This window comes from Bos javanicus, chromosome X (assembly GCF_032452875.1).
Source record: "Bos javanicus breed banteng chromosome X, ARS-OSU_banteng_1.0, whole genome shotgun sequence".
Classification (NCBI taxonomy): domain Eukaryota; kingdom Metazoa; phylum Chordata; class Mammalia; order Artiodactyla; family Bovidae; genus Bos; species Bos javanicus.
The window spans coordinates 38,548,223-38,683,785 of record NC_083897.1 but is presented as its reverse complement, the minus strand read 5'-3'; the positions used below and the strand labels follow the sequence as shown (position 1 = coordinate 38,683,785).

Genomic DNA, 135,563 nt, shown 5'->3' with positions numbered 1-135,563 from the left:
TGTTCTCACCTCACATCCCAGACTATTGACATGGGGAAGTAGCCACCCCCTCATCCTTCCGGTTCGTGGCTGCGTAGTGATGCTTGGACTCCTGACCGGACTCCACGGGGTGGCTGACTGGAAATGAAAGGTGCTGAGACACGCATCTCCAACATGGGCCTGATGCAAGCATGACTGAAATTAGGAAACGTCAGGATGTCACTGGGGCTCTGGAAGTGTCCTAGAGCTCACTCTGGGGGAGCCTGATTCCACTTCAAGGGAAGAATACCTTTTCAGCTGCAGCCTTCACCTGGTTTTGTGGTCTGTCTGTCTTTAATCTGAAATCCTTGGGGGTTGAGTAGTCCCACCTGAGTGTCCATAGTCTGATTAGTGCAAGTGCCAGATGTCAGCGATCACACCCCTGAAATTCACAGGAGCCTTGGATCCAAAGAGTGCCTGGTACTGCATCCCAAGGCTGCCTCCCGCATGATTACTGGAGGTTCCTTTCATTAGGAAAATACAGTCAGTTCTCGCCATCAGACCCCTTGGGATACAGTGATTTGGACTGAAGTCAAGATTCCTGCAACTCTTTTTCCTTTGCTAGATCAAAGCAAGGATTTGATGTAATGTTTTTTGTTTCATGAGCGTAATTAGCAAATGATTTTATTTACACAAGAGTCTTCTCTCAGTCTTTGTAGACGTTTAAGATTTGTGTAGTCTTTCTGCTTCAATGTGATATGTCATTTCCTCCCCAAATCATGTGTTTTGCTAATCACACATTGAAAAACAGAAGTTGTTATGGGAAAAACTGGATCGGGGTAGACCATGAGAGACCTGTGTGATTTGGTAATCAGAGCTCACAAAACCAGTAACCATTGTGGTTAAAGAAGCACCAGGGCTCAGTGAAGGCTCTGTTGGCATTTGCAAGTGGCATCAACATCAGCTGACTGGTTTTTGCCATGACCCCCAGATTGGTGCCTCCTTCCCTGCATTGCACAGGTTAGTTTGTCTGTTGATATTAAAAGCTGGGTCCTGGGCAAGGCTGCCTTTGGCAGTGATTTTTTTTTTTTTTAAACACAGGGAAACATGTCAACACTTTCTTTCACACTTGTAGCTGTACCATCTAGAGCATAATGCTATTGAAAACGTTGCAGTGCTTTGAGCCACTAAAACAAGGCACTTCTGCAAGGTTTCTAGCCTTTTTTCTTAATATATTCACGTGAAGTAAAGGCATTCTCTTTAATTGTGAGACAGCTTGGGTGAAACAGCTTTGAAATCTTGGTGTCGGGCAGCACAGTTTCCGGTCATGTTGCCATCACCTCTGCCTCTGCAGACATGCTGCCCCTGCGCCCCAAGCAGGCATGCCATCACCCTCCTGAGGCCTGAAGGCTGACTCTGCTCCGAGCATCCATTTGGGGCAGTTGGAGCCCTCAAGGACTTCAGCATCACCTCCCCGGCTGCCTTCAGATGAGTGAGCCAGTCCAGGCTGGCGTGGCACTCCTGGGTGGCCCATGTCTTCAGTCACTGGCCCTTTTTCTGCCCAAGCTGCAGCCCATTATGAAGAGTCCACGCCTGCCGCTACGTGGAATGCCCCTCTGTTTCCAGGCCTTTCCTCAGGCCTCAGGAGACGCTGCTGTCACCGCTTTTCCCTGTCTCTGGCTCCTCTGCTGGTCGGCCGTAGGGTGCCTGCTGGAGTCCTCGCCAAACAGGACTCCCTCCCTCCCTTCCTGGTCTCTTTAGCTTGCGTATTCCTTAGTCTCTGGCCAGTTTGTGAGTATCGGTCAACCTTTGTAAGCACTGTCTTCTATAGCATCTTCTGGAAGTTGTTCAGTCCGGCAATTTTGGTAGTTTCAGCCAGAGGAGTCTCTGCAGGTTTCTCTGCCTCACTGCAGGGAGCCGATCCATGGAACTGCACCCCCAGCATGACCATCCTCTGTGGCCACACACTCTCCGTCGCTGTAGGCATCATTCTTGGCTTTCCTGGGCCCTCAGTGGCCGCTCCGGCACCCTCTTCTGCCAACCCCAGGGCCCAGGCACCCATAGTCGGCATGTCCTGGCTGCCTCCTTGAAGCTGATGGGCAGAGGGTGTCATCGTCCCTTGGACACGGTTCCTGAGGGAGGGGATGACAGGAAAGAGGACATGTGTGCTCTCTGGGGCAGTGCGGGGATCAGGAAAGGCCTCTCAGAAGTCGAGAGCCAGGGTGACACACGAGGCTTACCCCAACTCATTCATTCCTCCAGGGAGGGGCGTTAGAGCTGTTGCTGGGGTCAACCAGGCCCACCTGGTCTGCCCTGCCCAGAGCACTCGTCGTCAGCCCTGAAGACCTGCTGTGTCTGGCCTTCCTCTGTGCCTGGGACAGAGGACAGGGTCACCCTTGGCTGCCTCCCCTCATCCACTTCCCCAAACGGGGAGCGCTTGAAGCCTAGAGAGTGAGTCTGGTTCTACCCTGGTGTCCCCACCCAGAACTGAGGCTGGCTTCAGGCAAGGGCCATCGACGAGCACATGTCATCTCAGATGTGACCTCAGACAGGTGACCTTGTCTGGTTATCTCTGCTTTTCTTTTGACCTGTAACACTGAAGAGTTGATCAGGTGGATACCCGCAAGTCTCAAATGGATTAACTTAAGAACTAGGTACTCAGTTCTCATGGTCCTCTCCGGGGCAGTGTGTGTGTGCGCGCGCATGCACACAGAGATACACAGTCTGACAAAAGGGGGGATGAAGAGAGGGCTGTTTGGTTTCTTTGAAACTGTGTTTTAACAAACCCCGTAACCCTCCTGCTGGGGAGCCTCGAGTATTTGCCTGGCCTTCCTCCTTGAGGTTACCCTGCCACCGAGCAGGCAACTGAGCCAGGGGTAACTCACTTGGATTACCTGTTTGGCACCCTTTTTGCCTCCACTTCACACCCAGCAGAATGACTTCCGGGCTTCTTTGTGGGCTTTTATTTGATTTCAGTAGCAGTCAGAAAATCAAAGTACCAAACCACCTCTGTGCCCATCAGTCCACAGAATTGAAAATCACCATATTTTCATAGCGGCTTCAAGTAATTTCAATTTGAAAGAGCCAGGACGTCATAGATAGTTAAAGGCTGTCTTATTCCCATCTTTGGTGCTATTAAAAACTCATTTATCGATCACTTAGGTGAAAGGGCAGGTTTTATGTTATGTCTATGTGATTGTAATAAAAATCTTTCAAAGCCCACACAATTCGTGTAGGCCAAGTTGCAGTCTGGGCACAGGGGTCTCCCCACTTGGTAGCCAAAGAATTCTCTTCTCCCCTCCTTGAGCTTCTTTTTAGTTGTTCCTTTGTGTTGAGGTGGAGACTGCTTATAATGCGGTGTTAGCTGCTCTTGCAGTTCCTCCTCACAGGGCTGGCTGTCGCTCCACCCTGCTGCTGGCCCAGGTTTCCCTGTCCTCAGTTGGTGGCACTTGTCCCCACACTGGCCAGCTGTGTTGCTCCACCTCCTGGTCACGTCCCGAGTCCCCACTACCCTCACCTGGGACTGTGCCTCAAGAGCCCCTGGAGCAGTCTGCCCTGCCCTGGGCATTGCTCCCTGAGGAATTGCCATTCCCTGCCCCAGATCATCAAGGTGATGCTTCTGCAAGGCTGCTGTGGTGTGGAGTCCAGCAGGCCTCAGAGTCCCCCAGGCCACCTGCTGCCCTCTGGGGTCTCCCGCAGGTCACTCTCCACATTGCAGCTGAAGGAATCCCATCACACCCAGAATCAAACCCAACACAGCTCCATGACCCACCCCCGCTTGAGGCCTCCCTGCTGCCCAGAACCTTCGTCCCCATAAGATCCTTGAGACCCTCCCTCACTTTCTGTCTTTCCCTCCTTTTCCCCCGACATCGCCAAGCGGGTTCTTTTCTTCTCTGAAATCTAAGCAGTTCATGCTTTTGGACCTTCACTTTCCCCAGCACAGGCTGCCCTAGGACCTGAGCCAGCCTCCTTCCCCTCCATGGATGCTAGGTGTGTTCTAGTCTCTTCCCGTCTGTCTTGATTTTCTTTTTGGTTATGTCAACTTTTACGTGATTCAGAAAATGAAATTCTGGTCCACACACCTGGCGAGTTCTGGCTCTGTGCCATTACTCACCTCAGTCCCACCTACCCCGTGCTGGACTAGTTCTGTGCATTTCTGCCCTCTGCTTCCTGAAGTGTCCTCCGTTTCTCCCCTGGAGGGTGGCCTACCATGGACCCCTTCCTGGGGGTCCCACCCTGGGGTTCAGGCTACCTGGCTCTCCATGGTGCGCACGTGTCAGTGTTGGCCCAGTAGGTCTCAGGTGGTGGCTGTCTGGCTTGGCCGCAGTCTTGGGCCACTAAAAAGAATGCTATCGCCAATAGCATCATGCTCAAATGCACAATGTTGTTTTGTGTTTCTGTGGGTATGTCTTCTTCATAGATTTCTAGAAGGGCTGGCCCTAGACGGCATTGACACCCTTGCTGGTACCTAAGGAGCATTCCTGGGGTGCGTAGTTCATGCCGAAGCTCACCGTAGTTACAGTATCCACAAACGCACATGAGGGCTCTGAAGAAGCCAGACTTGGCCATCAGGGCCGCGTTTTGCTGTGGCCCGGGACTGTCTGGGTTTCCGACACAGAGCTAAGCCTGGGCTTACCCTCGAACTCTGCTGGAGATAGCCAGGATAGGTAGGAGGGTGGGATGTGCCCTTTCCACGCCCCATCTCCCCAGGCCCAACCTGTGAGTTCCTGATGCAAACTCACCTTTGGGGACTGAGCCGTGTCATTCGAGTCTTGTGGCCAGGGCAGGCCATGGTGCCTTGGTGGTGGTCTCCAGGGCGTGGCCAGCAAGGGAAGTCACTTGGGGTGGGCTGTTGTGAGCGTCACGGGCCCTGGGGGCTCTGGGGCTCAGATCTGGAATACAGATCAGTCTGGCTCTTTTCCTGGGTGAGCTTCTAAGAGAGGGCTTTGCAGGTGACCTGCTCTGAGCCCACAGTTCTGGTTTCTGGGCCTCCCTGGCCCAGGTGATGCTCTCACCCTGTTGGCCCAGCCACGAGAGCAGCATGGCCAGACTCTAATCCCAGAGTCTGGAGCCTCACAGTAACCATTGTCCAAGGAGATAAGGAGGGGGCCCTACCTGGTGGGACCCACACATAGGGGAGGAGCTGGTCTGTCAGCATGGAGGAATGGGGAGGCGCCCGCCCTGGAATTGGGCACGTCCCAGTGCCAAAGCCCCGCGTTGTCAGGAGAGTCTGGTGAGAAAGACTCCCCCAGCAGGGAACTCCTCCTCTTCTCACATGAGAACCCTGGGCAGTAGTGTCTGGCTGCCCCATCCCACTGTTTAGACAGTGCCTTTGTGACTCTTCTCTGTCTAGGGTGTTGGTACCCATTGTCAAGATGAGGAGACTGAGGCACAGGATGTTGAAGTCACTTGTGCAGATCCATGTTTGGAAATGGCAAAAAAAAATCATGATTTGGGCTTGGGGTGGCTTACTCCAAATCTGCAGGTTTTTCCTCAGCACTGCACTCGGCACCACGTCCCCAGTGGCAGTGTTAGGCTCTTCCCATCACCAAGGTGTACTGTGCGGTTTTCATTGAACACCCGTTTGAGAAAACCCCAAACACAAAAGCTTAGAGTAACACTCATGCTAGGCCCTGGGGAAGAGGAGCCCCTTCCATTTTGGTGAGTAGGTCCCTCTCCAGAAGATGAGAGAGCCTCTAATCATCCGTCCAACCCAGAGGCCCTAGCTCGTAACACCGAGAAGCCATCTGGGCAAGCCTGCTAGGGATGGGCTTCAGGGTGACCACAGTGTCGATAGGGTGCTGCGGGCCATCACTGTCAGCAGCCCTGGGCTCTCAAGTCATCTGTGAAGGGGAAGGGCATTTCAATCTGGGGGATGCTGGCAGGACAGCCCCTCTCCTGGGGCCCTGCCTGTGTTGGGGCACCCCAGACCTGCCAGCGCCCACTTTTTTCTTCACAAAGTTTGTTCCCTGTGATACTGACATCCTTGTTTAACACTCAGGGAAGAAAAGTCCGAAGAGCAGGATCTCCAGGGCCTGAAGGACAAACCTTTGAAGTTCAAAAAGGTGAAGAAGGATAAGAAAGAAGACAAAGAGGGCAAGCATGAGCCCCTGCAGCCAGCAGCCCACCACTCTGCCGAGCCAGCAGAGGCCGGCAAAGCAGAGACCTCAGAAGGGTCAGGCTCGGCCCCAGCCGTGCCAGAAGCTTCTGCATCCCCCAAGCAGCGGCGCTCCATCATTCGTGATCGGGGCCCCATGTACGATGACCCCACTCTGCCGGAAGGTTGGACCCGAAAGCTTAAGCAAAGGAAATCTGGCCGCTCCGCTGGGAAGTATGATGTGTACTTGATCAAGTAAGTAAGGGTGATTCCTGTCTCTCCAGAGCAGGGAAGGCTAGTGGTGGCAGGGGGTGGGGGAGTCAGGGACCATCGCTAAGAAACTGATGGGGACCCCTTGGAGCGTTAGCTCCTTGCGGCTCATGGATCAAGAAAGTGTGTGTGCATAACCCCTCTTCCGGTCGGGTCTTCAGTAGTGACCACTGCTGGTGGGTGAGATCAGGTATGCTTGGAATGGCCACCTGGGGAGGTCACTGCCCTGAGGGAGATGTCCATCAGGGCCTTGTCTGGAGGAGGAATAGCACTGGGGACGCAGAGTTGCCAGCAGAGGGGCTGTCCTCAGAGCCTGGGAACCTCTTTGTGGGAGAGTCCTTCTGTGCCAATACTTCATGAGCCCTGAGAAATACGAATTCATAGGGTTCAGTCTGTTGTGTGAGACGTGCTGGGAAAGGGCGGCTGTCCGATACAGCCTAGAGAGAGCCCCAGATGGGCTCAGAGTGACTTTCCCACTGTCCCTCTGGCCTTTGTCCAGCTGTGGGCTGGTGGTCAGGTGTTACCTGTTAAAACAGAGTCACTTCCTAGCCAGATCTTTAGAGGATGAGTGTGACTACGTTTATTTCACTTGTTCCCCTTAGATGATTCCAGACAGGTTAGCCGTTTTGAAAAGTCACTCGTAGACAGTCTCATTTAATTCCAGTAACTCACATAAAGGTGAGCAAAGCATCATCCTGCTGGCAAATGAGGAAACTGATTCCTGGAGAGTTCAGTCTGGCAGGTAGACAGGGTCCCTGGGCCAGACCCCTTTAGGGGGCTGAGGAGTGCAACTCTCGGGGGCATCCAGGTAACAGCAGGCCACATGGGCATCTATGGCTGTTGGGCGACCTGATTGCTTCCTGTATAAGTGGGACCACAGCTCCCTAGTTTTAGCTCATCTCAGCTTCTCTTAAATGTCCCTCTTGGTGAGCTGTATCATCGGGCATGTCAGTTGCAGAACACCTCCTGTCAGAGGGTTCACCACCCACCTTCTCCTGTGCCTCACCTCCAGCATTGCTCTGGAAGCTTCTAACCATTCTTTGTGTGTCTCCGCTTGTTCCCACAGTCCCCAGGGAAAAGCCTTTCGCTCTAAAGTGGAGTTGATTGCGTACTTCGAAAAGGTAGGCGACACCTCCCTGGACCCTAATGATTTTGACTTCACGGTAACCGGGAGAGGGAGCCCCTCCCGGCGAGAACAGAAACCACCTAAGAAGCCCAAATCTCCCAAAGCTCCAGGAACTGGCAGAGGTCGGGGACGCCCCAAAGGGAGTGGCACCACGAGACCCAAGGCAGCTGCGTCAGAGGGTGTGCAAGTGAAAAGGGTTCTGGAGAAAAGTCCTGGAAAGCTACTCGTCAAGATGCCTTTCCAAGCTGCGCCGGGCAGCAAGGCAGAAGGGGGTGGGGCCACCACCTCAGCCCAGGTCATGGTCATCAAGCGCCCCGGCCGGAAGCGAAAAGCGGAGGCCGACCCCCAGGCCATTCCCAAGAAACGAGGCCGAAAGCCGGGCAGTGTGGTTGCTGCCGCCACTGCCGAGGCCAAAAAGAAAGCCGTGAAGGAGTCATCTATCCGGTCCGTTCAGGAGACCGTGCTCCCCATCAAGAAGCGCAAGACCCGGGAGACGGTGAGCATTGAGGTGAAGGAGGTAGTGAAGCCCCTGCTGGTGTCCACACTCGGCGAGAAGAGCGGGAAGGGACTGAAGACCTGCAAGAGCCCAGGGCGGAAAAGCAAGGAGAGCAGTCCCAAGGGGCGCAGCGGCAGCGCCTCCTCGCCCCCCAAGAAGGAGCACCACCACCACCACCACCACGTGGAGCCCCCGAAGGCCCCCGCGCCGCTGCTCCTGCCCCCGCCCCCACCCCCGCCCGAGCCCCAGAGCTCCGAGGACCCTGCCAGCCCCCCTGAGCCCCAGGACTTGAGCAGCAGCGTCTGCAAAGAGGAGAAGATGCCGAGAGCAGGCTCGCTGGAGAGCGATGGCTGCCCCAAGGAGCCTGCTAAGACTCAGCCCGCGCTCGCCACCGCGGCCCCGGCCACAGAAAAGTACAAACACCGAGGGGAGGGAGAGCGCAAAGACATTGTCTCATCCTCCATGCCAAGGCCAAACAGAGAGGAGCCTGTGGACAGCCGGACGCCCGTGACCGAGAGAGTTAGCTGACTTTACGCAGAGCGGATTGCAAAGCAAACCAACAAGAATAAAGGCAGCTGTTGTCTCTTCTCCTTATGGGTAGGGCTCTGACAAAGCTTCCCGATTAACTGAAATAAAAAATATTTTTTTTTCTTTCAGTAAACTTAGAGTTTCGTGGCTTCAGGGTGGGAGTAGTTGGAGCATTGGGGATGTTTTTTTCTTATCGACAAGCACAGTCAGGTTGAAGACCTAACCAGGGCCAGAAGTAGCTTTGCACTTTTCTAAACTAGGCTCCTTCAACAAGGCTTGCTGCAGATACTACTGACCAGACAAGCTGTTGCCCAGGCTTCTTAGGGTGTGCCTGCACCTCCCTCCCACCCAGTCCCCCCCACGTGGTCACTAGGGACAGAGAGCACTTGAGAAGACACTCCTGGTTTGGGGGCCATCGGTACCCCAGTCTCAGCTCTCCTCTCCCCCCACACCCCGCCCAGCCTCGAGCTCCACCACCCCACCCTCCAGTCCCCCTTATGCCCACCCACGTCGGGACCAGGAGGTCCGAGGCAAGAGAGACAGTTGGATCCTTTAGAGATGGTGGAGACGGCCAGTGGCTCCAGCCCGTGTGATCCCACACATGGGGGCACACAGACGGCTTCCCACCACCCCCAACCCCAGATCGACCAGGACATTTCACAGGATGGGGACATAGCACCTGTCGGCCCCGGTTCTGGCCCAGCTAGGAGGGAGGCATCCTTTGAGCCCCACTGGGTGTCGACTGGCCTGCGCCAGAGGCGACATTGGCCCAGGGCCGGCCTCCAGCGGGTAGCACTAGACAGAGGCCACCAAGGCCATGGGGCCGAGGCCCCAGCAGGCTGGCCCAGGCTGCAGCCAGCGGAGTGCCGCAGGCCAGGCGGAAGGCATCCCTAGCTGCTCAGAGCAGTTGTGGCCACTAGTTCGAGCCTTAGTAGATGGGGCCAGGGGCCAGGGGGAAGGCAGAGGAAATGTTCTTCCAAAACTTTTCCAATTCTCAACTCCTTTAGGGACAGCTTAGAACTATTTGCACTATTGAGTCTTCATGTTCCCACTTCAAAACAAACCTGCTCTGCGAGCAACCTAGCGGGCTTGACTTGGCGACCCTTTGTCCCTCAGGCCACTAGACGTGACGGTGTTGACAACTACCTGGATCTGTATATACCTGCGCTTGTTTTCAAGTGGGCTCAGCACATAGGGTTCCCACGAAGCTCCGAAACTCTAAGTGTTTGCTGCAATTTATAAGGACTTCCTGATTGATTTCTCTCCTCTCCTTTGGTTTCTGTCTCCTTTCATTTCAGCCTTTTCATTTCTCCCCTTCCTCCCTCGTCCTCACTGCTCCCTTCTGTTCCAGGCAGCCGCAGTGCCCGACCGTACTTCGAGCCGACACTGGTCAGCTCAGGCCCCCAGAACTCCCCCACCCTTGGCCTTCCCGCCGTCCAGCCCCGCTCCCCCTGCCACCCATTTCTGAGCCCTGAGGAAGCCCCAGACTCCGCTGAATCCACCCAGCTCTAGTACCCCAGCCTCTCTGAGGGGCATGGGAGAGGCAAGATCTTGCTCTCCCAGGAGTCTCCTCCTTCGGTCAGACCCTGGATCCCAGGTCTCCTCAGCCTTCCCACTCAACGGCAGTGGGTAGGAGAAGTGGACCAAGATTGGGATTGCAGAGCCAAGGGCAGCACAGAGACCCGCTATGGCCTGCCAGTGTCACGGAGTGGCCAAGCCCTGACCTTGGCCTGTGCAGGACCCGGCTAGGGCGGGTTAGTTGGGCCGGGCAGCAGGCAAAATGAGTGCAGATATCCCCTGCCACTCCTCTGAGCAGTAGTTCTCCTCTGCTGGGCCCTGTGCGGCCTTTGCTTGCTGGAGGCTGGTGGAAGGGGTTGGTACTTCACGCTTTTCCCCATCAGCACCAGGGGCTGTGGTGTTGGGGCATCGAGGCTTGGGCTTGTTGCGGGGTGTTCATTTGTCAGTTTCAATTCGAGACCCCGTGCTTTTACCCTCTGTTCAGGAAGTCCTTATCTAGCTGCATATCTTCATCATATTGGTATATCCTTTTCTGTGTTTACAGAGATGTCTCTTATATCTAAATCTGTCCAACTGAGAAGTACCTTATCAAAGTAGCAAACGAGACAGCAGTCTTATGCTTCCAGAAACACCCACAAGCACGTCCCATGTGAGCTGCTGCCATGAACTGTCAAGTGCGTGTTGTCTCGTGTATTTCAGTTACTATCCCCCAGCTTTCCTCACTGCAGTGTAACCATGAAGGAGTGAAACATCTTAGAAACCATCTAGCACTTCCTTGCCAGTCCTTTAGTGATCAGGACCCCTAGTTGACAGTTCCAATCAGTAGCTTCAGAAAAAAAAATGAAACTGTGTCTCTCTCTCCCAGAACGGTTAAAAGCAAGGGAGTTTGCCCTGTTCTGTTTGTGGAGTTGTAGCTGCCCTTTCTAGCATTTTTGTATCCATTTCTTGATGCTGCAAAAGCAAGTCCCCCAACCAAACCCACTCTGCTGTCCACCTGCTGGGCTTCACTTCTGAGTCCTCCCCCAGGAAGGGATGGGAGTTGGAAGAGGGGGCATGTTCGTTGGGGTCCCTCTTCCTCCAAGGACAAAAGGCTCCTGGCACTCTCAGAGGACCCCTGTCCACATGAGCCCGCTCTCCAGCCCATTTGTCATGGAGGTGCCATCTGGTTTCCTGGGTCAGGTTTTGAGGCATTAATTAAACCAAATCCATAAAACGTGGCTCCTGGAACCAGTCTCCAAAGCTGACCTCTCCAGCAGCTTGGCACCATCTGGTCCTGGGCCAAGGAGAGCTGGGCCTGCCATGCCCCCCTTTGACCTGTAACAGTTGATTTTGGGGCTGACCGATGTGGTGGTCGAGAACACCGAATCTCAAGTGGCGTTTCCTTTCTGCCCAGCCTGACCTGCAGGCCCCTTGCTCCGCAGCTCCCGCCCCTAGAGTTTCAAGGCTATAGGTGGCACCTTAGGGTTTTCTCCCCCTTTGATCCACATTCCCTCTCCCCCAGATACAGGCATTATGAGCGAGTCACCTTTGGGCAGGGGCGCTGATGGTCCTGTACCACTTTGTCCTGGAGACAGGTGGACAGAAGGTTGGAGGGCAGGCCTAGCCTTGGAATTCTCACCAGCTATGTCCGGCCTAGTTGGGGAGTGTGATGTTGATTCTGTGTGTACTTGAAGACCGCGAAGATTCGGGGGGCATCCCTTATAGACTGTGTCCAGAAGGCAGGAATTGATAAGACAGCTTTCAGATACCCAAGGGACTAGGTCTGTCACATTGGGTCTCCTTGCCCTGTGCCTGTCACTTGGCTGTCCTAACCCGTGTCGTTGCTGGCGTTGACACCACAGTGAGGCGTGGCCCCTGGGCCACAGCAAGGTCCAGTACATGTCCCTTCTGCACCGTAGTCCCTATCGAAAGGCACAGGAGACCCCCAGAAATGCCCTGCTCCCCCCCACCACTCCCCTCAGCTCCCTGGACAGTGGAAGCCACAGTGGTGGCCTGGGCATGCCGGCCACAGCCAGCACCTGACTTCTCTCCTGAGCCCCCATGCCATTGCTAGCAGCAGTCTGCTCAGTGGTGGTATGCCAGCCTAGAGGTCACGAGCAGTGGCGGTGGGACATGAAACAGCACCAGGTTGTCACCTGCCTCCCTGCCTGTCATTGCCGTGACGGCCATCATGAAGGAGGGTACTTAATAGCCACAAGCACGCTGCTATCTTTGGTGGAAGAGCAGTTTCCTTAGCTGACAGGACCTCTGGATTTGAAGTAACTTCTAACAAGCGGCGTGAGCCCAGGAGGGAACAGAGGGTGTAAAGGGAAGCCACCAGGTATGGCAGCCTGGATCTCGTGGAGCCTGGCAGTTGAGCTCTGTGCCTCCTCTCCAGAGTGTTCCTACCAGGCCCAACAAGGCCAGGGGAGGTCACAGGCATCAGCCCTAGCTCAGCGCAGCCATTTCTAGCGGGTTCATGGCCCCAAATTGTTTTTCTGATGTGAGTTGCCTATGTGGGTGGCCCAGACCATCCAGACCTCGGGGAAGTGAGTTCTCTCTAGAGCCCTGTGGGCATCAGCCTACTGACCCCCTGAGTACTGGCCAGTGCCTGGGGAGGGCTAGGGGCACAGGCATGTTGCCAGGCTCGTAGTGGAATCCCCGCTCTCGAGCCCGACAGCCCCGCCACGTGTTCCGGCTCTCAGTTGCTCTCTGCAAGGGCCCTATCTCAGCGCTCTGCTCTACTGGAGGAGTTTGTTGAGTGTTTTTGCTTCTTTCTCTTTTTGAATCTGTATCAATCTTTAGAAAACATAGCGGAATTATCAGAGCTTGCTAGGATACTGCCTCACCCAGGGTCTAAAAGTTCCATGTTCAAGGGGAAAAAAAGGGAACACTGAAGCCCCTTGTCAACATTGCAGAAGGAAGACCTAGGAAACCTTGAGCAAGAAACTACATCCTGATTTTCTGAGTGAATAAGAGCAAGCTTTTGCCCAAAAAAGGCTGATCTAAGAGGACTTGGAGCCTGGCCTGCTGTGTGGCCAGTGCTGCAGGTGAAGGGGAATCCAGCCTGAAACTGCTGGGTCTGCGCCTTGGAGCCCTTGGGTCACTGGAGAGTCTATCTCTCTGTCTCTTTCTCTGGCTCTCGGGTAGCGGTCCCTGCAGGGAGACCTGCCTGTCTCGAAGCTACAGGAGCCCAGCTCCGGGTGGGAAAGGGGGGCGCTCAGCAGAGAATTGTGAAGGCACGCAACCTCCTCACTACCTGACTTCACCTGTTCTTCCTCCTCTGTCATCTCCAGCGAGCCTACCCCAAATGCCGAGGTGTCAGGAAGAATTGGTTCGAATTAGGGCCCAGGCCACTAAGCAGGAGAAAGTGATGTCTCCTCCACAGCGTCTACCTGTGGTGTGGCGTGCCCCTGAGGACAGTCCCTGGCTCTGCGCTCATTTGGGGCCTGGGGCCAAGGGAGGGCAGGGGAGAGAACCCTCATGGAAGGGGCTTCAGCTGGGGGTTTCCAAACATTGGGGAAACTTGCCTTGGTTCTACCGGCCACCCCCTCGGTCACCTATCTCCTTGAGTCCTGCTCAGCGGTGAGGGGAAAAGGCCACGAGGTTTGGCTCCTGCCCACTGATAGTCCCTCTCCCCACAGTGTCTGTGTGTCAAGTGACAAAGCTGTTCTTCCTGGTGACCCGGATTATATCCAGTATCTTCTAGACTATACGCATAGACCTGCTTGGTCTTTTCTCTCCTGGGCTTTTGTTTTGCTCTTTAGTTTTGCTTTTCCCTCTCCTGTCCCTTTTATTTAAATACACTGACTAGACACACAAAGCAGTTGAATTTTTATATATATATATATGTATATTGCACAGTTATAAACTCATTTTGCTTGTGGCTCCACACACACACACACACACACACAAAAACCTGTTAAAATTATACCTGTTGCTTAATTACAATATTTCTGATAACCATAGCATAGGACAAGGGGAAATTTTAAAAAACCAAAAAAAAAGAAAAAAAAAACACAAACGAAGAAAACAAACAACAAAAAAAAAACCTGACAAATCCGTCTGCTGGTCACTCGTGTCCAAGCAGAACCGTGGTCTTTCCTCGCTTCTTTCAAGGGCTTCCCAGTGCCGAGCGAAGGAGGCAGCTCCTGGGTTTCGCACTGTTTCTCCCAAGCTTGTGAGTGGGGCCCCAGGGCGCTGGTGTAGGCAGGACAGTTCGTTTCAGTGGGTGGATGCAAGCATGCTCCCTGGCTCTGGTGAAGCCCAGAATGTAGTTGGCACTGCCTGGGCCCCTTTGATCTCTGGGTGGGGCAGCTGGTGTTCATGGGGGTGACCTGCCCCCCCGACACCCTCCAGTGACCCAGAGTGATAGTGTGCAGACAGGCAGCAAGCCTCCCCACTGGTAGGGCCTGTCTCTGCCAAGTCTGGGGGCCGCAGGGGAGACGAAAGGCTGTGTCTCAATTCAGGAAGTGTGAACCGTACCAGGTAGAACATCAGGGACCCCAGAACCACACATGCGGTCCAGCGGGTCCCCTCCAGGAGGTAGCGAAGACTCCAGAAACGTTCCTTCCTCTTCCCCCACTGCCCCAATCCTACGAGTAATTGCATTTGCTTTTGTAATTCTTACTGAGCAATATCTGCTAGAGAGTTTAGCCGTAAGTTCTTTTTGATCATTTTTTAAGTAAGTAAAAACACCAAAAAAAATAAGAATAATATCCAGAAACTTGTTCTTCCAAAGCAGAGAGCATTATAATCACCAGGGCCAAAAGCTTCCCTCCCCGCGTTATTACTTCTGAGGCCTACGTCCAAAAGAAACCCTTAGAGGCCCTTCAGGTGGCCAGGCACCACTCAGGCCCCTGGGAGGACCTGGGCCTGGGGGCTGGGCCCCACCCTCAGTTCAGTATTAGTGGTGGGTCCCTGCCTCTTCTCCTACCCAGCCTGGGCCAGGGCGGGCAGAGGAAGCCGCTGCGACCACTGCTGTCCAGCCTCTTGCAGATGGGTGTTGGCGCGTGTCCAGTTCTGCCCGAGATCTGAAGGCGGCACCGAATTAGCCTCAGCCGGTGACCTCTCACCCAGCCTGCCCCAGGCAGCAGGGCCCACCCAGTGCACTGTTCCTGGGTTGCTGGACGGTGGCATGGCAAAGGCTTGCAGAACTCAAAACCTGCTCCTTCCCTTGCTCCCAAGGCCTCCTTTTCCGTTTAAATTGTCACTGCTTCAATAACAGCCACTCCAGAGTCAGTAGTTGATGAATATATGACCAAATATCATCAGGACTGTTACTCGGTGTGCCGAGCCCTCTCCTCGCACGGGGCTCCTGTACCCGGACACTGTACCGTGTGCTGTGTTTGCGCTCCTCCCTTCCTCCACCCTCCCCTCGTCTCTCTGGGGTTGTTTCTGTTTGGGTTTGGTTTGGTTTTGAGTTCTCCTTTTGTGTTCCAAACATGAGCTTCTCTCTACTGGTCCTCTTAACTGTGGTGTTGAGGCTTCTATTTGTGTAATTTTCGGTGGGTGAAGGGAATTTTGCGAAGTAAATCTCTTCTGTGTTTGAACTGAAGTCTGTATTGTAACCATGTTTAAAGTAATTGTTCCAGAGACAAATGCTTCTAGACACCTTTTCTTTACCAACAAAAGAATTTGGAGGGAGGGGATGGTAACCAGGAGAGGGGCTGTCCTCTTGCCCCAGGAGGGGGAGAGCCAAAGACAGGACCCCCTGCCCAGATCAGCCAGAAGCCACCCAAAGAAGTGACACCTAGAGCTGACAAAGTAAATAGCTGACATGCTGCCATTTGTGAAGTCAGAGCAAAACCAGGTTTTGGTCCACTCCCAGATTAGTAGCATCAGGATTATTTTTTTAAGGACAGACAAGGTTGACGTTCCTGCAAGGGGAGCCAGCCACATCTCGGCGGGAGAAGGTCGGGGTGGGCCTGCGGGGCAAGGCTCGGCCAGAGGGTGGGCATCTCCTTGGAGACCTCCACTGTGGCCACAGGTCAGGCTTGTGTGGACAGGGCATTATGATTCGGGGGGGGGGGGCATTACCGTTCGGGATACCATCATCAAATCCACCCCGCCCCACAGTGCACGACACTAACATAACCTCTGGATTCCCCACTTTCCTGGATGAGGAGATGATGATGGGGTCGGGGGGTGGTGCATGCCCTTGGCTGTCATCTGATCCCCAGTAAAATTTGGATGTGAGAAACCACCCCCCTTCTCGTTTCATGGCAAAACCCTATCCTCTTGAGTAGCCGTTACCTCCCAGACACTATTGAGGACTGACAAAACAGGGGTGGCCATGTGCTCCCTTAGCACCCGGGGTCGCCCCCTCTTCGAGGACAGTGCTGACCATTTGGGAATGGGGCTTAGGAGCGAGAAGAACCAAGCAGGGTCACCGCCCCCTCCTGAGTCGCAGGGACCCTGGTCACCCTGTGCAGAGGGAGCTGGCTCCAGCCCAGGAGGAAAAGGGCTGGAAAAGTGTGTGTGGGGTGCGGGGAGTCACCCAGGACAGACTTGGCTGGAGATGATCTCCAAAAGCCCTCTATCGCATTCACCTTCAGTTTTTGTGTTTTGGGACAATTACTTTAGAAAACTTAAGTAGGTCGTTTTAAAAACAAAAAATATTGATTGCTTTTTTGTAGTGTTCAAAAAAAGGTTCTTTGTGTATAGCCAAATGACTGAAAGCACTGATATATTTAAAAACAAAAGGCAATTTATTAAGGAAATTTGTACCATTTCAGTAAACCTGTCTGAATGTACCTGTATACGTTTCAAAAACACCCCCCACTGAATCCCTGTAACCTATTTATTATATAAAGAGTTTGCCTTATAAATTTACATAAAAATGTCCGTTTGTGTCTTTTGTTGTAAAACCAAGTGATTTTTTCATAAGGTTCTTTTACTATTTGAAAAGATGGGCAGCACGCAGTTTTATTTTATTTTTGTAAGTTTTTTAATACGTGTGAAAGCCAAGAATACTCAGCATGCCTTTCTAAGTGACGCGTTCGCACCTTTTGTTGGGAAGTACTGTATCCTGTGCTGTTAGCATTCTCGATAAATCTCTCTGTGAAAGTGACTCCAGGTCTGGGCTTTCATTATCAAGACAGCTCCCAGGACAGCAAGGTGGGGCACTTCCTGGGAACACACAGAAGCCAGCCGCTTTCTGGGCGCCCTGGGGAGGACAGAGCCCTGGCCGGCACCCTGCACCGGCCTGCCTTGGGGTCCGCCTGCCCAGAGGGGAGCTCTGAGCCGGCAGGTGGGAAGGGCCTTCTGCAGGGCAGCATCCTGGCTGTCCCTGATGGGCTGAGGGGCTTTTGGAAACCCCCTAGCTCTGACTCCTCCGGTGCCTCCCGCCTGAGACCCTTCCAAGGTCTCTGCTGACCTGCTCCCAGCTCAGAGGACACGCTGCCCCCGTCCCACCGGCTTCCGATGAGGTGGAGTGCTCTCGGGAGCTCATGGTTCCCCTACAGCTGTCTTTCATCAGGCTGCCGATGGCTTGGAGGTGAAAAGAACTGCTCAGAGTTCAGCATCACAGGTACATGTATGTGAACACAGCTACTTGGAGGTGCACTCGAACATCCTGGCCTTAAATGATAAAACAGAGGGTTGACATTCATGGCGTGTGTGTATCCTGAGCATCCCTGAGGTGCCAGGGCTGTCCCGGGAGCTGCAGTCCAGCAGAATTGGAAGTGGGACCAAGTCCCAGTTCACTTAGTATGTGTGTGCCCACTAGTTCCCTCCTCAGCTTGGGAGTCTCGGTAAGAGCTGTCCCTATGGAAGCCACTGGGGCTCAGGGTGTGGCCGGCCTCCTCTTGTGGAGTGGCTGCAGCTTCTGGGAAGAGGCCGCCACAGAGGTGTGTCTTGGGCCAACCTGGTTTCTGCAAACCACTCTTGAAGTCTCTGGATGGACAGCCTGCAGGTGAGGAGGGTGGCAGCCCTCAGGGGTCAGGATCAAGTGGACAAGGGGCTAGCGAAGACCTGCCTTTCAAGCTGGCATCTAGCTGGAAAAAAACAGAAGAGGAAGGCGCCCTGGCTGCTTGGCGGGGGGCGGGGAGGGGTGTGGGGTAAACAGATGAGTGCTGAAGCTAAAGAAGGATGCACCAGGGGACTCCAGGCCAGCTTCCAGCTACCAGGGTATCTGCTGGACGGAGTTGCAGGTGCAAACCCGTGGGGGTGGGAGCCCTGGCACGTTCTTGGACCCCCAAGGAGTTGTGGCTGGGTTAAGGCCGCTGCCAAGTGCCAAGAGCGAGACAGGTGGGCAGGAAAGGGCCACATGGTGACAACGTCAGAAGCCATGCTGAAAAGCTGCAATCCTTCTGAGGGCTTCGGGAACCCCGGGAAGGTCTTAAGCAGGAAAACTGGTGTGGAGTGCTTTGTGCCTAAGGAAGACCCCTGAGCCAGAGGAGGCAGGGAAGCACGTTCGTTTAGGTTCATCTAGGTCAGAGCCCCGTGGGGAAGAGAGGAACTCCAGAGACGTTCAGAGAGGTAACAGTTTCCTGGTGGCTGCTACTGTGGCTGCTACTGCGAATGATGGAGGCATGCTGGAGGCCTGTGGGGAGACGCCAGACAGGCCAAGTACGGTGCTCTGTGAGCTGCAGAGAAAGGGGTGGGAGCCGCCAGAGCCTGCCATCCTCAAGCGTGACAAGAGGGAGGAGGGCAGCCGGAGCGAAGGTCTGTCTCTAAGAGACGTAATAAACACATTTTCTGTGCTAGCGGAAGGAGCCAGCGAAGAAGAGGGCAGATGCTGCAAAGACCTAACCACCGCTGGAGCAGGTTCCCGGAGGGCCAAGAAAAGATGGGATCCAGGCCCAGGAGGTGGGTGGAGATGCTGCGAGCTTCCAGATCATTCTTCCTGCCCCCAGCCTCAAGCCAGCTGCAGAGAGTCAGCCGGGAGCCCTGGTGTGACCCACATCTGACCTTGTCCCGCCTGGATGTCTTGACCGCTCTCCACCGCTTTCCCCACGAAACGGAAACCTAAAGAGGACCAGCCAGCGGCTCTCCGAAGCCCCGCTTCTAACCCTTTCTGGAAGGCCTTCGCTGTGCCCATCGTCCCTGGAGCCGAGAAGCGCTCTCCTGCAGCCCTTGGAGCCCTCCTCCTCCTCCTGGAAGCTCACCAGTCCGCCTCGCCGGGCCCGGGGAGCTGCCTCCGGGAGGCGTGACCGCGCGCGGCGCCCCCGTGTGGCCGGGGCTGGCGGCGGCGGCGGCGGCGGCGGCGGCGGCGGCGGCGGCGGCGGGCGAGGTGGTGAAGGCCCCGGGTGCCGCCCCTTCCGGCCCGCCGGGCGTCGCACGAGGCCGCCTTAAAGGGGAAGTGAGTCAGTGTTCGCGGACCCGGCCGGCCGAGGCCCGCGCCCGCCGCGGCCCGGAGAGGCCCCGGCCCGGCGACGGCGGCGGTGGCCATGGCCGGGGGGCCGGGCCCGGGAGACCCCGCCGTCCCCGGCGCCCAGCACTTCTTGTACGAGGTGCCTCCCTGGGTCATGTGCCGCTTCTACAAAGTGATGGACGCCCTGGAGCCCGCCGACTGGTGCCAGTTCGGTGGGTGGCCGCAGGCCGACAGGGGCGGGGCGGGACGGGCCGGGGAGCCGCGCGGGGCCTGGACACCGCGGCCTGACGCCCCCTGATCCGCAGCCGCCCTGATCGTCCGCGACCAGACCGAGCTGCGGCTGTGCGAGCGCTCCGGGCAGCGCACAGCCAGCGTCCTGTGGCCGTGGATCAACCGCAACGCCCGCGTGGCCGATCTCGTGCGCATCCTCACGCACCTGCAGCTGCTGCGGGCGCGGGATATCATCACTGCTTGTGAGCGCGGCCCTGGAGACCCCCGGAACCCCCCGGACCCTGGGACAGGGGCCGCCCAGGGCTTACCTCGGAGCTCCTCCCTCCAGCCTGGGCCTAACGTCCTTTCTTTCTCCGGCCTCCCAGGGCACCCTCCCGCCCCGCTTCTGCCCCCAAGCACCACCTCCCTGACACCCAGCAGCATCTCCGCACCCTCCGAGGCTGCGGTTCCTGGCCACCGGAAGTTGCCGTCTCTGGCCTCCACCTTCCTCTCCCCAGGTAAGACAACCCGGTCTGGGAGGGTTCGTGGGGGTTGGCCTGATGAACGTCAGGAAAGGACCCCCTTGCTCCTGGCCACCCCGATAGATCCTGCCACTGGCCTCTGGCTGCCTTTCACTGGTGTCTTTACGAAGCTTTTCCAGGCTCTCAGACTCACTCTGACCCCGAGCTCTGCCCTGGACCAAGCCCAGCTGCCCACCAGCCACCATTGCCATCTCCAGCCCCCTCATCTACCAAGGTAGGTGGGTCCTGCCCCCCACCCAGAGGTTTGACGCCAGCAAGCAGTGACAGCTGCCTTTGGTCCCCTGGGCCACCCTAGGCAGCCCAGCAAGGGTGAGCTGAGGCAGAGGGGAGGACATGGGACCTCACCTGACACAGGGTCTCTTCCCACAGCCCAGCCTGGAGAGCCCCATGTCCCTCCTGCCAGGGGCCCCCTCTTCTTCATTCTGCTGGCCCCTCCATGAGATTTGCCAGGGTACCCACGACTTCTCAGAGGAGCTCAAGATCGGGGAGGGCGGCTTTGGCTGTGTGTACCGGGCGGTGATGAGGAACACCGTCTATGCTGTGAAGAGGCTCAAGGAGGTCTGTGCAGCATCCTCGCCAGGGCCCTCAAGGGCTGATCCCAGACTTGGGCTTTTGTGGTCCTCCCCCACCCCCTTCACGACCCCACAGGGTTCTTTCAGCCCTCCGATTTCACAGTCCAGGGCCCCCAGGCCCATGCTCCTTCTGGGCCCAGAACAGGTGGCGGGGCAGGGAGGGACATGAAGTCTGGGCCACAGGAGTCTCACACTGCCAGTCCCCCCTGCCTCATTCTCCCCGAGGGCTGCAGGAGGCCGACCTGGAGTGGACCACAGTGAAGCAGAGCTTCCAGACTGAAGTGCAGCAGCTGTCGCGGTGAGCCTGCAGGCAGGGGCAGGGCCCCGCCAGGACCACATGTCCGGGGACCTGGCTCCCCCTTGGTCTGCAGCCTGCCAGGCCCAGGCGAGCCAGGGAACCTGGTTAGGGACCGTCCACACCCCACACCACCCCCCCGCAATGGCCAGATGGAAGGCATGCTGGATGCTGGGAGCAGAGCGCTGAGACTCCACTGTTTCAAGTAGGTTTCGTCACCCCAACATCGTGGACTTTGCCGGCTACTGTGCTCAGAGTGGCTTCTACTGCCTTGTCTATGGCTTCCTGCCCAATGGCTCCCTGGAAGACCGCCTCCATGTCCAGGTAAGCCTTGCCTGGCCTGGCCTGGCACACTGTATCACGCTTGGCACCTGGTCCGAATGGGACACGGGGCCTTAGCCTCAGTGATCGGGGACTCTCCATGCTCGGAAGCCAAGCTCGTGGGGCCTCTGAAAGGGGCCCCATCTGCTCCCCTGGGCAAACAGAGTAGTGGAAGGATCTTGGCAGCATTGTCCAGAGGGCAGGAGGCAACGGACAGCCCCTAAGCCCCGTCTAGAGAGGCGCCCGCAGGACGCAAGGGCTGACCAAGCCCAGGACAGGAGCATCTCTGACCTGGCACTTCAGCGCTCAGGGGAAGCATGGATGGGCATCAAAGATGGTGGCTCTGTGGTCTCCCCTTTCTTCCTTGTGCCCCTCCAGACACAGGCCTGGCCCCCTCTCTCCTGGCCTCAGCGACTGGACATCCTTCTGGGCACGGCCCGGGCAATTCAGTTCTTACATCAAGATAGCCCCAGCCTCATCCATGGAGATGTCAAGAGGTGAGGCGGGGACACGGCCAGCCCCTGGGGGCCTTTGAGGGTGGCAGGAGCCCTATGGCAAGGGGTGATGCTCCCACACCTCCCGCCAGCAGGGACCGGGGGTGCCTGCTGCCTAGTCCCCAGGAGCCTGGCCCTGAGCGATCCTCCTGAGAACAGGGGGCGTCAGGGCTGGGGTCTAAGAGTCACTGAGCACCCAGTGTGGGCCAGGGGTGGACATGGAGGCCAAGGATGGGTCCCACTGGTGAACAGGGACTCAACTGTAGGACGGGGCTCTGGGGGCCACTTGCTCGGAGCCCCAAGTGGCCAGAACACCATGAGCACGGGCCACGATCCGCCACTGAGGTGCACGTCAGTGGCTCCGGTCTGATTGTCTCAGAACCAGGCAGGGGGCAGTAGGTGCCGGAGTGATGAGTCGCAGAGAGGGCTAGGGCCAGGCTGACACCACCGCCTTCCATCCCCAAGTTCCAACGTCCTTCTGGATGAGAGACTGATGCCCAAACTGGGGGACTTCGGCCTGGCCCGTCTCAGCCGGTTTACAGGGGCCAACCCCGGCCAGAGCAGTAGTGTGGCCCGGACTCGGACAGTGCGCGGCACCCTGGCCTACCTGCCCGAGGAGTACGTGAAGACTGGGAGGCTGGCCGTAGACACCGACACCTTCAGCTTTGGCGTGGTGAGCTGCGGGGCCCTTGACTGGCCTGGGGGTGGGGGGCCGCAGCCCCTGAGAATCTCCCAGCAGGCCTGACCATCTTCAGATCCCGGGACCTGTCCTCCCCAGCTCAGGTGCCCTGCACGGCTCCGCACCTACATGTCTGTCATTTTCCATTCCTCTGCTCCACGTGGGCCCTCCAGACCCCCCGAGTCTGAGTCCCACGAGCAGGTTCTCAGCGGCCCCAGTCTGCAGCCTGCTCTCTCTGCAGGTGCTGCTGGAGACCCTGGCCGGCCAGAGGGCCGTGAGGATGCATGGCGCCCAGCCCAAGTATCTGGTGAGCCTCCTCCTGAGGCAGGTGGGGAGAGAGGGAGGGAGGAACAATCCGGAACGCGGGGCCCCACAGGAGCCAGCCCGGCCTCTGCTGACTCATCGTTGAGAGTAGGCAGGGCCCCAGACAGCTGCATCTGCCTGGCCGGGGACAAACCTCTCTGTCCCTGGCAAGTGCCATGGGCCCTTCCAGACCCCACCTGGGTTTGGCGGTGCAGGGGGCGGTCAGGGAGAGGGGGTGCAGCCCAATCACAGTGGAAAACAGAATCAGGGGACCTGGGAGAGGCAATGGTTTGAAATCGAACCACGTCCCCCCTCACCCCAGACGCCTTCCCTGGGTTTTGCAGGGCAGGTCTGCTCCTCCGTGGACTGACCCAGAGCCCAAAATCCAGCTCCTCTTTGCTTAGTCTGCAGGATCCTTCACACTGTATAAGCTGGTGTGTTGCTTGGGCTCAGGGCTGTTTCCATCCATTCCCGGGTCTCCAGGGGTCTCTGCCAGAACCAGGCACCAAATAGATCTGCACTTGGGCCCATCATCAGCACCGCTGTGGGGCAGCATGCCAGACCCCACAGGGTCCCTGCCATGACTTCTCTCGGCAACCACCAAAAAGCTCTTTTAGAACTGTGAGGAGGCAGTGGAACCCCTTTACCCCCACCGTGCTTGGGATGAAGGCCCAGACCCTTGACATGGTTGCCAGCTTGCTGTCTGTCCTCCAGACCTGGCAGTTCCCTGTTCCTCTGCCTGAAAGGCCACGCCCCCCGACCCCAGGGTCTGCTCCTGGTCCTTCCTGTCTGGTCCTGTCCCCCCCATCTCCATGGGGCTCTCCCTTCTGAGCCCCGCCCTCTCTGGCTAGTTGCTGTCTTTCTATCAGAGCCCAAGTGTCACTTGCTTGGGCCCCCTCATCGAAACCCCTGGGGGGGCCTCCCTGCCGTGGTTTCCCCTGGTTTTCGAAGCATGTCGACGTCTCTCCTCTCTCAGGAAGTCAGCTCTGTGAAAGCCAGCCCAGGCGCTGGGCGCATGGCTGGATCCTGGGGACCCAAGTCAGCGCTGAGCATACACAGATGAGGGCCAGGGGATGGCAGCACAAGGCACAGCCCATGGGGGCCAGACTCATGTTGCATATCCCACAGAAAGACTTGGTTGAAGAGGAGGCGGAAGAGGCCGGGGTGACCCTGAAGGGCACTCAGACCGCAGTCCAAGGCGGGCCGGCCGCAGACACGTGGGCCGCCCTAGTCGCCGCCCAGATCTACAAGAAGCACCTGGACCCCAGGCCAGGGCCGTGCCCACCACAACTGGGCCTGGCCCTGGGCCAGCTGGCTTGCTGCTGCCTGCACCGCCGAGCCAAGAGGAGACCCCCAATGACCCAGGTAGTCCTGTGAGCTGGGGGTATGGGAAGTGCTTGAGATGCCAGTCTCCACATGTTGCTCACCTGCCCTTTGGTTCGGCTTGAGCGCCCACTGAACCCAGCCGGGTACAGAGAGGGAGGCGATCGGCTTTTTACTGCGCCCCCTTCTGGGTGCCTGGCGCCACTGCATCTGCCTTTTTTGTGTCCCACCTCTTTGTCTCTCTTTTTTTTTAATTTATTTATTTATTTTAATTGGAGGCTAATTACTTTATAATATTGTGGTGGTTTTTGCCATACATTCACATGAATCAGCCGTGGGTGTACATGTGTTCCCCATCCTGAACCCCCCTCCCATGTCCCTCCCCATCCCATCCCTCATTTCTCTCTCTTGAGAAAAGAAAGGAGCATCATTGAGGGCATCAAGGCAACAAGGTTTGCTTTCTCGAAGACAAAGAGAAGCCGCTCTTGGTCCTTAGCTTTAGTGGCAACGATTCTCTTCTCTGGCCCTGACCCGGAGCTGCCCTGCGGTTCCCTACCCTCTGCGAGGACCTGGATGGGGCCACTCACCCTGAGAGCCCCGGTCCCTCCCTGCAGGTGTACCAGACACTGGAGGAGCTGCAGGTGGTGGTGGCAGGGCCATGCCTGGAGCTGGAGGCTGCCAGCCGCAGCCCCCCTTCCCCGCAAGAGAACTCCTACGTGTCCACCAGCGGGAGCGCCCTGAGCCGTGCCAGCCCCTGGCAGCCCCTGGCAGCGCCCTTGGGGGCCCAGGCCCAGGCTACAGACTGGCCACAAAAAGGTGCCAACCAGCCCGTGGAGAGTGACGAGAGCGTGTCTGACCTCTCTGCTGCCCTGCACTCCTGGCATCTGAGCCCCAGCTGCCCTGCGGGCCCAGGGGCCCCCAGCTGGGTGCCAGCACCCTTCGGGCAGGCTGCCTGCACCCAAGGGGGTGCCGCCCGAGAGTCGAGCTGTGGGAGCGGCCCGGGTCTCCAGCCCACAGCTGTGGAAGGTACCAGCAAGGGGACCAAAGGCCTCCTTTCCGGGCAAACCCCATCCTCCCCACCCCAGCCTTCTGGGAGGAGAGATCCAGGACCCGCCATGAAGCTCCATCTGTCCTTAGCAAGTTGCGGGCTGCTGTCTTGGGTTGGGCTGCTCGCCTGACCCCAGGAAGGTCCAAAGAAGGACTGTCCCAGGCCATCTCGTCTCGCCGGGCCATGCCCCCAGCTGGCTGAGGACAGGCCAGGAGTGAAGCAGGCCCAGTCCATGATTGGGCTCCAGGCCTTGCCCACAGACAAAGCACTCAGGACCTCTGTCCTTTGGGAGGGCAGGGAGGGAGCTAGGCTGGGGATGGGGAAGGCTCGCGAGGCCAGCAGTGTCAGCAGGGAGTTCTCAGAGGCTCAGGGGGTCCTCTCTCCACCCCAGGACCCCTCCTGGGCAGCTCCATGTCCTCGCGACCCCCGCAGATCGTGATCAATCCGGCGCGACGGAAGATGCTTCAGAAGCTGGCATTGTACGAGGACGGGGTCCTAGACAGCCTGCAGCTGCTCTCGTCCAGCTCTCTCCCAGGTACCCCCCGAGAACAGTGGCCTTTGAGAAATCATGTGCTCTGGGCACAGCCCAGTCCTGTCCTGTCCTACTTCCCTGTCCTGCCAACACTCCCCCTCCCCATAGTCTGGGATTGCCCGTGCCCATGCTTCCAAAACATATGAAGCCCCTGCTGGGCAGGTTCCATTCAAAGAAGTGCTGCTGAGGAATGGAAACCACTAAGTCCAGAGAGCGCCCTGGGAGCGAGGGGGTAGGGCAGCCCCACTGTCGGCTAACTGACTGGCATTTCCTACCCACTGTGCAGACTCGGGCCAGGACCTTCAGGACAGGCAGGGGCCCGAAGAGAGAGACGAGTTTCGGAGCTGAACCGCCCGCCTGGGCCGATCCCCAAACCTGGAAGTCCAAGTTCTCATGGTCGGAAGTTCTCATGGCCCTCAACCCCTTGGCAGCCCATGGGCATTGGGGGTGGGGGGACTCCATCTGCCTGGAGGAGGGTGTGTGGTGGCCCTGGCACTTGTGGGGTGTGGGCATGGGCCGGGCTTGGAGCCCCCCGCCCTGAGTAGGGCAGGGACATCTCCATGACCTGCCCTCGCTCCAGCATCTGTGGAAGCAGAAGGCCGCCGGCCCTGGAGGGGCCAAGGAGGAGCCAGGAGTGGGCACTGCCAGTTGGGCAGGGCATCTGTAGCTAAGGGCTACAGGGCACAGAGCCATCAAGGCGGGGCCCCTCCCAGCCTTGTAACTGGGAAAAGACACAGGTGTGGCTGGCCCGTGGTTTAATCCACAAGCTGGAAGTGGGGGTTCCAAGAGGCCCTGGGGAGTCCCACAGCTCTTCCCGCCAGGCCAGTGTCTGCAGGCTGCCCCGGGGGACCAGGAGCTGGTCCGCTACCCAGGCCACCTCTCAGTGCTGCGGACAGTCACTGAGCCAGGCTAGGCTCTCCAGGCCACAGGCTTCACCCCCGGGCACAGCTTGTGGCAGAGGGGTCATGCCCCCCCACTCCAGGTTTGGCTTGGCACACACCTTTGTGTTACCCAGACAGTGAGAAGCCCCAAGAAGGCAGGAAGTTGGGAGCCAGGCAGAGAGGAAGAAAAAAGACAAGGGGACTCCGAGTTTTCGGAGCAAGCCAGGGTTCGTGTCACTGAGTGTCTCTGAGAGCAGCCCAGGGCTGTAGCAGAGGCTCCAGATGCTTCTGTGTCTGCAGTCATGAGTCACACTACAGGCCCCACATAAGCGAGGCATTGGTGGAATCCAAGTTCTCCTGGAGTAATAAAAGCTTACCCTTCCATCTCTGGCTGTACTCGTAGACTTTGTGACAAAGCCCTGAGCTTGTCCAGGGCCTTTCTTCTCAGGGTTCTTGACTGTCCAAACCCATACACCAGTCTCCCACCACACCCCCAAATCCTCTGCAGGTACTTGCTTCCTCTCCCAGTAAGCCACCACGCTGGTGACAGGTCACACAACACTACTACCCAGCAGTACTTTCATAGGTTGTTACATTTTCCCCTATGTTACACATTTTTATTGTAAATGGCATCTATATTTCCTTTTCTAACTGCTTGTTACTTGTGTATGGAAACACAATTGAGTTCTGTCCTATTGGCTTTGCCTTCTGTGACCTAGCTTCAATTTACACATTAGCTCTAATAGTTTGGTAAATACCGTGGGATGGTTTATGCACACAACCATCTCATGTGCAAATAAAGACTGTTTCACCTCTTCCTTTCCATTCTGTATGCTGTTGTTCTTTTTTTCATTTATTTCTTTTTGTTTGGCTATACCTTGCAGCTTGTGGGATCTTAGTTCCCTGACCAGGGATTAAACCCAGACCCATGGCAGTGAAAGCACAGAATCCTAAACACTGACCCACCAGGGAATTCCCTTTGTTCTTTTTCTTAACCTTGTTACACTAGCTAAGGCTTCTGGTCCGGTATTGAATAGAAGTGGTGAAAGGGGACATCCTTGCCCTGTTCTTAGTATTGGGTGCAGAGTGTTATATTTCACCTTGAAGTATGATGCTACCAATAAAATTGTCATAGGTGTATTTTGTCAATGTGGTAAACCCCATAAGTTGATTTTCTAATATTAAACCAATTTTATATTCCTTAGATAAAAACAGCACTTGGTCATGATGTTACCCTTTTATATATTGCTAAATTCCATTTGCTATTATCGTTTTGAGAATTTTTGCATCTGTTCATGAGGGATACTGATCTGTAGTTGTCTTGTAGTATCTTTACCTGGTTTTGCTGTCAGATAGGCTTTCATACGGAGAAAGCAATGGCACCCCACTCCAGTACTCTTGCCTGGAAAATCCCATGGATGGAGGAGCCTGGTAGGCTGCAGTCCATGGTGTTGAGAAGACTTGGACACAACTGAGCGACTTCACTTTCACTTTTCACTTTCATGCATTGGAGAAGGAAATGGCAACCCACTCCAGTGTTCTTGCCTGGAGAATCCCAGGGACAGGGGAGTCTGGTGGGCTTCTGTCTATGGGGTCGCACAGAGTCAGACACGACTGAAGCGACTTAGCAGCAGCAGCAGCAGCAGCAAGCTTTCATAAAGTTGGAAAGTGTTTCCTTCTCCTCTTAGGTTGTTAAAGGGCTTGTATATGCTTAGGTGTTACTCCTGTAAATGTTTGATGGAATCACCAGTGAAGTCCTCTGCATCTGGAGTTTTCATTTTTTCTTTTCTTTTTTTTTTTTTTTTGAGTTTTCTTTGAGGGAAGGTGTTTCATTATAAATCCAATTTCTTTAATTAGATATCAGGCCCTTCAGATTTTGTTCATGTGTCAGTTTTAGCAATTGGTGTCTTTCAAGGAATTTGCCTGTTTCATCTAAGTTGACATAAACTTAATAATGCCCCCTTACCCTTTGATCTGTAGGATATATAGCAATAGCCTCTCTTTCATCCCCAATACTGGTAATTTGTTTGTTTCCTTTTTCTGAATTTATTTCATTTTTGGCTGTGCTGGGTCTTCACTGCTGCACACAGGCTTTCTCTAGTTGTGGTGAGTGGAAGCTACTATTTGTTGGGGTGCACAGGCTTCAGTAGTTACAGCTCATGAGCTTAGTTGCTCTGCAGCATGAGGGATCTTTCTGGACTGGGGATTGAAGTCATGTCTCCTGCTTTGGCAGATGGACTCCCAACCACTGGGCCACCAGGGAAGTCCCACGTCTTTCCTTTTTTTTTGATCAGCCTAAATAGAGGCTTATCAATTTTATTGATAATTTCAAAGAAGCAAGTTTGGTTTCACTGATTTTTTCTCTATTGTCCATTTTCTCTCTTTTATTAAGTTCCACTATCATGTCCTTTCTTATTTGGGGTTTAATTTGCTCATCTTTTTTCCAGATTCTTAAAGTATAATCCTAAATCAGTGATTTTAAAAGTTTCTTTTTCTAATATAAGCATTTAAAGCTATAAATTCCCTTTGAGAATACTGTTAGCTGCATCCTACTGATTTAGATACGTTATTTTCATTGTCATTCAATTTATAATGTTTTCTGCTTTTCCTTGTGATTATTTTCTTTAACTAATGTCTTACTTAGAGGTGTATTTAGTTTCCAAATATTTGAGGATTTTACAGATACCTGTATGTTATGTGTTTTTTAATTCTGTGGTGGTCAGAGAATTTACTCTGTATAGTTGCATTCCTTTGAAAATAATTGAGACTTGCTTCATGACTTAACATATGGTTTAGCTTGGTGAATGTTCCATGTGTATTTGGAAAGAGTGTATATTCGGCAGTTGGGTGGAGTATTCTATAAGTGTCAGGTCAAGATGGTTGATAGTGTTCGAGTCTCTGGATTGCAGTCTCCAGCTGTAACTCTATCTTTCACCTTTCAATTCTTTTAGATTTTGCTTCATGTATTTTGACATTCTCATTGGGTACATACACGTTTAGGATTGTGTTCTTTATAAATTGGCTCTTTCAATATCATGAAATGCCCCTCTTTATCTCTGGTAATGTTCTTTCTTTTGATGTCTGCTTTGTCTGGTGTGGATATAAGTGGCTACTCCCAACTTCCTTGTGCTTAATTTGTTCGCTGGTATAGCCTTTTTTTCAGTTCTGTGTCTTTGAATTTAAAGTGCACTTATAGATGCATATGGTTCAGTGTTACTTTTTGTTTTGGTTTATCTTCTTTAACCAGTTTCATAATCTCTATCTTTTTAAATTGATCTGTTTAGTCCATTTACATGTGATGGTGAGGTTTCCGTCTATCAACTGCTTTTTATTTTCTATTTGTCACATCTGTCCTTTGTTCCTCTTTTCCTCTGTCCCTAATATCTTTTGATTAATCACATGTTTCTTGTATTCTATTATTTCTCTCCTGTTGGCTTGTTAGCTCTAATAACTGAGACCACTGGTTCTACTCGGGAGCTGCATCATATCCTGGAAGGTACCTCTAGGCAGAAATGCCAGGCTGCTCGTAGTGGTCACGACATTTGTTTTCCTTCTGATCACAATCTGATACTGCCAGTTGTCCAATATCTAAAAATAGTTGTTTCAGATATTTTGTCTAGTTTTCTAGTCACAACATTCCCCTTTCTGAGGAATTCTTCAGTCTTAAGATGACCCCATCTTTCTCCTGTGGGATCCATTTGTTCCTCACTCCTGGATCTACTTTCATCAAATATGTTCTAGTAGCTTCCATTCTTTCTTTTTTTTCCAGTCTCATGTGATTTGATTTTAATTTTTCTTGAGATGCAGTAGGTTAACAATGTTGTTTCAGGTGTACAACAGTGTTTCACTTATACACTATAAATATATCTATCCTTTTCACTTATACACTATAGATGTATCTGTTCTTTTTTAGATTCTTTTCCGTTATAGGTCAGTCACCACAAGGTATCGAGTAGAATTCCCCATGCTTTACAGTAGGTTGGTTAGTAGCTTGAACCATTCCTTTGACCCAGCACCTTTCTCCAAATCATAACCCCAATTTTCTATTCCTCTTTATGTACAAAGGTCTCAAAATAATTGTCTCTTTTCTTACTTTTTTCCCATTTCCTTTTCAAACCTTTCTAATCTGGCTTCAACCTGACCATTCCACCAAAGTGATGTCCAAGACACCACTGACCATGTTACTGAATCTCGTGACCCTCTTCTGACTTCATCCTCCGGGCCCCTGGGTGCTACTTCTGCTATGTTGCCTGCTGTATCCTCTACGCCACCCCTTCACTACCTCCACTCACTCCTTTTCACCCAGATGCCTACCAGACATGTCCTCTTTGATGTCTTGCAGGTGCCATAAACCTAAATGACAAAATAGAACATTGGATTCCCAGCTCACTGATGTTGTTTGGCTATAGACAGCCAGGTGACAGCCACCACTGAGATCTAAGTCAGCACCAGTTATCTATTGTCCCAAATAACCACCTCAAAACGGGCTGAAACGATGACATTTATTTTGCGAACCCGCAACGTGGGCAGGCCTCTGATGGGTACAGCTCAGTGTCAGCTGGAGTAGCCAGAAGGCTGGTTGCTGGGACCACTCAGGCTCCTGCACGTGTCTGGTGGTTGACACTGGGGATTTGCCGAGTACCCTGCCAGGGCCGGGACACCTACCTGCGCATACTGCTGCTTCGTGGCCACATGGTTTCTTCCCAGCATGGGGGCTTGCTTCTAAGAGTGAGCCCCTTGAGATGGCCTGCTGGAGGCCATATCACTAGTTTCAGTCTGCTTTCCACTGTATCCTCAAGAGGGAAGTGATTACAGTCCAGCTTTTGGTGCGAGGAGTGTCAGAGGATTCATGGACGTGTTGAAAACCAGCACAAGGGCATTTCCTTACACAAAGAGGACCACTTTGCTGGCTTCAAACACAGAAGGGTCTGCTCTGTTCCTGAACTTCCCAGAAATGGAACCGCGTAGACGGGCCCTGTTGTGGCTAGCTTCTTTCACTCAGCACGTTGTTCAGAGATGCAGCCGAGCGGTAGCAGCAGACAGGCCTTCGTGCCTGCGTGCTCTTCCATTGCACACGCAGACCACATTTCACCCCTTCTCCCCTTCACGGATGTCTGGGTTGTTTTCAGTCAGGGGCTGGTATAAATAAAGGTGCCGTGAACATTTCTGTGCGCGTCTTGGTGATGGATGCCTGCATTTCTCTTGGATGTTCTATGCACTAGGGTTTCGCCTAGAGGCAGAACCACTATTGGTTACAGATAAGGTTCGGCCTGCCGGGGTGTGTGAGGCTGTAGCCTCTGCCTCTCTTGGACCTCAGCTCAGCAGTCCTGGCTTCTGAAAAGAAGAGACAGCCATTCATGGGAAAGCAAACCCCAGTGAAGCCTGTGTTGGTCTCACCGTATCCCCATGGTGCAAGTGGCCCACAGACAAGCCAGTACACAAGGTCACATGTGCAGCAACCTGCAGCCACGCTTCCCACAGTTCTCAACTCCAAACCACAAAGGCACTCCACCCTCCACCAGCCTTTCTACCCCCTCCTCATCTGCCAGATTGCACCCAAATTTCTCGTGAGGCCAACCTTGACCTGGGATCACATGTGGAGGGGAGTTCTGGGAAATTCAGAAATTTCAGTTCAGCTTGGGTGACACAGTACCAGAGCAACCCAGGCACATATACACATGGGATGCATGTGGTCAGCTGTAGCGGGTCCTGCCAGATGTCTTCCAGTGTGGCTGCACCAGTTTACCCCCTCTCCCCAAGCAGTTCATGACCATTCCAGTTGCTCCACATCCTCACGGATACTTGGTGTTCTCTGCGTGTTTTCACTGTAGTCATTCCAAAAGGGCTATGAAGGGCTATCTCATTGTGGTTTTGGTTTGCATTTCCCTGATGACTCATGGTCAGTGTCCATCTGCTTGTTGGCCATCTGCAGGTCCGCTCCTGGGAAAGGTACACTGCCTGATGAGGCCCTTGTTGATATGCAGGGCTTCTGTGTCCATTCAGAGGATTTGTCTTGGATGACAAGTGTCCCATAGCATCTTCTGCCACTCTAGGCTTTATCTTTTCACGCTCTGAATGACATTTTTTGATGAACAGTTCTTAATTTTAATGAAGCCCAACATAGTGATCGTTTCTGTTTGGGTTAAGAGATCTTTTCTGTTAAGATCTTTTCTGTTGGTCTGTGCTCTGCTTAAGAGATTTTGGCTTCCTCCAGGGTCATAAAGATATTCTCCTTTGACTTCTAGACACTTCATTATTTTACATTTCATATTTAGGTCCATGCGATACCTCAAGTTGATTTTTGTTTCTGGTGACAGGTTGACATCAAGCTGTCCTTTTTGCCCCACGTGGATATCCTGTCTCTCCCACGTATGTTCAGTCGCTCAGTCGCGTCTGACTCTTTGTTACCCCATGGACTGTCACCTACCAGGCTCCTGTGTCCATGGTATTTCCTTCTCCAGGGGATCTTCCTGACCCAGGAATCAGACCTATGTCTCCTGTATTGCCTACTTGGCAGGCAGATTCTTTACCCTGAGCTACTGGGGAAGCCTCCACCAGTAAGTAAAAAGACCATCCTTCCCCAGTGGGTCACAGTGGGGACTTTGTCATCAACCTTCTGGCCAGCTCTGTTCTCTGTTCCATTACACCAGGCTTTCTGCCTTCTCTCTACCAGCACCGTATCAGCTTCATTACTGCTGCCTTAGAGCAAGTCTCTATTTCTGTGAGCGTTGAGCCTTCAGGTTTGTTGTTCTAGATCATCTTGTTTTTCTTCCAGATCGATCTTCCAGTTTTTCTAGGCTCTTTGCATTTCCACATAAATCATAGAACAATTGGAGCTCTCCTCCACTGCTGCTGGGAATGTCAAATGGGTCAGCCACTTTGGAAAATGGTTTGACAGTGTCTTAAAATGGCATCATCCACTTATATGATGATACACTTTTCCCCAGCTAGCATCTGAGAGGAGCAAATGCATCCATCCACACCAAGACTTGTACGTGAGTGTTCACAGCTGCTCTAATCACAACAACCAGACAGTGGAAACAATCCAAACAGCCATCAGGTGACTGCGTGAACTGTGTGTTCATACAACAGAGGAAAACTTAGCAATAAAAAGGAATGAACTATTGGACTCAGAGTAACTACACTGAGTGAAAGGAGCCAGACCAAAAAAAGCACACAATTCTAGGAAATGCAAACTTATCTCTCCTGACCAAAAGCTGGTGGGTGGCTGGTCTAGGAATGGGTGGGGATGGAGGTGCGAGAGACGGGAGTCACCAAGAGGGAGGAGAAACTTTTGGAGGTAACAGTTTCATAGATAGAACTTTCAGAGGTCTAGGCTTCCAATTACGTGCAGTTGAATTTATGTCAATTCTATCTTAAGATAGCTGTGTGTTTTGTTTTGTTTTGTTTTTTTTCAAAATACAATGTGACTCTTGTAAGCAACATACTGTTGGTTTTTTTTTCCATTTAATCCAGCCTGGCAATCATTGTTTATCCACTGACATTTTAATGTAATTGCCCATATGGTTGTGTGTGTGTTTATTGTGGTTAATATATATGACATAATATTTATCATGTGAACCATTTGTATCCGGTTCAGTGGCCCTGGATACATTCACAGTGTTGTGTAACCATCACCACCATTGAAACCCCCCAATTTTCTCATCATTACCAATATAAACCCTGTGCCCACTAACCAGTGACACCCCATTCTCCCTCCTGAGATGCCCATATTGTCCCATCTGCTCTGTGTTCCTTCCTTTTTCCTTTCTCACATTCTTTCAATGTCACTAGTGTCATCCCTCTTGGGTTACCCTGCGGATCAGGTCTGCAGCCTGCACATACCCCTCCCCCAGCACTCCTGGCTTCATAGTGTCTGCATGGTTTCACTTATGCTGCATCAACCGCATAGATTCCCTTGCTAATGCTCTGTATGCCTTCCTGCTGCTCTGGTCTTCCACCCTGGATCCCTCCATCCCTCCCTTGCTTTATTTCTCAAATGACTTCATCTCTTGGCTGAAAATAGGGTCAAGAAAATAATGAGAGGATAACATCACCACCAGAGCCATTAATGAGTATGAACCATCCTCCGCTGTTTTCTGCTCTTGACTCCTGCAAACATCACCAAATCCCCTCTATGGGGCCCATGACCTAGACGTCAATGTTTTTTGAATAACACTTTAAATAGCAAATATTCTTTGGATGGACCTCTGTACACAGAGGAAATGTGGGGCTCCTTGACGTGTTTATCAAGAGGGCTGGGGTGACTATGCTGGGGTCTGTGACACCCTTTCTTGGCTATAACTCACATACCATAGCGTTCACTTGTTCCAAGCTGCAAAAGGAAATGGCATGCCCATCAGCAGTCACTGCCTGTGTTTCCCTGTCCCCCTTCCAGCCCAAGGCTATGCTTAGTCACTCGGTCATGTCCGACTGCGGTCCCGTGGACTGTAGCCCGCCAGGTTCCTCTGTCCATGGGAGTTTCCCAGCAAGAACACTGGAGTGGGTTGCCATGTCCTCCTCCAGGGAATCTTCCCAACCCAGGGATCAAACCAGAGTCTCCTGCATTGCCAGGCAGATTCTTTACCACTAGCGCCACCTGGGAAGCCCCAACCCAAGGCAATTATTAACTTATTTGCTCTCTCTATGATTTTAGCTATTCTGGACATTGCACATAAATGTGATCTGTTGTGTCTGACTTCTTTCCCTGAGTAGCATGACTTTCAGGTTCAGCCACATTGCAGCCTGTGTCAGACCTCCATTCCTGTTGATGGCTGGATAATATGCCATCATACGGAGAGAACACACTTTGTTAATCCATTCTTCCATAGATGGAAATGTGGGTTGTTTCCACTTTGAGGTGCCTATGAATAGTGCCACTATGAACATTTGTGTATGTTTTCCTGTGGTTGTGTTTCATTTCTCTGGGAGTGGAATTGCTAGGTGGTATGATAACTTACATAGAACATTTTGAAGTTCTGTCTATTTCCACAAGGGCTGCACCATTTTACAGCCCCGCCAGCAACGTGTGAGGGTCCCAAGTTACTGTCTGTCCTTTTGACGAGCACCATTCTAGTAGGTGTGAAGGGCCAACTTATTGTAGTTTGCAGGTTTCTACTTCCTTAATGGTTAATGGTGTCGAACACCTTTTCATGTGCAGGGGCATTTCCCTTCAGCCTGAAGAACTACCTGCAGTATTTCTTACAGGATAGGTAGGCTGGCATTGAGTTTCCCCAACCTTTGCCTGAAATGTATTTATTTCACTTTCATCTTTAAAGGTTATTTTTCTGGGTATAAAACTCCAGGTTGGCAACTTTTCCCTTTTGGCACTGTTTCAGGTATCATCCTATCACCTTTCATTATTTCTATTGAAGAGCCCACTGCTGCTGCTGCTGCTGCTGTTAAGTCACTTCAGTCGTGTCCAACTCTGTGCAACCCTATAGATGGCAGCCCACCAGGCTCCCCTGTCCCTGGGATTCTCCAGGCAAGAACACTGGAGTGGGTTGCCATTTCCTTCTCCAGAAAAGCCCACTACCAGTCTTATTATAATGCTTCTGCAAGCAATGTTTCATTTCATTCTAGCTGCTTCGAATAGTTTTCTCTGTCTTGCATTTTCAACAGTTTGACTGTGTGAGGCGCCTGGTGCCTAGCTGTGATTTTCTTTGTATCTATGTTGCTCAATGTTTGTAACCTCCTTGAACCTAGGATCTGATGTCTTTTTGTCACTTCTGAAAAGTTCCTGGCGACTATCTCTTCAAATATTGCTTTTGTCCTCTTTCCTCTGTAGCCACTTGAGTAGGCCTTGTTCTCCAGTGACTACAAATTGTTCTTGAAAAATGTGCATTTTGACCAACTTCTCAAGGTGTTTCCAGGGAGAGTTAGTTCTGATATACTCTTATCAATTGTGACCAGAATGAAAAGTCACCACAAGTTATTCTTGACACCTCCCATTCCCTCACTCATACTCCCAACACAGCTAGCCAACACATCTTATCTTCTTCCACACTGTATATCTCTCCCCTCTGCCTCCTTTCCTGCCACTTGGGTCTCTTCATAAAACTCAGAAATTAAACTATAACATTGGTCAAGACAGATCTGTGCCCCAGCAAGCCAGAACCAAATCCAAGCAAAGCTATGTCCCTTTGCTTTTCTCTCTGTTGAACGGATGAACCACACTAAGCTCTCCAGCTAATGCTGGGTGGTGTTTTCGGCTTGCTTGTGCTCTAGGAGCCACTAGTTGCAAAAGGAAGCTTGCTTTACGCCATCAGCAGGAGGCTCTGGGATGCCGGGCCACAAGTAGAAGCTGCAGATTCAGTAGAGCCAAAGGAATGGCTGGCAGAGGGCAGGGGCCCCGTGGTCTCCTAGGGACAGAAGAGACATCACTCTGCTAGGGACAATTTAGAAGAGAGGGTCGACGCATCCTAAAACCTTCATTTTTTTTATCCTCTTGCCAGATTGCAGATGTGACATCAGAAATCCTCCCTCACTGTTATTTTTCTAAAAGAGAATGAAAGTCAGCAGGCACAAACAGTGAATGGAGACCTCCCTCTTGGGCTAGGTTTTCTGCTGAGTCACTGCCTTAATGGCTCCCCAAGATAACTGGCTCCCCCTCTCTTAGCCTGTTACTAAGGCAACCAGTGAGCAGGCTGGGAGCAAAGCCAACCTGGGATCAGTAGTCCCATTCCTGGCCACCATGTGGTCAGTTTTTTTCCTAGCCAGAACATTTTTAGAGTCTTTTTTTTTAAACAAACCTTGCCTTTTAAAAATACCTGCTTCCCATGGAGAACCCCAAACAGCCTAGGAGTATAGTATATGAAGGAAGACAAAGCCCTTCTGAATTTCCCTTCCTGCATCATCTCCTCCCCAAGAGCAGAGAGCAACCATGCCAGCCTCCACGGTCCACCAGCTACTGCTCAAAACGGTGCTCCCCCAGCCCACCCCATGTCCAGCTGGATGCCCAAAGGCTGCTCACAGGTGGACCCCCCCTTTTGCTCCTCTGTGGAACTGCGAAGCAGACACTGTCTGGATACGCTGTCAAGTGATGTACGTGGTCCTCTGTTGGGGAGTCACTTAGGTTGTTTCCAGTTCTTCTCTTTGTGCTTTTGCCACTACAAACAATCCTGCTTCCTTGCACGTGTATTTTTACACACTGAGGCAATGGTAGTTTTTAGGCGAGACCCTCAGGAGCTGGATCACTAGCTCATTTTCGTAGACATAGCCCATGTGGCCTCCAAGACACCAGGTATTGGCCAAAGTTTCACCTTTGCCAATTCACTGGCGAAAAAGCATAGCTTGCTTTTTATGTGCATTTCTTTCGGTTTGAGTGGTGTTGGATGTTCTTCATGGGCCCTTTTGAGTTTCTTTCCATGTGAGTGACCTAGTTACATCTTTTTCTTATCGGGAACAGAGAGTTTTTTCCATATCCAGGATGATCTGTGTTCCAAGTAGTCTATCCTTATTTGGGACATTTTAAAAACAAAGTTTTTAACTTTGTTCCTGGTACTTGCCATGCAAAACTGTACAAATCTTCACCTGTCAGAATGGCTAGCATCAAAAAGACTACAAATAAATAACAAATGTTGGCAAAGACATGGAGAAAAGGGAACCGTCATACGCCGTTGGTGAAATGGATAAGTTGGTGCAGCCACTATGGAGAACAGTATGGAGATTCCTTTAAAAAATAAAAATAGAACTACCACAGGACCCAGCAATTCCATTCTTGGGTATATGTCAAAATAGTCTCAAAAAGTAGAAAAACCGAATCCAATAAGAACCACACATGATATGGAATGATATGCAAAGTTTGTATTCACCAAACTGTTCTTACCTTTCACGGAGGCATTCTCACAGTGGGGTGAGCCCAGGGAGTGTAAGAAGGAATGAGACTTGGGGGACCCTGCCTGGCTGAGGCCTGCTGGGGGCTGGGGCCACATCTCCCCCAACCTGGTGCCACCATCTGGCTTTGAACACAATTCTTCCTCTTTGCCTAATTAACTTGGGAACCTAACACAACCTAAGTTGGGGATACATATGTGTGTGTGTGTGTGGTCCCTTGCTACCTGTGTGCAGCCACTCGGGGTGACCATGGGGGCCCCCTCCCACCTTTTCCCAATTGCAGCTGTTGGCAGCAGACACCTCAAAGACCACAGGCAAAACCTTTTGATCTGGCAAAGCTGAGTTTACTGGACTCAGTGCAAAGGCGATGAGGAAGGACACCACCTCGACCGAGGAACCTAGAAAAAAGACTCGGAGCCAGGAAAGTGCGCAGTGATATCCAGGTGGGAATCTGGGGGCAAGCCAAGGGTATGACATGGTCACTGTGGATTGATTGGTGGACACAGCCTAGGGTTGGGTCTTCACCTAGGGTTGGGTTACAGTCTTACCTTCCTGGACCAAGTTTGTCCTGGAGCCAGAAGCTCGTGTACTCTGCTCTGTTCCCAGTTTGACAACGCAGTGGGAAAGGATGCCCAGTCCCAGAATTGTTTGTCTTGGGGACAGGATGGTCTGTTTGTTCCCAGTGTGATGTAACAAGGGACTAGGAAAGGATGTTGGTGTCAGATTTCACAAGTTAAGACCCCTAGGCCCCTGTTGGCGCCCACTCACTCCCCTGTGAAGTCACCAAGATGATTCTTGGTCAGGCCAGGCCAAAATCACTTCAGCCTGCACTGAGAGAGACCATGACCTTGTCAGAGCCTTAGAGACTTCTTGGAAGGGCCAGGTCAGGGGTGAGATGTTTTTAATTAGATTTTTTGAGTCTGCTGTAAGGCTGGACTTTTAATGATGGGATCTGATGGGGATGGAGCCAACCTGACTCAGGACTCGTGGACCCTGCTGAGCCAGGGCTTTGAAGGTAACTACAAGAACAAGGGCCCTCTGCAAAGCCGGGGCTGTGATGCTCGGTTGGAGGCCATCACCCTGATGAGGGCTGGTTAAAGAAGGCCATGTTTGGATAAATGGATTTTGAGGAAGCTCCTGAAATCAGCAATAAAGTTATTTACAACTTTTACGTCCTAGACAAGAATTTCCTGCCATAGCAGAAGCACCGGGAGCTAAGAGGCTGGGTGACTGTAGTTGTGGTTCACGCCTGAGCAGGTCAAAAGCTGCTGCAGTGTGGGGGAAGCCGCCTCCCCCTGGGACTTAAAGTGATGAGATGGTGGGTGTCAGGTGGGCTTTCTCACTGACTTCTACCCAGAAGTATGTCTTACTGAGGGACCCCCAGCAGCAAGAGCTGTGGGGTCAGCAGGGCTGAGAGGTGAGAAAGAAGGCAAACGCAGGGTGGATGGATTCCTGGATGGAGGTGGAGGACAGAGGAGCCTGGCATGCTGCAGTCCATGGGGTCGCAAAGAGCCAGACACGACTTGAACAACAAAACAACCCAGATTAATCCTCAAAATTATTCCCCAGAGTGAAGGATCCAGACAGTAACTCATCTAGCCTTTTGGCTTGAGATATATATATATCATGAGGAGGGCATGGCAACCCACTCCAGTGTTCTTGCCTGGAGGATCCCATGGACTGAGGAGCCTGGCTGGCTATACAGTCCATAGAGTCGCATGGAGTCAGACATGATGAAAGTGACTTGGCACGCATGCATATGTATCATATATCAGCTTTTGAAGCTAGCCTCTATCACAGATTTAACTTTCCAACAATGGCTGGAGTGATACTCCCCACACCATTTGCTCTTCCAGAACATTTCCACTCCCTCATCAGAAGGTAGAGTCCCCTTGGCCCTTGGCGGGCCTTTATGACTGCCTTGACTAGATGGGGTCTGGCAGAAGAAATTAGTAACATCCAAAGCGAAGTCCATCTCTTGCGAGGATCACCCTCACAGGTCCCACACTGTGAGGGGGGTGACCCAGAGGGGCACGTGTGCAGAGGGACCATCCAGCACCCACTTGCCCACGCGGCATCTTGGCAAAGATGCCCAGCCCTCAGTGGGCTGGCCCCAGCTGACACCACATAGAACAAAGATGAGCCCTGCCTGTGATCTGGACCCACCAGCCAAATGGACCTTTGGTGTTGCTTTAAGCCACCGTTCTGGGGTGGATAGCGAACTGGAACGCCATCTATTTCAATTCCTGTGTTATTAAGTGAACTGATTTTTTTTTAACAATTACCATTTTGACCACTTTGAACTGTCCAGGTCAGTGGTATTGAAGTTCAGATCATTCACACTCGTGTGCAGCCATCACCACCATCCATCCCCAGAGCTCTCTCCATCTCCCCAACTGAAGCTCTGTCCCCTCCCAGTGCCCAGGCCCTGGCACCCAGTATCCTGCCTTCTGCCTCTGTGAGCTGGGCTGCACTAGGGACCCCATACCATAGATCATACACTCTTTGTCCAGTTGTGTCTTGGGTTATTTCACTCAGCATAATGTTTTCAAGGTTTGTCCGTGTTGAAATATGTATCAGAATTTCTTTCCTTTTTAAGGCTGAAGGACACTCCACTGTGTGTCTCTACCACACTTTGTCCACTCATCTGTGAACACTGATGTATAAGTACCTGTCCCAATCCCCACTTTCCATTCTTTTGGGTGGAATTGTTTCAAATACGCTTTTGAGATCTACTGATGTCATGTTTTCCTCCTTGGATGTATTAATATTGCTAATTATAGTAACATCATTTGTAGTTGAATCACCTCTTCACTCTTGGAATGAACTCCACTTGGTTATGGCATTGTGTAGTCACATAGTCGCTGAGTCGTGTCCAGCTCTTTGCGACCCCGTGGACCATATCCCGCCAGGCTCCTCTGTCTATGGGATTCTCCAGGCAAGAATACTGGAGTGGGTTGCCATTTCCTTCTCCAGGGGATGTTCCCGACCCAGGGATCGAACCCACATGTCCTGCATTGGCAGGCAGATTCCTTACTGCTGAGCCACCAGGGAAGCCCCAGGTTATGGTATATTCATTTCTGAATCTGCTTTTGGATTGTCTTAGCTAATTTTTAATTTTTGAACTGTGCACCAATATTTCGGTGCAAAGAATCTGAGGTTTTCTTTGTGGTGTGTTTGTTTTTGGTGGGGTGGGTAGGGATTCTTTGTCAAGTCTGGAAACCAGGTCAGACCGTCAGTCAGGCCAGAAGTATCCATGGAGCACCCCGCCCGGCCTGGACTCTTGGAACTGAGCCCGGGAGGGAGAACCACGGGGAGTCGGCCTATGTGCCACTCTCAGGAAGGTTCTTTCAGTTTCATTAGATGCACTTGGAAGCTTGTCTTTACTTTCTGGAATACAGTGGCACGACCCGTTTCTGAAAAGCCAGAAAGGATGCATTTGACAACTCTCCCCTTTTGCTGTCTTTCTTCTGGGGTCAGTGTCGGAGGTGTCCGTAGCCAAGCTGGCAGAGAGGTTGGGCGAGGCCACCGCTCAGAAGCGGAAGACACCCCGCGCCGGCCGGCGGGTCCGGCGGTTGGGGCCAGCGGGCCGGCGCTCCTCCCTGCGGGCCTCTCCCCGCCTCCTCCCGCCTCCTCCCGCCTCCTCCCGCCTCCTCCCGCCTCCTCCCGCCTCCTCCCGCCTCCTCCCGCCTCCTCCCGCCTCCTCCCGCCTCCTCCCTCCTCCTCCCTCCTCCTCCCTCTTCCTTGCACAGTCCCGCCCCCGCCTCCTGCTGAGCCTCGTCGGTCGCCGGGGAAACGCCTGAGAAGACTGCAAGGACATGGCTGTGCACACACACACCAAAATGACTAACACTAAAAAGACTGGTCATACCAAGTGTCGGCAAGGGAGTGGAGCCAACCGCGGAGCAACCCTGGCTAGCCACTTTTCTTACGAACTTGAACTTCACCTACCCAGCCCCCCTCAGCCAGCCATTCCCCCTCTAAGTGCAGTGCAGGTCGCTCAGTCGTCTTTGCGACCCCATGGACTATACAGTCCATGGAATTCTCCAGGCCAGAATACTGGAGTGGGTAGCCATTCCCTTCTCCAGGGAGTCTTCCCAGCCCAGGGATCAAACCCAGGTTTCCCACATTGCAGGCGGATTCTTTACCAGCTGAGCCACAGGGGAAGCCCACGAATACTGGAGTGGGTAGCCTATCCCCTCTCCAGTTGATCTTCCTGACCCAGGAATTAAACCGGAGTCTCCTGCATTGCAGGATGATTCTTTACAAACTGAGCTACCAGGGAAGCCCATTCCCCTTTTAGGTGTGTAGCAAAAAGCAAGGAATGCACAAGTCCATACAAAGACTTGTACCTGCATGTCCACGGCAGCTATTCTCCTATGATCCCCCATCTTGAAACAAACTAAATAAATGCCCATTGATGGAGCTGCGGGACCTCCATATCACAGACTGCTGCTCAGTGATAAAAAGGAATGAACATGCCAATACGGGTATGGATGTCACTGTGACCTTCCTTTCATACCAATGTCTAGAACTGCAAAAGGAATCTGGAGAGTTTGCTTTGGGGTTGAGTTTGATGGCGCCTCCACTGTGTGTATGGAAAGTTCCGGTGGTTACACTTAGTATGTTTTGGCTCAGTAAAAATAATGCAGATACGTAAGCACATAAAGTTGTAAATTTTACTTTAAATACCACTTTCACTGTCAGCCACCAGTTTTATTATTTCCTTCTTTCTATTACTGTAGTTCTAAGTCTTTTTCTTTTTGGCTGCACCAGGCATCTTGGGAGATCTTAGTTCCTGGACCAGGCAGCCTCCAGACAGAGTCCTGGTTCCTACTCAAAGAAATATGCATAACAATGTCTTTGAGCCCTCACCCAGGTGGAGGATGGTAACTTCAGACTGAACACAAGATTCCTGGGGCACAGTTCTATTGCCTCACCACCAACCAATCAAAAAGGGTCACAAACCCTGCAACCCTCACCCCAAATGTTGCCTTCTGTTTCCGGGGACCAGAGATGACCATCCTGTTAGGTCTCCTGTTTGGCCCCTGTCTATTTCATCTCTGAGAGGGGCCATCAGTTTCAAACTAAATTGCTGTTATTATAAGGGTGAATGCTGGTTTCAGGCCAAAAATACCTTGAGTTAGATCTGGTAGAGAGAGACTTCTGCTCTGCTAGGCAAGCCTATGCCCATGCACAGCAGGAAGAAGTTACAGAAGAAAGAGACCTCCGCCCCAATTCCCAAGAAGTATCTTGAGTATGAAGTCTCTCAGGGGGGAGTTGTTAGGGGAAGCACACTGATTGAAACCGCCCACCCTGTCCAGGAACCATAGTATCCATTTGCATGAGTTGTTTTATAACAAGAGATCCTGATAAGGAATACGGAACTAATAAGCCACCACCAACCGGAAGAGTTCGGGAAAGGTTGAAAGGAGACACCTGCGTGTCCATCCACTTCCCAGAATCCGTCTCGCTAGCATCCATCTTGGCTGAGTGATGCGTGCACCACCAGGAAAGACTCTGAATTAGAATGATTGGCCAAAGACCACCCAGAAACTAATCCCATCACCATAAAACCTGAGCCATGCGGCGGAGCAGTTCTCCTGTATTCCCTTACCCTACTGCTCTCCACCTGGGTGTCCTTTCCCAATAAAATCTCTTGCTTTGTCAGCACATGTGTCTCCTCGGACAATTCATTTCCGAGTGTTAGACAAGAGCCTAGTTTTGGGCCCTGGAAGGGGTCCCCCTTCCTGCAACACCTTCAAGGAAAGCCCATGGAAACCTCCCTCTAAGGTGCTAGATGTGTCTATTTCTCCATGGAGTTCTGTCCATTTGTGCTTTATATATTTTGAAACTATTTTAACATATTCCTAAAATGTTGTAGGTTTGTCTGATATTAATATAACTACACCAGCTCCCTCTTGGTTCTTAGGTGCCAAGTAGATCTTGTTTTTCTCCTTCCCTCACATGTGATCTTTCCACAGACATATGTTTTAGGTGAGTGTCTAGTAAACAGCATATGCCTGGAAGTTGTGGTTTGGATGCAGTGTGACAATGTCTATAATCTCTGACAGTCCACTATCTGAAGTGTTCTCAGAGTTGACATCTGTTGTTTGTTGTGTCGGCCACCACAGAAGCACCGCCCCCCCCCGCCCCCCGCGCACCCTGTGGGGCTGGCTCAGCTCATTGTGGATGTCACACTCTCAGCTCCCCCACCTGTTTGGGTTGTACACTATGAAGAACAATCTGGAAAGAAAGCCCATCTGAATGGCAAGAACAAAGAGTTGCAAATGATAAACATTTCAGATGGCTGCCTGGCAAGGTCAGGGTGTTCTCCGGAAAAGCTGAGGTGCCCCATGACACAGTAGAGCGCTGATTAGAGGGTTCTGAAATTAAGCATGTATGTTCAAACCACAATGAGACCCTGTATCACGCCCACTAGGAGGCTTACAGTCAAAAATTATTAAAAAAAAAAAAAAAAGAATCAGTAACAAGTGGTGGTGAGGATGTTGAGAAATCAAAAACCTTGTGCATTGTGGTAGGAATGGTGTGTCCAGTCCTCCAACAATTCAACAGAAAATCAGCCCCTGTCCCAGCACAGCCCTGTGAATGAACTAAACACACTGAAACATACACATTAACAGTGTGAATTGGGGCATTCTCTAGTGGTCCAGGGGTTAAGACTCCACACTTCCAGTGCAGTGGGGGGGGGTCTCAGGTTCGATCCCTGGTCACAGAACTAGGATCCCACAAGCCACATGGCCAAAAAAAAAGTTATCAAAAGTAACACGAAAGAACATGAATTACATGGTATGTCATTCAGATCTGAATTTTTCAATGTATTTTCCAAACGAAATTTGGCTCCCAAGCCATGGTAGCAAGGGCTCCAGTTACAAAGACCAACGTAGCAGCCGAGAGCAGGGCAAGTCTTACCTTGGGCACTTCCTACCTCCTCGGACCTGAAGGTCATTTACCTCCTCTCAACTTACTGTCCTTGACAGTAAGGCCTCCATCCTCCCTGGAATGATATGTGTTTCCTCATCTACAATGCTGCTGAGAGACGCAGCCCCGGGGGGGAAGGGTGGCCAGGACACCACCCAGTTCTGTGCAGACACTTTTCTGATCTGCTGGGTTTGTTGTTCTTTTTTTAAAGATTTATTTATTATTTTTGGCTGCACTGGGTCTTTGTTGCTGCATGGGCTTTCTCTGATTGTGGTGCAGTGGCTTCTCTTGTTGTGGGGCATAAGCTCTAGAGTGTGTGGGCTCCAGAATTTCGGCTCACAGGCTTAGTTGCTCCGTGGCATGTGGGATCTTCCCTGACCAGGGATGAAACCCGTGTTCCCTGCATTGCCAGGCAGATTCTGACAATTGGACTTGCTGGGAAGCCTGTGACCTACTTTTATGTGACCTTGTCCAGTGCTCATATGAGAGGTGAAACTGAGGCACAGAAGGCTGACAAAATGTATGCAAGGTGTCCCAGCTCCTGAACTGCAGACAGCAATGTGGATTTTGAAACTGTAATCAAGTACTGATAACATCAAATTTGGGCTTCCCTGGTGGCTCAGCGCTAAGGAATCCACCTGCCAGTACAGGAGAGCCAGGTTTGATCCCTGGGTTTGGAAGGTCCCCTGGAGAAAGGCAATGGCAACCCACTCCAGTATTCTGGCCTGGGAAATCCTATGGACAGAGGAGTCTGGTGAGCTACAGTCCATGGGGTCGCAAAGACTTGGACACGACCTAGCAACTAAACAACAAACATCAAATGTAGCATCTTGACCATTTTTAAGTGTCCAGGTTGGCGGCACTAAGTATGTTCATGTGGGTGTGTGTCCATCCCCAGAACTGCCCATCTTCCCCAATGGAAACTCCTATTAGACTCTAACTCCCCCTCCCCAGCCTCTGCCCCCTCCCCATCCTCCTCTCTCTGTCTAGGGTCTGAAGACTCTAGGCACCTCATACAAGTGGAGTCATACTGTGTCTGTCTTTGTGTCTGGCTTCTCTCACTGACCATCACACCTTGGTCCAGTGGTGGTGTAGCGGCTGTCTTTTGAAGGCTGAATCACACTCCGTTATGGGGCTGGACCACATTCTGTTCATCCAGGTATGCATCGGAGGACACTTGGGTTGTTTTAAATGTTTTAGTTATTGCGAATAAGGCTGCTGTGAACACAGGGAGACAAGTATCGCTTCAAGGCCCCACTTTCCCTTCTGGTGGGGAGATCCCCTTCAAGTAGGATTCCGGGATCCTACGGTAATTGTATGTTTGATTTTTCTGGGCAACTTCAATTTTAAGCCAGGAAAAGCAAGCAAGAAAGCAGTGCAGTTCTAGTTGGCTGCCATCCGTGTAGCAGACAGCAATCCTTCTCCCAGCACCACGTGCTGGTGATGCTTGGCGCACAGAGACTCTGGCAGGCAGTCATTTCAGCAACCACTGTGGCTGGAGCGCAGGCGTGCTGCATGCGGGCAGATCCTCTAGCGACGTGCTCACACGTAGGCAGGGAGTCCCAGAGAGCAGCACCAAAGGAGGAACTCCCCGGCTGGGTACCCAGGAGCCCTGGGGGCAAACGTCCACAGATCGGGTCCTGCAGCCGGTAGGAGATGGCTCTGGACCACGTGGTGCATCTAGAGAAATTTAGAGCATGTGACAGTGGGCAGTGGGCACGGCTGCTCGTCTCCCTCCACCTCCAGGAAAGGTCTCAGAATGTGCCAGGGAGTGGGTTACACCGAACTCCCGAGGGTGGCTGCCTCTGGGGTAGGAGAGTAGGGTCAGGACCCCGATGTGATCTGTGAGGCTGCACGGGATGGCCGAGATAGTGGCAGCGCAAACCCCATGGAAGATGCCCCAAGTGGAAGACGGGCAGGGCCAAGAAAGAAGAGGCACAAGGAAAACCAGAAGTCAGTGGTTCTGAAGTGCAATGGAGGGCAAGGATCCAAGTGAAAAGCAGGAAATGGAAGAAAATACTAGAAATGCATGAAAATGGTTAGAAGGACCCAGGGCCCCATCGTTCAGCCCAGGCGGCAGCGGGCAGCCTCCAGGTCACTTAGAAGAGAGGCTCGAGGGGCACGTGGACCTGCAAACACCAGGAACCTAAGCCCTGCTGATAAGGGGCTAGTTACATGGCTGTCTGGGGGCTCACTTGGGAACTGGAATTGCCTCATTTCTATTTACCCAAAGATTTCCCCTCATGGAGGCCTTCACAGGCGAGAGGGAAATGCTTACCTGTGGGATGCGGCCAATTTTAAGTGCCAAGAGACAAAACCTCCTTTGTCCTCCAGCCTTTGATGAAACGCATTTCATGAGGTTTGGGCATTTCCTCTCGGCCATGTATTGTGACTGTGAACGGCTCTGGTCAAGTTCAGTTCGGTGAACTTCCTGTGAACAGTGATGACAGCTGCACTGTTGGTTTCTGAATGTACATTTCAACTATTTTAATTTTTATTCTGAATACTTTGAGAATACATGTTTATAAGGCAAAATATCTGAAGTAGCTATCGGAGATGTTAAGATTTGACAAAGGTATCTGATATGTGCACAAGAACCCCAAAAGCTACAAGGAAAAAGACAGACATATAGAAATCCATGACTAGGGAAAACCTGCAACCACCTTCCTTTAAGATGCCCACAAAAGCAAAAGACAAATGAGAATAAGAAAACATGTATTATCCATATGACAGGTGAATGACTAATGTAATATAAAACAAGCTTCTGCAAACTTTTGGAAGAAAAAGTCCAAACTGAGGAAAGGATATAAACAACTTATGCAAGAACAAATCCTAACTTTCAATAGAAAGCACAAGCACGAGTTGTGCACAAGTGTGCGTGTGTGTGCGTAGAAGGGCACGAGTTAAAGTCACAGCAAGATCTTGCCTTGCCACCATCAGATTGGCACAAAATGAAAAAGCCTGTGACACCTTGCCTGTGGCTGGGGACCCTGGGAGGCCTCTCTGACCGCCGTCAAAAACAGTGTTTTTGTGGGAAATACAAGTGTCAGTGGGAAAGGCAACCCGGGTGTCCTCTGAGTCGCCCCCTGAGGCTGATTCAGAGGAAGGTAAGCTCCAGGGCACAAATGCAGGAGGTCAGGTGAGGGCAGCCCCTGTAGATGTGGCTGCAGCCATGCCCAGCACCGACTGGGAAAGACAGGTGCGGGGGTGGGGGGGTGAGTCCGATGTCAGGGCCACTACAACCCTGACTGAGCTCTCGGGTGGCTCGTCTTCCCTGCTGTGAGCTTGGATACCGGCGTGATCAGAGTGAAACTGTTACCACTATTTTTGGTGGGGGCAGGAAGGGGCCAGGTGGCCACGCCATAGTCACTACCTCCTGGGAGAGGTGGGACCGCCCCGTGGATGAGGCTTTGGGCCCGGAAGCTGGCCACCTGCCTTTCTGATGCTCAGTGATGAAATCTGCAGCCCAGTCGAACATCTAAGAGTTTCAGTTTCTGTGAAACGAGGGGGTTGGCACAGATGCTTTCTGAGATCCCACCCAGCTAGGGAACCTCTAAATCGTTAGGCCAAATGCAGGGAGCGGGCCCATCAGCCAACCACTGGCTTCTCTGTTGTCCTCCGGCATCTCAGACAGGGCTGGGGCTGGGCTGGGACCAGCCCCAAAAGGCAGGACTCACCAGGGCTGGAGGGGATACAGGAAGCTGCGTGGCTGACGCTGGCCACCCTTTGAGAAACGCTGATCAAATACACGGGCCAGAGAAGGAAGGTTCCAGGCCTCTGGCTTTGGTTGGATTGGTTCAATGCGGGGTCATCTGATTTGGCAAATGAAGTCAGGACACCCTGTTAAACCTGAATCTGAGATAAGCAATGAACATTTTCATTGCTTATAAGCACGTGTTGTGCGGCACTGGAGACACAGTGGCCCTAAAATACCATTTGTCATCCTGTATTTCACTGGACCATGTTAGGTAGGAGGCCTGCCAGGAGGCAGTGGCTTTGGGCTTCTGGGGGTTTCGGCCCCCCTGAAGTGTCCCTTCCACGTGGGTCTCTCCTTTGGGTGGAGTCCACCCTGCCTAGGGTCTCCCTATGGTTCCCCACCCATTCCCCGCCCCTGCACACAGTGGTGTGTGTAGTTCTCCTGCTCTCACTGTGCCACCTGTTTCCTGTGGGGACCCAGCTTGACACGGGAGTGGAACAACACCCAGAAGGTTCTCAGGGTTATTTATTAAATGGGAATTGGTTAAAAAAAAAAAAAAGAATAAAAATAAAAAACAACTAAATACGTTATGTGTACTTGTGGCTCAAAGGTATGGAATGAATGAGGCTATGCAAAGTCCCGTTCTCAGGGGACTCACACTGTCAAGGAAGGAAACAGCAACTCTGAGAGAGATAGCAGAGCAGAGGGGAGTCAGAGCGCCCTCCCCCGCCCCAATCAGACCCTGGTCCTCCCCCGGCCCTCCACCCTCCCACCTCCATCTCTAACCAAGCCATTGGAGAAATCACACGTCCCCCTCTGGCCTCTTCAAGATGTCCTGGCCATTGTGCTCTTGTAGGACATACAGAGCCTTTGAGATAATCGTTGTGGAACAAGGTTGCTTCCTGAGGCAAATGCTGCCCAGCAGGCCCCGCCTCGGGCCCCATTCCTGGGGAGAGGGGCAGAGGTGACAGTTCTCGCTGGATCCTTCAGGTAATGACTTGGTTGAGACCCACCACCCACTGGGGATGTGCCAGCTGGGACAGAACATCCAGCACCAGGTATCTGGTTTCAAAAGCACCTCGGTAGTCATGGCAATGGTCCACTGGCCAACCCTTGAGGCTCTAGGGACACTCAGGGGACACTGAACAGATGCACGTGGGCTGCCCATCCCAAGGAGCCATTTGGCAGGGACAGGACATCCTCTCCTCTCCACCCTCACTGGTGTCTTTAAAGACCAGATGCCTTTCAGGTGACAGGGGAATGAAACTGGTGCCTAAGGAACATGTTAACAAGCAGGAGAGACTACAGAGAGAGTTGGTCTCCACAGGGCAAGCCCAAAGCAGAGTCCTCAGCATCTGTCAGGGTCGCCCACCCCTGGATGGGCCCGCTGGTTCAGACATCATCTGCACGAAAAGCGTGCTTCAGGGTTAAAAGAGGCCAACTCTAGGGCCCGTGAACCTGAGATGCCATCAGGGGAATCATGGTTCCTAAAGGCCCCAGGTTTATCCATGGGTGACAGACACTTGACACTTCAGTAACCCTAGCTACTAAGGACATCTAAGTCATCCCCTGGCTCTGAGGGAAGAGCCACCAAACAACACTCTGTTGAGAACTCAACTTTTGTGTTTCTTGTGGGTGTTCCTTCATCTAGACGCACCCTGCCTTGTTCCACAGAGGATCTGAAGGGGTGTGGCTTCCATGTGACCTGATGTCAGCCTGGTAGTCTCAGATGTCACGGTGAACTAGTGCTCTGGCCTTTGGATTTCCCCATCTGTCTGCTAGGTGTGTGTTTAATATGACTCCGTCTCCCTGAAGCCAGCTACCTCTGGGGACACTCACTGGTAACCCCAGTGCCTTGCCCGGCACACTGGTCAGAAGCTTGCCCTTCTCCCCAGTCGCCCGCCCATGCTTGGAGCCAACATCCCAAAGCAGACAACCATTCTCCGGCCAACTGTGAGTGTGATAGATTTCTTGGGGGTCACTTCCCCCAACATTTTATTTTGAAAAGTTTCAAACCACAGAAAAATTACAAGACTAGTACAATGACCCCCACATCCCCGGCCCCTAGATATTTGCTCTAAGCCTTTGAAAGTAAGTTGCAGAAAGTATAACATTTCACAAAATTGAATGCTCATATTCATAATACTGAAGCCTATAACTTCAAAGGCAGGGACAGTCTTCCGTGTCATCACACCAAGGACACTGAGCACTGATGACGCTGGGGAGAAGCTTGGTGGTCATAAGCCCCTTCTTCTCACACTTGAATGCATCTTCTCTGCAGGCGGGCACCTTCAGCAGGTGTGTAAGCTGGTCAGGAACAGGAAGGCAAAGTGGAACTGAAGCACGTCACAGACTTTGGACCAGAAGTGGCCCGTGAGCTGCTGGAAGAGATGCCACTGCGCAAGCTCATGGTCACATAGCTTGAGGACCACAAAGCCCAGGCAGGAGAGCACGCCCAGAGCCAAGTATGTTCCAGAGGAAATGTTGCCGTGGCGCCCCTGGATGCGTAGGGCCTGGCCCACGGCAGCTGCAATGTGCAGGCCCAGTGCCAACTCAAACCCATGGGGGTGCAGCAGAGCCAGGCTGTAACTGCACAGGGAGAGGCCCTCGACAGCCAGGAAGAGCCAGGGCTTCCAGCCCCTGTCCAGGAAGAGGCACCAGGCCACTGGCCACGCGAAGATGGGTAAGGTGAGCCACTGGTCCAGCACGGCGGTGGGCTGTGTCTGCATCCCGATGCGCAGCCACTGAACCGGGCCATAGACCAGGGCCATGCCTGCAAAGACGTCTTTCAGGTAGCGAGCCCTCTGCCTCTCTGCAGGGCCTCCTGGGGCACGTGCCTGGCTCCGCAGCCAGTACACCCCCAGGAACACGTAGGCCATGTTAACGAGAGAGTTGAAGGGCATGGCCAGGAAGGCAGGGAGGCTGGTGACCGGGGCTTCCGCATAGTACTCATAGCCCACTTGGACAGAGACATGTTCGAAAATACCAGTGTGGACAGTGGCCACGCAGAGGCAGCTGGCCAGGGCCACGTGGAAGAGGGCCTGCCCCGACTCCGGCTTCATCTGGAACCTTAGGTGTGGCCCCAGGATGGGGAGCTTCACAGAGCAGCCGCCTCAGTTATTATTTCAGAATTCGGATAAACGTTTTTTTTTTCTTTTTTGCAAAACACTCCTCAGCCTCCCAGCTGAGCCAGCAGGAAGAAGTCCCCGTGATTTCCGACGCAGATGCTGCGACCTTGCCCTAGTGGAGGTAGCGGCTCCGAGGAAGGCAGCGGTTCTGCTGATTGGTTGGCACCAGTGGAGGCCCGTTCTGCCTTCTTCCTTTGTGGTTACAAAAAGAGTGTGGGTAGAAAGAAAACCATCCAAAAAAGCGCCTCCATCTTCCTGATTCTCAGCCTCAGGCTCTACCAAAGTTTTTATCATGACCCTTTCTCCTGACACCTATGCTGTTCTTCTTTCATCTGCGTATTATAAAAAATCCTGCTCCTCGTCTCCGTTCCCTTAGAGCCACTGCATTTAGAGACTAAATCTTTCCTAGGTCTGTTGTTAAAACTCAGGATATGCTTTCTCACCTCCGTGGTACTACAAATGTGGAGTTTTCCAAGCCAGTCCCAAAGCCCTTTGAACTAAATTCCCAGTTAAATTCGAGACATTAGCTGTGGTCCAGATTCTGGAATCTAAGGCAAGGGAATGGTGGGGCAGGTTGGGTGGGGGGCAGAGAGGAAGGAAGGGCTCGGCTGCTTTGTGGGTATGAGGCCAGGTGGCAGAGGGAGCCGTCCCCCCAGGCCTGCCAACCTGGGTCACCCCCTCCTCCGCCCTCCCCTGAAGTGCCACACCTTCCAAAATCACCTTCTGTCCTCGGCTCCCAGGAAAACCTTCCATTTCCTGAAGTCACGGAAGCAGACAGATAATTAAAAACAATGTGGACTTTTCATGGATTGTCAACTGTTCCGGGGCCAGCTGTGGTGTGAGTGGGCCTCGTTGCCAAGAAATGTATTAATATTAACAAGAGAAGAGGTTCGGTGCCCTGAAGATGACTCAAAGCCAAGCTGGCAGGCAAGCACACGGGCGTGGGGATAAGAACTGTCTGTGGTCAAACCCCAGCTCCCCCACCTACTAACCGTGTGATCTTGGGCCTTAACCGTTCTGGGCCTCAGTTTGCATACCTGTAGAATGGGGATGTACATCCTAGCAGAGTTGTTGTGTGACCTACACGAGTTCTTAGGTATGCAGACCACTGTTTATTTTTGAGGCCCCTTGTCCCCTCCTGCAGTTTAGGCCCTGAAAGGGCAGGGCCGGGTCTGATCCTGGCCCCTCCCTCCCATGCTTAGCAAAGACCTGCTAATTTTGGTTCAAGCACAAAGTTAGCACCTCTCCTCTGTCATCATCCTGTTTGCCATTTCATTGCTCTGACTGGATCCAGGAAGTGGCTAGCTGGGCCTCATGGTGACCCTCTCACTCCCCTCCCTCCTCCGGGGAGCCTGTTGTTAAGGGGAGCAGCATTTCCACGAAGGAACTGAAGCCCTTGTCCTGACCCTCATCTCAGCCCATGCCAGTGTCGTGCACCTCCCCATTGCAGCCTCTGGTGAAGGAAGAGTCTTTAAGGTGGGGGGCTGTCCCTCCCCCAGGGTTTCCACTTCCAGTCTCGCCACCACTCACGTGGTCTGCACACAGCAGCCCCCAGCAGCCCCCTCGAGGACTGCCCCTGTTTAACACCCTTCAGTGGCTGGTTCTCTGCTCACACGTGATCACGCCCCAGCCTTTTGGCCAGACACCAAAGTGCCATGCTCATGCAGTCCTGTGAATTCCCAGGCATAGTCTGTCTTCCTGCCCTCCTCTGCCTGGCCTGCTGAAGCCCTCAACTCAGCTATCACTTCCTCTCCAGCACCAGCACTTCCCCACTCAGCTCCCGAGTCTGGCGGGGACACCAGCTGAGGCCTCACCTGGTGTCTCCAGGTCCTTCTCTGACCCCACCCAGGGTCTGGCTCCCTGGTGTGAAGAGCCAGGCTTCTGGGGCCCCAGGCTGCCAGTGCTAGCCTGACCCTCCTGTCTACCAGCCAAGCATGGAGAAGAGCTGCGGACAGGCAGTCAGATACTGTCCGCTTGCTAGAGGAGGAGGTCAGGAAGGGCGTAGAAAGGGACTCCTCTCCGGCCGCTGGGCAGAGGTTGCCCGAGCCCTTGCGCAAGCTGAAAGCAACATGTTAGCAAACTAACTTCCCAAGTCCACTAGAAAGGCCAGGGCAGGTCTCTTATGGCCTAAGTCCTAAGCTGCTGTGACCCTTGTGATGTGACTCTCAAAGTTCTTCCCAGTTTCCCCTGCTTGGCACATGAAGGTCTGAGGGCTTACCAGCATCACCCTTTCCCCTGCTCTGGTTCTGGGCTCACTGTGGGGGGAAGTCCTGCAAAACCGGACAATCCCGGGCTAAGGGGTTAAAATGTGTTCCTTAAACTCTTCTGCTTTCTCAGTCTGTATGCATTTAAGCAAGAGCCACTGTCGCCTATCACAGTGGTGGCTCCTTTAACCTGTATCCCTTATAACAATTGCTTGTTGTGCCCGTGACTACCCTGACCACCACTGTTCCCTTTCTGCAGGTAAGGGGATGCCAGTCTGAAGACTGTACCATGGGACACCAGCAGGAGAGCTCAATCTGAGCTACCTGGATGCCCAAGGAGCTACCATAGCAATTCTTGAACTCTGAGAACAGAATCCCTGCATGTGGACAAGGCTGCTGGGAACCCGCAGCTCAGCTTCCTTATTTGAGACGCGAAGGACTTGGCCAGAGAGGTGACGTGAATGGCCAAGGTCACTTAGGGCAGCTGGTGGCACAGAAACACAGGTGAGGGTTCTTGTCCCTTGACTGTGTCACAGGACTCTTTGGCCTCTCCTCAAACAAATGCTTCCAAATCCATAAACTAAAAAAGAGAATTAAAACACAAACTTAATATGTTTAAAGATAGTTATTATAATATTTTTGATAATGTATGATATAGTAATAAATGTGCTTCTTTACTAACATGTTAAATTACAGGATCTATGGGCAGGTTGAATAACTACAGTAATTTCAAATGAGTTATTCTGTAGTAACTTGCAGTTTAGCTAACTTTCAGGATATCTAAAAGAAAAGCTATATAATCTCAAATGATGTCATTTCCCTTGGTGACACAATCACCAGGTTAACGCTCCGTGCTTTGTTACCTACACTTTAGCTGCAGGAAAGGCCAAATTTTGGCTAGAGGCTGATGAATGTAAAGATCAAATAAAAATGAGAGAAACTGGAAAAACCATCTGTTGTCATTCCAAGATCCCGGACAGCAGCGCATTGCAGCCTGCACCGTCTGGGAGTGAACTTGGAGCAGCGACCAGACGGGCTCCTGCAAGATTTGGAACATCAGAATGATGTACCCACCTCTCAAGATTGTGGTGAGAACTTACAGTATTGGCGCGAAAAGGCCAGCGATCACCATCCGGGTATTTTGCCTGTCTTGCTTTGCTGGGGGAAATTCAAATCTTGAAAAAGGGCGGACCCTAAAGGCGGTTGTGCGCCTGCGCGAGGGGCGGGGCCCAGGCCTCTGGGAAGCAGGCGGGGCGGGGTGACGCGAGGTGACGCGGGGCGACACGGACCTCTCCCGCGCCCGCCCGCTCGCCTCAAACACCGCCTGCCTGGTCGCCCGCCCGGCGGGCAAAGGGGCAGGGGCCGGCCCGGCCCGCGGCAGCCCGGCTAGTTTCCTTGGGGGTGCCGACGGGGTCTCGGCGGCGCCCTCACCTGGGGGCGGGGCGTTAGGCCTGGGAGCCTGGGAGGGCTCCACCCCCGGCGTCGCGCGCCAGGCCGCGTTATCGCTCACGCTCGCCCCGCCCCCGGCTCCCCCGTGGCGGGCTTCGGGCTGCTTCCCCGGAGCCAGCTACGTGTGCGGAGGGGGAAAATGTCCGCTCCCCGATCCGAAGCCTGATTTTAGTGTCTCCCGTCAGCCACTCTCTGCAACCTGTGCCCTGTCCCCACTGCTAGTTAAAACGATTCCTCTGGCGAGTGTCCCTTCAGCGACCCGGGGGGCAGTTCCAAAGGGGGCGGGGCCAACCGCGTCTGAGGCATCCTCATCCGGGCATTCCCCAGATGCCGCAGCCGCCATCTTTGTTTTGTGCTGAAAGTCGCTATTGACGCCCGCGGACGGCCGGGCGAGGGGAAGTGGCAAGATGGCGGCTCCCAGGACGGAGGCGTGGAGGCGCGCTTCGGCAGCAACAGAGCTGGGCACGCCTGTGCCTGACGCGAGCGCAGCCTGACCTCAGGCCGAGCGTGCAGCGGCCCCGGTCCCTTGCCGCGAAGCAGCGCGGAGTTCCTTTAACGGGCCTCGGCCGAGAGGAGAGGCCTGCGAGGGCGGGGTGGGGGGGGGTGAGAAACAGTGACGTCGCCCGACTCCGCCCCCTCGCCCGACCACCGCTGCCGCCATGTTTAGTTGTTACTTCTTCACACAAGATGGCGGCTCCCAGGGAGGAGGCATGAGCGCCCTGCCGTTACCGCTCCTCCTGCCGTACAGTTGCCACTTCGGGGCCTAACTCTGCCTTTTTGAAGCGGCTCCTGTGGAAAGGAGTCATAAAGAGGAAAGCGAGGATCGGACGCTGCCTTGCGTTTGGTTTGCAGTGGAAGAACTGACCCGGGAGGAAGAGAATAGGGGGGAAGGGGGAGCTAGTCTCAAGATGGCGGCTCCCAGGGCGGCAGGCGCAGCCTGAGCAGTAGAGGCGGACTAAGGGTAGACGCTCGAGACCTCACGAGCCATACGGGCAAGTCTCTGAGCAGCCCTCAAGAACTCAAGCTCGTTTCACTGGCCTCTGGCGCGCCTCTATTCCTTACGAGTGTCGAGGCTGTTAAGGGAGCGGCCTCTACACTAAGCGCTGGGCGGGGAAGCGGGACGGTCTCAAGATGGCGGCTCCCACAATTGTGGTCTGAGCGCCGGCGGGGCTGAGACAACCGCTGCGCTTGTGGCTTCTTTCCACCCGCCCCGGAAGCCGGCCAGTGCAGGGGACTCAGGGGGTGTGGGAACCGGGCCGGGGCTCCGCCATTTCCGGCAGGGGAGGGCTACGACTGAGGAAGGGAGGAGAGAGAGGCGGCTCAAGATGGCGGCTCCCAGGGCCTCCCGCTCGAGCTTGTAAGTGGGAGCTCCCAGGCAAGTAGTCAGGGCGGCGGGACTCGACGGCCTCCAGCTTCTCGGGTCCAGGCGCTTGACAGTTTCAAGAGGCTCTTGACAAGACGCGGTAAGCGAGAAGAAGGGGAAGAGGAGAAGGGAAGGAGAAAATAGTTAAGATGGCGGCCTCCATGGAGCCGTCCACCGCTGTGTGAGGAACAGTTTCTCAGTGAGAGCCACCTTGGACGAAAAGGGGTGTGTGTGAGTGGAATTGGGGGGCTCCCTTCCCACTTGGCGACTCTTCTCCACCGCGCCCTTTCCCGGAACTATGGCTTCGGCCGTGTCACCCGCCAACTCGCCAGCGGTGCTCTTGCAGCCCCGCTGGAAGCGAGTGGTGGGCTGGTCGGGTCCAGTGCCCCGGCCCCGCCACGGCCACCGCGCCGTGGCCATCAAGGAGCTCATCGTGGTGTTTGGCGGCGGCAACGAGGGGATAGTGGACGAGCTGCACGTGTACAACACGGGTGAGTGCAAAGCCCGCTGGGTCCTCGGATCTTTCCCTCCCTTCATCTCCTCCTTTCTCCTTTCCTCCTCCCGTTCTCTCCCTCCTTCCTCTCCTCCCTTCCCCGGCTGCCCTCTTCCCCCCTCCTCCCATTCCCTCCTCCAGCCGCACGGGACTCCCCTCCGAGACCCTTTGGTCTGCATGGCTTGTCTGTTCTGCCCTGCTCTTGTCCCCATCCTGACACCCCTGCTTCTCCTGCCTTCGAAGGGGGTGCCTTTCAGTATTGGAGAGGAACCCTCTAGGCCGGCTGGTGAGGGAGCGGGGGCGGCGCCCGCGGTGGTGACTTCAGATAAGACACCGTTACCCCCGCCAACTAGGCGGGCAGATGCGTCCCTTTGGCGCAGAGTCCCACCCCACCCCACCCCCATGCCTGCTAGGCTCTTCCTCATCTCTGGTGCGCTTTGGGGAGCAGTGACAACTTTTAGATGACAGACGAGGTGGCCGTCTCGAGAAAAGGGGCAGAGTTGACCGGCGTCAATCCTGACCCAGGGACGGGGTGGGCAGGCGGGCGGTGTGCCACGCTGGGGAACTGTCGTCCTGGGGCCCCACAAATCCGACGACGCTGCCGTTCCCCACTTGCAGTGTCGACTCCTGCAGTGTTTCCCTTTCCGTGGCCCGTGGTCTGGATCTGGGGCCTTTGGCTGGAAGAGAGGGATTAGTTGCGGTCATCCCACAGTGGACCGAGGAGGTTACCCTGCCCATTCCCAGGCTGCCCCTAAACCCGAGGCTGGGTTCATTGGGAGGAGTGAGGTGCAGTCGCCTTGGGCCTGTTGTCTGGTACCCCTGTTCAGTCTCTAGAGCTTCGCGGCATCCTCCTGCGGCTCCCTCCCCCATGGTGGCCAGTTGATACACCTGGTGCCTTCGTGGGCCCCAGCTGCCTGTTGAATGGAGGCTGGCCTGGGGAGAGGGACTGAGCGTTCTCACTGGGGGCAATGGGCCTGGGCACGTTCTGTTCCGGAGCCTGAGAGGCGGAGGTGGGGCTGCTGCAAACCCCCTCCCGGCTCATAGTGTGCTTTTAGGAAGCTCTCCTCCGCAGTTCCAGGTCGCTTTGGGATCAGCCACGGCCAGGGGCTGGCTTCTAACCCTTTCCCCCCACGCCAGCTCATCTGCCAAATGCCTTTGGCTCCCGAGCTGTCCTGTCCCAGGGTTCTGGCGGGCCGGGGTCCTCGGGTCTGGGCACCCCGTGTTCCCCACCCCACCCCACCCCCGCTGCTGCCGCCCCCAGCTCCAAGGTTGCTCTGAGCTAGGCTGTTGGTCCGTGCGCTGAGGATTGGAGCCGAGCTTTCTCTCAGTTCAGTGCTCCTGGCCCGCGCCTCCCCTGAGGCACAGAGTTCAACATGCTCGCGTCTTAAAAGTGGTTGACCCTACGAAGTTGACTTTCCGAGGCTGGTGGGTTGCCGGTGACCCTTCACATTCTGGGTCGGAGCACCTGTTGCCTCTGGGGAGGCTGGGCTGGCTGCTGGAGCTCGGTGCCAGATTGGACAGCTGCGGCAGCAGCGATTAGCCCAGTAAGGGAAGGCTGAGGGGCAGGGCTGTTTTTACAGAAGCCAGGGCGCTCAGCAGAACCTCCTCAACCCCTCGGACCACCTTCCTTCTTGTAAGGCCTGGAGCAGGTTTCTTGGCAGGGAATGCCAATTTTAGAAAGTAGGCCAGGGGCCTAATTACCATCAGCTCCAAAGGCCACTTCTTCCTGGGGCCTCTGTGTCGACATGCGTGTATTAAACTGAGTTGACCATTTCGGCATTCACTTGTTCCCCTTCTGGAAGGGTACATTGTGTAGTAGTGGGAGCCAGCCTTCCAAAGGGCCTCAGCCCTGGATTCCTCCAGGGTACCAGTTTGGAAAGTGTCCCAAGAACTCCCTCGGTGACTTCTCGCCGCTAGTGGACGCGGGTCCCCGGTCCTCACCGCGTGTTAGTGTTTCCTGTTTGACGGAGCCTCGAGCTTCTGCTGTTCTCAGAGAGCTGGGCTTGGTGTGGCCTCTCTCCCACCAGCCGGGGCACAGATGCCCAGCATCCTTCTTAGGGCATCTTTAGTGCCGCCTTGACAGCTGGCCGCCTGCTTACCTTGTGTCTTAAATGAGGTCAGAGCATATTCTCTAGTTTTTTCTTCTGTAAGAGGAATGCTCAGAAACTCATTGTTCAGAGAGAGTTCCCCGTTGCTAAGACAAAAGACCCTAGGGGGCACGTGCCTGCTTTGCCATCTCAGGCAGCTCAGAGTTCGGGGGTGACGGGGCTGGGAGTGGCAGGTGTGCACTGAACTGGAAGGGGGTGCATGAGGAAGTGTGTGTCCTTCCTCCCCAGTGGCCGTGGAACACTTCCCTAGCTTTTGAGAGACCCATCCTCGACCTCAGGGAAGTTTCTGGCAACACCAAAGTGGATCACCCAGGGGCCCTGGCCCTGACACGGTGGGGTGCGCCCTGGTGTGCGGAGGCTGTGGCTGCTGGGCGAAGCAGCGGTTGAGGCAGGTCTGCCTCAGTGGTTCTCCAGCGTCCCCAGCTGATGACGCTGGAAGGAGCCTTGGAAAACAGCTAGTGAAACTTCCTTGTTTTCACACACGCGGACCCTGGGGTCTCAGGCGGGACGTGCTGGGTCCAGGATCACCCTGTTGGCTCTCTCGGCCTTCGGTTTGGTTATCAGGTGCAGGCCCCCGCTTTGGGGACACCTCCCGGGCATGCTCTCCCTGGAGCTAATTGGTTACTAAGTTGAGCTTATCTCCAACCTGTTCACCCTCTGTTCCGGGCCTTTCGCGTTCTCACAGGCACTTCCTGCCCGGCCCCGCCGGTTTCACTTGTTGGGAAGTCCTGTTCAGCCTTCAAGGCCCTGGGTCCCGCGTCACCTCTTCTGAGAATCATCTCCCCCACTCCGTGCCTCCTAGCACCTGCCACCGCCTCCACCATGCAGGAAGCGGGGCGGTAGGGTGGGGGGCGCTGAGCCACCTCTTCCGGGGTACAGACATCTCTTCCTAGCCCCCCTCCCAGCCGAGAGTGGCAACAAGCCAGAACTGAGCGGGGAGGAGGGACCCGCAGGGGTCGTGCACCACCCACCCCCCTAGATAAGTGAATGAGGGGTGATAGGATTAGGGGACAGCTGCCATCTCAGGGCAGAACCAGGCTTTGGCCTGGAACCTGTGCTGCCTGACAGCATTCTCCTGCCTGGAGTGTTCTAGATCGAGGTCAGCCCCTCCTGGGTGCTGCACAATGAGCTCTTGGGATGTCACCAGTCCCTCTCGCCCAGTCCCTAAATCAGGTGGCAGGTGACCCAACACCTGTGGGCCCGTCCCTTTCCCATGTAGCATCCCCCCCGGCCCTCAGGGAGGCACCTGGCGGTCCCTTTCACTCAGGGACAGGGTTCTCGTCTCCTGTGTCTGTCTGACCCTGTGACCTCTGGTCAGTTACTTCCCCTTTCGGCCTCTGTTCCTGTGTCCAGTTTTTTAAAGTTTGGTGGTTCAGATGGTCAAGCATCCGCCTGCTATGCGGGAGACCCGGGTTCGATCCCTGGGTTGGAAAGATTCCCCCGGAGAAGGAAATGGCAACCTGCTCCAGTACCCTTGCCTGGAAAATCCCATGGACAGAGGAGCCTGGTAGGCTACAGTCCATGGGGTCACAAAGAGTCAGATGCCACAGAGCGACTTCACTTTCTTTTCTTTCCCATGGAAGGAGGTTCAGAGGTCTGTGTCAGCATTTATCCTGGGAACTTGGATGTAGCTCCTTCGGGCACTGCGTGAGCCATCTCCCTCCAGTTTGTGTAGGGCTGAGGGCTCAAGCCTGGAAAGCTGCTGCTCTTCTCGGTTTGTTTTTGCGCCTTGAGAAATGATAAGGCAGACCTCCGGACTCTGGGGCCAGGGTGCATGCTGCAGGCAGGGGAGACGGAGGGGAGTGCTGGGCGTCCCCGAGGCCCAGTGACTCCCCTGAACTGAGGGTGGGACCCACAGCCCATTCCAAGGATGTGTCCACCTGGGAAGTGGCCAGCCAGGGTACCTTTGTGCCAGGAGGTGGAATGTGCTTTGGGGTGCGGGGGAAGGCCTCTCCCCCCCTTGAGGGTGGCCCTTGAGGGTGACGCCATGGGAGTCCGGTTACCCAGCATGGAGAGGGTGGTAGGGACCGGCCCCTGTCACGCCCTGGGAGGGGCTCCATTGGCGCTCAGGTCCCTGCCCTGTCCACCGTCTCCTTAGTCCCGATTTGCTCGCCCGTGTTTGACCAAAACTGATGGAGGGGCGTGGAGTCAGGTTTGCAGCTGGCTGCTGGTTTGAAGTGTCTTGTGAGAGAGTGCAATGTGTGTTTCAGAGGATAGCCCTTCAAATAACACAGGACAGGAGGAGTCCCTCCAAAGAGGGCAGTGTTTTCCCTGTGACTTTGCCAGGAAGCCCCAGCAAGGCAGGCAAGGGACTGGTTGCCTGGGAGGAGCAGGGATGCCAGGTGGAGCAGGGGCAGTTGGGGAGCTCCACCCTGGCTTGAGGCGGCAGACTTGAGGCAGCTTCCAGGGCTGGGAGGCTGCCCACCACCGCCTCTGTCTGTGTTCTGGAGGAGGGAGCTGTGGACCGTCGCCGGGGAAACCACAGCAGAGCTCGAGCGTGCCCCCACGGCTTTCCTCGGCCTGTACTCGGATTGCTGCCCCTGGGCTGCAGCATTTGCTCTTTCAGCCATTGAGATGTGCAGCCAGCTGTGGGCCTCCAGGAGGGTAGCTTGGGTATTAGATGTTTCTTTCCAAGTCCCCATAGAGTGGCGGGAGGTGGCCCCATCCCCAGAAGCTGACGGATTCTCTTGTCAGTGACTTCCTGCTTATTAAGATGACCGTGATGAGAAGCAGGGTGACTTTGGGGTGGTCTCTGAGGCCAAAGGGTTTGGAAGATGGCTTAGAGGGTCGGCAGTTGGATGCTCAAAGGAAGAAGTCCCACATCCTTGGGTAAAGAGGTGCTGTCTTAGCCTGTCCTTTCTTGGACTGTATTTTGAAGGCTGGTGGGTTTAGGGAGGCAGAGGGGTAGTGGTTTTGGTTCTGGTGGCTCCCAGGATGTTCTGACTTCTGCTAACTTTTGTCCTCCAGCGACCAACCAGTGGTTCATCCCAGCTGTGAGAGGGGACATTCCTCCTGGGTGTGCAGCCTATGGCTTCGTGTGCGATGGGACACGCCTGCTCGTGTTTGGAGGGATGGTGGAATACGGGAAGTACAGCAACGACCTCTACGAGCTCCAGGTAGTGTCCTGCTTGTCAGAGCCGGGGCAAGCCCTGCGCCACCCAGACCTTCTTACTCCAGTCAGGTGCCCCTTCCCACCCCCAGCAGCCCCTCCGTATGTGGCAAACAACCCAGCTCACCCTTGAGTTAATCACTAAGCCTTGATTTTGCAGGCAAGCCGGTGGGAATGGAAGAGACTGAAAGCAAAGACGCCCAAAAATGGGCCACCTCCGTGTCCTCGGCTTGGGCACAGCTTCTCCCTTGTGGGCAACAAGTGTTACCTGTTTGGGGGTCTGGCCAATGATAGCGAGGACCCCAAGAATAACATTCCGAGGTGAGGCTTTGTCCTGTTCGTGTGGAATCCCATGAAGGCCGGGGTGCTCGCCCACACAGCAGTCAATTTTGCCGTACCAGGTCCCTTTCGTTTGTGAAACAGGAGGGTGGCCCTAGACGCCCTCTAAAGAGCTTTCCAGTGCTGAGGTGTCTTAACTCCCAGGAGGCCTCGTGGGAGGAGGGTTGGTTCTTCCAACCTTGCCTTGTGCTGGTTCCTGCTCCTCAGACCCAGTTTTGAGCTGGTCCTTCTCGGTGCCTGCAGGCTTCATGATGGGTATCTTCCAAGGGCCTTTCTAGAATCTGCAGGTAGTCCTGAGCTGGTGCTCCCTTTTCACCTCGGAGGTCCTCATGTCATGTCCAGCTTCGTGCAGGGCAGCTGAGCACACCCCATCCTGCTGTTCCCCTTCCATTCGCACCCCTCCTTAGGGGTGAGGACAGAGGTAGAAGGATTTGGAGTTCGTGTAGCCTTAGCCCCGATTTGTCTCCCCAGGAGTCTGCCATTCCCCTGTCAAAGCGGGTGGCCTGCCCTAACCTGACCTTTTTTTCCCCAGGTACCTGAATGACTTATACATCCTGGAACTGCGGCCGGGCTCTGGAGTGGTAGCCTGGGACATTCCCATCACTTACGGTGTCCTGCCCCCACCCCGAGAGTCTCACACTGCAGTGGTCTACACTGAGAAAGACAACAAGAAGTCCAAACTGGTGATCTATGGAGGGATGAGTGGCTGCAGGCTGGGGGACCTCTGGACCTTGGATATCGGTACGACGTGGGTGTGGCTGCTCCTGTGGTCTAGGAGTGCAGCTGGTCTGCTGGGCAGCAGGCATGGGGTGTTGTGGTGGGGCTCTTGCAGAGGGGGCATATCCCGCCTAGCACCCTACTTGTGACTGGGTCAGGATAGGACCTATCTGGGGCTGTCCTCTTTGCCCTGAGCTTGCAGTGTTTAAGAAAGAGCAAGGCTCTGTTGGCCGAGTCTATCTGTTAGCTTGCAGTAGAGTGAGGGAAGAAGGAATGGCCTTTCTAGAATGACGTTGTGTGGGTAAGGTAGCACAAGTCCCTGTCAACTCATCAGTAGTCATGGTGTGCCAGGAGCAGGGCCCCCTGGTCTATCCCAGTCAAGAGGGGTTGCCCAGACGCGGTGAGAACCCTGGGGGCTATTTGGGAAGGTCGACAGGCAAGGAATCAGGAGTTTAGGCTGAAAGGAGTTCAGGCTTTTCACCTGGAGAAGGTGGCCGACTGTATAACTACAGAGGGTTAGGGGTCCTGTAGCGTTGCATCAACGTTCCAGAGAGCGGATTGGGCATAGAATTCCTAGTAGCCCTGGGTCTGTAGATGACGGAGCTGACCGTGGGTGAGTGCCTCTTGAGGAGTGGGAGGTGCTATGGCGCGTCTGGAGGGTATGGCGATGGCTCCTACCCCCACCCCCAGCCCCAGCCCCGGTTCATAGCAGGTGCTCGGGAAAGACCGCTTGGGAAGTGCCAGAGCCTGGTGATCAGGGGGGCTCTCAAGGCCTGTTGGGAGGCCAGGTGTGCAGTTCTTGTGCTGTGTTGATACCTGCTTTCCAGAGCCTTCCCCACATCTGGGACACAGCCTCTGGGTCAGAGGGCACGTGTCCCACCTGGTGTGAATAACCTTCTCTTCCCACTGCTCCACACAGAGACTTTGACATGGAATAAGCCCAGCCTCAGCGGGGTGGCACCTCTTCCTCGAAGTCTCCACTCGGCCACGACCATAGGAAACAAGTGAGTAGCCAGCCGTGGCTTTTTTCTCTTTGTAGCCCCCATCTCCGACCCCCATGGGCTCACAGTTTCGTTCCAGCAATCCCTGAGGCCTGAGGAGACCTCTCTTTGGCTGGGCTGGCGTTCAGCAAGCAGCCTTGTCTTCCCCTTATGACCCTGGGGGACCAAAAAAAAAAGAGGGTAGAGGGACACAGATTGTTCTAGATCCTCTGCAGCCGCAGCTGAGTGTCTTTGTCAATGCCAAGGTCCCAAAGTGAATGTAAGGCTGATGGGGACAGAGTGGAGCTTTGGGTGAGCTACACCGAAGCTACATGCGCTGGAGGTGACACAGTTCTTGTGAGGGCTGAGCCACCAAGGCAGAGAGGGCCACATTCAGAGCTTTGTGCGTCCCGGGGAGAACTAGAGGACCCAGTGTGTTCAGGACGTTCTGGATGGAAGAGGTGACCTCAAGCTTGGCACCTCGTCCACAATCGTCTCCTACTCTTCCCTCCCTCGTCCCAGAATGTACGTGTTTGGTGGCTGGGTGCCTCTCGTCATGGATGACGTCAAAGTGGCCACACACGAGAAGGAGTGGAAGTGTACCAACACTCTGGCTTGTCTCAACCTGGGTATGGCCTCCTCGGGCTCAGCGCGGCCTGCAGAGGGCTGCGGGAGGCCGGCCCACCTTGGCCTGCGGGCTGTGTTGGGGGCGCAGGGGGCCGAGCTGCTTCTAGGCCGTGCCTCTAGAACTCCGCGAGGCGTAGCCAGTGGTCCAAGCGCCCTGAGGGACGCTCCTTGACGTGTTTTGAATAGGCTCTTCCTCACCGGTGTAACCACGCAGTGCCTCCCTCTGGTCTCCTGTTGGTGGTTTCTCACCCACCCTGCAGGGACCGTGCTATAGATGCGAGCGTTGCCTATAGGTTCCTTAAAAACGGAGCACACAGGATGGCGGCCTGCTCTACGCAGCGCAGTGCCTGGCCCTTGTGTTTTCTCTGTCCCGGAGACCATCCCATCCCCGCAGGGCGAGTGGCTCATTCTTTTGAATTGCGCTCGTGGTGTCAAAACTTGCACCGACGCTGCTCCGTGAGTATCCTTGCACCATTCTCGCCACGTGCAGGTGTATCCGAAGGGGGACAACCTAGAGGTAGCCTTGCCGGCAGGGGGATGTTACCAGACATGCAGATGTCCCTAGCAGTGCTCACCGGGCCGGCAAAGCATACACTCTTCACCAAGCCCAGTAGGTGCTTGACTTCCCACAGGCCAGCCCCAGGTCCCCTCCCCTGCCTCACCCTCAACCCTGGCTGCAGCAAAAGGAACATCAAGCTGCCAGGCACCTTCTGGGTTAAGTTTGCCTTTCTCTTATCTTGAGTGAGGGTACGTATTTTTCTTTTCTGAGATCTTCTGTCACGTTTTCCATAACTTGCGTTCCTCTTTGCCCATCTCTTTCTAGAGGCTTTTGTGTTGCTCCATGTGCAAGAAGGGGAACCTTTGACTGTGTTTTTCATGTAGTTTTCCCAGTTTATAGTTCGTGGTTTCTAATTTTGTACAGTCTTTTTGCCATACAGAATTGTATTTTTTTTGTTTTTGTCTTCATCTTACTTTAGTAATCTTGGATGACTTCCTGGTTTTAATTCCCCATCCCTGACAGCAAAAGGCCAAAGAGCCCCTGAGGGTTGTCGGTTCCTCTGTCCCCTGCTGACCTTCACATCCTGTCCTCCCCAGATACCATGGCTTGGGAGACCATCCTGATGGATACGCTGGAAGACAATATTCCCCGGGCCCGTGCTGGCCACTGTGCGGTAGCCATCAATACCCGCCTTTACATTTGGAGTGGGCGTGACGGCTACCGAAAGGCCTGGAATAACCAGGTCTGCTGCAAGGACCTCTGGTACCTGGAAACGGGTAAGGCTAACTGGAGGAGAGCTGCCACACCCACCCCCTAAGTGTCTGCCTTTCCCTCCTCACCAGTGATGCTCTCTTACAGAGAAGCCGCCACCTCCAGCCCGGGTACAGCTGGTGCGAGCCAACACTAACTCCCTGGAGGTGAGCTGGGGGGCCGTGGCAACAGCCGACAGTTACCTTCTGCAGCTCCAGAAATATGACATTCCTGCCACGGCTGCCACTGCCACCTCCCCCACACCCAATCCAGTCCCGTCTGTGCCTGCCAATCCTCCCAAGAGCCCTGCCCCAGCAGCAGCCGCACCTGCCGTGCAGCCGCTGACCCAAGTAGGCATCACGCTCCTGCCCCAGGCTGCTGCCGCGCCCCCGACCACCACCACCATCCAGGTCTTGCCGACGGTGCCTGGCAGCTCAATCTCCGTGCCCGCCGCAGCCAGGACTCAAGGTGAGCCGGGCGCTCGAGGGCAGGAACTGGCTCACCCGGAGGTGGCATGCCTGAGCGGGGGCTGCTAGACCGCACGCCTGGAGGCCGTTAGTGCAGACCGGAGGTTGAGTGCTGCTGTGGGGGCCTGGTCCTGACCCGCGGAGACTGTCCCCAAGCAGTGCTGGAAGGGTGGGAGCTGAAGCCCAAGCAGGTCCCGGAAGTCGCTCACTTCAGCCCCTTCTCTGAGCAGGTGTCCCGGCTGTGCTGAAAGTGACTGGTCCTCAGGCTACCACGGGAACCCCGTTGGTCACCATGCGACCTGCCAGCCAGGCTGGGAAAGCCCCCGTGACTGTGACCTCCCTTCCCGCAGGCGTGCGGATGGTTGTGCCTACACAGAGCGCCCAGGGGACAGTAAGGAGCCAGGGCAGGGCGCGGTGGGATGTTCCTGGTAGTGGCGCATTGGCGGGGTTTGACTCCCACCCTGTGCTACCACCTTTCATCCAAGGCCTGGAAAGTGCTGATGAGGCAATCTCTCATCACTAACTTCAGGATTAGTAAGCTGACACCTCAGAATGGTCTCGCCATCTGATCTCAAGGGCATTTTAAATATGTATTTTCTGAGGGGAGAAGCTAGCCAGCTGGGGTTTGATGTGGGCCTGGTTGATGGTGGGAGTCCAGGTCTGGGGTCAGTAGAGCAGCGCCTGGCTTTCCTCAAAGCCAAGAGGTGCTGCTCCAGGAAGCAGGGATTGGGGCTGCCTCGGGTCTGGTGCTCCCTGTGGGCTCAAGCTCCTTGTGTCCCTTGCAGGTCATTGGCAGCAGCCCGCAGATGAGTGGCATGGCTGCATTGGCAGCCGCGGCTGCTGCCACCCAGAAGATCCCTCCTTCCTCGGCACCCACGGTCCTGAGTGTCCCGGCTGGCACCACTATCGTCAAAACCGTGGCCGTGACGCCGGGCACCACCACGCTCCCAGCCACTGTGAAGGTGGCCTCCTCACCAGTCATGGTGAGCGTCCCTCGGGGCTGGTTCAGAGCCCACAGCCTTGGGGCCGGGGGCTTCTGGGCACCGTCATTAGACAGTGGTCACTGCTTCTGGCCTTTGGACCAACCATAGAGGATGGAGGTCCATGGTTGGTGCTTGGTGGGGGTTGGGGAATAAGCTGGCAGCCATGGGGGTGTGGCAGTCTTAGACCTGTGGCCCAGTGACCTCCCTTGTTTCGCTAAAGGAGAGGTGAACAAAACTGAGCTTGGTAGACATACACAAATGCACAGGGGCCAGCTCTTCCCCCCACCCACCCACCCACCAGTCTTTTTTGCGGTCTTCAGGTGAGCAACCCAGCCACTCGCATGCTGAAGACTGCAGCTGCCCAGGTGGGGACTTCCGTCTCTTCTGCCGCCAACACATCTACCCGTCCCATCATCACCGTACACAAGTCCGGAACCGTGACAGTGGCCCAGCAAGCCCAGGTGGTGACCACAGTGGTGGGTGGGGTTACCAAGACCATCACCCTGGTGAAGAGCCCCATCTCGGTCCCAGGAGGCAGTGCTCTGGTGAGTGACCAGCACCAGGAACGCCCAGCCCAGGCCATGCCCTCGACCGGTCTCTGGATCACTTATTTTGGTGCGCTGTCGTTTCGTTTTTAGATTTCCAATCTGGGCAAAGTAATGTCAGTGGTCCAGACCAAACCGGTTCAGACTTCGGCAGTCACAGGCCAGGCATCTACAGGCCCGGTGACTCAGATCATCCAGGTGAGCTCGTGGACCCTAGACTAGGACCCTGCCTAGACGAGATTCCATGAGCTTGAGTGGCTCAGAAGGTCCTGTTGCTTGGTTCTGTTACTTGCAGTCTTCAGAATAGTTCAAGCTGTTTGGGCTGGCAATAAATCCTGGCCAGACCAGACTCACCATTAAACTTGCAGTTCTTCTAAAAAATGACAGATACATATGTGTATCACTGACTGACTCTGTTAGACACCTGAAGCTAACACAGTATCGTAGAGCAACCAGACTTCATTTAAAATTCGATGATGACAACAAAGCCACACTTTGTATCCTGGCAGTGACGCCCATTCATCTCAGCCTTCCCCCATTCATTTTCCCCTTACAGACCAAAGGACCCTTGCCAGCCGGGACCATCCTGAAGCTGGTGACGTCTGCAGATGGCAAGCCCACTACCATCATCACAACCACACAGGCCAGCGGGGCAGGGACTAAGCCTACCATCCTGGGCATCAGCAGTGTGTCCCCCAGCACCACCAAGCCCGGCACCACCACTATCATTAAGACCATCCCCATGTCGGCCATCATCACACAGGCGGGCGCCACGGGTAGGGGCCTTCCCCGGTGTGCTGGGGAGAAAGCAGGTGAGGGGGTAGCCAGTGTGCAACATCTTTCCGTTGAGGTTTTTCACTCTGCACTACCCTCTCTTTGCCTCTTGTTTAAGATTTTCCTCTCTGCTGCTCTACCCTCTCTTTGCTTCTTATGTAAGATTTTCCCGTCTGCTCTGCCCTTGGCTTCTTGTTTACGATTTGTCAGGAGGTAGCAAGGATACGGCTGCAGTTCGTACTTCTTTGTTTTAATTGAGGGGCAACAGGCGTAACTATTTGAAAAGAGGGCCCAAGAGAAGCGGGCCCGGGTGGGAGGCCAGCACTGTGGCCTGGCCCTTCCTGAAGCCAGGATGCCCCCCTCTCCTCTAGGCGTGACTAGCAGTGCCGGCATCAAGTCACCCATCACCATTATCACCACCAAGGTGATGACTTCTGGAACTGGAGCCCCCGCCAAAATCATCACGGCTGTTCCCAAAATCGCTACGGGTCACGGGCAGCAAGGAGTGACCCAGGTGAGGTGTGCCTGGCCCTGTCTTCCCTGAGGGTCCAGCCTGGGGCCGCAGCAGGCCACCTGGAGCCTGGGAGGGGCAGCACAGGGTCTGTTCTGGCCAGCCCCCAAGTGACAGGGGTCCTTTTCTCCGGTTTTCCAGGTGGTGCTGAAGGGCGCACCTGGCCAGCCAGGCACCATCCTCCGCACCGTGCCTATGGGGGGCGTCCGCCTGGTCACCCCTGTTACCGTCTCTGCTGTCAAGCCTGCTGTCACCACACTGGTTGTCAAGGGCACCACAGGTATGGAGGCCTCGGGGTGCGGGGCCGCAAGGGCAGTGTCGGGGTGTACCCTGGCCCCACTCACCTGGGGAGAACAGCCGCACCAGCTGCTGACCGCCTGCCCCTGCCCTTCCCCGCCTCAGGCGTCACGACCCTGGGCACGGTGACAGGCACCGTCTCCACCAGCCTGGCCGGAGCCGGGGGCCATAGCACCAGCGCCTCACTGGCCACACCCATCACCACGTTGGGCACCATCGCCACCCTCTCAAGCCAGGTGATCAACCCCACTGCCATCACTGTGTCTGCGGCGCAGACGACGCTGACAGCGGCCGCTGGGCTTACCACACCCACCATAACCATGCAGGTAGGGCAGTCGGAGCTGCAGTGTGCCGCCGGGCCCTTGGTTTCCCTCCCACATGTGGAACCCGTAGGATGGTTATCCTGGAGGTGCATAATCGCGATTTTTAGTCACTGCCTGCTAGTCTGTCGGGTTGAGATGATGTATCTCAGCCGTGTTTAGCATTTGAGCACTAGGTTTTTGCATCTTGAGCTGAATTCCTGGTGAAGTGGTGAAGCTGGCCTTAGCACAGCACGGGGTCAGCCAGGTTTCCCCCCACCCCCGCCCGACCGAAGGCTTGCCCCAGCCTAGGCCCTGCTCTTCCACCTCTTCCTGGTTCCTTTTTTCTGGTCCCTGAGCCAGTCAGTGTCTTGGAGTGAGGGTGAGCAGGTCCTAGACTTGCCAGGGTTTTTGCTTTAGCTGCCAAGTCACTGATCCCAGGGGGAACTGCAGGTAGGTGGCAGGGGGCAGACACGGGAGGATGGGCAGCAGCACTAACTCCCTGTGTGCCCTCTCCCCAGCCTGTCTCCCAGCCTACCCAGGTGACTCTGATAACGGCCCCCAGCGGGGTGGAGGCCCAGCCTGTGCACGACCTCCCAGTGTCCATTCTGGCCTCCCCTACTACAGAACAGCCCACGGCCACGGTCACCATCGCTGATTCGGGCCAGGGTGATGTGCAGCCCGGCACCGTGACCCTGGTGTGCTCCAACCCGCCGTGCGAAACCCACGAGACGGGCACCACCAATACAGCCACCACCACCGTCGTCGCTAATCTGGGGGGGCACCCCCAGCCCACCCAAGTGCAGTTTGTCTGCGACAGACAGGAGGCCACTGCTGCTCTCGTGACCTCCACGGTGGGCCAGCCGAATGGCAGTGTAGTTCGTGTCTGCTCCAACCCGCCGTGTGAAACCCACGAGACCGGCACCACCAGTACAGCTACCACCGCCATGTCTGGCATCGGAGGCGGGCCGCGGCGAGACATCCGGCTCGCCTGCGCGGCCACCACCATTCCCACCGTGGTCCGGGTCAGCGTGACTGCCGGGGCGTCAGAGGGAGCTCAGGTTTCCATCAAGCCCGCATGCCAAACCCGTCAGACCAGTGCAACCAGCACCACCATGACTGTGATGGCCACCGGGGCCCCGTGCTCGGCTGGCCCACTCCTCAGACCAAGCGTGGCCCTCGAGGCCGCTGGCCGCGGTGCCACTCTCTTGCAGCTGGGGCCACTGAGTGCCCAAGTCAGGCCCGGTGGCGAGGAAAGGTCCCTTGCCGGCCTGGGCCCGCTGGTGTCTGTGGGGCGCCAGCTGGAAGTGCATCACACGCACACGACCAACACGCCCACTGTGGCCCGCTCCGCCATGGGTGCCGGGGAGCCCCACGAGCTGCTGGGGGCCCCCACACTTGTGTACGAGAGCTCAGCCAGCGCCTCTGTGACTGCCGCGGCCCTGGAGGCACTGCTGTGCCCCTCGGCCGCCGTGACCCAGGTCTGCTCCAACCCCCCGTGTGAGACCCACGAGACGGGCACCACCCACACACCCACCACGGCCACATCCGGAGGGGCTGCAGGCCAGCCAGAGGGCGGGCAGCAGCCTCCTGCCAGCCGGCCCTGTGAGACGCACCAGACCGCTTCCACTGGCACGACCATGTCCGTCAGCTTGGGCGCCCTGCTCCCGGATGCCGCCCCCTCCCACAGGACCCTGGAGTCCAGCCTGGAGGTGGCAGTGCCACCCGCAGTCGCCCCTCAGGCCGGTGCTTCGTTGCTCACTCCTTTCCCGACGCAAAGGGTATGCTCCAACCCGCCCTGTGAGACGCATGAGACAGGCACTACGCACACGGCCACCACTGTCACCTCCAACATGAGTTCCAACCAAGGTAGGTGGACGCAACCAGCTGGGTCCCCATGGGCTCCCAGGCCCAGGGCTCACCGAGAGGCCCACACTTCAGTTCTGTGGAACCCAGTTGCTCGTTACAGGCAGGTCTTCCAGGCAACCGTGTTTCCTGGTGGCAGAGCTGGGTGGTAGCCCTGCTAGAGGAGGGCCTGTCACCCCACTCTCTGCTTGTCCCACCAGACCCCCCACCGCCTGCCGGCGACCAGGGAGAGGTGGAGAGCACCCAGGGCGACAGTGTGAATATCGCCAGTTCCAGTCCCATCACGACAACAGTGTCCTCCACGCTGACGCGGGCCGTGACCACCGTGACACAGTCCACGCCAGTCCCAGGCCCTTCGGTGCCGGTAAGAGCCCAGGAGGGTCCCTGTGACCTGGTGTGCCTGGGCCCATGTTGTTCCTGAACTGGACAACAGGTGGTGCTGTTGCTCCAGGCACGTGCCGCTCCTGGCTCCTTTTCCAGACCATAAAAGGGCAGTTTATCGCCTGACAGGGCAGGGCACAGGAGGCCCCAGTCCTTGGTGGGTGTCCTATAGGTGATTTTATTGTTGTAGCTGGTTCTTGTGGCTCATCACTTGGCTATGGCGTGGCACAGCAGGAGTTGGGCCCCTTTTGTGAGACCAAGGGGTCTCTCTGGGGATGGGTTAAAATGGGCCGGCAGGTCAGGGGTCTCACTTTCTTTTGCCATGCGCCCTGCTGCTCAGTGACCTACTGTTCCTGTCTGTCAAGCAGGGTTGTGGCAACCCATTGAGAATGCAGATCCCGGCCCACAGGGAGAGATGAAGGCCTGCCTGGTTTCGGTCTTCCTCTCCTCCCCTCTGACAGGGGCTTCTCTCCCTTTCTAGAAGATCTCATCTGTGACTGAGACTGCCCCAGGGGCTCTGACCACCGAAGTCCCCATCCCGGCCACGATTACAGTGACCATAGCCAACACAGAAACTTCTGACATGCCCTTCTCTGCTGTTGACATCCTGCAGCCCCCAGAGGAGCTCCAGGCCTCTCCAGGGCCACGCCAGCAGCTTCCACCACGGCAGCTCCTGCAGCCTGCCTCCGCGCCCTTGGTGGGGGACTCCGCCGAGGTCCTGTCAGCCTCCCAGAGCCCTGAGCTCCAGGCCGCCGTGGATCTGAGCAGTACAGGGGACCCGTCTTCAGGCCAGGAGCCTGCCAGCTCGGCTGTGGTGGCCACCGTGGTGGTCCAGCCACCGCCGCCCACCCAGTCCGAAGTAGACCAGTTGTCCCTCCCCCAAGAGCTGATGGCCGAAGCCCAGGCGGGCACCACCACCCTCATGGTGACAGGGCTCACCCCAGAGGAGCTGGCAGTGACTGCTGCTGCTGAAGCGGCCGCGCAGGCTGCAGCCACAGAGGAGGCCCAGGCCCTGGCCATACAGGCCGTGCTCCAGGCCGCACAGCAGGCTGTCATGGGTAGGTGCTGCACGTAGGCCATCTGGTTCAGCAGGCTGTCCTCGCTTGAGGCCGGGGGGTAGCCCTGAGGGAGGGACAGCCTGCTCAGGGGTAACGAACCGCGCTTCGGGTGCCTCCCTCCAGGTGACTTGAGCAAAGGGAGCTTGTTTGCCACCAGGATGGCACAGTACGGCCTAACCGGGATGGGGGCTGACTTTGGTATGCAGGCAGGAGGCGGGTCTTGCCAGGGGGAGGGCAGAGGAGAGGTCTGGGGGACAGGCTCTGAGAGCTTGTGTCTACGGATCCTGCCCGTCGCTCTGAGGGCAGTGGTGGTGGGAAGCCGGGGCTGGCGTCCCTCCTGAGTCGTTGTCTTCTGCCCCTGGAGCAGGCACCGGGGAGCCCATGGATACTTCAGAGGCGGCCGCAGCGGTGACACAGGCAGAGTTGAGCCACCTGTCGGCCGAGGGCCAGGAAGGCCAGGCGACCACTATCCCCATCGTGCTGACACAGCAGGAGCTGGCTGCCCTGGTCCAGCAGCAGCAGCTCCAGGAAGCACAGGCCCAGCAGCAGCAGCACCACCTGCCCACGGAAGCACTGGCCCCGGCTGACAGCCTCAATGACCCGACCATCGAGAGCAACTGCCTCAATGAGCTGGCCGGGGCTGTGCCCAGCACCGTGAGCCTGCTGCCCCCCACGGCCACTGAGAGTACGTGGGGCCCTGCCTGGCCATGGGAGGGTTGGCCTGCAGCCTTGCTCCCCTGGGGAAGTCAGTTGACTGGGGAAGAAAGTCTTGTGAGTGGGGTCCCAGGTCCCTCGGGGTAGAAACAGGCCCGGTCGTGTAGCCCGGGGGAGGGGCTCCTGTGCAGAAGCCCGGTCTCTGGGGCCTTTGCTGCTGACACCTTGTTTTCCTTCCCAGGCCTGGCCCCGTCCAACACATTTGTGGCCCCCCAGCCGGTCGTTGTGGCCAGCCCCGCGAAGCTGCAGGCCGCAGCCACCCTGACGGAAGTGGCCAATGGCATTGAGTCCCTGGGTGTGGTGAGTCTGGAGTGATGAGGTGAAGCGGGCTAATGGATCCGGACTCGGAGGGTGTCCTGATCTCTTCTCCCTCTCTGCCTGCCAGAAGCCAGACCTGCCACCGCCACCTAGCAAAGCCCCTGTAAAGAAGGAGAACCAGTGGTTTGACGTGGGGGTCATTAAGGGTACCAATGTGATGGTGACACACTATTTCCTGCCACCCGAAGATGCTGTCCCGACTGATGTATGTATCCCTGGGAGCCAACACCCTCAGGTGGGCAGGGATTTGTGAATCTAAGGGATGCTCTCTCTGTCTCAGGGCTGACCCCTCCTCACCCCTCCCCCTTGCAGCCTTTGAAGCAGTGGCAAAGCTCAGCCCTGGCCCCCCTTGCCCTGGCCCCCTTGGTCATGATGGGGCTGCCATGGCCGCCCTTTGCCCACCCCACCGTCCCCGTGGTGGAAAAGTGCTCCACTGACTCCTGCAGCCCTGTCGGTGGGATTCATGTCACTCTCATCTCTCCTGTTCGCCTGATCTGTCCCTGTAGGATGACTCGGGCACCGTGCCCGACTACAACCAGCTAAAGAAGCAGGAGCTGCAGCCAGGCACTGCCTATAAGTTCCGCGTCGCCGGGATCAATGCCTGCGGCCGGGGGCCCTTCAGTGAGATCTCAGCCTTTAAAACGTGTCTGCCTGGCTTCCCAGGGGCCCCGTGTGCCATTAAAATCAGCAAAGTGAGTCTTGTGAAATCAGCCTCTGTCCTCAGCTAAGCCCGTGCTTGTGGGGCTTTCTACTTTGCTGGGCTGGGCGGGGGTGATTTGGGAAGGGCCCCTGAGATGTAGGCAGAGTCCGGTGGGTCTGGGCTGAAGCTTCTGGTCCTGTCTCTGACACTGCGTGAGCCGTGACTAACATGCTCATTTACCTAATCCTCTAATGCCTAAACTCCCTGACGAGGTCTGGGCCTGTGGTTCTCTCCATTTTTTTGATGGGGAGACTGAAGCACCAAGAGGCTAAATAACAAGACGTTTGTTAGGTGACAGAACAGGTCTAGGAAAGTGTTTGGTGTCCTGGTTCATTTTGCCATTATGTCAGGCTGCCTTCCAGGTGGGGGCAGACGAAGCCATCTCTTTGGAGCTCCTTGAGCTCTGTTGTGAAATAGGTTTGTTGTGTTAGGAGAGGGGTGAAGAAGGAACTGTCAGTTCTGAAAGCTTCGACTCAAGTCTAGGTTCTCTGTCCTCTGATGGGCATGGGAGGAATAAGTCACAGAGGCCGAAGACAGCCCCCTCGGTCTCTGCTTTCTCTGTTCCAGAGTCCAGACGGTGCTCACCTCACCTGGGAGCCACCCTCTGTGACCTCCGGCAAGATCATCGAGTACTCAGTGTACCTGGCCATCCAGAGCGCGCAGGCCGGTGGTGAGACCAAGAGCTCGACCCCGGCGCAGCTGGCCTTCATGCGGGTGTACTGCGGGCCCAGCCCCTCCTGCCTCGTGCAGTCCTCCAGCCTCTCCAACGCCCACATCGACTACACCACCAAGCCCGCCATCATCTTCCGCATTGCTGCCCGCAATGAGAAGGGCTACGGCCCAGCCACCCAAGTCAGGTGGTTGCAAGGTGGGTGTGTGTGGGGCTCACTCTGGAGAGGGATAGCTCTTGCCAGCTGCTGGCCTGGTGAGCTTGACCCTCTGGAGTGGGTGGATCCCTCACCTTGCCTGGTGCTGTGGAGAAAGCTCCTTGGGGGGCTGTTGGAGGGGAGTGGGCACGGGAAGGGCCAACAGGACCTGGAGGTGGGGGGTGGGTGCCCAGGCTTCGGGCTGCTCTGTCAGTCGGGGGGACAACAGCAGAGGCCTCTAAGCTGTGTCCAGAATGGCCCTGGGGGGTTGCATGCAGGTGGCCAGGACCCTGGGGCACATGCCCATGGGAGGGGCTGGCACACTCGGTGCCTGGCTGCACTGTGCTGGGCGACGTCGGGGCTGCCCGCCCACTCCCCCTTTTCTGCTTTCAGAAACCAGTAAAGACAGCTCTGGCGCCAAGCCGGCCAGCAAGCGGCCCATGTCGTCTCCAGAAATGTAAGCAGGGGGTGCCTTTCCAAGAGCCTTCTGGGGCCGGGAGTAGGCGGACCCTGAGAGTAAGGAGCAGTGGGGACAGCCGGGCCCTGCTTCTCCTGAAATGCGGGGGGCCGCCCAGCCTAGGGGGCAGCCGGAGCCCTGGCCGAGTCCCACTCGCTTCGCCACGCAGACCCACGCTGATCCTGTCTTTTTTTGCCTTTGCCTCTCATCTTCCAAGGAAATCCGCGCCAAAGAAATCGAAGGCAGACGGTCAGTGAGAGGCAGCTGCCCGGCGCCTGGCTTCTTCTCCAGCCTCCCCTCTGCTTCAGGACCGCCGCCCGCCCGCCCCGCCCCGCCCCGCCCACCCCACCCGCCTGGCGCGCACTCCACCCTCACGAGCCAGCAGCTGCCCTCCTCTCCCCTTCCTCTCTCTGTTTTTACAAGAATCTTGAGAAAGCACATTTTACAATGGCTGTGGGGAGGGGGGCGGTGGGGGAGCGGAAGGCAGATGCTAAAGAGCGAGCGAGGGAGCGGGCGCCCCCCCTTCCTCCAGGGAGCCCTCAAGCGAGAGACCTAAATGCACCGGAGCAGATGGAAAGCCCACCTCCTCCAAAGTCTGCACACCTCTCGCTGTTGCCCTTGGCTCCAGGGATCAGCCAAGGCCCGAGGAGTTGAGGGGGGGAGCTTGTAGAAGCACCTCCGGCCCCCTTCCCTGCCTCTAGTCTCAGAGGCTTGGGGGGCACCCCCCCCCACTCCGAACCGGGTATCTGTCTGGTTCTATTTTCTTTTGTGACCTTAGCATTTCTTGCCACGTGACGCCCGCCTGCCCTTTTGGTTTATCCAACCTTGCCCTGCCTGGCAGTCCCATGGGAAGCTGACACGTTTTCTCAGAGGCCTTCGTTCTCCCATCCCGTTCTCCCTCCCCTCCTCTTACCATTCAGAGAAGAAAAAGTGAGGGGCGGAGAAGGAGCCCCGTGGTGGCCTGAGCAGTGTTCTATGAAAACCTCCCAACGCCCACCTGGGGCCTCGAGGAGCCCTCCCACCAAGCCCGGCTTCGACCTCTCTGGGGTCGGGGTTAGGGGCCACATCACCAACTGCTGCATTTGTTGTATTTTTTTTAAGTTGAAATGGATGAAGTTAACAGTTTTATTGTAATTTTAGTCTTAGCGTGTGGGGTTTTGTCCCTTTTTTTGTTGTTATTAGTTGTGTACAGAATGTGGATCTTTTTCTGTTTGTTGTTTTTTTTTTTTTTTTTAACTTTTCTCCTTGGCGAAGCCTTGGCAGGGATCTTTCTGGACGAAAAAGTGAGGGGCAGCCAGGGCAAGACTATGGCATTTTCCCTGTGGGCCTGGTGTCTGCTGCCCAGTGCGATTTCCTTCTTTCTGGCCCCTGCCCTGTGCCCCGCTGCCTGTCCCCAGGCCTCTGGGATGATGGAGGGTGAGTGGTCAAATCTTGCCCCCCTCATGGGCCATGGCTCCAACACTTAGAGGCTTGAGCTTGAGAGTCCTCTAGAGCCCGGAGTCAGACTTCCTGAGGACGATGGTGCAAAGGCGTGGGCACGACCCGATACCCAGTCCTGGGTCCGTGGCCCTCTCCATGACCCCCAGGCTCCCTCCCTGGCATAAGCGCTTAGAGCATCCAACACACACAGCCGCCGCTTCCTGCGGCCACCCTCTCTGGGCAGGGATGGCACACATTGGACAGGAACCCAGCCTCTGAGGCTGCCTGGGATGACAAGTCATGCGGTACCATCGACGCTACGAAGTTGGGCTCGGCTCTGCTGGGAGCGGCTAGTCCAGTGCCAGCTCTGCCTCATGTCCAAGGTTTTTAGCAAGGAGTGAGACTTGCGAGCAAGTCACACTGAAGGATTTGAACCGAACAGCCGGTCTTCAAAGCCCCTTCCTCTGCCCTAGAGATGCAACTGGGGCTGGGAAGACCCCAGCCTCTGCAGACCCCTGCCCCTAGCCCCCACCCTCTGGGGCCTCTGTTGTATTATAGTATATTTCGCTGTGGAAAACGTCACGTTTAGTCACCTTGGAGCCCACCGCCTGATCCCATTGTCTTCCCCCCAGCCCAATTCCTGAGCGCCCTCTGATCTCTGTTTCTGGAAACAGTACGCCCATTCATTATTGTAGAGTAACCCTTGTGACTCAATATTACCATAGTGCGATGTCGTTTTGTGCTATTTTGAACAATTAAAAGACTTTTTGAAATAACGACCTGCTGTCGCTGTGTCCGAGACTCCCACGGGAGGAGGCGGAAAGCTGGGCCCTGCAGGGCTCACAAACCACCGTCTTCCGTCTGGGAGATTTTTGCTCCCAGAATTGTGCTTCCCATCACCTCCCACAGCTCAAAAGTGCTGCGAGCTGTGGCCTTGGCAGCGAGCTGTGGCCTTGGCAGCGAGCTGGTCTAGGACTGGGTTCCCCCTGGAAGATCCCACAATGGCAGCCAGAATGCAGGTCACAGGCCAAAGGGGCTCACTGGACAGCTGCTGCTGACTCTGTGGAGGCCATGTCACCTCCCTCTTCTCCCTCATTAGAGGACAGGGGACAACCACCACGCTCCTTGGACTGAGAGCTCACAGCCCCTAGGACAGACCAGCATCACTGGAGGGACGCACCTGTGGTCAGGGGGCGCTGCTGGAGTAACTCCTGGCCTGGCTCTTTGTGCACATGGGCCAGGGTCCCCAACTAAACAATCACACTGTCGGGTTGCGGTGCCAAGGCTAAGATCGTGGTGTAGCCAGGGGCAGGCAAGCAGTATCAGTCCTCAGTGCCAACCAGGACAAAGGGCCAAAAAAGCCAAGTGGGGTGGCCAGGGTGTCTGGCTACCTTGGTGCCAGACAACACAGGGAGGACCAGTGAGGGTACTGCCCTGCTACACGGATGGGGCTCGGACACTCCTCTGGTACCAAAATCCAGCAGGTAGGGATGGAAAGTGGTCAACGCAGTTTGGGAAAAAAAACTACAGACAGAATTTAAAATTCAAGTTTTAAAGATGGGACTGGGGGACTCAAGACCTCAGATAAAGCGCCCTGTTCTCAGAGCCACATCACGTTTATTTAGTGTCTTGGCAAACAGGAATTATCTGCTGTGCTCCGATGAAGTCAGCCTCCTGTGTCCCTGGTCATGTCTCCCATTTTATTGATTACCTTAAACTACCTCTGTTACTTTCTTGTACAAGGGGTATCACCTAGCTGGAGGCCACAGACACGCATATGCCTCGGGAAAACATCTTGGTGTGTGCACAAGCAGCCTTCTGAACTTGTGCTGACCCAGCATTCCAAGGTCCACACTATGTTTTTCCTTAGCTTAGCAGGGCATGACGACCCCAACTCATCAACCTGATGTACTTTTATTTGGGTTATGCTGTATTGCTATATTTTATTCTTTGCCCATGGGGTTTTTCTCATGATTTAGAGCAACAGGTGGCTGACTATTAACCCCTGCACCTCTCCACTCAGGGCACACCATGGCACCTCACCCCAGCACATGCTCCTCTGTCCCTGGTCTCCTCTCTGTTGGAATCATGGAGTCTTGTGAACATGGGGTCCTGTCGGTCCCTCGCCATGCCAGCTCTGACCTGACTCAGAGCCCAGGCACCTCATGCCTCTGGGGGGCCCCTGGGCGGGGGGGGGGGTGGTGGTGGCGGGCAGAGGCCCAGGGAGAGCAGTGGGCACATGTCCTTCAGGCTACAGCAGGGGGGGCAATGTCCAGGGGTGGGAGGACGTGGGCCAACTGTAGGGCAGAGAGTCCACCTGAGGGACTCCGGAGAGAAGTCATAGAGTGAGGAGCACCGCCCGCTTTCACCTCAGGGTTGGCCCATGACTCGACGGCCCTGTCTGAGGCAGGAACCTCAGAACCTTCCCTGGAGCGAGGCTCATCCTTGGCTAGGCATGTTACAGGAAGGCAGGGGAAGGCTGGGTGGAAGGGACACGCCAGGAATAATGACAGGCATCTTCAGCTGGGCAGCTGATACCAAGCCAGCCGGGCCCCCAGCTGGGATCCCTCCCAAGCATGAGGTCATATGGGGGGTACACAGCAGCCGCAGGGCGCGCTTACCTGCAGGGTGCCCATGGTCTCGTCGGGACAAGCACACAGTGCGCCAGGCTCCTGACCCTGGGCTGCACAGATAAGGCAGAGGCCCAGTTACATCTTCGGCAAACAGGGCGCACCCCTCTGAAGCCCAAGCTTTCCCAAGCCCCCATGGGAGCCTAGGGTCCCGGAAACGGCCCCTCCACATAATTCTTCCATTGGCTGGTCAAGAGGAGGAAGTTTGACCCTCCTTCTTCGGAGCACCCAACATAATCGGACAGTCCAGAGAGGCAGACCGGGTGCTGGAAGACCTGGAGAACTCTGGCTCTGAGGACCCTGCTCTTCACTTGCACGGTTCCCACCTGACTGTCGAGTGGCATCTCTGGGGTGAAGAGGTCAGGGGCCGTGGAGCAGATTCCACAGAGAGAGGACTTGCCCACCCTGTGGAGTCACAGGTCATCGGGGCCTCAGCATTCAGCCATTTCCAGCTGTCTCTTCTCTTGGACTTCCCTGGTGGTTCAGATGGTAAAGAGTCTGCCTGTGATGCTGGAGACCCAGATTCGATCCCTGGGTTGGGAAGATCCCCTGGAGAAGGGAATGGCAACCCACTCCAACTGTTCTGGCCTGGAGATTCCCATGGACGTAGGAGCCTGGCAGGCTACAGTTCATGGGGTCCCCAAGAGTCAGAAGCGACTTCACTGTCACTTTTTCTTCTCCTGGACACCTGGGCTCATGCCCTGCCCTACCCTTCCTTGCCCTGGGGGGCCACCCTCAGGCGGGGAGACCTGGCTGGAGGAGGGAAGATGGCCCTGAGTTCCCTCTTTCCTCCCCCCTTCCACCCCAATCCTAGAACGTCCTGCCAACTCACCCAGCACTTCCCACCAGGAGGGCATTGAACGGAGGGTGCCCAGCAGAGGAGCTCCAGACTCCTCAGCCTCCCTGCGGGGGTAGGGGTGGGGTCCGCCCGGGGGCGTGACCTGAGGGTGGGGCGTGGCGGTGAGCCAGCCAAGCCCCGCCCCCGCTGCGGGCTCGGCCCTGGGCCGGGCGGAACCTGGAGGGTAGAGGTGGGTGGTGCTAGGCTGGGTCAGCTGAGTGACAGTCACGCGACAGCACTCCGCTCCGTGTGGCTTCCTGGAAGACAGGGAGTGATGAGCCGGGGTCTCCGAGTGTGGCAGGCCAGTGCTCGGCGGCCCGGGCAGGGGTGCGGGCTGGGGATGGTCGGTGTTGTCCTGGAGGAGGCCTTCCAGGATGGGGGGCGGGAACGGGGAGTTAAGTCCGGGGGCCCATCTTGGTCAGGAGGGCAGGCCTGCCCCGGGGGGCGTGGGGGGGCTTCCCGAGGCTCCGAGTCAGGCAGCCCTAGGGGGCTACTCGAGCCTGGGGTGACTTGCGGCCCCGGGGAGTCCACCGACGGGACGGGCACCCGAAAAGATGGCATGGCCTCTGGGGGAGCCGTGTCTCCAAGTCTCTCTCCACAGGACATGGAGAAGGAACAAGAGACGCTGCGGGCCTGGAAGGATCGCGTGGCGCGCGAGTTGGATCGCGTGGTGGCTTTCTGGCTGGATCATTCCCACGACCAGGAGCAGGGGTGCGCGCCTCGCCCTTCTGGGGGCCTTGGACTGGGTTCTTCTCTCCTCTGGAGCCCCCGCACCTCACTCTGGGCTGGCTGCCATCTGTGGGGCGCCGCCTCTGCCCCCATTCCCCTTCACCCCCCCACCCCCGACCCCGCGAACTCGGCTAATGCCAGCGTGTCCCACAGGGGCTTCTTCACGTGCCTTGGCCGCGACGGGCAGGTGTACGATGACCTCAAGTACGTCTGGCTGCAAGGGAGGCAGGTACGGACTAGGCGTGGCCGGGGGCGCCCGGGACTGGAACCGGCGCGCTGGGTCCTGCCTGAGTTCTCACACTGGGCAGGGATCGCGGGCTCACCGCCCTCCTTCTCAAGGCCCTGAGGACGGCGGCTCCCTACTTGAGCCATGACCCCTCCGCTCCCCCGCCCCCCACCCAGGTGTGGATGTACTGTCGCTTGTACCGCCAGTTTGAGCGCTTCCGCCGCCCGGAGCTTTTGAATGCAGCTAAAGCAGGTGCCCTCCCTCCCCGTCCCCGTCTCCCCAGAGGCCACTCTCGGTGATCCCGGCAGCCGCGTGGTGTTCCCAGTTGCCTGCTTGCCAGCCGGCTCTGGAAGCCCCCCAAGGACGCTGGGTGCCCACCGATGGGGAGGAAGGCGCTGGCTGGGGCACCCCCAACGCGCCTTCCAGCGTGACACCTTCCTGACCACTAGGTGGCGAGTTTTTGCTGCGTTATGCCCAAGTGGCACCTCCTGCAAAGAAGTGTGCCTTTGTGCTGACCAGGGACGGCCGCCCAGTCAAGGTGCAGCGGACCATCTTCAGCGAGTGTTTTTACACCATGGCCATGAACGAGCTGTGGAGGGTGACCGGGGATGCACGGTACCAGGTGCGGGGGAGGATGGGCACGCTGTACATCTCCGTGCCCTCACTTCACTGGCTCCTGGCGCTTGGGTGCGGGCCAGATCTGTCCTTAACATCAGTCCTTTCTCTGGGCCCGCAGGGCCTGGGGCTGCCAGTCACACCCACTGTTATTGCTGTTATTGTCACTGTGTGTCCTCCCTCCCCCAGAGGCCCTCCCCCAACAACCCCCACAGAGGCCCTGGGCACCGTTCAGTTCAGTTCAGTCACTCAGTCGTGTCCGACTCTTTGCGACCCCATGAATCGCAGCACACCAGGCCTCCCTGTCCATCACCAACTCCCAGAGTTCACTCAGACTCACGTCCATCAAGTCAGTGATGCCATCCAGCTGTCTCATCCTCTGTCGTCCCCTTCTCCTCCTGCTCCCAATCCCTCCCAGCATCAGAGTCTTTTCCAATGAGTCAGTTCTTCGTATCAGGTGGCCAAAAGTACTGGAGTTTCAGCTTCAGGATCAGTCCTTCTAATGAATATTCAGGACTGATTTTCTTTAGGATGGGCACAGAGGTGTTACCAAACCAGACTTGGGCCCATGTGCAGTGAAGGCAATTCACTGACACCAGGTGGTGGGGAAGGAAAGTGCAGCATTTATTCCAAAGGGACAGGGTAGGTCCTGCTCAAAACACCTTTCAGAGAAGGGTTTAGGGCAAAATCAAGGAGGAGGTCGCAGGGCTTAGGAACATTCTTCTGATTGGCTGGTGGTGAGATAACCAGGAGGGAGTTACAGGATCCACTTTCTGCTTCCAATGGTCTGGGCTCTATGTGACAGTGGGCAGCATGTACTTAAGTTCTTCCCCCTGGTGGGTGTTTTAGTTATGTGCAAAACAGCTTGAGGATACAACTCAGGATTTTATTTATGGCTCTTGGGGAAGACTTTAGTCTAAACTTATTGTTTTGTCTTGCTTATCAGTTTTCCTTTGTTTCTGCATTTCCTCACTTCTTTGATTAAATGTGCTCCTTGGAACTTGGAAAGGCCTAGGAGGCTAACGCTTTTCAACAAACAAGAGGTGGGGGACCCTGGGGGGATCAACTTCCCGCCCCCCTCCACCCCGGCTCTGCAGGGTCCTGCTCAGAGGGACCAGCCCTGCCCTGGCTGGGAGGGTGCTCCTCCCTGGCCCCCTAGTCTTTCAAAGCTGACCTCACTGCCTGGGCATGGTCTGCAGCCCCCAGCCCAGGAGCCCTAGCACCCAGCCCGGGGCCAGGCCTTGGCAGGAGTGTCTTAGAAGCTCAGCCCAAGGGACCTGGGCAGACCAGACTGGATGGGGTGCAGCCTCAGCCTGGGTCTCCCCTCATCACCTCCACCCCCAGAACGAAGCCATGGAGATGATGGATCAGATCGTGAGCTGGGTGCGGGAGGACCCCTCTGGGCTGGGCCGGCCCCAGCTCCCTGGGGCCCCAGCCTCAGAGTCCATGGCGGTGCCCATGATGCTGCTCAACCTGGTGGAGCAGCTTGGGGAGGCGGACGAGGAGCTGGCAGGCATCTCTGCGGAGCTGGGGGACTGGTGCGCTCAGAGGATTCTGCAACATGTGCAGGTGGGGGCAGGAGGCAGACGCCGGCTGCCAGACCAGTCCTGGGGGGCTGGGGCACAGGGTGACCCCAATTCCCCACCCCCACCCCCGAGCTCAGTCATCTCCGATTCTTTGTGACCCTATGGACTGTAGCCCGCCAGGCTCCTCGGTCCATGGGGATTCTCCCAGGCCAGAATACTGGAGTGGGTTGCCATGCCCTCCTCCAGGGGATCTTCCCCACCCAGGGATCCAACCCAGGTCTGCCGTGTTGCAGGCAGATTCTTTACCATCTGAGCCACCAGGGAAGCCCACTCATGTGCTGGGGGTCTATTTTACAGATGGGGAGACACAGGGAGGTGTGGCCCAGAACCCTTGGAAAGGGTGGGGGAGGCCGCTGGGGAGCCAGGTTGGGGTGAGGGCAGGAGGGTGGGGTCCAAACCCCCAGGCCCATCAGGGAGCATGAAACCCAGACCCAGCTTCCTCCCAGGCCTCTGGACAGCCAGGTCGGCCCAATCTCAGTCCCCACCATTCAGTGTCTTCCGGGACCCAGGCCCAAAGCAAGTTCCAGACCCTTGGGAGTGAATCAGCTCCTTCTCAAAATCCCCTTGCCCACCCCCGCCAGCCCACCCAAGCCTGCAGATGAGGAGGGAGGGGGTGGAGGGGGTTGCTGAGCACTGAACCCCCTTCTGCTCCTCCCTCTGCAGAGGGGTGGGCAGGCTGTGCTGGAGAACGTGTCAGAGGATGGTGAGGAACTCTCAGGCTGCTTGGGGAGACACCAGAACCCAGGTGAGGAGTGGGAGTGGGGTGGGCTTCAGATGTGGGGACTGCCTGCCTCCCTCCACACTGGGCACCGAGGACCAGGCAGAGAAGCAGGGATGGGCCTGCCATGCTGGGGGGCATGGCTCAGAGCAGCCCCCACTGCTGGCAAGAGAGGAAGGGAGTCAGCATACAGCGCAGGGGGCTGGAGCCCCCTACCTGGGGGAGACCGCGCTACCTGCCTTACCCTGAGCCCTCACCAGGCCACGCGCTGGAGGCTGGCTGGTTCCTGCTCCGTTATGCCATCCAGAGAGGTGATGCCAAACTTCGAGCCCACGTGATTGACAAGTTCCTACTGTTGCCTTTCCACTCTGGATGGGACCCTGAGCATGGTGGCCTCTTCTACTTCCAGGATGCTGATGGCCTCTGCCCCACCCAGGTGGGAATGTGCCCAGGGCTGTCCTTAAACCATTTCACAGAGTGCGGGGCCCAGGGAGACCCCAGTGGTCCTCAAGCTCATGTACACAAGGAGACACATGTCCCTCCATCTTGGAAAAGTTCGTTGGATGATTCTAAGCCATCAGCACTGAGGGCAGATTTGTGTGTGATCATTACGTCTGTGTGATTATGCCTTGATCCCACTGAGGTCCACAGAAGGTGGCTGAGTTGGCCACTGGCAGGAGCTGACTGTCCAAGGGGCCCTAGACAGACTGATGAGACAGCCAGGGTTTGGATTCCAGGGCTTAAGGGGAGCCTGGCCCAGCCCTGCCCTTCCAGCTCAAGAAGCTAGTGCCAATCTGCCGGGTGGTCAAGGCCTCCATAGACGTCCATGTCACAATGAAGCTCCAAGTGCCTGGGCCAGATGGAGTCTTAGCCAGGGCCTGAATGATGGGGGTGACCTTCCTGCTGAGAGGGGTGGCGGAGGGTGGGACCCAGGCTTCCAGATGACTCCTCTCTGCTCCCAGCTGGAGTGGGCCATGAAGCTCTGGTGGCCACACAGTGAAGCCATGATCGCCTTCCTCATGGGCTACAGTGAGACTGGGGACCCTGCCTTGCTGCACATCTTCTACCAGGTGGCCGAGTACACCTTCCACCGGGTAAGTGCTGCTTCCTGGTCTCAGCAAAGGTGTGGAAACTGCAGACTGGGCGGGGAGGGCGAGTCTTCCTGCACATCCCCCGCTTGCCCCTCAGCAGACATGGAGGTCCCAGCCCCAGTACCCTCTGTTGAGTCAACGGAGCAGCCCCTTCCCCACTGGAGCTCACATTTTGCTGGCAGTGGCTGACCATAAACAAGTAAACAAGCAAACAGAGATGGGGCTGAGAGCTCTGGGAAATACATCAAGGTCGGGGGCTGCAGGCGGGGCTGATGGGAAGGAAAAAAGCTGGAAGGGGTGCTCAGCAAAGAGGGGTCAACCTGACTCTGGGGTTCATGGGTGCCGGGGCTTCGGAAGGGGAGGCCATAGGGCCATGGGCCAAGTCAGGGAGATGGCGCAGTGGCTGTCATCCTGGCCAGTGAGTGGGGGCCTGACCCGGGGTGCAAGATGCAACAGGAGCAGGGCTCAGAGTCTGGCTGAGTGGGAGGAGTCTGGACTGGCCACAAGTGTTTGGGTGTCATAAGGATATAGATGATATATACTGCAAGCCACGAGGCAAGGTGAGCTTTGAGGACAGAAGGAAAAGAGAAGAGGGAATAGGAGGGCCCAGCAAAGGAGACAAGAATCAGTTGTGAGGCAGGAAGGGAGCCAAAGACTCCCCTCCACTAGAGGCCCGAGCACAATGAGTGGAGTGATGACCTGTGCCAGCCATGGCTGAGAGGCACCTTGGGGGCTGAGCCTGAATGAAGGAAAATTCCCAATGTGTTTCGAAAGCCACAACTCACTCCATCAGTAAACCCCAGTACAGGAAGGATTACAACAGGGAGTCTTACTTGGTGGTCTGTGGGTTTTGCGACCTGGGAGAAAATTCTATCTTTCTTTAGGCTAACCTCTAACTGAAATCCAGTATTTGCTTCCATCATGAATGAAAGCACAGTGGTATTAGCAGTGTCTGACTTCATCACCAGTAGACATCCCAAATGTGTTCACATTATATTGTAGTTCGAGGGGCATCTCCCAGTATTGCACATATTCATCATTACTTCCAAACACAACAGTCACAAGACCCGGGGTGATATATGTTAATATTGAATGCATTCAAAAGAACCTGTGTTCGAGGCCATTGGTGTTAACTGCATAAAGTGAAATTTAAGGAATAAATTGTCAAAAAAGAGAGATGGCCATCGAACAATCAGGAAACTTATAAACAGATCAGTCATTATGCACTGATCATCATAACAGAAGACAGGAAATTCAGACATCCACAGAAACGCTGGACAGGAAAACAGTTCAATCTGTCCGTGTCAGATAAAATAGTTGAATAATATGAGGACATGAGCAGTGTCACTGGAAAGATAGAATGAATAGATACTAGTGTTACCTGCTATGAAGAGGAGTAGACCTATTCACAGGTCGACATTTAAAAAGATTTTGATAGTGGACTTCAGTGTCACTGACTTCTTCCACAGTCCTGAGAAGGGATTCCACTCAGGTCTCTATCTGGGGAGGAAAGAGAAGGGTCTAGGCCAGGGGTCTGGAGTCTACCCTGGAGCATCTGCAAGAAACTGTGGGCAAGAGAGAAGAAAGGAATTCGGAATGGGTCAATACAGCTGCTGGGCAGGGTCAGGCTTCAGGGGGCTCCAAGGGAGAGGGAGATGTGTTTGGGACCTGTGACAAGCAAGGCTGGAGTCAGCTCAGTGCTAGATATCTACAATCTCATCAACTGGAAGACAGGCCTGTGAAGCAGAGAACAGGAACTCAAAGGGAATCATCTGTTACAACGTTACATGACAGGTCAGCACTTCTATTCTCTTTCTTTAAATCAATTCTGTTGAAGTGCAATTAATATTTTAAGAATCCATTTTAAGTATTCAGTTCACTGAGATATAGCAATGTATATATCTGTGTTTAGTACCTAAATTGTACCTGACTCTTGCGGCCCAATGGACTGCAGCCTCCCAGGCTCCTCTGTTCATGGGATTTCCCAGGCAAGAATACTGGAATGGGTTGCCATTTCCTTCTCCAGGGGATTTTTCCCGATCCAGGGATCCAACCCAGGTCTCCTGCATTGGCAAGCAGGTTCTTTTGCACAGAGCCACCAGGGAAGTACCATATATATATATCTGTATAACTACCAGCATACTCAAGATATGGAACTGTTCCATCATACCCAAGGAGGGTTCTTTTATTCCATCTTGCAATGTTTCATCTCACAGTCAGCAGCCCCTTTCCAAAGTGGGGTATCTAGGTGCCCACTTCGGCTGCAGAAAAAGGAAAAGAGAAAGCCCTTTGTGTTCATATTTGTCCAGGACGCGGGATCTAACAGCACTGGTTCTGTAGTTACGGTATCTGGGGTCCGCCCGGGCTCTGATCCCGAGTAGCGCTTTAGTGGGACGGGTGAACACTTATTCCCCAGGCGTCTGTCATCTGGGCAGCTCCTGCCGGCGCTGCTTGTCACTGCCTTGTTATTGCAGTTTCGCGATCCAGAGTACGGGGAATGGTTTGGCTACCTGAACCGAGACGGGAAGGTCGCCCTCACTATCAAGGGGGGTCCTTTCAAAGGTGAGTTGGGGACAGGACGAGGCCTCAGGGGCTCAGGGCACTTCGTTGTCCCCAGCTCTCCCAACCCGCTGTCCCGCCTCTCCCCGTAGGCTGCTTCCACGTGCCGCGGTGCCTGGCCATGTGCGAGGAGATGCTGAACAACCTGCTGAGCCGCCTCGCTCCGGCCTCAGCCCTCAGCACCCGGTCTCCGCCCGCTGGTCCCGCCCGCCCGGGCGCAGAATAAAACGAAGCCTGTTACACTGTCTGTGTGTGTGAGCTTCCGTGGGGTCGCGGGAGGTGGGGAACGCCCGCCGCCTTCGGCTGGAGGGCACCTGCTAGCCCGGCCAGTGACCCACCCAGAGCGCTGGAACCTCCCACCTTGCCAAGAGGCCCGCCCCGCGCCCGGGTTTGCCCGGCCATTGGCCCGCCCCGCGTAGAGACCCCGCCCCGCCCTTGGAGCTCCCTGCGCATTAGCGGAGCACCCAGGAGGGTGGGTCCGGCAGCGCGCCACTTCCATCCGGTGGACGGGCCAGGCGCGCGCCGCCTCTTCCGCCACCGCCCCCGCGATCCCGGACCTAGCTCCAACCCTAGCCGTGGCCTGGCAGCCCCGGTGTCGCTCTGAAGCGCGGCGGCAGCTGACTGCGCGTTCACGACCCGCTGGGAGCCGCGAGTCCCGCCGCCGTTATGAACATCCGCAATGCGAGGGTGAGGGGCCGGGGCCGGAGACGGTCCGCGCCGCGTGGGAGCGAGGCCCAGTGGCCGCGTGCGCATGCTCCCGAGGGGCCCGGCCGAGCCCCAGGGCCGGCCGCCTGGATCGCCTGCGGCCGCCCGGCACAAAACAGTGAAGGCCACCGTTCCCGTGGGGTTGGCCCTCCCCACAGATGAGGCCAGGGGTTCAAAGCCGGGGCTGCGAACCCCTTTTTCGGGGATGTCGGGGCTCCGTGGGATGGTGTTGGGGAGCTTCCTGGCGCTCACGTCCGTTCCTGGAACAGTCAAGTTTTTGCCCGGCAGCCCTGGCCCAGGACTGTGCAGAGACAGATAGTCCCAGCTCCCGCCCAGGTCTGGGGGTGGGGGTGGAGGGTCGGTGAGTAGACAGCGAGCAGGGCTCCAACAGAACCGAGGCCTACTTAGTGCAGCCCCAGGCCTGACCGCGTTCCACTGCCCTCCTCCCTCGCAGCCAGAGGACCTGATGAACATGCAACACTGCAACCTCCTGTGCCTGCCTGAGAACTACCAGATGAAATATTATTTCTACCATGGCCTCTCCTGGCCCCAGGTGGGCGGCTGTTGAATTTGGGGACTGGGTCAAGGCCAGGGAATTCCCACCCTGGGTTGGCTGAGACCATGAAGAGTCCCAGGGGGACACCTGGGTGAAGGAGGCCTTGAGTGTTGGCTTCATCTGGGGTGACTGGGGGTGGAAAGGAGGTGCCTGAAGACGGGAGACGAACAGGGCCAACCTAGGAGCAGAATTACCACCTGTCTGCCCACCTCTTCCCGGTTAAGAACAAGGGGCACCGTGTGGTATGGGAAAACAAGGCCACATTGCCTGGAGGTCAGGAGCTGTCACTGAACTCCACCCTGGCCTGCTGTCCATCATGGCCAGGGCAAGAGACAGGCAGTGGGGCCAGGTGTCCACTAAGGGCTCCTCCAGCTCTGATAGAAATTTGTTTTCTGCCTCCTCTTTCCTCCTGTCTTTTAGCTCTCGTACATCGCTGAGGACGAGAATGGGAAGATCGTGGGGTACGTCCTGGCCAAAATGTGAGTCACCAGAGGCAGAGAGACAAAACTGGCGCCTGACCTGCGGGTGGGGGAGGAGGGACACTGACATCTGCACATGTCTGATGGAGGCTGCCTGGGTTGGGTTGTTTTTTTTTTTTTTTTTTTTCTTTTTGAAATGAATAGACTGTTCTTTAGTTCAGTTTGAGCTTTAGAGGAAATGTGAGTGCAAAATACACTCTCACATAACTCCTTCCCTGTCTTTCCTGGTTGCCTCTCTTACTAATATCTCCTGGTACATCTGTTACAATATTGCTGCATCATTATTAAAGTCCATAGTTCACAGTAAGTTTCATCCTTGGAGTCATATGGACAAATGTATAACAACATGTATTCACTACTATAGTATCACACAGAGTAGTCTTAGTGCCCACCGAGTTTTCCGTACTCCACCTGTTCATCCCTCCTCTCTCCCCAGGGAACCACTGATCTCTTTACTGTCTCCATAGTTTTACCTTTTCTAGAACATCCCATGATTAGAATCATACAGTGTGTGGGCTTCCCAGGTGGCTCAGTGGTAAAGAATCTGCCTGCCAGTGCAGGTGACACAGGTTCAATCCCTGGGTGGGGAAGATCCCCTGGAGGTGGAAATGGCAACCCACTCTAGCACTCTTGCCTGGAGAATCTCCATGGACAAAGGAGCCTGGTGGGCTACTGTCCATGGTGTCGCAGAGTCGAACACGAGTGACTGTATACGTACCTCAACATACAGTGTAGCCATTTCAGACTGCCTCTCAGTCATATGCATTGAAGTTTCCTCCATGTCTTTTCCTGGCTTTATAACTCCCTTCTTTTTAGCACTGAATAGTGTTCCATTGATACTGCACATGTCTTTTGTCTGCTGCCTGGGGTCTGGAGAGCCCTGACTCTTTCCCCTACCCGGGATCTGGGGGGCACTGTGGGGTTTGCTCCTAGCCTCTCTTTCTTCTTGATCTAGGGAAGAAGACCCGGACGATGTGCCCCATGGACATATCACCTCGCTGGTGCGTAGGACCTCCCCACCCAGGCTCTGGTGGGCATGGAAGTTAGTTGGAGCTGCCTCTGAGGTCCCACTTTTCTGCCCCTAGGCTGTTAAGCGTTCCCACCGGCGTCTTGGCCTGGCTCAAAAGCTGATGGACCAGGCCTCCCGAGCCATGATTGAGAACTTCAATGCCAAATATGTCTCCCTGCATGTCAGGAAGAGGTGGAAGCCGGGGTCAAAGGAAGGGGGGTGGGGGCTGCTGTCTTGATACGGGTCCTGGGCTGCCTTGGCTTTTGGAGAAGACTGGGAGGTGGGATTTGTGGGGAGCGGGACTGGGAGGATGGGCAGGACCTGGACGTGTTGTCCCTGTCTGGCCTGGTCTGTAGAGCTCAGCACAGCCTTGTTCCCCTACAGTAACCGGGCAGCTCTGCACCTCTATTCCAACACGCTCAACTTTCAGTAAGTAGATCTAGATGTTTCTAATGGGAGTGGGACAGTCCCCAGGTCTGGCTTGCCCAGGTGGCTGAGATGGGCTGAGCTACTTTCTGGGCATGAGGGTGGGCGGCAGCTAGAGCTAGGGACAGGCTTTGGCCTTCACTCAGAGACAGTGACACCCACCTGCCACTGTCTGTTCGAGATGTGTTGTGGGCCTAGAGGACATTTAGTGTTTCTTGCTGGGCAGAAGAGGACTACCTGCTGCTGGTGGGGGCCAGGTGAAGGGCAGCATGGTGAAGGGATTCAGAAGTAGAGACAAGGACCCAGGACAGGAACAGGACTGAGAGTGACCTGGCACCTAGAAGCATCTCAGCAGAACCAGAAGAAAGGGTAAACCGAAGCATATTGGTGCAGGAAGGGTGCAGCAGAGGGGTCTAGAGCCCTGGGTGTCCTAGTGGGTGAGAGCAGTCCGCTCAGTGTGCCCAGCACAGGACACAGAGAGCCTGGCCAGGAACTGCCCTGCCCAGGGCATTGTGGTGAAAGCTGCTGGGATGGGCTGTTTGTGGAGAGCCCACTGAGACAGCCTTAGCTTCAGCTTGCTTAAGGAAGGGAAGGACCTACGGGCTGGGCATCTGAGGATCTTTGACCTGGATGCAGACTCCCCTGCTGGTTGACAGTTCCCGGGTCTGAAGGCTGGCAGGGCCTTTCTGGGCCATCCAAGAACACCAAGAACAGAGACCACAGCACCACCCCCCGCCGTTTCCAACTGTTCAGCATGGGAGCCAGCCAGCCATGCATGCCCAGGAAATGACAGGGAACTGGGCAAGGAGGGGTAGGGTACTACCACATGCAGGGGCTGTGGTTCCCAGGAAACCACAGAAATAGATCCTTGGGAGCCAGGTTAGGGATGAGGTGGGGTGGCAGAATGCCAAGGGTGGGAGGGAGTCCGGCTTACTGTCGGAGAAAGCAGATGGAAGGCCACGTCGGAAATGTCTCCAAAGGGCCTTTGGGGGGCACTGACACCCCGTCCCAATGGCAGATGGCACCAGAGGGTGGAGGAGAATGCCCCCAACTCGGTTTCTCCTCCTCCTCTCCACCCCGCCCCCCCCCCGCCCCCAGGATCAGTGAAGTGGAGCCCAAATACTACGCTGACGGGGAAGATGCATACGCCATGAAGCGGGACCTCACCCAGATGGCCGATGAGGTGAGTCCAGTGGGGCCAGGTCCACCGGCCCCAAGCAGGCTGAGCGGGGTGGCCTGAGGGAGTTGGAGGTGTCCTGGTCCTCTTCGCCTCAGCTGACAGGTGGGGAGCCAGACCTTGGCAGGGCTTTAAAGAAGGCTGTCATCGGGCCAAGGCTCCATTTTCTGAGGAGGAGGCCTGTCCTGCCCAGAGGCCGCTGTGACAGGACAGTCTGGATGTGCTGAGGCATGGGGCTGGGGATGGCTGCAGCTTGCTCCAAGGCTGAGGAGATAGGGCTCTGCCCAAGGCTCCATGGGGGCCGGGGCCATTCAGAGGGCTCCACAGCAGCTGCGTGAGGGCGTGTGAACACCTCCACTTCACTGCAGAGGAAACAGGCCCAGAGGGGGCAGTTGCCGGGACTAGCCCTGGGTCTCAATGCAGTCCTGTGTTTCCTGCCCTGCCTGCACCCCCAGCAAGAGACCAGAAACGGGCAGTGGGAGTGGGCCCTCATGGTCTAGAGACTTAGGCCCTGTCTCCTTCCTCCCACCTCTCCTGGGCTTCCCGTGGCAGCTGAGGCGGCACCTGGAGCTGAAGGAGAAGGGCAGGCACGTGGTACTGGGCTCCATCGAGAACAAGATGGAAGGCAAGGGCAACTCGCTTCCAAGCTCAGGGGAGGCCTGTCGTGAGGAAAAGGGCCTGGTTGCGGAGGACAGCGGTGGTGACAGCAAGGACCTCAGCGAGGTCAGCGAGACCACAGAGAGCACCGACGTTAAGGACAGCTCAGAGGCCTCTGACTCGGCCTCCTAGAGCCCGCACCTGCTCCCCTCCCTATCCTGGCCCGCCCATCCCATCCTCACCGCAAGAGGTTTCACAATAAACTCACCCAGTGGCCTTGGGGAGTTCACGTGTGCGAGTGTGCACCTTTTGGGTGGTGTGTGAATGCCCAGCTCTGGCTCTTGTGTTCTTCTGGATGTGGACCTCACAGCCTTTTGGCACAGTGCGTCCTGCAAGCCCTCCTAGAAGGGAAGAACTTTGTCAGGGTTTTGGAGAGGTCTGATGGCTTTGAACCATCTTTGGGTCTGGGGGGGTGGGGGAAAGAGACCCCGGAGTTCTGGAAGCCTGAGCCTTGCTGTGCTGCTACCCTGCCAGGCTCCAGATGTGGGAGTCCAGCGGGTCATTGACCTTATCTACCATCTCAGTAGTGGCCCAACCAGCTCCCTAGTTCCCCAAGCCCTGGCAAGTGTCCTTGATTCCTCCCTCCCCTGCAAACTAACAGATCCACCAATTCTGTGTGTTTGATCACCGTGATACCCCTTGAATCTCCTTCCTAACGGTTTTCGATTCACAGAGGTGAGCAGATAGTACAGGGTTTCCGTGGATGTACGCCCCCCCCCTCCACTTTCAACTATTAATAACATTTTGACCTTTCTTTTTTCATTTTAGTTGGAGGCTAATTATTATTAATATTTTGTATTCTTACATTTGACCCAATACTGATACATTATTAACTATAGTCCAGGGTTTACATTTCCTTCTGCGTTGTAACTCTGGGTTTTGACAAATAACATCATGTCGTTTCATGCAGAATAGAAGCCTAAAATTTGCTCCAGTACCTTTCATCCCTGCCATTCCCTCCGGCTGCAGCACCATTGTTTGCTGCCCCTCCTCCCTGGGCGGGCTGCGTGGGCCGCCCACCTCCCAGCGGAACTCAACACTCCTTAGCTGTCACTACCTTATGCCCCTGCTACCGCAGATGGCACACTGCTCTCCTGCTACGCTGAATAATTCGCTACCAAGGGTTGGAGCTCCTGTCTCTCTCTGGCAGGCGCCTGCCACGTGATCAACAGGCAGCCGGGTAAGCGGAGACCAGTGGGCGGTCCGAGAATTGGAAAACGCGCCTGCGCGGGCCTGTGCGCCGCCACCGGCTCCTGGGCCGGCGAGGAGGAGGGAGGCCGTGTTCTGATTGACTCAAATTTCTGCCTCGCCCCACCTTCCGCGCCCGGCGTCAGTCCCTTTAGATTCACCTACGGAGCCGGCTTCGTTCCCAGGCTCTGATTGGTCCGGCGGCGGCTGGGCAGGGCTCCGCGCGGAGGGCGGGGCGGGGCGAGCGGTGGAGCATGCGCACTACCTCGACCGCGCCCCAGCGCAGGCGGGCGGGAGCCGGCAGAGGCTCTCACGGCCCCTTGCGGGCCTTTCCTTCCTGCCTCTTCCGACCCGCGCTCTGCCCGCCCCCCCGCCCGCGCCCTGCGGCCCAGGCGGGCCGGTTGAAGCTCGGCCGCCCTCAGGCGGTCGAGTTTCCTGAGCGGAGGCGGGAGCTGCGGCGAGGGCGGAGGGCAAAGAGGGGAAGCCGCAGGCCCGGGTGACCCTTGGGGCCCAGCACTTCCTCCGCCTCTGCAGGGCTCGCCTCTGGAGCAGCCCCTTCAGGGCCGTCGTGCCAACCTGAGGCCAGAAGGCTGGGGTGGAAAAGCAGGAACGCCTGCCCTGTAGCCTTGGGACTGTGGGTGGGTTCCGGGGACGTTTTCCCTGGCATGAGCCTGTACACCGAGGTGCACAACCTGACATGAGCACCTGGTAACAGCCTCGCCACCGATCTCATCTCCCTCTGGTCCATTCTCCGCGTAGCAGACCTGACCCTGCCTCCGCCCGGACCAAGTATTCACTCGCCAACAGGTTTAGCAAGCTCCCGCAGATCTGGTCCTGCACAGATCTGGTCCTGCCCTTTCTGAGCAGTTTAGATCCTCCTAAGTGGAGAAATACGGCTGAGGCTAGAGCAGGCAGTACGGCCTTAAAGGCCAAAGAAGCATTTGGCCAGTACTAGTGACCATCACTTCACGAGAAATAGATGGGGAAACAGTGGAAATAGTGTCAGACTTAATTTTTGGGGGCTCCAAAATCACTGCAGATGGTGATTGCAGCCATGAAATTAAAAGACGCTTACTCCTTGGAAGGAGTTATGACCAACCTAGATAGCATATTCAAAAGCAGAGACATTACTTTGCCAACAAAGGTCCTAGACAGTCAAGGCTATGGTTTTTCCAGTGGTCATGTATGGATGTGAGAGTTGGACTGTGAAGAAAGCTGAGCGCCAAAGAATTGATGTGCTTTTGAACTGTGGTGCTGGAGAAGACTCTTGCGAGTCCCTTGGACTGCGAGGAGATCCAACCAGTCCATCCTAAAGGATATCAGTCCTGGATGTTCATTGGAAGGCCTGATGCTGAGGCTGAAACTCCAATACTTTGGCCACCTCATGCAAAGAGTTGACTCATTGGAAAAGACTCTGGTGCTGGGAGGGATTAGGGGCAGGAGGAGAAGGGGACGACAGGGGATGAGATGGCTGGATGGCATCACAGACTCGATGCACATGAGTTTGGGTGAACTCCGGGAGTTGGTGATGGACAGGGAGGCCTGGCGTGCTGCAATTCATGGGGTCGCAAAGAGTCGGACACGATTGAGCAACTGAACTGAATTGAGTGACTCAAAAGTTTTGCACCAGTGGCTGAATGGGGTACACGTGGGTATTTCTGGAGTGATAAAGCAAAAGGACAGAAGGAGAGTAGGGGCCGAAGCCAGTTCAGCAGCCATTTATTGTGGGCTTGAGCCTTGTGCCTGGCTCTGCTGAATCGGGGAGGGACTTTGGGGGACCAGTCAGGGCTCAGATAGAGGGGAAGGGGCAAGATGTGTTCCATCCAGCTCCCAGGTCCAAAAGCCCCAGTCCCCGGTGCACACACTGCACCTTAGAGAAGGGCCTAGACACGGGGGGTGGGGGGCAGGGAGCTGAGAAGGTATGTTTTCCCCTTCTGGGCAAGAGAACTGTGCACAGTTGAAAGCCAGGAAGTACCTGTGCAAAGTCCCCTCCCTTGCAGAGCTGCAGGTCAGGGTCACGTGTGTCCACATTCACACAGAGGCTGACTTTGACTTCCATGCAAACACGTGCCTGGACCCCTTGCACAAGTGCCCACAGGCTCCCCTTCCCTGGGCACCACCCCAAAGCCTAAATACCTTTGCCACCCTTGTCACTATCTGTGTACCCCAGGGATTTCTCTAACACAGTTGTCTACTCTGCCTTGTCTACCTGCTAACTGCATCCTGCCTTAGTATACCAGAGAAAAAGTTGCTAGAGAGACATGAAGCATCCCTAGATAAGAGGAGCCCCGAGCTGACCCCCGGGCTCAGTAAGGCCCTGTTCTGAGGGTGCAGGAAGAGGGCTACCCCTCCCCAGCCCCCCAGGCCTAAGACAGAGCAGGTGTGAGGTGCAGGGGAAAGGAGACAGAAGAGTGTCTTCCGGTAGCAGGAAGTGGTAACCACCTATGGGGAAACAAGGCTGGTTCCTCTCTATGGGGCTGAACAGAAGGGGAACCTTAGCCTAGCCCTGCCCTCTGCCCCTGCCCCCACTCCACCATGCGGCCTGGAGGGACCAAGGGCAGGTTCTGGTCTCCCCAGCTGATCTTCCTAACCCCCTGGCTCTCCTAGTGTTGGGAAGGGTGGGCCCCATTGGATGTCCTGGGGGTCTAGGGAAGGCAGCTGATCCAGGGGAGCCCGGCGGTCAGGAGCAGCTATGGTGTTGCTGCACACTGGCATTGATGGCTGATGGCCATGATGTGAGGGGTGCAGTCTAGCAACGGAGACCACAAAGCCCTCTGGAGTTTGGGAGGGAGAGGCAGCCAGAGGGTGCCAGCTTGTCGGGCACCTTGGGGCTCTCACAGCGACCCTGGCTGCTTGGCAGCTGAACCTGGGGCACAAGCCTGCCTGGCGGCGTGCCCTGTGTGCCCGGGGTTGGGGGGCGGGGAACGGCAAAGTCCAGCCACAGTGAGAAACACACCGGCCCCGAGACCCTCGTGGGCAGTGCCAGGCCCGGGGCGCCCCGCCCCAGGAGCCGCGTTGGGGGCGGGACAGGACAGGGCGGGGCCGGCGCAGGGTGCTGGCTGCTGGCCCGCGGGTCCCCGCGCCTGGCCCGCTCGAGGCCGCGTGGGAGCAGCCGGGCTCAACGGCGCGGCCGCCCGGCGGTCATGGCCACGCATGGGAAGCTACGCCGAGAGCGAGGGCCGCAGGCTGACTATGAGGCGCAGGTCAAAGGTGAGAGGGCACTGGGTGCTCCTGGCCCGTTTCCCCGCGGAGACCCCAAAGGTCGTGGGAGACCCTGCAATGTGCTGGCTGCTGGCCCGGGGCTCGCGGCCTACCCCCAGCAACCTCCGGAGCGGGCTGAGGGAGGGAACCCGAGCCCCCTGCCCGCCTCCTCACGCCCCTTCGGCCTCAACCGCCACTGGTCCCACTTCCTTCCTCCTTCCCTCCATTCCTGTCCTGGTAGCTCTGCTCTCCTAGGTTCTCCCTGCCCCTCAGGAGCCCGAGGAGGAAAGGGGGGCACCTGGTTTCCCTCAAAAAGTGGCATTCTAGCCACCAGAAAGTGGAACACCTTGACTTTGCTGAAGGGGGCTGGGTAAGGGGGTCTGGGGGCTTCAATGGGTGGATTAGTGATGATTTTACCCTAAGACCACTCCAGTCCTGTAGCCCAGTCCCGGTTGCCCTTCTTTGGGCCCTGCGGTGGTTCCGAGTTGAAGGCCACTCTGGGTCCAGCTGGCACAGCGAATGGAGGACTGCAGAGCAGACCTCTTTGGGTTCTGATAAACACTCTGTGCAAATCGCATGCAAATGAGTCTTGCAAACTTAGTCGACAGCTTGTCTCCGGGTCTTATTCAGGGTGTGGTGGCTCTCGCAAAGGGAAGAAAGCCACATCCAAGCACCAGCAGTTTCCTGGTGTCTCAATCTCTCGATTTTACTGATGAAGGAGACGCAGCTCAGAGTGTGCTCATGGTCACACAGCACCATAGGTCCTAGGAGGTGTAAGAAAATGAACCTCGAATGTCCTTCCAGTCCAGAGGTGGAGAGTCCAATGTAATTCTGCGATACAAACAATTTGCACTAAAGTGTGCACGAGTCCTTCCTGTCTGGTAAAGGTGGGCTGCTGTCCAGACCCAGCTTGATGTGACTGAGCATGGCGAGCCAGCTCTCCAGGCCTTGCTGCATCATCCCTCAGATGGAGAGAGCAATCCCAGCCTGTATCCCCCAAACGTCATGAAGCTGAAGGACTTTGGAAACCCTTCAGTCGGCAGATATGTGTCAGTTCACTCACACCAAAAAGATTGGGCTTTGAGCAAAGCTGTCTTTAGATGTTCGTCGCCTGCTGTGGGCGTCTAATGACTTGAGCTTCTGTTTCCCATCTCCTCCGCTCTCCAGCCCCCGCCAAAGAAACTTCCTACTATGCTACAAAAAGAGGATCAGTATCTCAACACCCGAAATTCTGAAAGGTCAGCACAGTCATGGTTTGGGAGGCTGTCTTTTCTGCTTCGCTTGTCAGCAGAAGTGAGACTGAATGCCTCGCTCACAGGAAATGTTGTTGGGGCCCAGTCCTGGCTCTGCAATGCAAGCAGACATGGATTCCATCCTTTTGACGGATGTTTTGTATGCGTCGGTTCTCTGCCAGGCCCTGAAGATACAGCGAGGAGCGCACGAGAAGCCATCCTTGCTCTCATATGGCTCACAGTGGAGGAGACATATAGTAAACAACTTATCACACAACTTGTTTCAATTATGATGAAAACCACTGTAAAAGAAAAGCGCAGATGTCCAGAAAGGAGATGGGAAGAGGGCCAGCCTAGTTTATGGGGAAGTCGGGAAGGGTTCCCTGATGAGTACACCTCAGCTAAGATCTGAGAGCGGATGCTGCTGTGGCCTAGAGCCTGGGGATTTAGGTAGGTGCCAGCTGTGCTCAGACCCTGCCGACTCTTGTCTGCTTGACACCAGGTCTGCTGGATCTCAGCCAAGGCTTGGTTGCACTGAAGAAGAAATGAACATTTTGGTGTGCTGGCCCGGCGAGCACTACTCACTTATGATAGGTCCCCAGGGAACTATTGTTCCAGGAGGGTGAGCAGATGCCAGTGGACAGCGGGGCAAGCCAGGACATCTCAGTTCTTTCTTGGAATCAAATGAAATTGACTTTTATCCGAAAAAATGTTACCATGATTCAGTGAATAGTCTCATGATTCCAAGTGGCTGAGAGCCCACTCCAGGCGGCCTATGGAGTTGAGTCGGCCCCTGGGGCCAGGCCTCAGACAGTGTAAGGAAACGGCGTTGGTTTCACCATCAGGAAGCAGTCCCGCCCACCCAGGCTTCCATTAACCCAGCTTGACTCTTAGGTGGAAAGAGAGTGCTCCCATTCAGTGTTTGCAGTGAAAGCATAGGCTTGGTGGCCCCCAGGCCTATCACTGAGCTAGTCCCAGCGGTGGAGTGGGGGGAAGGGGCCACAGCTGGGGTACCTGGAGCCAGGGAGACAGACCCAGGGGTTGAGAGTAGGAAAGGGACCTTCTCCAATGGGAAATCAGAGGAGGAGATGGGAGTGCTGGGCAAGCAGGACCCATGGAGGCTGCCGCAGGCTCCACAGACCCCCCTGGGATGGCACTGATGGGACAGAAATCCCAAGTGTACCAGTACTGAGTCCTTACCCACAGCCACCCTGGGTCCTGCCACTTCCTGCCTCCTCTAATTCTGGCTCTTGGTCGAAACCCCCAATTTTCTATTGCCTAGATGGGTGCAGTAGTGGCCACTGGGGCTGGGCACTTTTCCTTTGTCACCTGACCCCTGCCCAGGCTCTGAGGGCCCAAGTGGGCCCTGAGAGCAAAGCAGGACCCTATGGCTCCGCTGCTGTGGTTGCCCTCTCCCTTGCCGTCTTCTCCCTGCCGCCCCTCACCGGCACGGCTCTCTTCAGCCATGCTGCCTGCAACAGCCTTCACAGTGCCGTCTGTCTGAACATTCTTCCCCTGGATGTCTCCACGGCCCCTCTGTCACTTCCTTCAGCTCTGTGTTCCAAAGCTGCTTGTTCCTGACCACCTTCCTCTAAAAGAACCCCTCCCTGCTGCCACCTCCTGCTCTGCGTTGTCACCCCTTGTTCCCCTGCTGTTCCCCCCACCCACACTGTTCCTATCCCTGCTCCAGGAGGGCAGGAAGTGTGTCTCTGAGTCTAGACCCACTGGGTGTATAATCAACATTCTGCTGAATGAAGACATCAGTTAATGCCCCTTCCCCACCCCCGGCATCTGGACAGCTGTTAGTACAGGGGTGACCCACTTGCCAGAAGCCAAGATACAGGGCTTCTGTCCCTGGGATGCCCAGGGCTTGCCAATGGCTTACTTAAGCTCGTCATTCTCATTGAGGTGGTTCTTTGATTTGGGTCTCTGTGGAGAAAGTGGCATTGCCAAATCAAGCCAGTGATAAGATGTCACAAGCCAGCAGTGTGGGGACCCTGGGTGTGGCTCTCTGCTGAGAGTGTTGGGGGTGCCCTGGAGTTGGGTCATCAGGAGTCGGTACTGGGAACAGAAATCAGCCCCATTGCCTCAGTCCTGTCACTGGTCAGCCCCCACCGGCCGGCCTGGCCCTTGCAGTGGGGCCGCCCTTTCTCCTGGGGGCCGAGGGCTGGGTTTCCAGTTCCCGAGGCCGCAACTTCACAGCAAGTTTGGCAAGAATGCCGTGGCCGCCCCAGCCCTGTGCAGCCCTGTGCAGCCCCATGCGTCCCTGTGTTTATCGAAGAGGCTGCCCTTCCTGGAGTCCTGGGCACCTCAGGGACCGCAAATGGCAGGGGAAGTTACTGGGGGCTTTCTGGGAAGCAGGGAATCATGGGAAGGCCACGTGACTGATGCCTGGCCGGGATGGGCCCCACTCCGTCTTAGCCCTGGCCCATGGTCCCGTGAATGGCCTTTCTGTTCCTTGGGCCCTAGCCCACCTGGCTGGTTCCCCTTAGCTTCCGCTCGGAGGTCCATTTCCTCAGGCCTGCCCGGAGCCCAGCTGGACTGCTGAGCCCGGTACTGGCCCCTCTCCCCCCGGGGCCAGCATCACCTCCCCGGACTCAGGGGCCCCACAGCCCCAGCCTGAGCTGCCCTCCCACCCTGCAGAGATGCGCTGGCAACTGGGTGAGCAACTGCGCTGCCTGGAGCTGCAGGGCGAACTGCGACGGGAGCTGCTGCAGGAGCTGGCTGAGTTCATGCGGCGCCGCGCCGAGGTTGAGCTTGAGTACTCCCGGGGCCTCGACAAGCTAGTAGAGCGATTCTCCGGCCGTGGAGGCCGCCTCGGGGGCAGCAGTCGGGAGCACCAGAGCTTCCGGTGGGTCCTGGGGCCAGGCAGCTGGGATGGCCAAGGTGGGGGGAGGGGAGGCCTGACGCCCACTCCTGGTCGGTCTGAGCCCCGATCTCCACCCCCCCACCCCCAGGAAGGAGCCGTCCCTGCTGTCGCCCTTGCACTGCTGGGCTGTGTTGTTGCAGCAGACTCGGCAGCAGAGCCGGGAAAGCACAGCTCTCAGCGAGGTGCTGGGCGGGCCCCTGGCCCAGCGCCTGAGCTACATTGCCGAGGATGTGGGGCGCCTGGTCAAGAAGGCAAGACCCCTGCCCTGGGCCCGGGAGGCGGGCAGACCCCAGGATCCAGCGAGGGCAGCCCGTGGATGCTCAAAGCCCAAGTGTCAGGAACGGGAAGGCCCTGGAGGCCAGGGGGAGCTGGTGGGAGCCTGGAGTGCTGAGCTGAGGGCTGGCGGGATGGATGTGGGTGTTGCCCTGGGGCAGGGTGGCACTCAGCTCGCCTCCTCCCCAGAGTAAGGATCTGGAGCAACAGCTGCAAGAGGAGCTCCTGGAGGTGGTGTCAGAGCTTCAGATGGTGAGAGCCTGCGATTACAGGGAGGCCGTCACCTCACCTCTCCCGGGGCCAGGCTCAGGGAGAAGGATCAGGTGCCTGGGAGAGACCTGGGTTTCGGGGATCGTAAGCCGGGCCCTTTCTCCCTGCCCTGGGTGCTGAGTGCTTGGGCCAAGTGCTCAAGGCCCAAGTCCCAGATGGGCTGGGAGGAGGACGGGGCGGGCTGCCTGTGGCCACGGCCTTGAGCAGGCCTGCCTGGCCTCGGGCCTCCCTGCAGGCCAAGAAGACCTATCAGGTCTACCACACGGAGAGCCTGAGTGCTGAGGCCAAACTCCGTGAAGCCGAGCGGCAGGAGGAGAAGCGGGCAGGCCGAAGTGCCACTGCCACCACCACCAGCACCGAGTCTGGGCCCCTCCGCAAAGGCTCTGTCAAGAAGGGAGGGCGGCTGGTGGAGAAGGTGGGCCTGGGGGGCACCTGTCTGTGTCCAAAGGCTCTGGCTTTGTCCTTTGTCCTTTCACGTCCTCAACCCTCACTGGGCCCTGCAGGGAGGTGGTGTGTGCATCAGGAAAGCAGGGCTGGCTCTTGGGGTGGGGGGCTCCCCAGGCTCGGTTGGTAGACACAGGGGGCAGGAGAACGGCCTCTAGGTCCAGGACAGCCCACATGCTCCCCTCCGTGCAAACCCAGCTGGCAAAAGAGCTATCCCAAGCCTGGGGGTCCTACCTCCCACCCATCCTCACCTCATACGGTGCTGGGAGATCTTAGAGGAGTGAGGGGACACGTTGGATGGGGGGCCGAGTGATCAGCAGGGAGGACGCATGTTCTAGGTGGTCCCCGAAGGAAGGATGGGGAAGTGGAGGCTGGCAGGGTTTAGGAATAAAGAATCTTTCAACTTCTGGGCTACATAGTTTGAGGAGCCCAGTGGGATAGTGGGGGAGCTGTCCAAATGGGGAAGGGAGGGGTGGGGAGTGTGTGTCGAGGGTGGTGGATACACAGGAGGCAGGGCTGGGGTATTCGGCCATGTGGATGACCCGGGGGCTCATGTGATCCTGAGCAGCGTCACGCCAAGTTCTTGGAGCACAAACTCAAGTGTACAAAGGCTCGCAATGAGTACCTGCTAAGCCTGGCCAGCGTCAACGCCGCCGTCAGCAACTACTACCTGCGAGACGTCATGGACCTGATGGATGTGAGTGTGGGGTGTGGGGACGGGTCCGGAGGGGTCCGGGCGCCTGTGCCCTGAGCCCTCCCAAGCCGTGTCCTCGCTTGTTCCCCAGTGTTGTGACACAGGATTCCACCTGGCCCTGGGCCAAGTGCTCCGGAGCTACACGGCTGCGGAGAGCCGCATCCAAGCCTCCCAGATGCAGGGCCTGGGCAGCCTGGAGGAGGCCGTGGATGCCCTGGATCCCATAGGTGACAAGGCCAAGGTGCTGGAGGTGCACGCTATCGCCTTCTGTCCCCCTCTGCGTTTCGACTACCAGCCCCACGAGGGGGATGAGGTGAGGGTCTCTGCCCAGCCTTCAGGAAAATGGCTTTGTGTTCTAATCTTCACTGTAATGGTAGCTGAGTGGAATGGATTTCCTTCCCTTTGCTGAGACCTCAAACCTCTTGAATGCCACTTCTCAGACCCTTGTGCAGTGGCCTCAAGGCAAATGGGGTTCTGGAGTTTCTGCACTTGCATTGAAGCAAGCAGACCTCCCCAACCCACTTCTGTGGTACAACTAGTGAACACAACATCCCCCACAAGGGCAAACATAGCCAGCATGGCAGCAATTTTGAGGCCGGCTTGTTGGTGGTAGACAGCTGCCTGTATACTGTTCTTTTGGTGGTTCTGTGTGCTTTAGACATTTCACAATGCAAACTTGGGAGGGAAAGAAACCATGCAAACACTAGCATATAACTAGGCATCTTCTTTTTTGGCCACACCATGTGGCATGGGGGACCCTAGTTCCCTAACCAGGAATAGAACCTGTGCCCCCTGCAGTGGACCTCCAGGGAATTCCTCACTAGGGCACCTTTTTATGCATCTCTGAGCTGTACTCTCCTTTACCAGTTTATCCTCATGAGCATGGACTGGGATTACACTGGATTGTAATGTACACTGGGGTTCCACTGACCTTTTTCTTTTTTTTTTTTTTTTGCTTATTTCATTTGTATTTTGACCGAAGTCATATCTGATAAAGTCAAATGTTACTCAAGGCATTCAAGGGCACACCTCCCTTCTCTGACCCACCCTTCCTGTTCCTGATTCCCACTCCCCAGATGCAGCCACTTCCCAGTCTTCTAGCTGCTGCTGCTGCTGCAGACAATGCATCAGGTGCTGCTTGTGCTTTGCAGCTTGTCAGAGGCCCTACAATCCCCTTCCGTGGACGATTAAGGCTCCACCCCACATCACCACCGTCTGTCTCCACCATATCAGGCAATCTTTTCTCTTCAGAGCCCTGCTGTGGAGCCATGCAGTCTCAGCTTGTAGGCCTTGATTGACTTCTAGGCCAGCACAGTCCAGGACCTTTCTTTCCCCATTGTCCTGAGCATCCCTGCATTAGACCCTCTGCATCCCAGATCACGTGTCTTCCTCTGTTTTGTTTTATTACCTTGTTTTCACAGACATCTTCCTACATACTTTCCTGACTTAGACTGTCTGAAAAAAAATGCCTGTATTCTGTTCTTGAAATTGGTTGGTAGTTTACCTGGGTGTAGAAGTCAAGGTTGAAAAGCATTTTCTTTTTGGAATGTTCAAAGTATCCCTCCAAGCTTTCAGTAGTATTGTGGGTGAGAAGTTCAGCTGCCGTTCTGATTTCTGCACTGTTGTCTGTCACCTGTAATTTTTCTCGTTGAAGCTTTTAGGATAGTCCCTTTCCCTCATGTACAATTTTATAATGATATGCCTTGGGGATCCTTTTGCCTTCATGATGCTGGGCCACCTGTGGGCTTTGTCAGTACAGAAACTTAAGTCGTAAGGTTTTGAGCTCATATTGTTCCTTTGGTAATTTCCGTCCATTAATTTTCTTTGTGCTTGCTTTCAAGAATTCTTGTAATTAGATATTGAACTTCATGGGTTGTCTAATTTCGTTATCTTTTATCTTTCCTATTTCTCATCACTACAACTTTTATGTTTATTAATACTATATAGGTGTATTTAAAATGTTTATTTGGCTGCATTGTGTCTTTAGTTGTGGCATGAAAGAGCTTTCTCTACTTGTGGCATGTGGACTCCAGAGCTCGAGGACTCAGCACTGCATACATGTGAGATCTTAGTTCTCAGACCAAGGATTGAACCCAAATCTTCTGCATTGGAAGGCAGATTCTTAACCACTGGGCCACTAGGGAAGTCCCATCACTATACCTTTTAATTCTGTTCTCTTAGAGACTTTTTTGACTTATCTCTGCCCACCCCTTTTTAATTTTTCTTAAAAATTTACTTTCATAAGTTTTTTTAAACAGTTTTGGTTTGTTTTACATGTTCTTATTTAAAATAGCCCTTTGTTCTTATTTCATGGATACAGTATATTCTCAAATTTTTCTGAAATGTTTATCATTTTTCTTGATATTCCCATGTCCCCTACATTTTTTCTGTTTTCTTGCATTGATCTCTGTCTTCCACTTAATTTTTTTAGATTTTTTTTTTGTGGACCATTTTTAAAGTCTTTATGGAATTTGTTAGAGTATTGCTTCTGTTTTGTATTTTGTTTGTTGGCCTTGAGGCATGTGGGATCTTAGCCCCCTGACGAGGGATCAAACCTGCATTCTGTGCATTGGAAGGCAAAGTCTTAATCACTGGACCACCAGGGACGTCCCTATGTCTTCTACTTTAGAGCTATCCCTCAAATTGCTGCCAGTTCTTGGCTGTCAGTTCCTATTCCCGAGGAGGCACTGAGAGATAGATTAGGTATTTGGTATGTGTGAGAAGAGCTTGTCAACAGTGGTTTTCCCCACAGGGTGGCTGGGTAGGGACTTGGAATGTTCTGTGATGCTCGCTTTCAGCACGGGGAACTGGAGGTGTCTCAGCTGCTGGAAAGAACTTCAAGGACTTGGGGGAGGGGCTCGGCTCTCACTTGGATGCTGTCAGGAGGCAGGGGTGACTCTGATTCTGTGTCTTGATAAATCTTCTCAAGAAGACAGGGCGGAGGTGGGTAGAAAGAGGCTAGAGCAGTCATTAGCAAGGAGGGAAACGCCCGGCACTCTAGCCGGGCCAGCGGGAAGTTTGGTAATTTTTGTGGCTTGGACAAAGTTCTTGTTCTGGTCCGTGCTCGGATGTGCTGATGAGGTGATCTTGTTTTTATCTTCAGCCGCCATGGCCAGAGAGTGGCTTTGTGTGATGCTGATGCTCTGTGACGTTCCTTATGTCTGACAGGTCCACGCGGAGGCACAGATGGTGGTGGCTGCTGTGCCTGCTCATCAGGACTAGTCTCTGATTTATCCTTTCCAAAGAGTCAGTTTCTCATGATCTGCCCATTATGTGGGCTTGAGGGGGGTGGGTCTTCTCACGTCAGCGTTTCCTAGAGCCTGGATAGAAATATTTCATTGCTGCTAAGTAGCTTCAGTCATGTACGACTCTGTGCAACCCCAAAGACGGCAGACCATCAGGCTCCCCCGTCCCTGGGGTTCTCCAGGCAAGAACACTGGAGTGGGTTGCCATTTCCTTCTCCAATGCATGAAAGTGAAAAGTGAAAGTGAAGTCGCTCAGTCGTGTCTGATTCTTAGTGACCCCATGGACTGTAGGCCACCAGGCTCCTCCATCCATGGGATTTTCCAGGCAAGAGCACCAGAGTGGGGTGCCATTGCCTTCTCCGTGACTGCTCTAGGCACCTCATATAAGTAGTCTTATACTTTTTGTCCTGTTTTTTTTTTTTTTTACAAAAGGCTTATTTCACTGATTATAATGTCCTCAGGGTTCACCCATGTTGAAACATGTATGAGAATTTCCTCCCTTTTTACTGCTGAATAATATTCTACATAGAGACACCACCCTTTGCGTATCCACCCATCAGCTGCTGGACACTTGGGGTGCTTCCACCTTTGGGCTATTATGAGTAGCACTGCAAGTACATCCATGCATGAGTCTCAGTGCTCATGAGTGTACACTGCCTTCCTCTCAGAAGGGGTCCTTGCTTCAGATCTGGCTGGACCAGGTGTCAAGGCTGGTGACCCTCTGCAGTAGCCCCTGAGGCAGTGAAAATCAGCCCCAGAAACCTCTGCACCTGCTGCACAGCCCACCCCGGTGTCTCAGGTGCAGCCCTAACTGCCCCCCTACCCAATGCTGCACCCTGCAGGTTGCTGAGATCCAGGTTGAGATGGAGCTGCGGGATGAGATTCTACCCAGAGCCCAGAATATCCAGAGCCGCCTGGACCGCCAGACCATCGAGACAGAGGAGGTACGGGGTGGCCTAGACACACGGAGCCAGATGGTTGTGATCTCCTTTTCCCCTTCCTTCTGACTCGACCTCCTTGTTCTTTGTCTCTCCCCCATTTCTTCCTGCCTGGGTGCCATCTCCTCCCAAGGTGAATAAGACGCTGAAGGCCACACTGCAGGCCCTGCTGGAGGTGGTGGCGTCAGAAGACAGCGACATGCTCGACTCCTTCCAGGCCAGTCTGTCCACCGAGTCCCTCAAGTCCACCAGCTCGGACCCGGGGGCTCGGCAGGCTGGCCGGCGGCGGGGCCAGCAGCAGGAGACTGAGACCTTCTACATCACGGTGGGGAGGTGGTGCTGGACCAGGAGGGCGGGTGGGGTGGTGGGGGCCAGGGAGGGCAGGGCTAGGACTAAAGCCCTGGGCTCTTCCGGGGGCTTGACAGAAACTCCAGGAGTACCTGAGTGGACGGAGTATCCTTGCCAAGCTGCAGGCCAAGCATGAGAAACTGCAGGACGCCATCCAGCGAGGTGGGCCCCCTGCCTCGCCACCCCCAGGGCCTGGAGCAGCCCAGCCATGGTGTGGCTCTCCTCCTGCAGCCTCTCCCTGGCCAGAGAGGGTGCTGGGCACACAGGAAGGAAGCCAGCCAGGGTCTCAGCCCCCATCCTGCTCTTTGTCCTGAGGCTGCCCTTACCTGTAGGCTGCCCTGTTCCTCTGCCACGCGCCGAGAAACCTCCTGGCCCAAGAGGCACACCAACCCTTTCTCCTTCCCAGGTGACAAGGAAGACCGGGAGGTGACTTGGTGAGTCCTTCGAGAGGGACCAGTTTGTCCTGAGGACCCATGGTATCCCCACCTCCCCTCTGCTTGTTCCTCGGTGGCCTTAGTTTCCTACTTATTTTGCCCAGAGGGTTCTGGAATAACTTGCGAGCCCCAGCATCCAGTTGGGCTGGGCTGGGGGGTCCAGGCAGCCTAGTGTCCAGGCCTGCTCCCCTCAGAGGCAGCTCCTGTTCACCGCGACAGGACCCAGTACACACAGAGAAAACTCCAGAAGAGCCGTGCCCCCCGCCCCAGCTCCCAGTATAACCAGAAACTCTTCGGGGGAGACATGGAGAAGTTTATCCAGGTACTTGCCTTACCCTTCAACTGAGTGCAGGCCCCTTCCTGCTTCAGCCGTGCCTCCAGCCCTGGGGCCCCTGTGAACCCAAACGAGTTACCACGAGCTGAGGACTTACCAGGAGCACGGATACCCGCAGGCCCCACTTCTGGGATGCTTGCTAGGGAGGGAAGTCAGGAAAGCACCAGAGATCAGAAAAGGAGAAATGACACTATTGTTTGGGATGATGTGATTCAGTCTCTCACCGTTCAGAAGAATCAGCAGGTTATTTAAGTGAACAAACCCGAGGTTCATGATATTGCTTGATTTGAGGTCAGCAGAGAGAGTTGGGTGGCATTTCCACTCCATAGCAGGAAACAGATAAAATGTCAGGCACGGCACCAGGGATCAGACACCCCCTCCCCACTGGGCATACATCTCCCTAGCCTTGTTTCTGACTACAGAATGCATTAAGACAAAATGAAAATGAGTGAGTGGCAGGGTGTACCGTGCCATACCCACCGTGGAGGGCACTCTCTCTGTCCTTGTCCGCAGAGCTCAGGCCAGCCCGTGCCCCTGGTGGTGGAGAGCTGTGTCCGCTTCATTAACCTCAATGGTGAGTGAGATCTGGGGCCTCCCGCCTCTGGCCTGCCTGGCCCCTCGCAAGATTGGAGGAGCGGGGGCGGGGAGGAGGTTTGGTGCCCACCAGTTTTCCATCCTCCCACAGGCCTGCAGCATGAGGGCATCTTCCGGGTGTCGGGCGCCCAGCCCCAGATCTCGGAGATCCGTGATGCTTTTGAGAGAGGTGGGGACTGGTGAGGTGTGGCGGAGGGTGGGGAGGCTGGGAGAGCCGGTGTCACAGGCCTCTCTCCTCGCCCCCTCCCAGGAGAGGACCCGCTGGTGGAGGGCTGCACTGCCCATGACCTGGACTCGGTGGCGGGCGTGCTGAAACTCTACTTCCGGAGCTTGCAGCCCCCCATATTCCCACCAGACCTGTTTGGAGAGCTGCTGGCTTCTGCAGGTGAGCCAGGGGCCTGGGGGTGGGGTGGGGGTGAGGGGCTCCCCACTCCCTAGTGGCCACCTTGCCCGGGCTCATGGCTTCTCCCTGGGGTGATGGCCTTGTCTGCAGAGCTGGAGGCTGTGGCCGAGCGGGTGGAGCACGTGGCTGGCCTCCTGGCCCGGCTGCCCGGACCCGTGCTGGTGGTCTTGCGGTACCTCTTCACCTTCCTCAACCAGTGAGTGCTTCTGGGGAATGGGGGGGAGCGCGGGCATCCCAGGTTGGGGTGCGGTGATGCCGAGCCGGGAGCTCCGTGCCTATGACCTGTCTGTACCCCCAGCCTGGCCCAGTACAGTGATGAGAACATGATGGACCCCTACAACCTGGCCGTGTGCTTTGGGCCGACGCTGCTGCCCGTCCCTGCTGGGCAGGACCCAGTGGCTTTGCAAGGCCGTGTCAACCAGCTGGTGCAGACCCTCATCATCCAGCCTGGACGGGTCTTCCCGGCCCCGGCCCAGCTGCCCGGCCCCGTCTATGAGAAGTGCATGGCACCACCTTCTGCCAGCTGCTTGGGGTAGGCTCTTGGTGCCGCCAGGAGAGAGAGACTGGCTGCAGGGGGCACCCTGAGGATGCTCAGCCACCTCACTCTTCTCTGGACTACAGGGATGCCCAGTTGGAGGGCCCGACGGGGGACAACGAGTTGGAGCTGGAGCCGGGGACCTCAGCCCAGGAGGAGGGTAGGGGTGGGGAAGGACAGCCCCATGGGGTCCCTGGCCAGGGCATCCACGCCACCCCGCCACCTCACTTGCATCTCTTCTCCTCCCCAGACCAGGAGGGTGTCGTGGAGGCCGTGGCTTGCTTTGCATACACAGGCCGCACGGCCCAGGAGCTGACCTTCCAGCGCGGGGACATCTTGCGGCTGCACGAGCGGGCCTCAGGCGACTGGTGGCGGGGCGAGCACGCGGGGGCACGGGGGCTCATCCCCCACAAGTATATCACTCTGCCTGCGGGGTGAGTTTGGAGGCTCTCCTTCCAGCCCCCCCCCACCCCCGGGCTTCCAGCCCCTCCCGCATGCCAAGTCCCAGGTTCCGCAGGCCCAGGCTGTGCCTTGCTGACCGCTGCTGGCCCGCACTATGCCCTCTGCCCTGCAGACCCCAAACCCAGAGTAAGCATTCCAAGTGTCTTGTCTTTCCATCTCCAGAGCAGAGAAGCTCGCGGCGGGCCAGGGGCTGCTGGCCGCCGGGGACCTGCTGAGCAGCTCAGAGGGGCTCCCCATGGTGGAGCTCGTCCAGAGGTGAGCAGGAGCGGGGAAGACCCCTTCTGCGCCTTGCTTGCCCATCCCAGGCTGGAGGCAGGACGGCCAGGGACCAGCTTTGCTGTTTCTTTCCCTTTCCCATGCCCTGGGCTGGGAGAAGCCCCTGCCTGGGAGCGCGGGGCCTCCCAAGGGCCCCCTCTAGGCTCCCTGTCTGTGCCCTGCAGGCCAGAGCCGTGCACCCCACCCGAGATCCCTCTTGGTATCCCCGGGAGTCACTCCGGGTACCGACGGCCCTGCGTGGTCCCAGCATCCCCAGAACGACACGTGGAGGTGGATAAGGTGAGCGCTGGGGATAGTCATGTGGCAAGAGGGGTGCACTTCCCCAGGGGTGGGTTCTCTGCTTCCCCTTATGAGCCACTGTTCCTGCCTGAGGTTCAAGTCTGACCCTCCTGATCGCAGACACACTGGCCGAGCCCAGCCTAGAGAGGGGCAGGCCGGTAAGGGGGTGAGCTTGGTGGGGAGGGACTGGCCTGGAGGCAAGGTAGTGGGAGACCTGGGGGAGAGCACTCACACATTTAGGCCTCACGTTTGGTTCATGAGTGGGAAGCAGCACATGGGACAGGCTTCAAGGCTGGCATTTAGAGCCAGGCTAGGTGACAGGTGGTAACATGGCAGGCGCTTTGTGAGCCAGAGAAGATGAAAGGGGCAGATGGAAAAGCAGCTGAGGGAGGTGGTGAACTGGGGAGCCTGGCGGGGTCATGGTTCTTACAGGGGAGCAGAGAGCAGGTGCCAGATGGGGCCCTGGTGTGGGGTGCAGCCTGGGGAGACCCAGCTGCCTGCTGTGCCCACTGGCCCAAGCAAACCCCTTCGTGGGCTCCTGGTGGGCACTGCCAGAAGCCCTGGGGGACAATGTGAGCCTGGGGACAGAGAGTGAGAGAGCCCGCCATGTCCCAGGTGTGGCCTGGCGACCGGGCCTGGGCACTGGGGACAGAGGGGTTATCAGGGACACACATGTGTGGTGGCTGGGGGAGGATGGGCCAGGGCTGGGGGGCAGAGCATCCATGAGACCCCAGGGCAGGTGGTCGGTAGGCTGGGCCAGGTGGGCTGTGGGGGAGCCCTGGCCTGGGACGTCGGGGCACTTGAGAGGCTGAGGGCCCCCCAAGCCAGGGGGTGGTGGCTGTGATCTCTGCCAGGGAGAGAGTGGGGAGAGGATGGGTACCCAGGGCCCACCCTGAGGGGCTCCCATTTGAAGGCTGAGCTAATCACTGCAGTCCACAGAGGCAGTGGCTGAGGACTTTGTTTCAGGGGGCAGAGGAGTTCAGAGGATCAGCAGGCCTGACTCCTGGGTCAGGTCACTGTCCTGGGGGCAGGGGACCGACTGGGCAGGTGGGGCCCACTTGTGCCAACATCCTGCCTTTCTCTCCTCTCCGCCAGGCTGTGGCACAGACCATGGACTCTGTGTTTAAGGAGCTCTTGGGGAAGACTGCCCTCCGTCAGGGCCTCGGACCGGGCACCAACAACTCTTCGAGCCCCGGGCCTCGCAGCCCGAAGCCTCCAGGCTGTGGGCGCCTGGGCAAGAACAAAGGCTTCTCACGGGGCCCTGGTGCCCCAGCCTCACCCTCGACCTCCCATCCCCAGGGCCTAGACTCACCCTTCAAGTCCCACTGAAGGGCCCCCTCATCCTCTGTAGGCCCTGCCCCAGCCCAGGGCAAAACCGGCCAGGCACCCCCAACCCTTTGCTTCTCCTTGGCCCTGTCCAGCATACCTGCTCGTGACCCTCTGCAGAGAGGAGGAAGTGGCCGCTCCAGCTCACCCCTGCCTTCCCTGCTCTGGCTTGGGCCCCTCTGGGAGGCTGCCGCAGAGGAAGGCAGGGGCAGGCCCCTCCTGGCCCTGGGTGTGAGGGCTCGTGGCTGATTGTCACCCTTGACAGCCAGTAGGTGGCGGGTGCCTTTGCTCAGCTGAGGGTGCCAGCCTGGTGGGGGTTGACAGGCATTGGCAACCATTCATAAAGTCCTGTGCATTGACTCCCAGATGCGAGCCGGTTCTCTGGCTGGCTGGGCGGGGGGGTGGTTGGAAGGTGGGTACAGGGTCAGCCTCTTGGCACCCCCAGCACTCGAGGGCGGGGCGCCCAGCTTCTGGGGCTTCTTGGCACAGGGCTGTGTGGCTTGGGGACCTGCATCTTGGAAGTCCTGTCTCCTGTGTGGTAGGTTCCAGATCCATGCACGTGTCTGTGGGTGTGGGAGGGGCCTGAGAATCTCTCTGCACTTCCCCCACATTTAATGCAATAAACATGCATGAATTTTTTAAAATACCATCCTTGTAGAAAAGGGGGACAAAAAGAAGCAAATATAGAAAAATATGGGAAACCTATTGAAAATGTGTTCCTTTCTCCAGTACCCCAGTATCCAAAGAGACTCACCAGGTGGAAAACGAGCCGGAGTTTTTATGAGGCAAGGTCAGAAGGAAAGGCCAAGGGGGACAAGACGGGGTGGGGGCAAGGATGGCCCCTGGCCCAACCGCCTTTTTTTGCCCCCTGGGCCCCCAGGACTTCCACTGGCTGGCTGCATGTCTCGGCCGGGCCCCCGTGGAGCCAGTTTGTAGGCGGTCAGCTGAGTTCCATGGAGCCTCTAGAAGGAAAGTAGCGCCCACCCCCACCCCTACCCCCGCTGCCACCCCGATTTCTCAGGAGGGGGTGTCCTTGGCCAAGAAGGAGCTGGCTGTGGCGCATGACTCTTCTTGGGGCCCCGGGCTGGGCGGGGCGCGCCTCCAAGTGCAGCAGAGCAGGCTTCGCAGCTCGGAGGAGATGCTGCTGCTGAAGGAGGCGTAGATCCAGGGGTTGGTACAGCTGTTGAGGCTGGCCAGCAGCATGAGCAACACGAAGGGAGGCCCTGTGTGGGGCGGGAATCGGGGCTGGGGCTGAGGGGGCCTCGAGGTCAGCGTACCTAGGCTCGAAGGCCATGCTGGCTGCGTTGGGGGGGTGGAGGGGGATGAAGGTGCACATGCACCAGGATTGGGTGGGCCCCGCAGCCCCAGCCATCGCCACGCACCTTCCCGTGGTGCCTCCGGGTCCCACGCGGCCCACAGCTGCACAAGGAAGAAGGGCGCCCAGCACAGCACGTACACTATGACGATCACCAGCGTCATCTTCACGGTCTTGGCCACGGCCGCCGACACCCGGGCTCCCTCGGCAGGGCTGCCCGGCCGGCACCCTCGGCAGGGCCCGCCGGCCCTCGGCACTGGTCCCGGCCCCAGGCTGGCATGAATCTCCCGGAAGATGAGCACCTGACAGGCAGCAATACCCAGGGCAGGAGCCACAAACACCATCAGGGCAATCCAGGTGACATAGGCGCGGAGGCCCCAGGGCTCGGCAAAGCGGGCCCAGCAGTCAAGGACCCCGCTACCATCCACGTCACGCTGGGCAAAGATGAAGAGCTGGGGCAGGCTGAAGAGCAGCGAGAAGGCCCAGGCCAGCAGCACCGGCCGGTTCCAATGAGTGCCACCCCCATGGCGGTGTGCCAGCATGGGGCGGCAGATGGCACGGTGGCGGTCCAGCGTCATGGCCAGGATCATGTAGGAGGAGGCATACATGCCCACCATCTGCAGGTACTTGACTGCCCGGCACAGGGCATCGGGCCCACGGAAGCGGTCAGTGGCGTCCCAGGCCAGCTGGGGCAGCACTTGGAACAGAGCTACAGCCAGGTCAGCCAGGCACAGGTGGCCGATGAAGACGTGCATCGGTGCCCAGCGGCCCCGCCGGCCCCGCCGTACCAGGGCCCCCAAAACCAGGCCGTTGCTCAGGGCCACGGCCACGAAGACGGTGGAGAGCAGGGCCAGCTCTGCCTGGGCTAGCAGCGGGTCCCGGGCAGTCAACAGCTCCCCTTCACTGCCGTTGCCTGCTGGGGTAGGTTGAGAGAAGTGCCAGGGCACAGCTGGGCAGAGGTGGGGGCAGAGGGCCAAGTCAGTGAGTCTATTCTGCCCGGGCACCAGGCCACTGTCAACCTGGGCCCTCTGTTTCCCTCCAGCCTCCTCCCTCCCGGTTCCTGGCCTTCCAGCACAACACATGTCGTCCAACACCCCCCACCCCCGCAACCACCTCAAACCTCATGTGGTGGGGAGGAAAGGGCAGCCCCAGGCCCAGGTGAACCAGAGGGCCGGCTCTTTCCAGTGAGGGAGGCGGGCTGAGTTGGGGGCACCGAGGGACAGGAAACTTACCTGAGGTGGTGGATGCCATGAACATGGCAGGGCATGCAGGAGTCCTGAGCGCCTGGGGGAGACGAGGTTGTGAGCTCAGCCTCCCACCCAAGGGGCCAGCCGTGCTGCACAGAGTCTCTGGATAAGGGTTCTTAGAGCCTTGGCCGGGGTGGTGGGGTGGGGGCCTGTGCCTATGACTCTGTGTGTGTGTCTGTGAGACTGTGTGTGTGACTCGTGTGTGTATAAGAGAGACTGTGTGTGTGTGTGTGAGACTGTGTGTGTTTGACTGTGTGTGTGTGTGTTCATTCTCATGTCTGGGCCCTGGGGGGTACGTCTTAGCCTAATCGACGTTGGTGAGGTCTGGCCACTGAGGCAGACACGGACCTTGGCGCCCACGACCGGGCCGGGAAAGATGGCACCAGGGGTCATCAGACAGATGGACGAACTCAGCCTAAGACCCATCCAGGCAGCCCATGAGAAGCAAGGCAGACATACAGAACCCCCCCCACCTCCTGCCCTGACAGAGGCCCAGAGAGGGAACCGTTGGAGGGCTGGGGGCAGGGTAGGAGGGCTGCTACGTCCCCCTTACCTGGCTGGACTCCCGGGCTCCTGGGCAGCGGGGCGGCAGCAGGCGTAAAGGTGGCCCCAGAGCTCAGATCGGCTTTCCATGGGCGGCCCCGCCCCAGCCAGTCCTCTGGGAGTGACCGGCTCAGGAGGGGACTTCCTCCCCCACCTCCGCGAGCCTCCTGGCCTCTGGTACCGGGAAGTAGGCTCCTGGCCTCCTCTGCTTCCCTTCCTGGCCTGCCCAAGCCATCTCAGGTCCGTCCCTGGGGCCCCAGGCTGCCCCTGAGAAGGCCTGAGCCCTCCTGAGCTGGGCCTCGCTATCCCCCAATGCTCCCCCAACACCACCTTATGACAATGTCGGGTCTGCGGAGCTCTGGGCCATCCCCGAGTTCACTGTGTCTTATTTTCAAAGTGGGGTAGCTGCGACCAGAGACGCACTGGCTCAGTGCCACACAGCTTTCTCGTGGCAAAGCCTGACTCCCCTTTGCCGGGACAGGCTCCTCTGGCTCCTCTCCGAGCACCCGAGCACCCGAGGCTCCTACTAGGCAGAGGGAGGGCTTGTCCCCAGCCAGTAAAGGCCCCTCCCATCCTCAATTAGGCCTCCCGGAGATGAGGGCCGGAGATGATGGGTGAGAAGGCGGTGGAGTGAGGTCCTGCCAGCTCCCTCCCCTGAGGCTCTGGGGGAGGCCGGACACCCCACCCCCCTTCACAGCTACCTGTCTGTCTCTGTACCCCACATCCCATCTCCCCCTCCTTGCGCTTCCTCAGCCTCCAGAACCCCCTCCCCTCCAGCCCATTATTTCCCCCCCTCGACAGCCCTCTTGTGCCTGACCTCCCTCAGTCCAGGCTGGCCCAGCCCAGCCCCAGGAAGCGGCCTACACACCGCACGGAGCCTGACTCCAGGCTGACATTGGCCCTGTCTTCCTGTTTGTTCATCTTCCCTGTTGACCTGCGAGGTTAGAGACCAAAACCACCTCTCCCAGAACAGGCCCGGGTATAGCCCAGGCCAGGCCTCCTCCTGGCCGGACTCTGGCAGCACCAGTAGGGAGACATTAGGACGGGGGTCCACCTGACCTTACGCACCACACACAGCACACACCACATGCCACAAACACCACACACCCACACAGCACACACCCTGCACACAGTACACAGCACATACCCACACACCACACACACACACACCACACACACACATACCACACAAACCATACCCACACACATCCACACCACATACCCACACCACGCACCCACACACAGCACACAGGACACACAGCACACACCCACACATACCACACACCACACAAACCACACCCACACACATACACACTACATACCCACACCGCACACCCACACCATGCACCCACACACAGCACACAACACACACATTACACAGCAGCACACGCCCACACACAGCACACATCCACACCACACACCCACACACAGCATATCACACTCGCATCATGTTCAGTATTCATACAGCACACAGTACGCTCACACACTGCTTGTACACATGCTCCACCCCACGCCCCCGCAATACACATGGGTATTTATAATGGTTTTTTCTATTTGGGAGTCGGTTGTAGAATACCAGCTCCGCATGTCTGAACACATCAGCCATACCTCCTAACAACAAGAGCATCCTCACTTTCTGCCTGTAACCACATGAGTGTTATTAACCCAGAAGCATAGAAAGAACTTTTCAGCTGCCATCTGGATCTACTAAAAAGGTAGAAAGTGGAGTTCCCAGGTAAGATTATAGAACAGATTTTTCAAAGGAAAACTGTAAGCCACTGGGAAAAACTCACATCACATCACATCACACTGACTCAATGGACATGAGTTTGAGCAAATCCCAGGAGACAGTGGAGGGTAGAGGAGCCTGGTGTGCTGCAGTCCCCGGGGTCACAGAGTCGGACACGACTTAGTGACTGAAACAACACACTACCACTCAGTGTGTCTTTCTTCTTGCCTTGTGTCCCTGTGTGCCTCATAGGACCCCAGTCCCCAGACTCCCCCATCGGCCTGGGAATCTGAGATACCTGCTTTGCCACTCCCCCACTGCGTGACTCTGGAAGGCTGTGACCAGCTCTCTGTGACTCAGCTTGCCCCTCTGTAAAATTGGAATCCAGTGACTGAAAGTTGAGCCCTGGATCTAGGATGGGCAGAGACCTGAGCCGGCTGGTGATGAAGTGCCGACCCCATCACCTCCTTATAGGGTTCTCTGCCCAGACCCAAACGGGGCCCCACAGGGCTGGATTCTGGCGGCAAGCTGGCGCAGGGCCGGGAACCATCTCTGCTCCCTGTGTTCCTTGTTTCCTGTTGTCAAGAGTCAAGGGAAAGTCACAGGGAAGGCCCCTCCCTGCGGCTTTCTCTGGGTTCCAAGAAGCAAGGGGAGGAATTTGTGTCTACACCAAGGCCAGGGTGTAAAGGGAAGCAAGTGCTGGGGACCTCTGGAAGGGACAGACAGACCCTGAGGCCAGTGGCTATGCCTGGAGAGAGACTCTGGCCTCCCCCAGCCCCTTGAGAGCCTGGGCTGAGTCCTGCTGCCTGCAGCAGAGACCTATGAGAGAGAGACACCCCAGGAGGGCCCTGCCCCAGCCACCAAGAAAGACTTAGCCATGGAGCTATGCTGATTAGCCTCAGGTGGCCTCAGGCATGGGGCAGAGCTGAACAGACACTCTCCCCACCCCCTCAAGCCCCTTCCCCAGCACAGCCCCCTCTGCCCTGCCCAGGACTGCATTTGCAGAAAGGTTCTATGTGTGGCCAAGGAGCATGCCCTGAGCTCCCCTGGCCCAGTGTCCGAGCAGAAGGCCACAGAAGGCTGTTCCCCAGGTACTGGGTGCCAGGGCAGAGGTCAGAGAGGAGGTCAGGAGGGGCAGGACCCAGATTCTGGGAAGTGCAGTCCTGTGCCAAGTGGTGTGCAGGCAGGCAACAGGTGATGGTGGTTGTTTTTCAGTTGCTCACTCATGTCCAACTCTTTGCGACCCCATGGACTGCAGCATGCCAGGCCTCCCTGTCCATCACCAATTCCCGGACCCTGCTTAAACTCATGTCCATCGAGTCAGTGATGCCATCCAACCATCTCATCCTCTGTCCTCCCCGTCTCCTCCTGCCTTCAACCTTTCCCAGCATCAGGGTCTTTTCCAGAGTTGACTCTTCGCATCAGGTGGCCAAAGTATTGGAGCTTCTGTATCAGTCCTTCTAATGAATATTCAGAACTGACTTCCTTTAGGATTGACTGGTTGGATCTCCTTGCAGTCAAGGGGACTGTCAAGAGTCTTCCCCAACACCACAGTTCAAAAGCATCCATTCTTTGGCACTCAGCTTTTTTTATGGTCCAACTCTTACTTCCATACATGACAATTGGAAAAACCATAGCTTTGGCTAGATACGCCTTTGCTGGTAAAGTGATGTCTCTGCTTTTTAATGTGCTGTCTAGGTTGGTCATAGCTTTTCTTCCAAGGTACAAGCGTCTTTTCATTTCATGGCTGCAGTTACCATGTGCAGTGATTTTGGAGCCCAGCAGGAATGGAGACCAAAGGCATTTCTCAGGCCTTGGGGAAGACCCTGGAAGGCTATTTTAGGCATGAGCAAGAAAGAGGAGCCAGTCCAGGACACAAGGAAAGAGTGACAAAAAGCCTGGAGAAAAACCAGGGGAGCAGAGGTTCCCAAGGTTGGGAGGGGAGACAGGTACCGTGAGGGAAGGAAAGACAGGAGCCAAGCCGAGGGGAGGCCATATCTCAGGTCAATTGGAAAGAACACACACCTCAAAAGTGAAGTATGTTTTATTCGGCAGACTTTTGGAGGACTGCATCGCAGCAGACCAGCCTCTCAGAAAGCTCTGAGGGACGGTCTCCAACAGGTAAGGGAGGAGCCAGGATGTATAGGAGTTTTTGCAACTAAAACCAGGTCATGGGAACATCAAAAGATTAGTGTCGGCTAAAGAAAGCTAGACAACTCAAGTGACTGCATCCAGTACTTTTCTGTGTGTGGCAAGATGCAGAGGTGCAGGTGACATTCTTTGTCCACATCAGACATGGAGAGAGGGCCTGTAACTGGGCATCCCCCCAGGAGCAGGTGTTGCAGACCGCAGCTCCTGCCTGGTGGTGGAAGGAATGCGTGATGTCCCAGTGAGTGAACCAGTATGACAGGGACCAAGCAGGGCCAGGAGGCAGGCTGAGGACACAGATGCCCTGAATCCAAACATGCACATGTGCTTTTGGGCAAGTGTGTGCTGGGACAATGGAAAGATAGGGTGACCACTCGCCTGAGGTCTGAATGAAAGTGAGCAGGGATCTTGAAAGTGAGACAAGCCCCGTTTGCCCACTGCGGGGAGGCCGGGCAATGGCACTTGATGGCTTAGGAGTCCTGCAGGCTCCGAGCTCTCTCCGGGTCCTGGATGAGTTTTCAAACATTAAGTCATGAAGTCTTCCCTGGTGGCTCAGGGGTAAAGAATTCACCTGCCCATTCAGGAGACACACGTTCCATCCCTGGTCCGGGAAAATCCCACATGCCTTAGAGCACTTAAGACTGTGCGCCACAACTAGTGATCCCGTGTTCTAAAACCTGTGCTCTGCAACAAGAAAAGCCACCATGATGAGAAGCCTGTGCACCCCAACTAGGGAAAAGCCTGTGCAACAATGAAGACCCAGCACAGCCATAAATACATAAATAAATACACATTTTTTAAATTAATTAAATAATCATTTTGGTCTCACCTCTGCTGGTGGGATCTTAGTTCCCTGACCAGGGATTGAACCTGCACCCTCGACATTGAAAGCACCGAGTCCTACCCGCTTGATGGCCAGGGAATTCCCCAGGAATGACTCTGTAAAATCAACTCTATTGAAGGATGATTAGCATACAGTAAAATTCATGACTTGTTTCACGAGATCTGACACATAATACAGTCGTGTAAGTGAAAGTGAAAGTGAAAGTTGCTCAGTCGTGTCCGACTCTTTGCAACTGCATGAACTCATCCGTGGAATTCTCCAGGCCAGAATACTGGAGTGGATAGCCTTTCCCTTCTCCAGGGGATCTTCCTAACCCAGGTCTCCCACATTGTGGGCAGATTCTTTACCAGCTGAGCCACAAGGGAAGTCCAATACAGTTGTGTAAGCACCACTATAATTATGATATGGAACTGTTGCATCACTGCAGAAAGCTTCCTTATGGCTCTTTGCAGTCTCCTTCCCCTACCTAGAGCTTGGCATTTTCCTATCCCTATATCTGTGTCTTCCCTAGAACTGTCTACACGTACAATGCAAACATGTGCAATATTTCATGTCTGGCTTTTTTCACTCAACAGGATGCCTTTGAGTTCATCTCTATGGCTGTTTGTATCAGGACTTTGTTCTTCTTTCTTACTAAGAAGCATTCTATTGTCCAGATGGACCACAGGCAGCTTATTCCATTAACAGTTGATAGACAGGTCGTTTCCAGTTCGGGGCTTTCATAAATAAGGTGACTCTGAGCCCTTGAGTGCAAGCCTTTCCATGCTTTAGCTTCTCTAGCGGGCAGCCTTAGCCCTGGGACAGCCAGCTCCTGTGAGAAATAGGTTTCATTTGATAAGAAACCAGCAGATTGTTTTCTACACACCCCGGATCGTTTTGCATTCCCACAAGCACAGTTTCATTTGCTCTCCATCTTCACCAGCTCTTGCTATGATTGGTCTGTCATTTTTCTTTAGCCTCTTTCAATTTTAACCATTTCAGCGGTATTTTATCCAGGTTTTATTTTGCATTTTCTTTTGACTGATGATGGTGAGAATCTTTTCATATACTTACTTGCCAGTTGTCTATATTCTTTGGTGAAGAATACAGAATATAGAATTCTTTGGTCCAATCTTTGGCACTTTTTTAAAAGTTTTCTCTCTCATTTTCTTTCCATTTTGTGTGTATTTTGGTTACAAGTCCTCCAACAGAAAGGTTTTGCAAATAGTTTCTCCTGCCCTGTGGCAAATGGTTTTCTAAGTTTGACAAAGTCTAATTTTATATATTTTTTTCTATCATGGTTTGTGTTTTTTTGTGTCCTCTTCAAAAAGTCTTTGAATAATTCACTGTCCCAGAGATATTCTATGATTTCTTCTAGGTGTATATTTCTAGCTCCTAGAGTTAGGTCTACAATTCATTTCAAGTTAAATCTTGTGCATAGTATGAGGTAAAAGTCTGGGTTCCTTGTTTTCTGTGTGGATACAGATTTGTGCTAGAACCAGTGGTTCAGAAGACTGTCCTTTTCGTCTTGAATTACCTTGCACCTTTCCTGAAAATTGATCGTATGCGTGTAGGTCTTATTTTTTCCGGACTCGCAATTCTGTTCCTTTGATTTCTAAGCCTATCCTTATACCTTATACCAAGGCTGGCTACACTGCCTATTTAAAAACAAAAATTATGTATGTCTTTATTTATTGTATGGCTGTGCTGGGTTTGGGTGCTGCTTGGGCTATTTTCTAGTTGCAGAGAACGAGGGCTACTTTCCAGTTGCTGTGCATAGTCTTCTCATCGTGGTCATTTCTCTAGTTGGGGAGCACGGGCTCTAGGGTGCGAGGGCTTCAGTAGTTGCAGGCCTGGGCTATAGACCACAGGCTCAACAGATATGGCAGAAGTGTTTAGATGCTCCTAGACAAGCATGATCCTCCTGGACCAGGGATCGAACATGTGTCTCCTGCATTGGCAGGCAGACTCTACCACTGAGCCACTAGGGAAACCCAAGGCTACACTATCTTGACTACTCTAGAGTGATAGTAATTTATTTTTTTGGATCATACCGCACAGCTTGTGGGGATCTTACTTCCCTCATAAAGGATCGAACCCATGCCTTCTGTGGTAAAAGCTCAGAGTCCTAACCCCTGGACTGCCAGAAAATTCCCTACTGTAAGTCTTGAAATCAGATAGCATAAATCTTGTAAATTTGTTCTTTCTCAAAATCCTTTTGGCTAGTCTAGGTAATTTGCATTTCCATGTAAATTTTAAAATCAGCTTGTCTGTTTCTCCAAAAAAATAGAAAAAAGCCTGCCAGGATTTTAATTGCTATTACATTGAATCTGTAGATAAATCTGGGGAGAATTGGCATCGTAACAGTAACAAGTCTTTCAACCCAAGAATGTGGTGTTTCTTTCCATTTATTTAAGTTTCTTTAATTTCTCTCAGCAATATTTTGTCGTTTTTGATATACAGGTTTTACACATACGTTAAGTTATCCCTAAGTGTTCACATTTTTTATGTTTTGTAAATGGTAGTTTTAAACTTCAATTTCTGATTGCTGTTAGTTTATAAAAATACTAATGATTGTTGGATATTGACTGTTTATCCTGCAACTTTGCTAAACACTTATTGGTTCTACTGGTTTTTGCAGATTTCTTAGAACTTTTTCTTACATAGGCATTCATGTTCTTTCTGAATCAAGACACTCTTACTCTTTTTTTTTCTGATCTGTATGCCTTTTATTCCCTTTTCGTGCCTTACTGCACTTGCTAGGGCCTCCAGTGCAGCAAAGGGTGAAAGTGATAAGAGCAAACAGCCTTGCCTTGTTCCTGATCATAAGGGAAAAGCAATCTGTCACCATTAAATATGACAGTAACTGTGGGTTTTTCATAGACACCCTTTATCATGCTGAGGCACTTTTCCTCTATTCCTAGTTTACTGAAAGTTTTTATCATGAGTGGGTGTGGAATTTTATCAAATATTTTCTTGCAGCTATTGAAATGATCACGTGATTTTCTTTTTTTTTTATTGTTGCCTTGTTAATATGGTCAATTACACTGACTGATTTTCAGCTGTCGAAGCAAACTGTCTCCTTATTTGGTCATGATGTATTATCTTTTTACATATTGCTAGATACGATTTGCTAAATTGTAAAAAAAAATTATGCCTCACAGCTTGTAAGGTCTTAGTTCCCTGACCAAGGATTGAACCTAGGATCTTGGCAGTGAGAGCATGAGTCCTAACCACTGAAATGCTAAAATTTTGATTAGTACTTTTACATCATGTGTGTTCATGAGTGATACGGCTCTGTAGTTTGCTCTTCATGTAATGTTTTCAGTTTTGGTATAAAGATAATGCTTACCTTGTAAACTCAGTATACTGAGTGATATTTTGATGTACATATTCATCACCCCACCCTTTTAAAATTTAAAAAAATTTTTTTGGTGGTGGTGAGAACCCTTGAGATCTACTCTCTTATCAGAGTTCGAGTATACTATCATGCCATACATTAGGTCTCCAGAACTTATTGAACTTATAACTGAAAATGTGTACCCTTTTCCAACATCTTCCCATTTCAGCTGGCCCACAATCTTTAGTACTCACCATTCTCTGTTACTACGTGTTCCACTTTTTTGGATTCTATGTATAAGTGAGATCATTTGTCTCTCTGTATTATTTCACTTAAATTCATTAAGTTCAACTATTTAACAATTTTTAAAAATTCCTCTACAGAAAGTAAGTCATAAGAGAAAGAACAAAATTGATTTGGGACTTTTCTCCTTTTCTAATATAAATAGTTAATGTTGCACATTTTCCTCTCATCACTTATTTAATTGAATTCCCAGTTTATGATATGTCATATCTTTAGTTTTATTCAATTACAAATATTTTCTACTTTAACTTGTGATTTCTCCTTCGATCTATGGGTTACTTAGAAGCATATATTTTTTTCATTTCCAAATAGAAATTTTCTTGTGATCAGAAGTCGTGCTTTGTGTGATTTCTATCCTGTGTGACTTATTGAGGCTTGCTCTATTGCCCAGCAAGTTGTCTATGTATTTGAGAAGAATGTGTATCCTCTTGTTGTCAGGTGTAGTCGTCCATAAATATCAGTTAGGTTACTGTGGTTCAAATCTTCTTTAGCTTAACGATTTTTTTACTATTTATTCTGTCAGTTACTGAGAAAGGAATAGGTAAGTCTCCAACAATGTTTTTAAATTTGTCTGTTTTCAGATCAGTTTGGTGCTGTCCATTTTTTTTTTCATGTATAACTCTGTTATAGCGTGCTTACATATTTAAAATGATTATATCTTCTTGATGATTTGTCCTTTTTCCATTATGAAATATTCCTCTTTACCTCAGGTAATATTCCTTGTCTTGAAGTCTACTCTATCTGATGTTAATGTAGCTATACCGACTTTTTTTATGTTCAGTGTTTTGCATGGTGTATCTTTTCCTGTCCTTTTACTTGCAACTTCTCTGTGTCTTTGTGCATGTAAATAGCACAGAGCTATTTTATCTAGCCTGATGTTCCCTGCCTTTTAACTGGTGTGTGTGGCAGATTGTGTTTTTCAAAGGTAGCCGCAACAATATTTCCCGTCCCACATGCTCTTCTGGAACCTTTCCATTTTCCCATCAAGAGGTGGGATTTAACCCTCTCCCTATAATCTGGGCAGACTTGTGACTTACTTCTAATCAAGATGATATGGTAAAAGTGGTGCTGCTTGATTTCCGAGGCTAGATCAGAAAAGGCAATGCAGCCTTTAGCTACCACGTGATCAGTCCAAGTGCCCTGAAGCTGCCATGCTATGAAGAGGCCCAAGGTAGCCCTTGATGGAGAGACCACATGAAAACGCTCTGAGACGACATGAAGATGGAAAGAAAGGTACCTGACCAGCTCTAAGCTGCCGCAGCTGAAGCCACTGTCTAATGACAACCGCGTGAAAGACCTTCAGTCAGAACTGCCCAGTTGAGCGCTTCTCACATCCTTTTTTTTTTTTTTTAAACTGTGAAAAAAATAAAATAAAAACTGTGGAATCACTGGATAATATGGTCCTCCTTTGTTTAGCTTTTTGAGGAATGCCTGTCCCATATACATGACTCACAGAAACCATGCACAATAAGAAAATGATTTTAACTATTTAAAAACACTAGGGGATGGAGGTGGGAGGGAGGTTCAGGAAGGGGAACACATGTACACCCATGGCTGATTCATGTCAATATATGGCAAAAACCACTACAATATTGTAAAGTAATTAGCATCCAATTAAAAGTAATTAATTAATTTAAAAAATAGAAACACTAAATTTGGGAGCAATTTGTTACAAAACAGCAGTAACAGGAATAGTTTTAGTACATTTGGTCCATTGATATTTTACCAAAATTATTGATATCTTTGGGTCGATCATGTCAATGTTTGATTTCTATTTGTTCCATCCTTTTTTCTTCTTTTTCTCCTTTTCTCCCCCCTTCTTCGGGGGAGAGGACAAACTGGATTTTTTCAGTATTTCATCTTCTTTATTGCCTTGGTAGTGCTAAATCTTTGGTGTTATTTTAAAAATTGTTGCTCTAGAGACTACCATTTGTTTCTTTGGTTTAGCACACTCTACTCTCAAAAAAATAATTCTACTACTTTATAAACAATGTAAGACTGTTAGAACAGTATTCCAATTCCTTCAGTCCCAACTTTTGTGTTCTGGTTGTTATATAATTATTTTCACACACAACATACAAAAAGATAACTCTACCTTCCATTGTTATTATTTTTACTTCAAAGAGTAAATAGTCATATTTTAACTCTTTCTGGTCTTTTTCATTCCTTTCTTCAGTCTGATATAACTTATCTTCCATTTGGGGATGCAACTTTATTTTGTCTTAATTTTTGTAGGATATATTTTCTGGATATAGAATTCCAGATTAATTTTTTTTCTTTTTTCCCTAGCATTTGAAGGTGTTGTTTCATTACTCTCTGGCTTCCATTTGTTTTTAGATTAGGGGTCTGCTGCATTCTTAGTATTCCTCTGGATATAGTTTGTCTTTTCTTCTCTGGCTGCTTTCAAAGTTTTAAATAAATTTTGTTTTTTAGCAGTTTGACTATGAAGTGCCTAAGGGGTATTGGAATTATGATAAATACATTATTATGTTAAACTCTCTGTCTGGTAATTATAACCTCCAGGCCATCTATGAGTCTGGTTTCATTAATTCTTTTCTTTTGATGATGGTTCCTATTTCCTTGCTTTTCTACATGTATCTTTTTAAAAAGAATTGAATGCCAGACATTGTATGTAATAGAACAGTAGGGAGTATAATAAATAACATTTATGCCCTATACCCTGAGAAAACCATAATTCAAAAAGACACATGCTCCCCAGTGTTCACTGAAGCACTATTGACAATAGCCAGGACATAGAAGGGCTTCCCTGGTGGCTCACATGGTAAAGAACCTGCCTGCAATGCAGGAGACCCAGGTTCAATCTCTGAGTCAGGAAGATACCCTGGAGAAGGGAATGGCAACCTACTCCAGTATTCTTGCCTGGAGAATTCCATGGACAGAGGAGCCTGGCAGGACATAGAGACAATCTAAATGTTTATTGAGAGATGAATGGATAAAGAAGATGTAGTACATATATACAATGGAATATTAGCCATAAAAAGGAACAACGTTGGGTCATTTCTGAAGATGTGGATGGACCTAGAATCTGTCATACAGAGTGAGGTAAGTCTGAAAGAGAAAAACAAATATCATATATTAACACATATATATGGAATCTAGAAAAATGCTGCTGATGAACCTATTTGCAAGGCACAGGTAGAGACACAGATGTAGACATGTGGACACAGGGGGAGATGGGAAGGGTGGGATGAATTGGGAGATTGCGATGAACATATATACACTACCATGTAGAAACAGACAGCTAGTGGGAAGCCTCTGTACAACACAGGGAGCTCAGCTCACCGCTCTGTGATGACCTAAAGGGGTGGGATGGGGGTGGGGTAGGAGGGAGGTCCTAGAGGGAGGGGATTTATGCACACATATAGCTGACAGAATGGAAACCACAATTACTAAAAACTAACCTGATCACTTGGATCACAACCTTGTCTAACTCAATGAAACTATGAGCCATGTCGCGTAAGGCCACCCAAGATGGATGGGTCATGGTGGAGAGTTCTGACAAAATATGCTACACTGGAGAAGGGAATGGCAAACCGCTTCAATATTCTTGCCTTGAGAATCCCATGAACAGTATGAAAAGGCAAAAATATAGGACACTAAAAGATGAACACCCCAGGTCAGTAGGTGCCCAATATGCTACTGGAGATCAGTGGAGAAATAACTTCAGAAAGAACGAAGAGGCTGAGCCAAAGAGAAAACAACACCCAGTTGTGGTGTGACTGGTGATAGAAGTAAAGTTCCATGCTGTAAAGAGCAATATTGCATAGGAACCTGGAATGATAGGTCCATGAATAAAAGTAAATTGGAAGTGATCAAACAGGAGATGGCAAGAGTGAACATTGACAATTTTAGGAATCAGTGAACTAAAATGGACCAGAATCGGTGAATTTAATTCAGATGATCATTGTATCTACTACTGTGGGCAATAATCCCTTAGAAGAGATGCAGTAGCCCTCATAGTCAACAAAAGAGTCCAAAACACAGTACTTGGATGCAATCCCAAAAACGACAGAATGATCTCTGTTCTTCTCCAAGGCAAACCATTCACTATTACAGTACTCCAAGTCTATACCCTGACCAGTAACGCTGAAGAAGCTGAAGTTGAATGGTTCTATGAAAATATACAACACCTTCTAGAACTAACACACCAAAAAAGATATCCTTTTCATCATAGGGGACTGGACTGCAAAAGGAGGAAGTCAAGAGATACCTGGAGTAACAGGCAAGTTTGGCCTTGGAGTACAAAATGAAGCAGGGCAAAGGCTAACAGAGTTTTGCAAAGAAAACGGACTGGTCATAGCAAACACTCTCTTCCAACAACACAAAAGATGACTCTACACATTGACATCACCAGATGATCAATACCAAAATCAGATTGATTATATTCTTTGCAGCCGAAGATGGAGAAGCTCTATACAGTCAACAAAACAAGACTGGGAGCTGACTGTGGCTCAGATCATGAACTCCTTGTTGCAAAATCCAGATGTAAATTGAAGAAAGTAGGGAAAACCACTAGACCATTCAGAAAGAAAGTAAAGAAGTAAGTGAAGTCACTCAGTCGAGTTTGACTCTTTGCAACCCCATGGACTGTAGCCTGCCAGGCTCCTCTATCCATGGAATTTTCCAGGCAAGGATACTGGAGTGGGTTGCCATTTCCTCCTCCCGGGGATCTTCCCGACCCAGGGATCAAACCAGAGTCTCCCGCACTACAGGTAGCCTCTTTACTGTCTGAGCCACCAGGGAAGCAGGTATGACCTAAATCAAATCCCTTACGATTATACAGTGGAAGTGACAAATAGATTCAAGGGATTAGATCCAATAGAGTGCTTGAAGAACTATGGAGAGTTTGCAACATTGTACAGGAGGCAGTGATCAAGACCATCCCCAAGAAAAAGAAATGCAAAAAGGCAAAATGGTTGTCTGAGGAGGCCTTACAAATAGCTGAAAATAGAAGAGAAACAAAAGGCAAAGGAGAAAAGGAAAGATATAAATGCAGAGTTCCAAAGAATAGCAAGGAGAGATAAGAAAGGCTTCCTAAGTGAGCAATGTAAAGAAATAGAGGAGAACAATAGAATGGGAAGGACTAGAGATCTCTTCAAGAAAATTAGAGATACCAAGGGAACATATCATGCAAAGATGGGCACAGTAAAGGACAGAAATGGTATGGACCTAACAGAAGCAGAAGATATTAGGAAGAGGTGGCAAGAACACACAGAAGAACTGTACAAAAAAAAGATCCTAATGACCCAGATAACCACAATGGTGTAATCATTCACCTAGAGCCAGACATCCTGGAGTGTGAAGTCAAGTGGGCCTTAGGAAGCATCACTAAGAACAAAGCTAGTGGAGGTGATGGAATTCCAGCTGAGCTATTTCAAATCCTAAAAGATGACGCTGTGAAAGTGCTCCACTCAATGTGCCAGCAAATTTGGAAAACTCAGCAATGGCCGCAGGAGTGCAAAAGGTCAGTTTTCATTCCAATCCCAAAGAAAAGCAATGCCAAAGAATGTTCAAACTACCGCACGATTGTACTCATCTCACATGCTAGCCAAGTAATGCTCAAAATTTTCCAAGCCAGGCTTCAACAGTACGTGAACTGAGAACTTCGAGATGTTCAAGATGGATTTAGAAAAGGCAGAGGAACCAGAGATCAGATTGCCAACATCCGTTGGATTATAGAAAAAGCAAGAGAATTCCAGAAAAACATCTACTTCTGCTTTATTGACTATGCCAAAGCCTTTGACTGTGTGGATCACAATAAACTGTGGGAAATTCTTCAAGAGATGAGAATACCAGACCACCTTACCTGCCTCCTGAGAAGTCTGTATGCAGGTCAAGAAGCAACAGTTAGAACCAGACATGGGACAATGGACTGGTTCAAAGTTGGGAAAGGAGTACATCAAGGCTGTATATTGTCACCCTGCTTATTTAACTTATATGCAGAGTACATCATGAGAAATGCCAGACTGGATGAAGCACAAGCTGGAATCAAGATCGCAGGGAGAAATATCAATAACCTTAGATATGCAGATGCCATCACCCTTATGGCAGAAAGTGAAGAGGAACTAAAGAGCCTCTTGATAAAAGTGAAAGAGGAGAGTGAAAAAGCTGGCTTAAAACTCAATATTCCAAAAAGGAAGATCATGGCATCCGGTCCCATCATTTCATGGCAAATAGATGGGGAAACAATGAAAACAGTGACAGACTTTATTTTCTTGGGCTCCAAAATCACTGCAGATGGTGACTGCAGCCATGAAATTAAAAGATGCTTGCTCCTTGGAAGAAAAGCTATGACAAATCTAGACAGCATATTAAAAAGCAGAGACATTACTTTGCCAACAAAGGTCTGTCTAGTCAAAGCTATAGTTTTTCCAGCAGTCCTGTATGGATGTGAGAGTTGGACCATAAAGAAAGCTGAATGCTGAAGAATTGATGCTTTTGAACAGTGGTGTTGGAGAAGACTCCTGAGAGTCCCTTGGACTGCAAGGAGATCCAACCAGTCAATCTTAAGGACATCAGTTCGGAATATTCATTGGAAGCTGAAGTTCCTATACTTTGCCCACCTGATGCAAAGAACTGACTCATTGGAAAAGACCCTGATGCTGGGAAAGAATGAAGGCAGGAGGAGAAGGGGATGACAGAGGATAAGATGGTTGGATGGCATCACCAGCTCAATGGACATGAGTTTGAGCGAGCTCCGGGAGTTGACAAAGGACAGAGAAGCCTGGCATGCTGCAGTCCATGGGGTCGCAGGGGGTTGGACATGACTGAGCAACTGAACTGAACTGAATAGCTGATTTACTCTGTTGTACAGCAGAAACTAACACAGCATTGTAAAGCAATTATACTCCAATTATAAAACGAAGCAGAAACATATTTATGTCCCCCAAAAGACATGCCTCCTCTTCTGTTAGACTATGCATGTGTGTGTGAGTGTGTGTGTGTGTGTGTGTGTGTGTGTGTTGGATGTTGGTTCTGAGTCAATTTGCTCTGTAGTTGAGCTACATCTGCGATTTCTTGTTGCTTTAGGTAGATTCTGTTCTCCGTGATCTTCAAAGATTTCAAGTAAGGACTTCCCTGGTGGTCCAGTGGTTAAGACTCCAAGCTGCCAGTGCCTCAGGGCATGGCCAAAAAGAAAATAAAAATGATTTCAAGGTAGGATCAGAGCCTTCTCTGTAGCAGGACTTGTGATCTGAGACTCCAGTAGGTCCATGAGCATGTGCTTTCAGTCTTCTGCCATAGCAGCCTTCTGCTTTGGGTTTTTATTCACCCTAAGTCTCAGTGGGAGACTTAGGCGGTGGCCTGGAAGGTATCTCTCAGTCCTCCTTATCCTGACTTAGGATCTCAACATCCTTGTCCCTTCGACCTGGGGAGGCTCTCTCTTAGCTCTTTTGCCCCTTACCAGCCACCAACTAGCACTGGAAGGTCTGGAGTGTGGTTTCCCTCAGCCTAGCTGCCCTGTCTGCAAACTTTGTTGGTGAAGGTCATGGCAAAGGGTTGGTGGGTGAATGCAAACTCTATGTCTAAGGTTCCTAGGAATTCAAACTGTCACATCATCCCATACTCAACGTTTAAAAAATTTATCAAAAGTTCCTCTGTTTTCTGCTCACACTAGTGTCTGGCAGCTTCCTTCTCCTCCTGCTGCAGCTGCTGTCCAGGATAAAAGCAGCGATGGGTCTTTTTCCTGGGAAGGACTTGTCATTTTTCAGATTTTGGCCCACTTTTGTTGTTGTGATTTCAGATCCCTGATAGGCTTCAAAGAAAAAAACCTATGACTCTGTTCCCAGACAGCAGCAAAATAGCCATCTATTGACTTTGGAATTTCGGCAACTGCAGAAATCTCTCTTTGGTTCTCTGAATGTTCCTTTTTATGGCTTCTGTTCTCCTCTCATGGATATTCATCTTATTATCTCCCTGAGGAAGTTAAGGAGTTTTTAAGAAAATATTTCTTATTCCTCACAATCCTGTTTCCCATCAGTTGTTTTCCTCTTCGTTTTGATCTTTATTTTTCATGCTTTCATGTTGGAGGCATTCTCAGATGTTTAGTGAGCCTTGGTTGTCGTCTCATATTTAAGGATGGGATACTAAAGAGCTTATTGCAAGAGGCAGGCTTGTCAATATGAGCCCCATGGTAGGGTGAAGTACCTGGGCTGTTTTTGAGGGGAATCCCAATGTTACTCTCTGGGGTCCCTTTCTTGTGGAATGTTCAAATGGTCCAGAGAAAGACCTTTAGTCTGATAGTTGTGGCTGGTTGTCAGCACTTGAAGAACTGAGTCATTGAGAAGGCCCAGATGACCCCATGTTCAGTAGTAAATAAACAGTCTCCTTGTTTTCAACATGGTAATCGCTCAGCTGTTCCTGGTGTTTTCTAATTGAGACACTCATGCTTTCATCATTCCCAAAGAATGAAGTTATTTTTCTTCTGGGATGGACGATGGCATCCAACTGACTCTTGTACAGTTTCATTCCCCTCCCCACCCCCATTTCTACTGAGTTCTAAGCCTGCGTGAGCTCTGTCCTGTGAATTCAGCTGGTGCTCAGTCGTCCCCACTGCCTTGGCTTTCTTGGATCTGCTACAGTGGTTACTGCTGTGCTATCATAACTTTGTTGCTGCTATTTCATCTCCTATTATTTTTGCCCTTGGAATTTTTGCTTTTAAAAAATCATTTACTGTCATTATCATGGGGCTTCGGCGGGGGGGTGGGGAGAGAAAGTAAATGCATGTGTTTAATCTGTCCCCTTTGTTTCCAAGTCCACAGTATGTGGAAAAAGTCTGGAGGAGCCACTGAATGGAAACAGAGTAAGGTTGGCAGTGGGTGTGTGACAGGGCTATGGTGCCCACCAGCCAGCTTGTTTGGAGCCCGTGAGTCCCTAGTGATCTGTCTACACACTGGCTTGGTTTCATCCAGTAGCACTCTCTGCAGCCTGTTGGTGGGGAGCAAAGTCAAATAGGCAATTCTGTTCAAAACCTGGGGGTTTATAGGGAAAACAAGAGACTAGGTGACTTAGGTGTGGTTAGACTGGACAGGCCCAACAAGATGCCTCCAAAGACATAGCTCCCTGCTGTGGGAGCATCTCCAGCCAGTGATTTACAAATAGCTGCTGTTTTTGACAACTCTCTTCCTGGCTTGTAGATGGTTGTCTTCTCACTGAGTTCTTACATAGCAGAGAGAGAGAGAGGGCATGGGGACAGGTGACTGTGGGGTCTGATGTGTCATCTTATAAGGACACTAATCCTATCAGATCAGGGCCCCACCCCTATGACCTCATTCAAACTTAATTATTTTCTCAGAGGCCCCATCTCCAAATATAGTCACATGGGAGGCTGGGGGTTCAACATATGAATTGTGGGGGGAGGGGGACACAAAATTCAGTCCATAGCAGATGACCAGACTATATATCAAATAGCCCATCCCAACTTTAGCCTTAGCTGCTTGGATCAGGAGCAAGCACTGGCCAAGAACAACCAGTCTGTATAGACTAGTTAGTTGCCTATCAGGTTACCTGGGATGAAGGTTCTTCCCAAATAAGGATAGTGAGGATTTGGGCCAATAAGCTCCTTTCTTGTAGGTACTTGAACTGCAGTGAGATTAGAAGCCAAAAGACATGCAGAGGAAAGGTCACATGTGACTTTCATGAAGCAGTCGAAGCCAATGGGGAGCAGAAACTAAGATTAGGGAGAAGCAAAGGGATGAAGAAGACAGCCACAGAGCAGAGGTTATATTGTTGGCTGGTGGTGGTAGGAGCTTCAGGTGCTGAGTCACCATAATAGCAGCTCAGGGGTGGGAGGCTAGGCATATAGATCAGAAAACCTGGTCCACAGAGCTGCTTAAAAATCTGGTTCAGATTCCCCAAAGCTCAGGTGTCGGGTTTTGCCTGGGGACCTATCCATATGTCTGAGGTCAACCTCGTCATGGTTAATTTTATGTGTCAACTTGACTGGGCAACGGGATGCCCAGACATGTGGTCAAACATCATTCTGGGCATGTCGGTGAGGGTGTTTGTGCATGAGATCTATATTTGAATAAGTAGATTGAATGAGGTCGATTGCCCTCCGTAAGGTGAGTGGACCTCATCCAATCAATTGAAGATCAGAATAGAACAAAGAGGCTGAGCGAGGCGGACTCTCTGGCCAGATTGCAGGAGCTGGGACATGGGTGTTTTCCTGCACATGGGCTGGAATTTACACGGTCAGGCCTCCAGCTTGTCAACTGTAGATTTTGAAACTTCTCAGGCTCCATACTTACAGGAACCAATTCCTTCTAATAAATCTCTTTCCACACACACACACACTCATACACATCCTATTGGTTCTGTTTCTCTAGAAAACCTCTGACTGACACAATGGCCTTCGTCATTCTTACA

The 135,563-nt window shown here is 54.4% G+C and overlaps 8 protein-coding genes and 2 long non-coding RNA genes across 29 annotated transcripts in view; 6 read left to right on the top strand and 4 right to left on the bottom strand.

The window, feature by feature from the left end:
* MECP2 (methyl-CpG binding protein 2) overlaps nt 1-17,044 on the top strand; it is a 60,836-nt gene extending 43,792 nt beyond the window's left edge. The window contains exons 2-3 of the mRNA XM_061409009.1: nt 5,960-6,310; nt 7,392-17,044. Of these exons, the coding sequence (XP_061264993.1) occupies nt 5,960-6,310; nt 7,392-8,475 (1,435 nt within the window). The 3' untranslated portion in view covers nt 8,476-17,044. The remainder of the gene's footprint in view (nt 1-5,959; nt 6,311-7,391) is intronic.
* LOC133242811 (uncharacterized) lies at nt 16,588-19,915 on the bottom strand. The gene is made up of 3 exons (XR_009734900.1): nt 19,828-19,915; nt 17,351-17,553; nt 16,588-17,103 (listed from the first exon to the last, which is right to left on the bottom strand). It is a non-coding gene; the product is annotated as an uncharacterized LOC133242811 (long non-coding RNA).
* Nucleotides 19,256-26,872, top strand: IRAK1 (interleukin 1 receptor associated kinase 1). Of its 2 annotated transcripts, none has more exons than XM_061409008.1 (14): nt 19,256-19,500; nt 19,594-19,761; nt 19,885-20,016; nt 20,151-20,254; nt 20,410-20,598; nt 20,846-20,910; nt 21,117-21,231; nt 21,607-21,725; nt 22,188-22,395; nt 22,643-22,708; nt 23,833-24,069; nt 24,642-25,053; nt 25,467-25,610; nt 25,894-26,872. In XM_061409008.1, exons 1-14 carry the CDS (start codon nt 19,365-19,367, stop codon nt 25,953-25,955), a joined length of 2,157 nt encoding a protein of 718 aa, XP_061264992.1. In that variant the 5' UTR covers nt 19,256-19,364; the 3' UTR covers nt 25,956-26,872. The 2 variants fall into 2 exon arrangements, with proteins under 2 accessions (XP_061264992.1, XP_061264990.1); XM_061409006.1 differs by having other exon boundaries at nt 19,289-19,500; nt 25,508-25,610.
* A 19,575-nt stretch (nt 26,873-46,447) lies between these two features.
* Nucleotides 46,448-49,082, bottom strand: LOC133242807 (uncharacterized). The gene is made up of 3 exons (XR_009734899.1): nt 48,943-49,082; nt 47,544-47,696; nt 46,448-46,945 (listed from the first exon to the last, which is right to left on the bottom strand). It is a non-coding gene; the product is annotated as an uncharacterized LOC133242807 (long non-coding RNA).
* Nucleotides 49,083-50,914: 1,832 nt separating this feature from the next.
* TMEM187 (transmembrane protein 187) lies at nt 50,915-55,706 on the bottom strand. Of its 7 annotated transcripts, none has more exons than XM_061408998.1 (3): nt 55,369-55,706; nt 52,811-54,874; nt 50,915-52,282 (listed from the first exon to the last, which is right to left on the bottom strand). In XM_061408998.1, the coding sequence occupies exon 3, from the start codon at nt 52,022-52,024 to the stop codon at nt 51,254-51,256; it is 771 nt and encodes a 256-aa protein (XP_061264982.1). In that variant the 5' UTR covers nt 52,025-52,282; nt 52,811-54,874; nt 55,369-55,706; the 3' UTR covers nt 50,915-51,253. The 7 variants fall into 7 exon arrangements, with proteins under 7 accessions (XP_061264982.1, XP_061264981.1, XP_061264985.1 ...); XM_061408997.1 differs by having other exon boundaries at nt 55,395-55,706; XM_061409001.1 differs by having other exon boundaries at nt 50,915-52,278; nt 55,395-55,706.
* Nucleotides 55,707-56,409: 703 nt separating this feature from the next.
* Nucleotides 56,410-79,159, top strand: HCFC1 (host cell factor C1). Of its 10 annotated transcripts, none has more exons than XM_061408986.1 (26): nt 56,410-57,597; nt 62,675-62,823; nt 62,977-63,137; nt 63,688-63,896; nt 64,792-64,876; nt 65,375-65,481; nt 66,575-66,754; nt 66,837-67,196; nt 67,426-67,586; nt 67,981-68,178; nt 68,499-68,723; nt 68,817-68,921; nt 69,280-69,535; nt 69,869-70,011; nt 70,150-70,288; nt 70,411-70,631; nt 71,126-72,473; nt 72,671-72,834; nt 73,465-73,909; nt 74,274-74,594; nt 74,805-74,923; nt 75,009-75,146; nt 75,448-75,633; nt 76,209-76,509; nt 76,901-76,964; nt 77,182-79,159. In XM_061408986.1, exons 1-26 carry the CDS (start codon nt 57,405-57,407, stop codon nt 77,219-77,221), a joined length of 6,018 nt encoding a protein of 2,005 aa, XP_061264970.1. In that variant the 5' UTR covers nt 56,410-57,404; the 3' UTR covers nt 77,222-79,159. The 10 variants fall into 10 exon arrangements, with proteins under 10 accessions (XP_061264970.1, XP_061264966.1, XP_061264965.1 ...); XM_061408982.1 differs by having other exon boundaries at nt 73,336-73,909; XM_061408981.1 differs by having other exon boundaries at nt 73,333-73,909; nt 74,277-74,594.
* A 2,885-nt stretch (nt 79,160-82,044) lies between these two features.
* RENBP (renin binding protein) lies at nt 82,045-89,622 on the top strand. Of its 2 annotated transcripts, none has more exons than XM_061408992.1 (11): nt 82,045-82,152; nt 82,453-82,562; nt 82,734-82,809; nt 82,983-83,058; nt 83,256-83,428; nt 84,766-84,990; nt 85,671-85,752; nt 85,986-86,161; nt 86,688-86,819; nt 89,291-89,378; nt 89,468-89,622. In XM_061408992.1, exons 1-11 carry the CDS (start codon nt 82,126-82,128, stop codon nt 89,599-89,601), a joined length of 1,299 nt encoding a protein of 432 aa, XP_061264976.1. In that variant the 5' UTR covers nt 82,045-82,125; the 3' UTR covers nt 89,602-89,622. The 2 variants fall into 2 exon arrangements, with proteins under 2 accessions (XP_061264976.1, XP_061264978.1); XM_061408994.1 differs by having other exon boundaries at nt 82,080-82,178.
* Nucleotides 89,623-89,863: 241 nt separating this feature from the next.
* Nucleotides 89,864-94,608, top strand: NAA10 (N-alpha-acetyltransferase 10, NatA catalytic subunit). The gene is made up of 8 exons (XM_061409005.1): nt 89,864-90,062; nt 90,535-90,633; nt 91,057-91,115; nt 92,071-92,116; nt 92,201-92,316; nt 92,509-92,553; nt 93,649-93,733; nt 94,280-94,608. The coding sequence occupies exons 1-8, from the start codon at nt 90,042-90,044 to the stop codon at nt 94,514-94,516; spliced, it is 708 nt and encodes a 235-aa protein (XP_061264989.1). The 5' UTR covers nt 89,864-90,041; the 3' UTR covers nt 94,517-94,608.
* A 4,024-nt stretch (nt 94,609-98,632) lies between these two features.
* ARHGAP4 (Rho GTPase activating protein 4) lies at nt 98,633-114,376 on the top strand. Of its 2 annotated transcripts, XM_061408991.1 has the most exons (23): nt 98,684-98,782; nt 99,941-100,011; nt 102,649-102,856; nt 102,963-103,125; nt 103,337-103,399; nt 103,653-103,832; nt 104,430-104,558; nt 104,647-104,868; nt 108,643-108,744; nt 108,872-109,063; nt 109,164-109,248; nt 109,493-109,520; nt 109,740-109,842; nt 110,368-110,428; nt 110,540-110,617; nt 110,699-110,833; nt 110,942-111,047; nt 111,150-111,383; nt 111,473-111,546; nt 111,637-111,820; nt 112,011-112,103; nt 112,289-112,403; nt 113,499-114,376. In XM_061408991.1, the coding sequence occupies exons 3-23, from the start codon at nt 102,651-102,653 to the stop codon at nt 113,730-113,732; spliced, it is 2,787 nt and encodes a 928-aa protein (XP_061264975.1). In that variant the 5' UTR covers nt 98,684-98,782; nt 99,941-100,011; nt 102,649-102,650; the 3' UTR covers nt 113,733-114,376. The 2 variants fall into 2 exon arrangements, with proteins under 2 accessions (XP_061264974.1, XP_061264975.1); XM_061408990.1 differs by lacking the exon at nt 99,941-100,011 and having other exon boundaries at nt 98,633-98,782.
* Nucleotides 114,377-114,487: 111 nt separating this feature from the next.
* Nucleotides 114,488-117,613, bottom strand: AVPR2 (arginine vasopressin receptor 2). Of its 2 annotated transcripts, none has more exons than XM_061408996.1 (4): nt 116,845-117,613; nt 116,277-116,328; nt 115,112-115,960; nt 114,488-114,952 (listed from the first exon to the last, which is right to left on the bottom strand). In XM_061408996.1, exons 2-4 carry the CDS (start codon nt 116,299-116,301, stop codon nt 114,747-114,749), a joined length of 1,080 nt encoding a protein of 359 aa, XP_061264980.1. In that variant the 5' UTR covers nt 116,302-116,328; nt 116,845-117,613; the 3' UTR covers nt 114,488-114,746. The 2 variants fall into 2 exon arrangements, with proteins under 2 accessions (XP_061264980.1, XP_061264979.1); XM_061408995.1 differs by having other exon boundaries at nt 115,112-115,993; nt 116,845-117,611.
* Between the last annotated feature and the right edge of the window lie 17,950 nt (nt 117,614-135,563).

Coding starts and splice junctions, on each gene's coding strand:
- IRAK1 (XM_061409006.1), top strand. CDS start 19,365: ATGGCCGGGGGGCCGGGCCCGGGAGACCCCGCCGTCCCCGGCGCCCAG. Junction 20,255..20,409: donor CAGCCCCCTCATCTACCAAG/GTAGGTGGGTCC, acceptor CTCTTCCCACAG/CCCAGCCTGGAGAGCCCCAT. Junction 20,911..21,116: donor GAAGTGCAGCAGCTGTCGCG/GTGAGCCTGCAG, acceptor TGTTTCAAGTAG/GTTTCGTCACCCCAACATCG.
- TMEM187 (XM_061408998.1), bottom strand. CDS start 52,024: ATGAAGCCGGAGTCGGGGCAGGCCCTCTTCCACGTGGCCCTGGCCAGC.
- HCFC1 (XM_061408980.1), top strand. CDS start 57,405: ATGGCTTCGGCCGTGTCACCCGCCAACTCGCCAGCGGTGCTCTTGCAG. Junction 70,012..70,149: donor GGCAGCAAGGAGTGACCCAG/GTGAGGTGTGCC, acceptor CCGGTTTTCCAG/GTGGTGCTGAAGGGCGCACC. Junction 74,595..74,804: donor GCCCCCCACGGCCACTGAGA/GTACGTGGGGCC, acceptor TTTCCTTCCCAG/GCCTGGCCCCGTCCAACACA.
- RENBP (XM_061408992.1), top strand. CDS start 82,126: ATGAGCCGGGGTCTCCGAGTGTGGCAG. Junction 84,991..85,670: donor GGATTCTGCAACATGTGCAG/GTGGGGGCAGGA, acceptor CTCCCTCTGCAG/AGGGGTGGGCAGGCTGTGCT. Junction 85,753..85,985: donor GGGGAGACACCAGAACCCAG/GTGAGGAGTGGG, acceptor AGCCCTCACCAG/GCCACGCGCTGGAGGCTGGC.
- NAA10 (XM_061409005.1), top strand. CDS start 90,042: ATGAACATCCGCAATGCGAGG. Junction 92,117..92,200: donor ATGGACATATCACCTCGCTG/GTGCGTAGGACC, acceptor TTCTGCCCCTAG/GCTGTTAAGCGTTCCCACCG. Junction 93,734..94,279: donor TCACCCAGATGGCCGATGAG/GTGAGTCCAGTG, acceptor TTCCCGTGGCAG/CTGAGGCGGCACCTGGAGCT.
- ARHGAP4 (XM_061408990.1), top strand. CDS start 98,716: ATGGCCACGCATGGGAAGCTACGCCGAGAGCGAGGGCCGCAGGCTGAC. Junction 110,834..110,941: donor AGAGCTGCTGGCTTCTGCAG/GTGAGCCAGGGG, acceptor CCTTGTCTGCAG/AGCTGGAGGCTGTGGCCGAG. Junction 111,048..111,149: donor CTCTTCACCTTCCTCAACCA/GTGAGTGCTTCT, acceptor CTGTACCCCCAG/CCTGGCCCAGTACAGTGATG.
- AVPR2 (XM_061408995.1), bottom strand. CDS start 116,301: ATGTTCATGGCATCCACCACCTCAG. Junction 115,994..116,276: donor CATGGCATCCACCACCTCAG/GTAAGTTTCCTG, acceptor ACCTCTGCCCAG/CTGTGCCCTGGCACTTCTCT. Junction 114,953..115,111: donor CCCGGAGGCACCACGGGAAG/GTGCGTGGCGAT, acceptor CGCCCCACACAG/GGCCTCCCTTCGTGTTGCTC.